General features: G+C 37.2%; 18 protein-coding genes, 2 long non-coding RNA genes and 5 pseudogenes across 64 annotated transcripts; 12 read left to right on the top strand and 13 right to left on the bottom strand.

The window, feature by feature from the left end:
• Positions 1–837: 837 nt before the first annotated feature.
• On the bottom strand, positions 838–2514 carry LOC147948817 (uncharacterized; annotated as a pseudogene).
• A 9860-nt stretch (positions 2515–12374) lies between these two features.
• Positions 12375–17328, top strand: LOC104725033 (uncharacterized). The gene is made up of 20 exons (XM_010443631.3): positions 12375–12601; positions 12808–12894; positions 13007–13075; positions 13192–13324; positions 13408–13454; positions 13545–13631; positions 14057–14118; positions 14320–14362; positions 14467–14547; positions 14633–14746; positions 14946–15051; positions 15133–15196; positions 15393–15435; positions 15599–15847; positions 15938–16099; positions 16197–16325; positions 16452–16601; positions 16701–16787; positions 16874–16942; positions 17059–17328. The coding sequence occupies exons 1-20, from the start codon at positions 12470–12472 to the stop codon at positions 17158–17160; spliced, it is 2016 nt and encodes a 671-aa protein (XP_010441933.1). The 5' UTR covers positions 12375–12469; the 3' UTR covers positions 17161–17328.
• A 3068-nt stretch (positions 17329–20396) lies between these two features.
• Positions 20397–23605, top strand: LOC104724970 (protein HEAT INTOLERANT 4). 25 transcript variants are annotated; one of them, XM_087485501.1, is made up of 13 exons: positions 20433–20596; positions 20753–20924; positions 21116–21200; positions 21354–21417; positions 21539–21597; positions 21664–21990; positions 22073–22132; positions 22401–22438; positions 22614–22690; positions 22772–22810; positions 22878–23046; positions 23118–23240; positions 23356–23605. In XM_087485501.1, exons 7-11 carry the CDS (start codon positions 22092–22094, stop codon positions 22962–22964), a joined length of 282 nt encoding a protein of 93 aa, XP_087341627.1. In that variant the 5' UTR covers positions 20433–20596; positions 20753–20924; positions 21116–21200; positions 21354–21417; positions 21539–21597; positions 21664–21990; positions 22073–22091; the 3' UTR covers positions 22965–23046; positions 23118–23240; positions 23356–23605. The 25 variants fall into 25 exon arrangements, with proteins under 25 accessions (XP_087341586.1, XP_087341660.1, XP_087341653.1 ...); XM_087485442.1 differs by having other exon boundaries at positions 21678–21917; XM_087485460.1 differs by having other exon boundaries at positions 20397–20596; positions 21116–21142; positions 21539–21917.
• On the top strand, positions 23151–26536 carry LOC104752116 (uncharacterized). The gene is made up of 5 exons (XM_087468697.1): positions 23151–23240; positions 24489–25654; positions 25840–25964; positions 26010–26170; positions 26246–26536. The coding sequence occupies exons 1-5, from the start codon at positions 23151–23153 to the stop codon at positions 26534–26536; spliced, it is 1833 nt and encodes a 610-aa protein (XP_087324823.1).
• Positions 26537–27205: 669 nt separating this feature from the next.
• On the top strand, positions 27206–30991 carry LOC104752126 (putative UPF0725 protein At1g28500). Of its 16 annotated transcripts, none has more exons than XM_087485366.1 (7): positions 27206–27858; positions 27972–29020; positions 29201–29256; positions 29331–29493; positions 29862–29945; positions 30192–30292; positions 30546–30991. In XM_087485366.1, the coding sequence occupies exons 1-2, from the start codon at positions 27308–27310 to the stop codon at positions 27973–27975; spliced, it is 555 nt and encodes a 184-aa protein (XP_087341492.1). In that variant the 5' UTR covers positions 27206–27307; the 3' UTR covers positions 27976–29020; positions 29201–29256; positions 29331–29493; positions 29862–29945; positions 30192–30292; positions 30546–30991. The 16 variants fall into 16 exon arrangements, with proteins under 16 accessions (XP_087341492.1, XP_087341487.1, XP_087341514.1 ...); XM_087485361.1 differs by having other exon boundaries at positions 27210–27858; positions 27965–29020; XM_087485388.1 differs by lacking the exon at positions 27972–29020 and having other exon boundaries at positions 27210–27452; positions 27572–27858; positions 29331–29504.
• LOC104752137 (uncharacterized) lies at positions 30118–35590 on the top strand. Its single transcript, XM_087468699.1, has 21 exons — positions 30118–30154; positions 30249–30292; positions 30514–30636; positions 30685–30753; positions 30859–30939; positions 31079–31313; positions 31410–31489; positions 32064–32150; positions 32586–32647; positions 32849–32891; positions 32986–33066; positions 33152–33250; positions 33447–33552; positions 33634–33697; positions 33894–33936; positions 34100–34384; positions 34475–34636; positions 34732–34880; positions 34921–35044; positions 35131–35199; positions 35316–35590. Exons 1-21 carry the CDS (start codon positions 30118–30120, stop codon positions 35415–35417), a joined length of 2145 nt encoding a protein of 714 aa, XP_087324825.1. The 3' UTR covers positions 35418–35590.
• Positions 35591–36037: 447 nt separating this feature from the next.
• Positions 36038–37541, bottom strand: LOC147948818 (uncharacterized). 2 transcript variants are annotated; one of them, XR_015580480.1, is made up of 3 exons: positions 37418–37521; positions 37032–37307; positions 36038–36639 (listed from the first exon to the last, which is right to left on the bottom strand). It is a non-coding gene; the product is annotated as an uncharacterized LOC147948818 (long non-coding RNA). The 2 variants fall into 2 exon arrangements; XR_015580477.1 differs by having other exon boundaries at positions 37032–37541.
• Positions 37542–39904: 2363 nt separating this feature from the next.
• Positions 39905–41282, top strand: LOC147948819 (uncharacterized). Of its 2 annotated transcripts, XR_015580483.1 has the most exons (4): positions 39905–40034; positions 40137–40252; positions 40555–40685; positions 41115–41282. It is a non-coding gene; the product is annotated as an uncharacterized LOC147948819 (long non-coding RNA). The 2 variants fall into 2 exon arrangements; XR_015580484.1 differs by lacking the exon at positions 41115–41282 and having other exon boundaries at positions 39947–40034; positions 40126–40252.
• A 1332-nt stretch (positions 41283–42614) lies between these two features.
• LOC104752147 (uncharacterized) lies at positions 42615–44198 on the top strand. Its single transcript, XM_087485567.1, has 3 exons — positions 42615–42797; positions 42994–43683; positions 43798–44198. The coding sequence occupies exons 2-3, from the start codon at positions 43268–43270 to the stop codon at positions 44072–44074; spliced, it is 693 nt and encodes a 230-aa protein (XP_087341693.1). The 5' UTR covers positions 42615–42797; positions 42994–43267; the 3' UTR covers positions 44075–44198.
• Positions 44199–44416: 218 nt separating this feature from the next.
• On the bottom strand, positions 44417–45669 carry LOC147948820 (elongator complex protein 3-like). The gene is made up of 5 exons (XM_087468701.1): positions 45643–45669; positions 45109–45275; positions 44971–45042; positions 44650–44803; positions 44417–44575 (listed from the first exon to the last, which is right to left on the bottom strand). The coding sequence occupies exons 1-5, from the start codon at positions 45667–45669 to the stop codon at positions 44417–44419; spliced, it is 579 nt and encodes a 192-aa protein (XP_087324827.1).
• Positions 45503–46342, bottom strand: LOC104752159 (agamous-like MADS-box protein AGL97). Its single transcript, XM_087477351.1, has one exon. It carries the CDS (start codon positions 46265–46267, stop codon positions 45686–45688), a length of 582 nt encoding a protein of 193 aa, XP_087333477.1. The 5' UTR covers positions 46268–46342; the 3' UTR covers positions 45503–45685.
• A 30-nt stretch (positions 46343–46372) lies between these two features.
• Positions 46373–54574, top strand: LOC104752169 (G-type lectin S-receptor-like serine/threonine-protein kinase SD3-1 pseudogene; annotated as a pseudogene).
• LOC104725050 (elongator complex protein 3-like) lies at positions 48148–52145 on the bottom strand. Its single transcript, XM_010443647.3, has 9 exons — positions 51518–52145; positions 50947–51016; positions 50690–50862; positions 50208–50382; positions 49877–50043; positions 49583–49802; positions 49376–49480; positions 48681–48833; positions 48148–48596 (listed from the first exon to the last, which is right to left on the bottom strand). Exons 1-9 carry the CDS (start codon positions 51973–51975, stop codon positions 48438–48440), a joined length of 1680 nt encoding a protein of 559 aa, XP_010441949.1. The 5' UTR covers positions 51976–52145; the 3' UTR covers positions 48148–48437.
• A 3321-nt stretch (positions 54575–57895) lies between the features above and the next one.
• On the bottom strand, positions 57896–61415 carry LOC104725059 (uncharacterized). Of its 4 annotated transcripts, none has more exons than XR_015580497.1 (12): positions 61110–61415; positions 60874–61002; positions 60592–60786; positions 60227–60274; positions 60027–60155; positions 59812–59936; positions 59561–59646; positions 59272–59380; positions 59032–59150; positions 58488–58641; positions 58230–58377; positions 57896–58131 (listed from the first exon to the last, which is right to left on the bottom strand). XR_015580497.1 is itself a non-coding variant. In XM_010443658.3 (12 exons), exons 1-12 carry the CDS (start codon positions 61221–61223, stop codon positions 58073–58075), a joined length of 1440 nt encoding a protein of 479 aa, XP_010441960.1. In that variant the 5' UTR covers positions 61224–61410; the 3' UTR covers positions 57896–58072. The 4 variants fall into 4 exon arrangements, 2 of the variants coding, with proteins under 2 accessions (XP_010441960.1, XP_087341706.1); XR_015580496.1 differs by having other exon boundaries at positions 59511–59646; positions 61110–61408; XM_010443658.3 differs by having other exon boundaries at positions 59536–59646; positions 61110–61410.
• A 5308-nt stretch (positions 61416–66723) lies between these two features.
• On the top strand, positions 66724–69616 carry LOC147948821 (uncharacterized). Its single transcript, XM_087485586.1, has one exon. The coding sequence runs from the start codon at positions 66763–66765 to the stop codon at positions 69478–69480; it is 2718 nt and encodes a 905-aa protein (XP_087341712.1). The 5' UTR covers positions 66724–66762; the 3' UTR covers positions 69481–69616.
• On the top strand, positions 69617–71666 carry LOC104725067 (putative LRR receptor-like serine/threonine-protein kinase At3g47570). The gene is made up of 2 exons (XM_087485590.1): positions 69617–71082; positions 71163–71666. Exons 1-2 carry the CDS (start codon positions 69843–69845, stop codon positions 71414–71416), a joined length of 1494 nt encoding a protein of 497 aa, XP_087341716.1. The 5' UTR covers positions 69617–69842; the 3' UTR covers positions 71417–71666.
• A 64-nt stretch (positions 71667–71730) lies between these two features.
• LOC147948822 (uncharacterized) lies at positions 71731–72621 on the top strand. Its single transcript, XM_087468712.1, has one exon. It carries the CDS (start codon positions 71731–71733, stop codon positions 72619–72621), a length of 891 nt encoding a protein of 296 aa, XP_087324838.1.
• A 6887-nt stretch (positions 72622–79508) lies between these two features.
• LOC147948823 (uncharacterized) lies at positions 79509–80105 on the bottom strand. Its single transcript, XM_087468721.1, has 2 exons — positions 79754–80105; positions 79509–79636 (listed from the first exon to the last, which is right to left on the bottom strand). The coding sequence occupies exons 1-2, from the start codon at positions 80103–80105 to the stop codon at positions 79509–79511; spliced, it is 480 nt and encodes a 159-aa protein (XP_087324847.1).
• Positions 80106–87462: 7357 nt separating this feature from the next.
• Positions 87463–88320, bottom strand: LOC147948824 (uncharacterized). Its single transcript, XM_087468725.1, has one exon. It carries the CDS (start codon positions 88318–88320, stop codon positions 87463–87465), a length of 858 nt encoding a protein of 285 aa, XP_087324851.1.
• Positions 88321–89759: 1439 nt separating this feature from the next.
• On the bottom strand, positions 89760–91733 carry LOC104752200 (uncharacterized). Its single transcript, XM_087477358.1, has one exon. It carries the CDS (start codon positions 91731–91733, stop codon positions 89778–89780), a length of 1956 nt encoding a protein of 651 aa, XP_087333484.1. The 3' UTR covers positions 89760–89777.
• Positions 91734–94511: 2778 nt separating this feature from the next.
• Positions 94512–95951, top strand: LOC104789442 (uncharacterized protein At3g43530-like; annotated as a pseudogene).
• A 1742-nt stretch (positions 95952–97693) lies between these two features.
• Positions 97694–99867, bottom strand: LOC147948825 (uncharacterized; annotated as a pseudogene).
• A 14638-nt stretch (positions 99868–114505) lies between these two features.
• On the bottom strand, positions 114506–114982 carry LOC147948826 (uncharacterized). The gene has a single exon (XM_087468736.1). It carries the CDS (start codon positions 114980–114982, stop codon positions 114506–114508), a length of 477 nt encoding a protein of 158 aa, XP_087324862.1.
• Positions 114983–115617: 635 nt separating this feature from the next.
• On the bottom strand, positions 115618–117719 carry LOC104725076 (uncharacterized; annotated as a pseudogene).
• A 4194-nt stretch (positions 117720–121913) lies between these two features.
• Positions 121914–122505, bottom strand: LOC104725086 (uncharacterized). The gene is made up of 2 exons (XM_019231977.2): positions 122159–122505; positions 121914–121996 (listed from the first exon to the last, which is right to left on the bottom strand). Exon 1 carries the CDS (start codon positions 122394–122396, stop codon positions 122166–122168), a length of 231 nt encoding a protein of 76 aa, XP_019087522.1. The 5' UTR covers positions 122397–122505; the 3' UTR covers positions 121914–121996; positions 122159–122165.
• Between the last annotated feature and the right edge of the window lie 2314 nt (positions 122506–124819).

Below are 124819 nucleotides of genomic sequence, written 5' to 3' on the forward strand. Positions count from 1 at the left end.
ACGAAGATACATTTTCTGCTGCGATCACTGAATTTGTCCTTATCACGCGGACGCCTGTGAGAGTAACACAAACAACCAAACGTACGAAGCAAGTCATAAGTAGGAGGAGTGTCGTAAAGCATTTCATATAGTGTCTTCCCGTGAAGCAGAGGAGTAGAAGTACGATTAATTAGATAAGCAACTGTCAACACACTTTCTCCCCAGAACAGAACCGGAAGCTGAGCCTGAAAGAGAAGCGCACCGGCAACATTGAGGATGTGGCGGTGTTTACGTTTGACCCGGCCATTCTGCTGTGGTGTATCAACGCATGATGTCTGATGTTCAATGCCATGTTGTCGAAAGAAAGATGAGAGAGCCATAAACTCTGTCCCATTGTCTGTACGAACAGCTTTGACGGGTCGACCAAACTGTTTTTCACTCATGGCACAAAAATTATGTATTGAACCTTTGACCTCAGACTTGGCTAACATAAGATAAATCCACACAGCTCGAGAATAGTCATCAACAATGGTTAAGAAATAAGCAGCTCCACAGGTAGAAAGAGTGCGATAGGGACCCCAAACATCACAGTGTATCAAGCCAAAAGGATTGGAAGCTTTATTAATACTCTCATTAAAAACAGTACGTGTTTGTTTAGCACGAAAACAGATATCACATGAATGTGTATCCTCAAAATCAACTTTCAAACTATCAAAAACCGGTAACGTAGAAAGAACTTTGTCGGAGGGATGACCAAGACGGCGATGCCATAAGACCGAAGGAGAGATGGTTCCCTTGCGAGCTTGATGAGCGTGTGCAACCTTGACACCTTTGAAGTAGTAGACCCCCTCTCGCTCTTCACCGGCACCAATCAGAGTCCTTGTAAAATGGTCCTGTAAAACACATAGAGTATCAGTAAAAATAGCAATGCAGCCGGTTTGTTTAAGAAGACGAGACACTGAAATCAAAGTGCAAGTGAAGTTGGGAACATAGAGAACATTAGCAGAGCCGGCGCTGAGTATTTATGGGCCGCAAGTCCAAATACAACAAATGTTGTTAAAAATTTTATAACTATTTTTTCCTTAAAAAAATGGCTGAATAACAAGGAAATAGAGAGGCTGAGAATCGAACTCTGGTGCAAGCCACTAAAAACCTACTGTTTTTACCACCAGACCAAGAGAAAGTTTTGAGAAAACAGGCCGATTAATTGCTATTTGTTCTGACGGCCGCAAGCACCTGCTTACCCTGCTTGTACTCCTGGCCAGCTCTGAACATTAGACAATGAATGATCCAAATTCAATTGTAATGTTCCTATTTTTGTAGCACGAGAAGCAGTTCCATCAGGAAAGGTAACCGCAGAAGGAGTGATATCAAGAGTATTGCGCAACAAAGACCAGTCGCCTGTCATGTGGTGGGAAACCCCAATGTCTATAATAACATCAGTAAGAGCGGTTTTACCAGATAATCTCTCCGTAGATAGTTGACTCTGTTGATTCTGAAGCAAGGTGATGAGGGCTGAGATCTGATCAGTAGGGACAGGAGAAAGTGTGTTGTGGACAGTGGAAGATGCTGTGCATTCACACGGCCACGACCGCGACCCCGAGTGCTCTGTCCCGCAGTGGAAGAAGAGCGTTTTTGTTCCAGGAACCAATCAGTATAGCCATGTAGAAGAAAACATTCCGAAGCTTCATGACCCTTACGTTTGCAGTGACTGCAGAGACGATTCGGATCACGACTTCGAGTAGTAATGACAGACACCGTAGGAGGAGTAGAGAGAGGAGCAAGTTCCGTTTTAACGGAAAAACCAACAGCATCGTGCTTGACTTCAGACGCACGCATGTTGTTGATATGTTTCTCAGCACGAATAACACGCGAGTAGACAATATTCAAGTCATGTAGGGGGTCTTCATCAATGATCTGAGACTGTATGTTGCTGAAGCGAGACTCATCAAGTCCAAAGAGAAACTTATGAACCCGTCGATCTTCATGTTCCTTCTCAAGTTCAGGAGCGGCAGTGCAAGTGCAGGGTGTAGTAGAGGTAAAGGTCTGTAATTCTTCCCAAAGTTTGGAGAGACGACCATATAACTCAAGAACGGATTGACCGTTCTGTTTGCAGTTGTTAATTTCATCTTCCAAGAGATGTTTACGAATGCCGTTCTTGACGGAGAACCGACGTTTGAGAGATTCCTAGAGTTTGAAAGCCTCGGGAACATGAGCAACGGTAGAACGAACTTGTGGGTTGATGGCAGTGCGTATCCAACCCACAATCATAGAATTGGTGGAGATCCATCGGGCAAGATCAGGGTTAGAGGTCGGTTTGGTGCTCGTACCATCAATGAACCCTATCTTCTGCTTAGCTTGTAGAGAATTCCAAAGCTCAGTTGTCCATTCAGAATAATTATCACCACGAAGTAAAACTGGTGTGATAAGAGAACCCGGATTATCGGATAGATGTAGAGCATAGGAAGTCTCCAAAGATGATTGTTCCATGATAGTAGACGTATAAGTAGACGTAGAGGTAGGAGTAGTAGACATGATAGAAAAAAATAGAGAAGAGAGAAAAAAATATGTAGAGAAGCGGAAGCAAGATCAAAGCGAAAAATTTTGTAGATCAAAGATCGTTTTTAAGCTCTGATACCATATTATGAATAAAAGTGTAATGTGTTTGTATTCATAGATTGACAAAAGTATTTATACAAGAAAGATCCTAAACATAACGAATATATGATAAACCTAAATATTATGTAGATTACAACAATATGTAGTGATCCTTATCTCTATAATAATCTTGAAATGGCTTTATCTTATTTTCACGTCGTCTATTTGTCACAGATATTATTGTTTATTCATGATTATTTTATAAATATATGACATTTATTATGACCCTTTTTAAAAAATGATTTATTCGAAAGATATCATGCAGTCATCTTCTAAGTCTATCCTTGTGACCGATTTTGTTTTTGTCTGTAGAATCCTCGGAAAACAAACAGGTGTCTTTGCCCCGCTCACACAGAATTTATCCTGGCGGTTATTGGTCCAACGACTTTACTTCATTCTTTTGAAATTTCGTATGAGAAGAAAGTTGACAAGAAGAATAATTTGAAAACTGGGATTGTAGTTCCATCGGTCAGAGCACCGCCCTGTCAAGGCGGAAGCTGCGGGTTCGAGCTCCGTCAGTCCCGACCTAGAGAATACGATTGCATTATAAGGTCGCAATTGAAAATCATATATAAAAGTAAAGTTTCACTCTCTCCTTATTGGTCTATTTGGTAATTCAATTTAAATAAAAAAAAATATTTCTATTAAAAATCACAAATTTAAAAACATTTAATCTTGACATTTAACTCACATTTTTATATAAAACTGAAAACAAATAAATTATACATTAACTAGGTTTCTCCACTCAATTGTATTCAAACAAATAATAAATTAGAATTGTAACTCTCATTTCTCTAAATATAATTTTCCATCACTCCTCTTCCTATAAATACCAATTCTCTTATTCTCTTAGTCTCTCATTCTTTCACTCTTTCATCTTCTTCCACTATATCTCAAATCTTTTCTTTTCTTTTTTTTTGTGTTTTTTTGTTAATGTTGTTGTATATTTTTAAAAAATCAATTCAAATATCATTGTAAAAGCTTAATTCTAAATTTTAGTTTTAGAGTTTGTATGATATGTATCTCTTACATTGTTTTTTATGTTTTAAAGGTTTTATCTCCATTGTCTATTTTAGATTAGCATCTTATAAGTCATTATTTTTCATACTCTTCTACAATATTCACCACACAATAAGGTCATGAAGTTGAAAAGATTCATCTCTAATTCTCATCTATTATGGTTATCTCACATATTCATGTATCATTTTTAATAATTTATAAAGATCAATATAATAATATTTAAAGATCAATATAATTATCCATTAAGAAAGTCTATTTTGTTTTGTAAAGTCTATAAACTCTATTTATAAAGTCTATTTTGTTTTTTGATCCAATCGATAAATATGTAAAGATCAATATAATATTTATTTTATTTAAGATTTGAGGTTTTTGAAAACAAAAAGAACTTAATTAAAAAAGTTTTGGTCTTTGTGATTTAAGCAAAATGAAAAATGATCCCAAAAAGAAATCATATTCAACTGAAAATGAAATATAGAAAATAATATAATTTAATACCATCTAACTAATTCCTCTAAAGATGAAACTATTAGTATGAAATTAGCACTATAAATTAAAATTAATGAGTGAAAAAAAAAAAAACCCAAAAAGATAGAAGTTATCTTTGAGGGTTTAAAAAATCAAATAACATAACCTAAAACATTTAGTTTTCATTGACTTTTAACATTAATATGCCTTGATATAATTTATTTGTTTGATGTATATTGTATGAAAATATATGTGTATGAACACAAATTAAAAGAATCATATATAATGTTGTGTGAAAATACCATAAGACATATGTATGGTGCCATATGATCGATTTGACTATTGTAACATTTTTGACTTTTGTGTTTTGTTTTCTATTTCTAATAAATAAACAACTAATTTTAACATCAAATTTAACTAGAATAACAACACATTATGGAGCTACTAATTTTCGACGAAGTCTTTCCCTTTTACACGCTGAAGTCGAAGCTTTCATTTGGGCTATGCGTTGCATGATCGGACATGATTACCGTAATGTGGCGTTTTATTCAGACTGCTCTGATTTGGTGAAGATGGTGTCTTCGCCACATGACTGGCCGGCGTTCTCAACATACCTCGATGATATCAAGATGGACAGGGAGGAATTCTCTTCTTTTTCCTTATTTTTAATTTCTAGAAATGCAAATGTAAAAGCGGACTCTTTGGCACGCCAAGCGCGTACTTCTCCGCATAATGTTCTGTATGTAAACAATTTCCCGTCGCATTGGCTCGTTTGAGCTAATCTTTTGTTGACAAAAAAAAAACAACACACTATCGAATAGATAATAAAATAATATAGTTTACATATGTGTAAGTATTTTAAATAATATGTTGCATTTAGTTAATAGTTTACGGTATATATGTGTGATAATAAAACTATTTTTTTATCATTTATATATGGCTTAGACTATCTACATTATTAATAAAAAATCTTCTAAATAAAACAACAAGTTAAGCTCAAAACAATACTAGTACATCACAAGTACATTAATCTTGATATATGACCATTGTTCTTCAACTAAGCTTTATTGATGTTGAATACTTATTTATATCATTAGGAATAATGAAAATTTCTAATTAAATACATAAAAATACTGGACTTTTTATCAAATTCATTACTTCAAAAGATTGAATATTGACTTTATATATTAACATAGCCAATTAAAAAGAAATGGAAAGAGATTATCACTCATAAATCTGAAAAATCCAACAGACAAAATAAATCATTAGAGAAAAATGCATCCTCAATGATTGTTCACTCATATTACTCTTACGAGGATATTTACGAGAATTGCAAGTATAAAATTAACAACATTTTTGACCATTATATAATTTATCATCCGGATCTAATAACTACGAGATTGCTAAAAAAATCATCACTTGAAATTATATATTAGCATGACATGTTCCATGCGATCCATTTCCACAGTTTTCATGAAGATTTTAATAATATGTATGGCCTAATTATTTTGATAAAATTTGATACTGGAACAAAATAATTTACCAACAAAACAACCTTCTTCGTATATATATATATATACATATATTTTGTAGTTTTGTAGTTTCTGATCGAATCATTGGTTCGTTGATTGAGTCAACCAAGTAGAAACCCTCAATAGTTTGATGTAATTCTCCAAGAAATTAGAGGACTTGACATTTTCACACTATCATTTGCAAGATAGTATAACAAATTACATGTTAGTTAGATGATTAGAAGAGATTGTAGCATACATAATTTATTGGACACATATTATCATCAAAATGTTTTATCTAGAAGTATTTTGGGTATTGATTGCCGATATTATTGTTATTCTATTTAAATTGTGAAAATTCACAATGATTTGAATATAGTTCTCTTAATAATTTTCTTATTTTTTTTATTTATTTTAAAACTTTTTTGATTTGAGAATGAAATCCTAAAATTATAATTAAAAAAATAATTCAAAGTTATCATGAGTTAGAAACACCTTTGGTCTAGTGTCAATATTTCTTAGAAAAATAATTGTCACATACACTAAATATAATCCAACACTTGGTCACACACATCTTTAATAAGTTAATTTATCCATACATACAACATACGTATCAAATCTGCATAATGACATAACTGAACTACATATAAATTATATAAACACCATAATCATTACTTATTATCTCTCGATTTGAGCCGATATTTTTGTCCTTTTCAACATTAATAACAAACTAGGTAACAACCTGCACTATGTGGGGGATAAATCTATGCAGATAAATTTAATGTTACAAGTAAAGTTATTTTCGAGGATCAATTTGTTTGTGTAAAAACAAAATATATAACCTGTGAGAATATGTTTAGATCAAACTACGATGTATCAACTATATATATAATCTGCTCTTTGTTCATTATATGCAAGATTTTTTATTTTGTTTAATTTTTTTTGGTGTAAGAATATGTTTCACCCATGAAATATTATATCAATGGCATTAAATAAGTCATATAATAATGATTATTGTGATAATTTTATTTTAGAAATTTTAAATATGTGAATAGTAATCAGTTTTTTTTAATAAGTGAATAAAGTCGAGTTTTGAAAATATTTTAGATCTAATAATGTTATAGTAATTAAATATGTTATAAAAATGATTAAAATATATTTTAAAATTAAAATGTATGATTTTTTTAATTAATTGAAAAGGAATATTCCTTAATCATTCAATAGTAATTATGTGTAAATATCCAAAAAAATGAGAGCAATAAATTTATTGGTGTCTCGAGCTCTCTAGCAACGACACATCAACATTTTCTTAAGAATGCTTCTCTATTAATATATAGGGGATAAGTTTGGAAGACAAAAAAGGGAGATTTGCTACGATAACCTACAATTTATTAGAAACAACTAAACTAACCTATCAAGATTTTAAAATATTAGTATAGCACATTTTTATTATATTACCCTTGCATATATTACTCATTTTTCTTCTTAACTAGATAAATATTGTAAAAATCACACATACAATACTAAATATTCAGAAAATTATTTTTTTTAAAAAAATTAAAAAGGAAATAATTGACAAAAGAAAATCAATAAAGGAAATCATTTAATAAGGGAATCAAATGAAAAAGGAAATATTTTTAAAAAGAAAAATCTTCAAAAATCTTTGGTAATTTGTTTGTAGACTTCAAAAATATAATTTAACAGACTTATAGGTCTGCATAGTTCTATAAACTAAACTTTAGTTAAGTCTTTGCATTTTTGGTAGACTTCAAAAATATATTAGTCAGACTTATAATTACTCTGCGAAGAATCATAGACTTTAGTAAAGTCTTTGGATTTTCGATAGACTTCAAAAATATATTAAGCAGACTTATAGTTAGTCTGCGGAGATTCATATACTTCGATAAAGTTTTCGCATTTTTTGTAGACTTTAAAAATATATTAAGCAGACTTATAGCTAGTCTGCGGAGTAATCTAGACTTTAGTTAAGTCTGGTGTATTGTAGCAGAACTCTAATATTAATTTTAGCAGACTTGTTTGGTAGTAGTTTCATAAAAATTTCTTAATAGCCATTGTATCCACCTCTCTTTTACATTTCAGTGGTATTTTTAAAAATTATTAATGAAACCCAATTAAAATATATTAATAGTAGTTTCAATCTACATAAGAACAGAGAATTCTAGAAACACAATCAAAAGATAGGGGTTGAGAATTTCGGGCAGCGGGGATTGATTTGTCAAAATTTCGAGTCAGATAGCGCTGAACTGGTGGCGATGGTGCAGGCTCTGGATGACTGGCCAGCATTTTCGCATTTATTGGAAGATTTCCACTCCCTCAGATCATCTTACTCCTCTTTCATCCTGACCCAGATCCCGCGAACGTCAAACGTCCGAGCAGATTGTCTTGCTCGATCTTCTAGACCTTTACCTTCTGAAGTCTCATTTGTAAACTCTTTTGCTCTAGTTTGGGCAACCAACCTTGGAGTCACTTTTTAATTTATTTTAATGTTAGGTTGAAAAAAAAAGATAGGGGTTGAGAATTAACAATAATTCAGCCCAGAAATTCAATAAACTTGAACAGCTAAAACTAATCAAAAAGAAAAAGATGTAAGAGATCTTATGTTGTGGAGAATGAAAAAAGTCGATTCAAGGTTAATTCTATTACTAGAATTTATCCCGTGGTACACCACGGGACAATGTTTTGTATTTTATTTACCTATATAAAATTTTTGATTTTGTATCATGAGTAGACTGGGTTTCTTTGAAGTGAAATGTATATGTTATATCATTATATAAATATATATGTTACGTTATACCGCTAATTTTTTTTTAATATCGTTTCAAATTCGTCCCTTTATCTTGTCTGGTGTTATTTAAAAACCTTTTTATAGGTTATATTTGTAATTTATTGTTGGAATATTATTTATATCCAAATTCTGATGAAAATGATTTAAATATGTTATGCATTTTTAGATATATTTATAATAAAAGATAAGAATATTCTTTTGGTACACGACAATATTTTAGTATACTTTTATATATGATTGTAAAATGTTTGATATATATATATCGTTTTATTTGCAAATATTTATTGTATATGTTATCAAATAAAGACTAAAAAATAGTTTGTAAAAACTCAAATCATATTAATATTATCACTTTTGCCATTATAAAATGGTATACTAAGCAACTTAGTTTTTTAGTCATTATATGGATTAAGATATAATAGATTCGACTTGAGCCATTTGATGTATCTGGAGAGATCATCCAATCTCAAACTGCTTCTGACGCTTCTCAAAGAGAGGATTTGTTACTTTGTACTGAAATCAAAAACATTTTCAGAAGTTAAGAACAAATCTAGAGATAAGAGGAATGATATTATATGTTAAGAGAGAGCAAAACAGAATCACTTACGGCAGTCATCTTCTTGGTAGTCACCTTAGAGTTAGACTACTCTTTGGGGCCTAAAAACCAAAATTGAATTGTAAATTCTTAAGAGTAAGAAATCAATCATCATAGTGCTACAATGACACACATAAGTCCAGATTCAATTACACATTTCTAACCAACAAAAGTTGCTAAAAATATAAGATCAAAATAACATAATCCACAGCTATCAGTTTGAATTGAATCTCAAAAACAACAACTGTTTCAGACGTGGGTAGAAAAATTACTCTAACCCATGTGAACAAAAGAGGGCCAATTATAGAGGTAATGAGAATGAAATATTATTTATAGTGTTTATGAAAATGGTAGGGTTTTGCTCGATGGTGGATTAGAAGGACTTCCCAATCTTGATGAGCAAGTTTATAAGATCTTGTAAATGAGAATATGCTTGCAATATACTCATGTTAAAAGGTTGTGGTTGTACATAATCGATTTTATTTATTGTGGTATCATTAATTAGTCATATTCGTTATGGTAATCTAGGAAAATATTACCTAATTTTGTTTAATTGTTTTGAAGGGGCTTAAGTTAGTAAAATCGAATATTACCATATCTGAGGGATATCTTCAATATTCTTTCTGCAAACGGTAGTTATTAGGATCCAAATCACTGATTTCGGGTTGTAAAAAAATAAATTGAACCGACCCGTTAATTATAATTACCGAACTAACCTTAATGACTTTGATTAATAGTGTTTTAGACAATGATATTTGTGGAAATCGGTTGTAAAAAAAAGTGGCACAAAAATGTTAAAATAGATATTAGGTTTTAAACAATTAATATATTTCTATAAATATTTAGATATTGGAATTTAATTCTCTAAAAAAACGAAAATGTAAAATTTGAGGAATCCAATTGATTTGTCAGAAACAATAAACAATAAAATGATCACGTATAAAAAATAAAATTTTAATAAATTGAGCCACAACGTTAACTAAAAAATGCCAAGTCAAATCGAGAGAGTAGGGACAATAAATATGGGTTATAATATTTATCATATAAATATAAGTATGTTAGCTTCTGCATATATCACTATGCAAATCCAATTTTAGGTAGATGTGTGATTATATGCTGAGTTATACATGGTGTAGTTGACAATAGTTGTTTCCATTTGTGAAAAAGAATTCTTACAAAAAAAGAAAAAAAAAAAGAATTCTTACAATGTTGCATATATCATTCGTTTGTAACATAATTCACTTATAAAATTTTTCACTCAGACTAGACTAAGAGGAAAAAAAAGGGAATGGGCCTTCGATGTTCCCTCGATAATATAAGGAAATGGGCCTGGTCCAGGATGTTACTCGTCTTCGTTTTCCTTTAGTAGAACTGTAGAAGAGAAGAAAGGGCTACTTCCATTGGTAAATTTGTAATCATCGCTCTTCTTCGTTTCTCCATTCCTAAAGCTCACAATATGGGGAAGAAGACGAAGAAACCTGGTAAAGGAAAGGAGAAAAACCGCCAAAGCAGAGGAGAAGAAAGCTCGTCAAGAGGGCAAAAAGCTCTCTCCTGAAGACGACATCGACGCCATTCTCGTAAATTTTTACTCTCTCTCCCTTCAGATTCTGATTGGGTTTTTTTTTTTTTGTGTATTGTTTTAAGCTTAGGAATCATGAGTGTGTTGGGTTTTCAAAAACCAAAACGGAACCGCTTTAAGCGAATAAACCGAAATCATAGATGCCTTGATTTTATTGAGTAACATATGCCAACAAACCGGTAAAATAGCCCATTGGATCGAAAGCATCACAAACCACTAAACCGACGTTTTAGGAGGGTCTCATATATAATTTATGATCATAAAACCAAACCTTCGACCCAACGCTAACGAATCGAGAGAAGAGAAAAGCATCGACGTAAACCTAAGTTGGAACTTGCCCTTTGTGCAAACGACAGGAGGATTGCAGAGAGCGAGCTGTCCCAGTTGCAGATTATCAAAGTTGTAATGGAAACACTTGATGATGAGCCACTCCAAGCCTCAGCTGCAAATGTTTATCTCTACATCACGTTTAAGGGCTTTGCGTTGGCTCGTGTTGGTGAGATTGGTGAACATGTTGTACGTAAGGTTATAGTTAGAAGAGCCTTCAATGACCGTACTGGATGCTTGACTGCCCATGGTGGGTATGGCTTTTACATTGGAGAAGTAGCTGAGGAGCATCATGTATGCCGCCCACGCCATTATACTAAAGCTCTCATCCCTGACCAAGATCCTAGTAGCTAGTCCACCACCACTGAGGAGTGTTTTCTCGAGGAAGGTTTCTTGTCTTGATTGACTATCGACAAGATCCATTGGGAAGAAATATATCTATCAATCAAATAAATATCCCAAGTTACTTTTGTCTTGTGTGGATTTGGTTTCGTTGTTTGTTTTTTTCTCTCTCTTTTCAAGTGTCTACTGTTTTTGAATACAATTAGGTTAATCCTTATTGATGTCTTGTGCCCATTAATATATGAGAATGATGGGATACACTCTTCTTGTCTTTACTAGAACGCTTTAGTTGTCCTTTTTTTTTCCAGGCAATATTTTATCTTGGTTTTGTTAAAATTCAGATCAATTTTGTTGATGTTGAAATGGGTTTTGTTGTTGTGATGAATTGCTAAGTGTTTGATGTTTTGCTAATCGCTTCTGTTTCATTCCTTACAAATTAGCTTTAAAAACTCAAAAAGTTTGGTTTAGTACCTTTGAGTTTGCTTCAAAGGTTTTGCTTCGGCCTTCAATTTTTGTTAGAAAGACGATTTTAGGAATCTGAGAAGGTTCTTTTTGGATTTTTGTTGTAATCATTAAATATTCCCGCCATATAAGCTAACATGGAGTGTTGTTCTTTGGACAAGAAGCAATTCTTTTTTTGATTTTTTTCTGTAGGATACAAATTTAAATTAGCTTATGTATTTTTTCATGGAAAATGGGTTTGCTTTTCTTGTTTTCTTGGTTGACTGAAGTTATTTAGTTTATCATTATGAAGGGAATCTTATAAAGGTTGAGCATTTGGCTCAATCCTCTAGTAAACGAATCTGCAAAGCACACAGTCATCAAGTCATTAGATGTAATGTAAGTGATCCTCATCCTCGTACTTGTCCGGAATCTTAGGGCATTGCAGTTTCGTAAGCTGTGTGAGTGTGTGTAGCCGGCAACCATTTGCCATATTTGAAAAAGAAAGATTTTAAGGTAACCCACACAATTCACTTTAAAATTTAGAAATGAAACAGAATGGGCCTTTAATTTTTCCTCGGTAATATAGGGAGATGGGCCTGGTCCAGGATGTTACTCGTCTTCGTCTTCCTTTTAGTTGAACTGTAGAAGAGAAGAAAGGGCTACTTCCATTGTAAATTTTGTAATCTATCGCTCTTCTTCTTCGTTTCTCTCAGCCTCCTCCTCCATTCCTAAAGCTCACAATTATGGGGAAGAAGACGAAGAAACCTGGTAAAGGAAAGGAGAAAACCGAGAGAAAAACCGCCAAAGCAGAGGAGAAGAAAGCTCGTCGAGAAGGCAAAAAGCTCTCTCCTGAAGACGACATCGACGCCATCCTCGTAATTTTTTACTCTCTCTCCCTTTAGATTCTTATTGGGTTTTGTGTATTGTTTTAAGCTCTGCTTAGGAATCATGAGTGTGTTGGGTTTTGCTCTGTTCTTAGTTTTATGGAGTACATATACTGATTTAAAGATACTTATTTAGCTGAAAAATTGCAACCAACAACAAAAATGTAACATTTTTGTATTATGTTGTTGTTTACCAGTTGAGCATACAAAAGGAGGAGGCTAAGAAGAAAGAGGTCCATGTTGAGGAAAATGTCCCAGCACCATCTCCTAGGTCAAACTGCTCGGTTAGGCTCTCTTACTCTGTTTTGTTTTTGTTTTTGAAAGATTGAAACTTTTTTTGATCTAACGCTTTTGAATTTTTCCAAAATCTGTGCTGATTGATGATTATTTATGCAGCTTACCATAAATCCTTTGAAAGAGACTGAGTTGATACTCTATGGTGGTGAATTTTATAATGGCCAGAAGGTTAGCTTTCAAATTTTGGTTGCACAATGTTTTGTTTATGTTAGTTTTTATAACCCTTGTTGAGGAGCGTGTGATTATCTAATCTTGTAATTAATATGTCTTCCATGTGAATGCAGACATATGTTTATGGTGATCTCTACCGATATGATGTCGATAAGCAGGAGTGGAAGTTAGTTTCAAGCCCCAATAGTCCACCTCCTCGTAGCTCTCATCAGGCAGTTGCTTGGAAGAATTATCTCTACATATTTGGTAGATAAATAACATTGAATGATTCTTTTTGTATTTTCATTCATTTCAGTCCATATATGTATGCTCCTTTTTTTATTGATTAGGTGGTGAGTTTACATCTCCAAATCAAGAGCGGTTCCACCACTACAAGGTGAGTAGTATATTGCTGTGTTTTGCCAGTCTCTTACCATCTCTTTTTTTTCTCATCGTTTAACACTTTAACCTTGGGTTTAATTTATAGGACTTTTGGATGCTGGACGTGAAAACTAACCAATGGGAGCAGTTAAATTTGAAGGGATGTCCTAGTCCACGTTCTGGTCATCGTATGGTAAGTCTTTGATGCATCCTGACCAATGTGTCTAAAAACTAAACAATGTTTGTTGCTAACATACTGCTGGAATAAGTAGATAGAGTCAGACTTTGTATACAATACTCTCCTTCTAGCTGAAACAGCAATATCCAGACTTTGGCAGTACGTCGAATTAGCAAGCACTGAGTTATTAGATATTTAAGACTGTAGGGACTGTTCACACTTTTTCTTGTAGTTTATACATTAATGGTGGGAATCTGGAAAGGTTGTCTCCTGTTTTCTGCTTAATTTTCAAACTTATCTTCTGTGATGAATGGATAGCATTTTTTGTTCTGCTTAGTGGAGTTGTAATTCCATAGTCAATCAATTATTGCCTTCCTTCTAGTAACTATCCCGTTAAGTTCGTATCTTGCTTTTCTTTACATATTACTTTATTTTTCCAGGTATTATACAAACACAAGATTATAATTTTTGGTGGCTTCTATGACACTTTACGTGAAGTAAGGTAGTAATTTATTCATTCCGTTAGAAGTATATTAGGATCTTAGTGTCATCTCTTAATAAATGAGAATAGACCATGTAAACCTCTTCTAGTAGCTCCAACTGAATTAGGACATTAATGTGATTGAACATATGTTTTCTCTAAGCTTTTATTTGATGTAACATTTTGATAAGTTGGTCTCTGCTATCCACTTCTCGTTGGCAGGTATTACAATGATCTCTATGTGTTTGACCTGGACCAATACAAGGTAAACCTACCTTCCGTTGCAGAAGTTTCCATCCCATTTCAATTCTTAGCTCTCTGGAACTCTCTACACCTTTTAGTGAATATGTTTGTTGTCTCTTTTGATAGTGGCAAGAAATCAAACCTAAGCCTGGTGCCATGTGGCCTACAGCTAGAAGCGGCTTCCAGTTTTTTGTTTATCAAGATGAGGTCAGTTTACAATTCACATGTCTATATCATATTCTTCAAGTCCAAGCATAACCATTTATTTATAGGAAATCCTTTCATGTTGCAGATATACTTATATGGTGGTTATTCAAAAGAAGTCTCATCCGAGAAGAGCTCTGAGAAAGGAATTGTTCATGCAGATTTGTGGTCTCTTGATCCCAGGACTTGGGAATGGAACAAAGTATGTAACTCTAGATGGCATCACTTTTCGAGTTACTTCTTATACTCTTTACATGATAAAACTAGTATCACCGGAAGATTAATACCAACACTTAGTAGTTCATTTATGTTTTGTAATTTCTATCAATTAGAAGTTTTAACAACCCAGTTGTTTTAACTATTATCTTTCGTTGTAATGTAATGATTCTTGCTGTACTTAGGTGAAGAAAATTGGGATGCCTCCTAGCTCCCGTGCTGGATTTTCGGTATGTGTCCACAAAAAGCGTGCTTTGCTGTTTGGGGGTGTCGTGGACATGGAAATGGAAGGTCAGGAAATGGTTTCCTAGTGTCATTTTTGTATATCAGAATCTAGAAGTTGAATTATTGACCTCTGTAATTGTTTGGCAGGTGATGTAATGATGAGTTTATTCTTAAATGAACTCTATGGCTTCCAGTTAGATAATCGTCGCTGGTAAGAATTCAATTGATGTCATTATGAGCATGGAAACTATGAAGTTTTTTCTCAAATGTACTTTTTGCTATTTAAATTTTGCTCCTGAAGGTTGTAAAAGTTTTAGCTATTTTGAGATGCTTAGTTCTTAAAAATATGTTGAGGTTCGTTAGTTTTTCATTTTGTATCACTGACTATCAGTTTCTGTGGAGTTCAGGTACCCAATAGAGTTACGAAAAGAAAAATCATCAAAAGATAAGGTATGACTGCATCTACTATAGTTTTTGCTGCGTGCTGTATTTACCTGTACAGACAAAAACCAGCTAGTGTTTCTTTTGCATCCATTGTTCAACTTTTATCCCGTGGGAGCCTTATGGTTAAGACGTTTCAAATAAGTAGAAAACTGATCTTCCTTTTTTACAGGCAAAGAAGAGTATAGAGGCAAAACCTGTGGCATCTAATAATGATGATGAGATGGATTCAGCAGAAGAAGATGAATCATCGGCCATGATTGAGCAAAGCGATGGAGTAGGCTCTTCGGATGGGATATCTGAACGTATGGCAGCAGGTCTAACTGTTGATAAAAATAGTTCTAATGCTGAGTCTGATAAAAGTAAGGGTCTACAGAAAGCAAAAGCTAGACTAGATCCACAAGTTTCAGTCTCAGAGGAGGTTTGTTTTCACAAAATTCATTAACATTGTGTACCTTCAGTTACCAGCATTGGTGTCATCTTGTAAATCGTTGCATTTATTTCCTTGCAGGTTGTAAAACCATGTGGACGTATCAATTCTTGTATGGTCGTTGGGAAGGATACCTTATACATATATGGTGGTATGATGGAGATAAAAGATAAAGAAGTTACTCTTGATGATTTGTATTCGCTCAATCTTAGCAAACTTGACGAGTGGAAGTGTATCATACCGGTTTGTTTGACACCAATCTTCATTTTTCTGTCTTTTGATATTCGATTGATAAAATACTTTCCAGACAATAAGTTTCTTGGTATGTCCTTTACAACAGGCGACTGAAACTGAGTGGGTGGAAGTCTCAGATGACGAAGAAGGGGACGAAGACGAGGATGAAGATGATAGTGAAGATGAAGGAACCAGTGAAGAGTCTGATGATGAAGATGACGATGAAGAAGTAGAGGTACTATATGGTTTTGCCTTTCCTTCTTCTCATAGCTTGTTTATCCCTCTCTCTCGTTGGCTTTGAATCTGGAGTGAGTCTACTCTGTGGCTATATTTGACTTCATTTGGTTATATTAAATCTTAGGCAATGGATGTTGATGGATCAGTGAAAGTAGGAGAAGTTGTTGCAATGATAAAAGGAGAAGGAAAGTCCCTTCGAAGAAAAGAGAAACGAGCTCGGATAGAACAGATTAGAGCTAATTTAGGACTCTCAGATTCACAGAGAACCCCAGTGGTAAAATTTGCTTTGGCTTTTTTTTTTTTTTTTCGTTTTCTGAGAGGAGATTATGTTTGAAGCTCAACTAATTTGGTCATGTTGTTTGTCTTTGAAAAGCCTGGAGAAACTTTGAAGGATTTCTATAAGCGCACAAATATGTACTGGCAAATGGCTGCCTATGAGCATACCCAACATACCGGCAAGGTATATTCTTCCATCTTGTAGCAACATTGTTCTGTCCTTGTCATAAGTCATGACATTATATGATTCACATGTAATTGGCATTGTAGGAGCTCCGGAAGGATGGTTTTGATCTAGCGGAATCTCGGTATCTAGAACTCAAACCAATTCTAGATGAGGTGAGAGTTTTATCACATGACATCAGTCTCTCACTGTTTCTTCTCTTTAAATCGTGTAAAGCCTGGCCAGAGTTATGGTGATGTGTGATAATAATGGTTGAATGTACAATTTGCAGTTGGCAATACTTGAGGCAGAGCAAAAAGCTGAAGAAGCAGAAGGACCTGAGGCTAGTAGTAGCTCTAGAAAGGGAGGCGGCATTGCAAAGAAGAAGAGATGAGGTTATTAACAGCCTCAGCAGTTATTGTTATTTTACAGTCAAACATCAGTTTTGAATAGACTCATCTTAATGAGGCCACAAGTCTGTAACAATTCCTACATGTACTATGGGGATTGGTTTTGATACAATTTGAATTACTACATAAACAACGACTATTTTAGCCAAAAATGAGCTTTTAGCTTTTACTAATTCAGACTGGCGTAACTGCGAAGATAAGTTATTACTAACTTAGACCAACTAAACGACCTCGTCTTAGTTAGGTAGAAACAAACTCAAAACAAAAACAAAACTCAGAACTTTCTGACGATTTTTTGCTTTGTCTCTATTATTTAGACGCTTACCAAGTGGAATTGGTTATATTAGTTCAAACCTTTTAAGTGGAATATGGTTTTGATTTTTCTGTTACGTGTATCCAACAATCTTGTAGTGCGTTACAAGGCTTACCAAGTGGAACTGGTGATTTTAGTTCAGTACATAAGTGCTTGAAAGAGTAAGCAACGTGTATGCATTACAGATTTATATAAGATCACCATAGTTCGTATAGGAATCACTTTGAAAATGCCTACCACCAATAAACACTTTCAAGTTAGGTTGGTATTATTTATAACCTGTAGAACAGAACACACAACTCTTTTTTTTACTTAGTCAACATCTATGGTACATAAGAAAATAGTACAGAACTACTGTTCGGAGTACAGAGAACAGTTCCTCTGGAAATGTCTACCACCAAAGAACACTTTCAAGTTAGTTTGGTATTTATTATTACCAGTGGAAATATAACACATACACAACTTGTTTTACGTAGTCAACATCTATGGTGCTTTACTTACCTCAACAGCGATCTTTTTAATTGAAGAGTCATCTGAGAAAGGTTGCAAAACTGTCTCACCAGCTGGCATCTTTGTATCAAAAAGTATTTGTGCTAACCGCACAAGCTCTTGCTGCTCATTCTCACACTTGGCCACTGTATGTTAACCCATTTCCCTGAACATCCACAACCGCAATATCTTTAGGAATTCAATGCTACACTAAGCCAAACCGTTGACAGCGCAAGAACAACATCAATCACTTTCTTATCACTTCCAATCATAATAATCCCCCACATCCTAGCTTCAAAACAGTTCCCACATACCAAACTAGCCAGTTTAAAATGTGAAAACCCCATTTTTTGAGGCAGGCATGAACCCACAATGTTTATCCAAAAAAAGAATAACTAGATTTTAGAATGAGACAAACATAGAAACAAAAAAAAATCAAATCAAAACATCAACACAAAATAACAGTTTATCATCAGTTTCAATATAATTTCTAATCTCCGTTTCTTAAAAATGAAATATATACCCTATTATTGAAATCAAATTTTGAATTAAGAAAATATAGATTAATTAAACTATTAGTACATAAGAAAATAGTATAAGAAATTTTTTATGATTTCTTTGTATATGTGATTGTTTGAAAGATAAGTATAATATATAGCAAATATTAGTGAATTAAAAAATAAAGTGAAATATTCAATTTGATTTTTTTTTTATTTAAAAAATCTGTTTTTCATAAAAACTCATTATTTTATAACTTATGAAAAATTAATGAAGTAATTATTGTCTTTATAAAAGACACAATTAAAAATTAAATTATCTGTGAGAAGTATTAGCAATTCAAAAAAGTATGTTGATTACTAACTCATTATTAAAATAAAAATAAACAGGAAATTTTTTTTTCTCCAGTAAGTAGCTTGGAAACAAAACCGCTGGCTAATCGGTGAATAATAACACAAATGCGGTCCGTGAGTTAAATTTCTCCTTTAAAAAATGCAAATTTTTCTCTTAAAAATGCAAATTACGTTAATTTTTTGTGAATGATGTGAAAATCAGTCTTTTGAATACCACACTTAGAAATCCGCACTTGTAATTTCACCATTTATGACCTTACCTGTTTTGGGACGAAATGGGTATATGTATTGCATAAACACTCCTAATCTATCTCTAACTCTTATAGTTAGTCAAATGCATTGGATTGTGACACATTTTGACCATAGAAACATTAACAAAGTTGTTTACTGCTTCTAAGCAATGTTTTGTCGGTTTTAGTCTGTTTTGGGACAAAATTTTATCCCAAAAATTTACTTTGATATTTTGATACGCTTTTGCGTACCTGTTTCTGATTCTAAGCAGCTTTAGTCTTATGAACGTCAAAGCAAAAAGATAAGTATAATAGTACATAAAAAATAGTATAGAAATTTTTTTTAATGATTTCTTTGTATATGTGATTTTTTGAAATATAAGTGTCATATATAGCAAATATTATTGAATTAAAAAATAAAATGAAATTTTCAATTTGACTAAAATTGTTCTGTTTTCTTTAAATCTGTTTTTTTCATAAAACTCATTATTTTATAACGTATGAAAAATTAATGAAGTAATTATTATCTTTAAAAAACACATCTAAAAATTAAACTATCTGTGAGAAGTATTAACAATTCAAAAAAAAAGTATATTGATTACTAACTCATTATTTAAAAAAAAATAAACAGAAAATTGGTTTTATCCAGTATATAATTGGAAACAAAACTGCTGGCTAACTGGTGAATAATAACATAACTGCAGTCCATGAGTTAAATTTTTTTTTTGAAAAAATGCAAACAGATTTTTTCTTTTATCTTTCTTAAAAAACAAAGTTTACGTTAATTTTTTGTGAATGGTGTAAAATTCAGTTTTTTGATCATTCATGGCCTTAATTATCCAAAAAATTTACATTGATATTTCCATAAGCTTTCGCTTACCCGTTTTTGATTCTAAGCATCTGTAGTCTTGCGAACGTCAAAGCAGAAAGTGACGTTCATTATCGTTTCATCATTTTTTCATTGGCACAAGCCGCCCCCAATTCATATGTTTTTCTTTTTAGAGCAGCCTAGAAGCAAAAATATTTAGGATCGAAACTAGTATACTGGATGAAGAACGTTTTAACTGTATTAACTGAATTTAAACCAAAATTTAACTAAAAAAAAGAATAGGTTTGTCTCGGTGAAGATACGAATATCGGAAGTAGCCGATATCCAAACCAAACAATAGTATTAGATAATTTCGATTTAGAATTTTTTAAAAACCAAAAACGGAACCGTTTTAACCGAATAAACCAAAATCATAAATGTCTTGATTTTATTTTGAGTAACATATATCAACAAACCGGTAAAATAGCCCATTGGGTCAAAAGCATCACAAACCACCGACGTTTTAAGAGGTCTCATAAATAAAACGGCAACGTCGTCTGAGCTTGAGTGTACAAAACAAAACTCAGAAGATTTATTTTTGCGTTTATTTCCCCAAAAATCGCCCTCCCCCCCCCACCCCACCCCATTAAACCCTAAATTGTTTTTTTTTGGGTTTGTTTGCTTTTTTTCGTGAAATCTGAAGATGAAATCTCAAGAAGAGGAGATGAGGTACAAATCTCTCCCGAATCCTAGCTATTAAAATCTCAAACTCTCTCGGTTTCTTTCATAGGAGTAGCAGCATGATTAGTCTCTTCTCCTAGTTGAACACTAGGAAGATGATTACTGGAGATGTAGAGATGATAATTTCATGTTTCGCTGCCTCAGGTGTCCAAACTTTAAAGTAAAAATGCAAATCCGTAAGAGTATTAAAGTCTGGACACCTGAGGCAGCAAAACATTAAATTAGCAAAAGTGCACATCTTGGTGCAACCCGTTCCTCTTCTCAAAAGCAACTTTAAGAAGCTAAACCTGAGTACTGCAAGGATAAGCGTAATCTGGTATGCTATCATCTTCTTGTTTGTAATCTCGAATTCGGCTTAAGATTTTGAGTTTGAATTCAGTTCATATTTGGGGCTAGTACGATCATTAAACACCGTAACAGAGATAGGTCTAGAGTTCTAGCTAGATTTCCAGACCTGTGATTTATCCAGTAGTAAGATAATTTTAATGTTTGGTGTGTGTATTTCAGGGGGATCTGTGGAAGGTGGTAACAGAGGTATTTGGTTTCGAGAAGTTTTGGCCTTGACACTGGCTTTCGAGCTTGTCTATACAAGGTTCAAATGAATATTGTGTTTGTTGTTTATGCTCTGTCGAATACGGTGGGATCAACAGGCTGCAGGCTTCAATCATACCGTTTCATATTGTTTTTCTTTTTCTTTTTAGCTTAACCAGTTTCTTAAGAAGTACTCTTTTGCTTTGAATTGCAGGACGCTCTGGAGGAAGGTGGAAAGCTCAACGGGAAGAAAGTCTATGTTTTTGGTTGCACTGAGTGTAAGTTTTTAAGCTGACATTTATCTATTTGTCTGATTTGCTTGAAAGTCCAACTGGTTCTGCAATGTGCATCTCTCTCTCTTTCTTCCCCTTCTGATTTACTCTTATCTTATCACTTCAGCTCTATTAGTCCCTCACAAAAATGAAAACAAGACTGTCATTGTTCCTACTGTCGTTTGTGTAAGCTTTTGGTTTTCTTCTCATGTTCTATCATGTTACTTGATTCTTCATAATATATTACTTCAGCATTGTGATTTTAGGTTCCTTGGGCAAACATGACCACACTGTTCCTTGGGCAAACATGGCGCACAAACATACATGATCAAATGGGCAAGCATTGTGATCTGTACCGAATTGTTTGTTATCTGTTTACAGATTGAATCAACCATTCCCCCGTCTGATAAGATAGTAGTTGCATCGGTTCAAGGAGAGGTTGAGGAAATAATTCCAATGAAAGATATGAAATTGGATTGGGTTCCTTACATCCCATTTGGAAAAGGGTACGTTTAGACACCCACTGCACATATTTTCCATTGGAGGGTCTTGGTCAATGAGAAGAGAGACAGATATATAGTATGTTTGTGTGCCACTATTCTTATTTTTGATGTTTATAAATTGGGTGTTGCTAATTTCATTTGCTTTCGTTCTTCTGCAGGGATAGACAAGTTGATAAAATGGACTCTCAAATTTTTATCTTGGGCTGTACGCAGAGAAGGTAAAGTATGTGTTATCATTTTTCTCTCAATAGCCAATTACCAATTTACCATGAAAGTCGGGGGACGTGTTATTTTGTTCATTTGCTTTGTAGAGTGATTTTGTTAGTTACATTACATATGTTTTTGAAAGCATGGCTACACACACAACTTTATGTGAAAGTGTGATGCACCACTTTACATTATTCGCCTGTTTACCATTTTGACATCCAGTAACATAGAGCGTAGAATTTGGTCTAATCAGTCTAGCCTTGTATATGGTCTTTGCAGGTCTGATCACGTTAAAAAGTTCAACTACTATTTTCCTTGTAAGCTTAAATTTTGATGCATAGCTGGTTATTGTTGATGATAGATCGATCCTCAGCACCATGTCTTTGTTTGCTTAAATATGTTTTCCTTAGACATTGTTGTTATCTCGTTTGTTTGTTTTTCCTGGAGTCCAACATCAAACTCTAAACATTACTGTTTTACTTTGATTTGCAGATATTGACAACCCATTTAAGGAAAATGAAACTGAGCAGAGCACTGTGGTTCAAATAACGTTCCCTTCTGAGCCACCAGTACGTTTTTTTTTTTTGGTCTTTTCCTAAAATTTGGCATTTTCATATTTGGATCAAAGCGTACTTTCTTCTTTTGTGCAGGTTGTATGTGAATATGACTGGGCTGTAAACAACCTTGAGGTGCTTATCTTCTTACTTTTCCAATTCGATAACATACTTGAATTACTTCTCATCTCGATAATTTCAGGAATTAACCGACGATCTGATTAAGAAGGAGACGTTACTCATGGACCAAAAGGATGAGTTCAATGTAAAAAGCAAGGAAGTTTTATGAAAAGCGTTTGAGGGGTTATCTCTAAATCACTCACCCATATGTGAAAGGGCAAAGTGACAAAGCTAAGACAGCTTATGAAGAGGTATTAAGTGTTAATACTCTCCAGCATAAAAAGGACGCTCATATAAAAAATGCTTATACGTACAATTGCAGGTGAAACAAGCCCGAGAGAAGGCAAAGGAAGGAATGAGCGAAGAAACAAAAGAGGCCTACAAAGAAATGAAGTTGTACAAGTTTTATCCATTGCCTTCACCAGACGTTGCAGGAATTAACAAGGTACTACTACTACAACACAATTACAGTCTCCCGTATTTCTCCCACACTTTCTCAATGGAACTTTGCATATTAGCCAAAATTTGATATGCTTGCTTTGATGGTCTTGTGTGCGCAGTCCTCGTTTATAAACAAGTACTTGGGGAAGGCTCACGAAGTCTTCTAATCATCGGCACACTTCAAAAAACTGAAACTCAAAGAGAGGAGGGTGGATATTTTAGGGCAAATATACAACAAACTTTATTATTAGCTGGTAAAAAATTGTCTTTTGGGCCCGGATATTTTTTGTTCTCTGTTTCCCACTTCTTTGATTGCAAAACCAGACTTTTTTTTCTTGAGACTTTTCGAAAAAGAAAAAAAAAAGCAAAGGAAAAGAGTAAGTAGCAACAATGCCATGCCATAATTTAGAGATATGATAAGCCGAAGAAGAAGAAATATCACATGACATCTTATCATATTGAAGAGTTTTTTTTCCCAACAACAGTAAACAAACATCATCATAAATCGTCAAGTATAACTCTGTTTGTAATAGCGTCAAGTATAACTTTGGAAAACAAAACAAAAGAAACTCTAACGAATCCAAACCGTAACAATAAAATCATGGTACAAAGAGGGATTGGCCTCAAAACATGAGCCTGAACCCCCAAAAATCCTCATACATAGCAAAACACCATTTAATATCTGGAAGAGACCAACAGAGTCACGATTGGTCCTGAGAAGCATCTCCTTTGGCCATAGATCTTAGATGTCGTAGGTCTCCATTTGATATTAGTTCTGCGTTGCTGTCACATGCTTCTGCCGTTGCAAAGGCAGCCATGGGATATTGTGTGCGTGTGTTCTGCATTTGGAATCACAAGATGGATTAAGAGTAAGGAACCGAAAGAAGGATGGAAAAACAAACAACAAAGGTCTATCTATCACTTTGGACTTCTTCATCAACATGAACAATTCGGGTGATTCAAGATGCAAAATGGTATATCCAGTACTGGGTATATCATCTTGTTACTAACTCTAGCATAACGCACTGGAAGGCTGATGACAAGAATTAACCAGAGGAAATACTCAAAGAAAAAAACGGTCTTCAAGAGAAGTGTTTAGTGAGCCATAACATCGAGAAGGACAAAACGAGAATAAAAAGGGTAAACATATGATTCATTAACAAAAGACACGTGCAACGTAACTCTTTGCATGTACTGAAGATGGTTGATTTACTCAAAATCTTTAGATAAAGCTTTTTGCTTTTGTTGCAAGTTATTTAAACAAGACAAAAAAGCTATCCAGTTAGGGACCACTGGATATAGCGACTGGAGAAATCTCTCAAGGAGACTTAAAGAACATGAAAGTAGTCATGATCACATTACTTACATGACTCGTTGGACAGAGTTAGAAGTAAGACTACAAAAAAATCAAACGATTGATAAGTATGCTCAGGCGGAGATAAATAGAGAGAAGAGTCATTGGAGAGAAGTTTTATTGAGAATTGTTGCACTGGTGAAAACACTTGCAAAAAATAATTTGGCATTTCGAGGAGATAGTGATAAGGTTGGAGAAGAAAATAATGGGAAATTTTTGAGTTTCATAGAAATGATTGCAGAGTTTGATCCAGTTATGAGAGAACATGTCAGACGAGTTGAAGAAAAAGAAATATATTCTCATTATCTTAGTCATAGGATACAGAATGAGTTGATAGAACTGTTGGCCAATGATATCAAACTTAAGATCATAAAGAAGATTCAAGCTTCAAAATATTTTTCAGTGATTCTTGATTGTACTCCAGATATTAGTCACAAAGAACAGATGACTCTGATTATTCGATGTGTGGATGTAACTTCAATGTCAACTAGGATTGAAGAATTCTTTTTGACATTCTTGAAAGTGGATGATAAAACTGGAGGAGGACTTTTCTCTACTCTTCAAGATGCATTAATTAGTCTAGGGTTGGACATTGATAATGTGAGAGGTCAAGGTTACGACAATGGGTCTAATATGAAAGGAAAAAATAAAGGAGTGCAGAAGAGGTTGCTTGAGATTAATCCAAGGGCATTTTTCACACCATGTGGTTGCCATAGCTTGAATCTTGTGCTTTGTGATATAGCTTCTTCTTCAGAAAAGGCTGTGTCATTTTTTGGAATTATCCAACGAGTATATTGTCTGTTTTCATCTTCAACAAACAGGTGGGAGGTATTTAAACAGATGGTAGAAGGTTTAACACTTAAATATTTATCTCAAACTCGTTGGGAGAGCCGTGTTGAAAGTGTCAAAGCAATACGATTTCAAGCTCCAGCAATAAGAGAGGCTTTACTTTTATTGGTAGAAGACTTTGATGATCCAAAAACACGAAGCGAAGCTGAATCTCTTGCACTGAGTGAGACACATGGTATTGGAAATTTTGAATTTTTGTTTGGCATGGTTATTTGGTACTCCCTCCGTTCTAGTTTAACTGTCGTTTAAGGTTTTTGCACACAAATTAAGGAAACTATTAAATTTTATGTTTTGCCCTTCATTAATATATTTTATAATTTTTTCATTGGTTGAAACTTTAAAACAGCAGGGATAAGATTGGAATATTAAATCCTAGAAGCACAACTAAATTAGAACAGAGGGAGTATGAACTTCTATCTGCTGTCAACGCCGTAAGCAAGCTCCTTCAGTCAGAAAACATTAATATCAACACCGCGATTGAACAGCTAAAAGGGTTGATTTCATTTTTTCAGAAGTATCGAGAAAGTGGTTTTGATTTAGCAAAATCTGAAGCTACCAAAATTGCTGAAGCTATGGAGATTGAAGCCAAGTTTCCTGAGAAAAGGAAGCGTTTCATAAGAAGAAAAAAGCAGTTTGGTGAAGATCCTAAAAAAGTTGACGAAAATATTGAACTACCACCGGAGGAAAGTTTCAGAGTTGATTATTTCATCGCCCTTATAGATCAAGCTTTGGTTTCTCTTGAGTCAAGATTTGAACAATTCCAAAGTTATGAAAAAACTTTTGGTTTTTTGTTTGATCTGAAAAAGCTAATATCAGCAGGTGATGAAGATTTGAGAGAATCATGTATGAACCTTGAGGATTGTCTAAAGAATGGTGAACATTCAGACATAGATGGGAGCGATCTGTTTGCTGAAAGAAGTTTCTCCAAACTCAAGCTTATAAAAAATTATATGCGATCCACTATGTCACAAGAAAGATTGAGCGGATTAGCCTTATTATCGATCGAGAGAGCTATGGTTGAAGAAATAGACTATGAAACTCTGATGAACGATTTTGCAGCAAAAAATTCAAGGAGACTTATATTTAAAAGAGATTAAGTGGTTACTTTAAAGGTTTTTTTGGTTTTGGATTTAGTTTTGTTTTTTGGATTCAGTTTTTCTTTTTTTGGCAACAATTTTTTTTTTATAAAGAGGCCACATTTTTTTCTTCGCTTTGGACCACATATTTTGTTGGGCCGGCCCTGCATATAAACAGTGTTAGACCCAGACTTGGAAGAGGCTTAGATGATAGCATGCATGTACTAGCAAAAATCATCCAAAAGCAATATTTGAGGTATAGCCATAAAACTAGCAAAAACGATCTCAATTTTAATTGCTAACTGGTGCTCGTGAAAGTGGGGGAATGGCAAATGGGATTGATGATATGATCAATTGCCTATAAGAAGTCCAATAGATATTAGGGTACACACTGGGAAATAAATAGAACTTTTGTGCACTTTTAACGTGAAAGGCAATTGATCCGATCCACACCACAAATGATGCATTTTCTAAGTCCAAGAAAGAAGCAAATGTTGGTCGTATTAACAAAAACAACAAAAAAAAAAAAAAAAAAAAAAAAAAAACAACGCAAACCTGCATAGAGAAGTTGAGCGTCATGAATTCTACAACAGGAATTAACATATATCAACAAACCGATAAAATAGCCCATTGGGCCAAAAGCATCACAAACCACCGACGTTTTAAGAGGGTCTCATATATAAAAAAACCAACCATCGACCTAAACTAATTTAGCCGTAAACCTAAATAAAGGAAAAAAAAAAAAGAAAAAGAAGAAAAGGAAAAGCATTCACAAATCGTCGATCGGAGAAGATGACGTCTCCGTTTCGTTTAGAATCTCCGACTGCCGAGTCTTTCCGTGGGCAGATGGACTCTTGGTGTCGTGGGCAGATGGACTATTGGGAACAAGTGAGAGAAGCTGGGTTTTTTGATTTGGAGGAAATCTCAGTACCACAAGGTACAACTGGATTGATGCCTTTCTACTGTGATATTAATTATCCTCATCCTGTCTTGGTTAAGCGTTATGCTAGATTGGGGCTTGATCGTTACAACATGTCCCATGGGACAAATTTGCAGCTCCACCACCTAAAGAAGTTCAACAAGACAATGAATTGTCAGGCCAGTTACTACATTACTTTGGCTGCTTGCGATCCAGCAAGCATTGATCCTGCTTCACTCGTTACACTTGAGGTTGGAGTTGCTGAAGGTAGCAGTGACCGTTGCAGTTTGAATTTGTCGTGCTTATTGCTAAGCCTCAAGGGACCCCGACAGACCTCCTTCGTTGTTCTGGAATGGTGGATGATGATAAAGTCCAATTGCCTTGTTGGCCGTCAGATTTCAATGATACTCAACGATTTTACGAGGTACGTACACCCTAGTATTTTTCACTTTTGCAATTACCTAGTTAGTAATCAGTTAAGTAGCGTCTGTCTGATCTATGGTGAGATTGGTGAACATGTTGTACGTAAGGTTATAGTTAGAAGAGCCTTCAATGACCGTACTGGATGCTTGACTGCCCATGGTGGGTATGGCTTTTACATTGGAGAAGTAGCTGAGGAGCATCATGTATGCCGCCCACGCCATTATACTAAAGCTCTCATCCCTGACTAAGATCCTAGTAGCTAGTCCACCACCACTGAGGAAGGTTTCTTGTCTTGATTGACTATCGACAAGATAAATATCCCAAGTTACTTTTGTCTTGTGTGGATTTGGTTTCGTTGTTTGTTTTTCTCTCTCTCTTTTCAAGTGTCTACGGTTTTTGAATACAATTAAGTTAATCATTATTGATGTCTTGTGCCCATTAATATAATGGAATGATGGAATACACTCTTCTTGTCTTTACTAGAACGCTTTAGTAGTCCTTTTTATTTTGCAGGAAGTTTGAAGACTTGATCTTGGTTTTGTTGAAATTCAGATCAATTTTGTTGATGTTGAGATGGGTTTTGTTGTTGTGATGAATTTAAGTGTTTGATGTTTTGCTAACTGCTTCTGTTTCCTTCCTTACAAATTAGCTTTAAAAACTCAAAAAGCTTCTGTTTTTTTCTTTTCTTGGTTTAGTACCTTTTGAGTTTGCTTCAAAGGATTTTGCTAAAGACGATTTTTAGAAATCTGAGAATTCCTTTGGATCTCTGTTATCCCCCGTTACCTCCGTTTTCGACCTTCCCTCCTCTAATCAGGACGCGAGTTCGAGCACCACAATTGGATTCTCCGATGAGAAATCGAGAAAAGCCGGTTCAACTACTCGGGGATGGGATCCAGGGGAAGTTGTTATGAACAAATCGAAGAAAGGCAAATCGAAAACTGTTTGGGTTTGTGAGAGCTGTGGTCATTCTGGAGGGCAATGGAGGGGGAGTTGTCGTGCTTGTCACAAGGTTGGGACTATGAAACGTTTCTCTGATGGTTCTCATTTAAGTAGTGCTAGTAGTAGCAAAGCTACTGGCTCTGGTCTTCAGGAGGGTACTGGTTTGTCTTGGTTACCTGACCAAGCAGGGGTGCAGCCGAATCGATTGACTGATGTTATTCGTGGTATTACTCAGCAGCAATGGCGATTTTCTCTGTATGTATATGCTATTAAAAAGTGCTAATTTTTGTTGCTTTTAAGTTCACTCGTTAGAATGGTTTAGCTTACATAAGTTTGTTTTTGTTACAATCTGAGTAGATATTCTTGTTGTTGGAGATATCATTTCTTGCGATGTTTATGTTTAGGCCTGGACTTTTTGGGAATGAAGTTTCCAGGGTGCTTGGTGGTGGCCTTGCCCCAGGTTTTATGCTGTCTTCATGATTTTTATAATTCGTTCTGTCTTTACTGTTGACTCACTATGGTGCTGTTTTGTAGGTTCTCTGATTTTGATTGGTGGTGACCCTGGTATTGGCAAGAGTACCTTGTTATTGCAGGTTAGGAGATGTGCTTTAATTAGTTGTCTTCCCCTTTGCAAATGTTTGCTGGAGGGAGTGAAGTGGCCGAACCAGCACCAGTCTTGTATATCTCTGGTGAAGAGGTTTGTCCTAGGCATGTTCTATTTTTCTCAAAGTTTCAGTTTCTCCTGCTTGTCTTTCCTTGTCTTCCTCACACCGGGTTTCTGATCAAACTTGTGGATTGTGTAATTCTCTGTGGCTGTTCCTTTTTCAAACCATGCTGCTTAAGATGGTCTGAATGATCTTCATGCAAATGTTTAAGATGCAGCGAAGTAATTGTAGTAGCTTTATTTTGTGCAGTTGGACTTTCACTGCAAAAAAATGTTGGCTGTTTTTTTTCTCGCGTTTTCTCTTTATTGTTAGAGATATGGTACTTTTAGTTTGTTCTGATCCCACGCATTATGTTGACTGATTAGACATTCTTCATAAGATCTTCTCTTTTTCGCCGCAGAGTGTGGAGCAAATAGGAAGTCGGGCTGACAGGATGAAAATTCAAACTGAAGAGCTCTACCTGTTTTCGAGCTCTGATCTTTAGGTATACTATTTTATGTGAATTAACATTCTTATTATCTTAATCGAACAGAAGTCATATTTCAATACTTCTTTAAACACCTAAGCAATGGACAGCTGCATATTCATTCCTATTTTGTGCCTAACTGTATCCCCTAATTAATTCTCCTCATGTTTACACGTCAAACACCAAATCCATGCTTTGTGAAATTCTCAAGTCTATTTTTCGATCAGGTACCTGAAGCACATCGTTTGTTGTGATTTATTTCAGGACATTCTAAACAAAGCTCATCGGCTATCTCCCCGAGCATTGACTCAATTCAAACAGTTTACCTAAAAGAAGTGACTGGCAGTGCTGGTGGTCTCACACAGGTATAAAAGTTTTCCTCCTCTATTCGCTTAGTCTCTTACTATGAGCAAGAAGTTATGCCATAGCTGCTTTTTGTTGCTTCCCATGTTCCATGGAATCCCACATCCTTTAATTTATGTTTTAAGAGGAATTTTTTATGTGTTAAGAGGAAGACGGGGCTCGAGCATTCTCTTTTTCTTCGCAGATGCTTTTCCCGTATCTCATCTTTTAATCTGCTGAAAAGGATACTTTCTTGGAAATCTCTGATGGTGGCAGGTTCAAGAGTGCACATCCACCCTGTGGCGTTTTGCTAAGAAATCTAATGTCCCAGAAGCACCATCCTTCCAATTCCTTCCTTCAATATCTGGTGTTTGATCTGGATCAGATCTTTTATGCACGTCACTTTCTGTTTTAGGTTGGACAGGTTACGAAAGCGGGAGATATTGTTTTGGAGCACATAGTAGATGTGGTCTTGTACTTGGAGGTGCTTTTGTATTTTCTGTTGTCTTTAGATATGCAATCAGGATATCCTCTTCAATAAGTGGCGCTCTGTAGTTCTAACTGAATACTTTGGGTTTGTTTCTATTAGCTGGATAACTTTTTTTCTAGACTAGAGCAATTTTATGAGCTTAATTTGTTAGAAAATATAACAGAAGATGATTTGTTACATGTATTTTACGTAAAAAATTCAGGGTGAAGAAATCCCTGATAGTATGCCTTTATTCTTTACGTGGTTCGAGTTTGCTTGTTATCTGTACACATAATTTTATTTCGAGTATTATTGAATAAATCATGGCTATCTCCGTCAGCTTGGAGTTTTTGAAATGTCACTTTCAAGACTTGAAGTGGTCTCCAACCCTAGTGGAATATATCTTAGTCAACAGAACCCAGATTCAGATGTTTTAGCTGGATTAGCTGTTGCAGTTGTTATGGATCAAGGGAGTTTCCTAATCGAAATTCAAGTAGATAACCAGAGAATTCTTCTTCATTCTCTTATTCTGCTTCAGAATTCCAAAAAATTTCCAAAGGGCTCTGGCTTGATAAGTTAGCATGCGTTTTGAAAGTCTTAATTCATTTTGCTATTGTCAATATGATGAGAATCACGACTTACATTGGCTGTAGTATGTATGTTCTGTATAGGCGACAATGCTGACCTCTTATTATTAGCTGCTTCATATGTGCTTGATAAGTTAGAGCATTTGGCTCAATCTGCAAAGCAAGTCATTAGATGTAAGTGATTCTAGACTTTCTACCCAGTGCCGGCTTAAACATATTACATACCCCTGGGCAAACTAAAAAAAAATACCCTTTAATCTATAGAAAAATTTACTGTTTTCTTTTAGGTCTCTTTGGTTCATATGATTTTTTTTGTGCCACTTTCTAGCTTATAAATTTCTTTTCTTGTGCCTCTTTCTAGCTTAAAAAGTTTTTTTTTGTGTGCCTCTTTAATTTACAAATTTTTTTTTTGCGCCCCTTTTTAGCTTACAAAGTTTTTTTGTTGTGTATCTTTTAGCTTACAGATTTTTTTTTGTGCCCCTTTCTAGTTTTTTTTGTGCCTTTTTAACTTACAAATTTTTTTTGTGCCCCTTTTCTTATACGTATATGTCCATTTAATTTATGTACCCGGGGCGGTCGCACTGCCCGCCCACCTAGTTAAGCCGGCACTGTTTCTACCCGAACGTACATTGCTTTGCATCTAGTGACTTGGGTTTAGTTTAGTAGTATATTGCTGTGTTTTGCCAGTCTATTACTATCTCTTTTTACTCATCGTTTAACCTTGAGTTTACTTTATAGGACTTTTGGATGCTGGACGTGAAAACTAACCAATGGGAGCAGTTAAATTTGAAGGGATGTTCTAGTCCACGTTCTGGTCATCGTATGGTAAGTCTTTGATGTATCCTGACCAATGTGCCTTAAAACTAAACAATGCTTGTTGCTAACATACTGCTGGAATAAATATATAGAGTCGGACTTTGAATAAACTACTCTCCTTCTAGCTGAAACAGCAATATCCAGACTTTGGCAGTACGTCGAATTAACAAGCACTGAGACTAGTATTAGATAATAAAAGACTGTAGATATTGTTCACATTTTGTATACATCAAGGGTGGGAATCTGGAAAAGTTGTCACCTGTGTGCTGCTTAATTTCCAAACTTAGCTTCTGTGAGGAATAGATAGCAGTTTGTGTTCTGCTGTGTTGAGTTGTCTGCTTAGTAAAATTGTAATTTCATAGTCAATCAATTCTTGCCTCCCTTCTAGTAACCAGCCCATTAAGTTCTTATCTTGCTTTTCTTACATCTTACTTTATTTTCCAGGTATTATACAAACACAAGATTATAATTTTTGGTGGCTTCTATGACACTCTACGTGAAGTAAGGTAGTAATTTACTCATTCGGTTAGAAATATATCAGGATCTTAATGCCATCTCTTAATAATAGAGAATAGACCATGTAAACCTCTTCTAGTAGCTTCAACTGAATTAGGACATTAATGTGATTGAACATATGTTTTCTCTAAGCTTTAATTTGATATAACATTTTGATAAGTTGATCTCTGCTATCCACTTCTCGTTGGCAGGTATTACAATGATCTCTATGTGTTTGACCTGGACCAATACAAGGTAAACCTACCTTCCGTTTCCATCCCATTTCAATTCTTAGCTCTCTGGAACTTTCTACACCTTTTAGTGAATATTTTTGGTGTCTCTTTGATAGTGGCAAGAAATAAAACCTAAGCCTGGTGCCACGTGGCCTACAGCTAGAAGCGGCTTCCAGTTTTTTGTTTATCAAGATGAGGTCAGTTTACAGTTCACATGTCTATATCATATTCTTCAAGTCCAAGCATAAACAGTTATTTATAGGAAATCCTTTCATGCTGCAGATATACTTATATGGTGGTTATTCAAAAGAAGTCTCATCCGAGAAGAGCTCTGAGAAAGGAATTGTTCATGCAGATTTGTGGTCTTGGGAATGGAACAAAGTATGTAATTCTAGATGGCATCAATTTTGGAGTTACTTCTTATACTCTTTACATGATAAAACTGGTTCCACCGGGAGAGTAATACCCACACTTAGTTCATTTATGTTTTGCAATTTCTATCAGTTAGAAGTTTTAACAACCCAATAGTTTTAACTATTATCTTTCGTTGTAATGTAATGATTCTTGCTGTACTTAGGTGAAGAAAATTGGGATGCCTCCTAGCTCCCGTGCTGGATTTTCGGTATGTGTCCACAAAAAGCGTGCTTTGCTGTTTGGGGGTGTCGTGGACATGGAAATGGAAGGTCAGGAAATGGTTTCCTAGTGTCATTTTTGTATATCAGAATCTAGAAGTTGAATTATTGACCTCTGTAATTGTTTGGCAGGTGATGTAATGATGAGTTTATTCTTAAATGAACTCTATGGCTTCCAGTTAGATAATCGTCGCTGGTAAGAATTCAATTGATGTCATTATGAGCATGGAAACTATGAAGTTTTTTCTCAAATGTACTTTTTGCTATTTAAATTTTGCTCCTGAAGGTTGTAAAAGTTTTAGCTATTTTGAGATGCTTAGTTCTTAAAAATATGTTGAGGTTCGTTAGTTTTTCATTTTGTATCACTGACTATCAGTTTCTGTGGAGTTCAGGTACCCAATAGAGTTACGAAAAGAAAAATCATCAAAAGATAAGGTATGACTGCATCTACTATAGTTTTTGCTGCGTGCTGTATTTACCTGTACAGACAAAAACCAGCTAGTGTTTCTTTTGCATCCATTGTTCAACTTTTATCCCGTGGGAGCCTTATGGTTAAGACGTTTCAAATAAGTAGAAAACTGATCTTCGTTTTTTACAGGCAAAGAAGAGTATAGAGGCAAAACCTGTGGCATCTAATAATGATGATGAGATGGATTCAGCAGAAGAAGATGAATCATCGGCCATGATTGAGCAAAGCGATGGAGTAGGCTCATCGGCCATGATTGAGCAAAGCGATGGAGTAGGCTCCTCGGATGTGATATCTGAACGTATGGCAGCAGGTCTAACTGTTGATGGAAATAGATCTAATGCTGAGTCTGATAAAAGTAAGGGTCTACAGAAAGCAAAAGCTAGACTAGATCCTCAAGTTTCAGTCTCAGAGGAGGTTTGTTTTGGCAAAATTTATTAACATTGTGTACCTTCAGTTACGAGGATTGGTGTCATTTTGTAAATCGTTGCATTTATTTCCTTGCAGGTTGTAAAACCATGTGGACGTATCAATTCTTGTATGGTCGTTGGGAAGGATACCTTATACATATATGGTGGTATGATGGAGATAAAAGATAAAGAAGTTACTCTTGATGATTTGTATTCACTCAATCTTAGCAAACTTGACGAGTGGAAGTGTATCATACCGGTTTGTTTGACACCAATCTTCATTTTTCTGTCTTTTGATATTAATTGGTAAAATATTGTGCAGACAATAAGTTTCTTGGTATGTCTTTACAACAGGCGACTGAAACTGAGTGGGTGGAAGTCTCAGATGACGAAGAAGGGGACGAAGACGAGGATGAAGATGATAGTGAAGATGAAGGAAACAGTGAAGAGTCTGATGATGAAGAGGTATTATATGGTTTTGCCTTTCCTTCTTCTCATAGCTTGTTTATCCCTCTCTCTCGTTGGTTGGCTTTGAATCTGTAGTGAGTCTACCCTGTGGCTATATTTGACTTCATTTGGTTCTGGAGAAACTTTGAAGGATTTCTATAAGCGCACAAATATGTACTGGCAAATGGCTACCTATGAGCATACCCAACATACCGGCAAGGTATATTCTTCCATCTTGTAGCAACATTGTTCTGTCCTTGTCATAAGTCATGACATTATATGATTCACATGTAATTGGCATTGTAGGAGCTCCGGAAGGATGGTTTTGATCTAGCGGAATCTCGGTATCTGGAACTCAAACCAATTCTAGATGAGGTGAGAGTTTTATCACATGACATCAGTCTCTCACCCTTTCTTCTCTTTAAATCGTGTAAAGCCTGGCCAGAGTTATGGTGATGTGTGATAATAATGGTTGAATGTACAATTTGCAGTTGGCAATACTTGAGGCAGAGCAAAAAGCTGAAGAAGCAGAAGGACCTGAGGCTAGTAGTAGCTCTAGAAAGGGAGGCGGCATTGCAAAGAAGAAGAGATGAGGTTATTAACAGCCTCAGCAGTTATCGCTTTTTTACAGTCAAACATCAGTTTTGAATAGACTCATCTTAATGAGGCCACAAGTCTGTAACATTTGTCAAAACTGCAAATTCCTAAATGTATTACTACATAAACAACGACTATTTTAGCCAAAAATGAGATTTTAGCTTTGACTAACTCAGACCGGCGTAACGGCAAAGATAAGTTATTATTATTAACTTAGACCAACTAAACGGCCTCATCTTAGTTAGGTAGAAACCCTGGGGGTAGAAGTTCTACCGGTTGAAGCGATTGGGAGCGATTTGGAACGATTGGAAGTGGTTTGTGTGATATGTACCAATCGCTAGCAACTGCTACCACCCGCAGACAGCGTTTGCGGGAGCTGGCGGGAGAACCAATCAACATGTTAATTATCCAAAAAATTTGCATTGATATTTCCATAAGCTTTCACTTACCCGTTTCTGATTCTAAGCATATATAGTCTTGCGAACGTCAAAGCAGAAACTGACATTCATTATCGTTTCATCATTTTGTCACTAGGATTGGCCCAAGCCCCAATTCTTATGTTTATTTGTTTAGAGCAGCCTAGAAACAAAAAAATTTAGGATCGAAACTAGTATACTGGATTAAAAACGTTTTAACTGTATTAATTGAATTTAAACCGAAATCATATACATAAAGTAAGGTTTTTTTTTGGTGAAACAGAGGGATACTTTATTTAAAAATAAAAGAAACTAAATACAAACATGTCGTGGAACAGCATGACCAACAGAGTCTTGCAACACAATCGCAGCAACACTCGCCGGACTAGACTGAAACAAATAAAAACCTAAAGGTAAGGAAAATGCATGGTTCGCTATTCCGTCAGCTAGACGATTAGCTTCCCTATGCACATTCATAATACGGACCACCCAGTCCCTTAAGATGAAGCCATGGTACAAACGTACCAGGAATGACAACGGATGAGCCTTGCTGATCCCTGTCTGAAGAAAAACCACCACTACCTCTAAATCGACCTCCAGTTCGAGCTGAGTTACCCGTTTCTCTCAAGCCATACAGAGGCCATAATACACGCCCCATAATTCTGCCATCGGTGCTGAACAGATACCAATATGCAATGAAAAGCCAGCCTGCCACTCTCCCATTGCATCACGCAATACTCCTCCTGCTGCCGCCAAACCCGGATTACCTCTCGATGCACCATCAGTGTTCATCTTCACAAGTCTGTAACATTTGTGAAAATTTTGAGGAAAACTGCAAATTCCTAAATGTACTATGGGGATTGGTTTTGATACAATTTGAATTACTACATAAACAACGACTATTTTAGCCAAAAATGAGATTTTAGCTTTAACTAACTCAGACCGGCGTAACGGCGAAGATAAGTTATTATTATTAACTTAGACCAACTAAACGACCTCGTCTTAGTTAGGTAGAAACAAACTCAAAACACAAACAAAACTCAGAACTTTCTGACCATTTTTTGCTTTGTCTCTATTATTTAGACGCTTACCAAGTGGAATTGGTTATATTAGTTCAAACCTTTTAAGTGGAATATGGTTTTGATTTTTCTGTTACGTGTATCCAACAATCTTGTAGTGCGTTACAAGGCTTACCAAGTGTAACTGGTGATTTTAGTTCAGTACATAAGTGCTTGAAAGAGTAAGCAACGTGTATGCATTACAGATTCATATAAGATCACCACAGTTTGTATAGGAATCACTTTGAAAATGCCTACCACCAATAAACACTTTCAAGTTAGGTTGGTATTATTTATAACCTGTAGAACAGAACACACAACTCTTTTTTTTACTTAGTCAACATCTATGGTACATAAGAAAATAGTACAGAACTACTGTTCGGAGTACAGAGAACAGTTCCTCTGGAAATGTCTACCACCAAAGAACACTTTCAAGTTAGTTTGGTATTTATTATTACCTGTGGAAATATAACACATACACAACTTGTTTTACGTAGTCAACATCTATGGTGCTTTACTTACCTCAACAGCGATCTTTTTAATTGAAGAGTCATCTGAGAAAGGTTGCAAAACTGTCTCACCAGCTGGCATCTTTGTATCAAAAAGTATTTGTGCTAACCGCACAAGCTCTTTTTTATGATTTCTTTGTATATGTGATTGTTTAAAGATAAGTATAATATATCGCAAATATTAGTGAATTAAAAAATAAAGTGAAATATTCAATTTAACAATTTTTTTTAAATCTGTTTTTCATAAAAACTCATTATTTTATAACTTATGAAAAATTAATGAAGTAATTATTGTCTTTTAAAAAGACACAATTAAAAATTAAATTATCTGTGAGAAGTATTAGCAATTCAAAAAAAGTATGTTGATCACTAACTCACTATTAAAATAAAAATAAATCAGAAAAATTGTTTTTCTCCAGTAAGTAGCTTGGAAACAAAACCGCTGGCTAATCGGTGAATAATAACACAAATGCGGTCCATGAGTTCAATTTCTCCTTTAAATAACGTAAACAGATTTTTTTTTCTCTTAAAAACGCAAATTACGTTAATTTTTTGTGAATGGTGTGAAATCAGTCTTTTGAATACCACACTTAGAAATCCGCACTTGTAATGTCACCATTCATGACCTTACCTGTTTTGAGACGAAATGGGTATATGTGTGGTATAAACACTCCTAATCTATCTCTAACTCTTATAGTTAGTCAAATGCATTGGATTGTCACACATTTTGACTCTAGAAACACTAACAAAGTTGTTTACTGCTTCTAAGTAATGTTTTGTCGGTTTTAGCCTGTTTTGGGACAAAATTTTTATCCAAAAAATTTACTTTGATATTTTGATACCCTTTTGCGTACATGTTTCTGATTCTAAGCAGCTTTAGTCTTGCGAACGTCAAAGCAAAAAATTAAATATAATAGTACATAAAAAAATAGTATAGAATTTTTTTATGATTTTTTTGTATATGTGACTTTTTGAAATATAAGTATAATATTTCTCTTAAAAATGCAAATTACGTTAATTTTTTGTGAATGATGTGAAAATCAGTCTTTTGAATACCACACTTAGAAATCCGCACTTGTAATTTCACCATTTATGATCTTAACTGTTTTGGGACGAAATGGGTATATGTATTGCATAAACACTCCTAATCTATCTCTAACTCTTATAGTTAGTCAAATGCATTGGATTGTGACACATTTTGACCATAGAAACACTAACAAAGTTGTTTACTGCTTCTAAGCAATGTTTTGTCGGTTTTAGTCTGTTTTGGGACAAAATTTTATCCCAAAAATTTACTTTGATATTTTGATACGCTTTTGCGTACCTGTTTCTGATTCTAAGCAGCTTTAGTCTTGTGAACGTCAAAGCAAAAAGATAAGTATAATAGTACACAAAAAATAGTATAGAAATTTTTTTTAATGATTTCTTTGTATATGTGATTTTTTGAAATATAAGTGTCATATATAGCAAATATTATTGAATTAAAAAATAAAATGAAATTTTCAATTTGACTAAAATTGTTCTGTTTTCTTTAAATCTGTTTTTTTCATAAAAACTCATTATTTTATAACGTATGAAAAATTAATGAAGTAATTATTATCTTTAAAAAACACATTTGAAAATTAAACTATTTGTGAGAAATATGAACAATTAAAAAAAAAGTATGTTGATTACTAACTCATTATTTAAAAATAAAATAAACAGAAAAATGGTTTTACCTAGTAAATAATTGGAAACAAAACTGCTGGCTAACTGGTGAATAACATAACTGCAGTCCATGAGTTAAATTTCTTTTATTGAAAAAACGCAAACAGATTTTTTTTTTTATCTTTTTGAAAAAACAAAGTTTACATGATTTTTTTTGTAAATGGTGTAAAAATCAGTTTTTTAACCATTTATGGCCTTAATTATCCAAAAAAATTTGAATTGATATTTTCATAAGCTTTCGCTTACCCGTTTCTGATTCTAAGCATCTGTAGTCTTGCGAACGTCAAAGCAGAAAGTGACGTTCATTATCGTTTCATCATTTTGTCACTAGGATTGGCCCAAGCCTTATGTTTTTCTTTTTATAGCAGCCTAGAAACAAAAATATTTAGGATCGAAACTAGTATACCGGGTTAAGAACGTATTAGCTGTATTATTTAAATTTAAACCGAAATTTAACTTTAAAAAAAGAATAGGTTAGTCTCGATGAAGATATGAATATCGGAAGTAGCCGATACCCGAACCAAATAATAGTATTGGATAATTTCGGTTTAGAATCTTTCAAAAATCAAAAATGGAACCATTTTAACCGAATAAACCGAAATCATAAATGCCTTGATTTTATTTTGAGTAACATATATCAACAATCGGTAAAATAGCCCATTGGACCAAAAGCATCACAAACCACCAACGTTTTAAGAGGGTCTCATATATAAAAACGGCTTTGTTTTGAGTTTACAAAACAACGTCGTCTGAGCTAGGTAGAAACAAAACTCAAAAACACAAAGCAAAACTCAGAAGATTTATTTTTGCGAACATTTCCCCAAAAATCGCCCCCCCCCCCCACCCCACCCCATTAAACCCTATATTGTTTTTTCTCGTGAAATCTAAAGATGAAATCTCAAGAAGATGTGAAAGAAGATGAGGTACAAATCTCTCTCGAATCCTAGCTATTAAAATCTCAAATTCTCTCGGTTTCTTTCATAGGATAGCAGCATGATTAGTCTCTTCTTTAAGTTGAACACTAGGAGGATGATTATCCTGAATTCACCGAAGCTGGCGGGAGGGAATGGTTCTTGACGGCAACAAAACTCAGCTTGACCTTCTTCTTCTGGTGGCGGGATACCAAAATATTTTGAAGGAGGTATTCAATTTGATATTTTGAAAGATTCTAAAGTATTCTTAAAATCACTTGTTATTCAATTCATGATTTTAAAAAATCTTTTAAAATCCTATGTTATTCAACTTAAAATTTATGTAAAATCATTTAAAATAATCTAAAATCTCTTGTTATTCAATCATGGATTTATAAAACTTACTTAAAATCTAGTGTTATTCAAAACATTACAAATTTTTTAAAAATGGTATTTTGAATGATTCTGCAAAACTTTTTTTGGTTTTTTAGTTGACAAATATGAGTAACAAAATCTTACCTTTTTGAGGTAGGATTTTAAAGGATTAAAAAAAAAAACAGTCGATGAAAGATCAATTCCGACGACAGCTCTAATCTCCGCCGATCAGCAGTCACCTCCTGAAGCTTCGTCTCTTCCTGTGAATTAAACCACCATCTCTGTTCAGTAAGCTCTCTCTCTTCTCCCTCTTAATTTGAATCTCAAGGTTCAGTTTAACTAGAATACCTCAGCTCGTTTTGTTATTTGGACTGCAATTTGCCTCTGTGTCTACGCAAAGTATACCTCATCGTCGTAAAAGTATATCGGATCATGGTAAATTAATGGGCTGTTCTTTTTAGAATCCATATATGTTACAACAGGAACATAATTAGCTTTTGATCATTAGATATCAAACAAAACGAATCATGATAATGAAAAGCACAAATAAAGAAGTGGAATGCAATATGTTCGTGGCTCACAAATTTCTACAGAAAGTCACACCACAATTGAAAACTCAGATCACGAAACTTCTTCTTCCTTTTGCTCATCTTTTTTGGTTTAGGTTTTTCTTCCTCTCTTTTCATCTCACTTAAAGCTTTTTTTTCTTTGTTGCAGGTTTTAATTAGAAACTCAAATCTCAACAATCAAATATGTTATTGTGGGATCATCTCAGATTTAGACTCTCTGAGCATAATTTTATATTTTTGGCATATAATTTTCTTTCTTTGTATTGTAAAATATTTAAAAATCACCCAAAGTTACTAATAAAATCTCATACAATCATATTTCATTTCTTTTTTAGAAAAATAAAAAAAAACTTTAAAACACAATCAAATCTCCTAAAAGTCTTTCTAAATCTTTCAAAATTCTAAAATATTAAAATCCTACAAAATCCTTAAAATATTAAGTTGAATACCTCCTTCGAAATATATTGTAACGCAAAATACGATTTACATCCATAGCAGACATGATCCTTAGGTGCTCTTTTGTCTCTGCCCATCAGATCAGTTTGGCATACAGTATACAAGTGCCAGGCACTCAACGGTTTATATTCAGTTTCCCATCCAGATTGTATCGACTCTGCGCTCACCAAATCTGTTGATGAGTAGTTCCAGCAGAATAGGTGGTCCTTTGGTCTCTGATGGGATCAAATTTCATAAACATCAATTTCAATCATCACACAACAAGAGAATGAAGTTGAAAAAATCCATCTCTATATATGTATGTACTTTCGATGTTTTATTGTTTTCTAACATATTCACGTATATTTTTTAATATGTAATATTTCAATAAGCTTTACTTTTATTGTTTGGAAAATTATAAATATAAAAGTTTGGAAAAGTATATATAAAATCATATTGCATTACACATTTAATGCCCACTATTTAAAAATACCGATAAGTTAAAAATTAATAATAGAAATATATTTGTTTGTAACATCCCATATTATTACCATAGTAATGTTCCTCACGATTTTATTTCTAAAAAATGTGAGAATATATTAATAAGCATATTTTCCACTTTTCTAATTCTCATATGTTATTATTATTGGTACATTATTTGTTCATCATCTATATATTTAAATCAAATGAATTGTTTTTTTTAATCTTGAATACTCAAAAGTTCTAAAGAACATTATTATCAAAGTTGAACAATAAAATATAAATAAATTTGAGAATATGTATGTATAATTATATTTAAGTAAATTATATATTTTGACATTTTATGATCTGAATAAATAAAAGTGAACAAAAATTAGTGACATTTACAAAAATATTTGTTATATATAATTTTATTATTAATTAACATAACTATATAGATATGAGTTCCAACTAGAATGCAAATTCAAAAATATATAAACAATAATAGAGTCATATTTCACTACATCTTTATACATATATATATATATATATATATAGTTTATATCATTATTATTTTATGATATTGTTGGAACCATATTTTTACATAGGATTTTCAAAAAAAAATATTATTCTATTACTTTATGAAATTGTGTTATTTTTTATACTGATTAAACTCAGGATCAAATTTTTTTATTAATTTATAGTGAATATTAGTTATGGTTTTAATGTATTATCAACTCAGACCAACTAAACGCTTCATTTGGTTTTCAAAACAACGTCGTTTTAGTTATGTAGAAACAAAAAAACTCAATCAAAAGACAAACAAAACTCAGAACTTTGTGACGATTTGAGAAATTAGGAAGAAGAGAAGCGAGATTTCGAATCAGACAAAGTGAATCTCGAAGTCTCAATTCCATAAGAGTAGAGAAAAATTGAGGTAAAATGCGTTGATTTTGGGTCGATCTTGAATACAGGGAATTGAGTTATGCAAGTATGTGGCGTAGTGTTTAGTTTTAGGGATGCAGAGATTGTATGAAACAAATTGTTTTTTAGGGTACAGTTCTTATATGCATGCTATGTGTTCGATTAAATGCCTAAACGAGTTTTTGTTTTTGTTTTGTTTGACTATGTAGTTCTGATACTGATGATGGTGTGAATGTTAAATCAAGTGAAGAAGACGTTTCACATAAGACATTTATTCATGATGATGGAACTGTTGAGTTTGATGAAGAGAATCTGATTGAGTGTAAAGTCACTGGCTTTGGTGATGAAGAGGAGGAGGAGAATGATGATGATTACCGAGATACACCTGTTAGTTCGGATATTGAAACAGAGCAATACGAAAGGTGTAGTGGCGAGCTAAAACTAAAACAAGTGTTTAACACTTTGGAAGAGTTTAAAGAAGCTATGGTGGATTATGTGTTGAATGAAGGATGGAATGTCAAGTATTCAAGATGGGGAAACGAAAAGTCTGAGCTCAAGTGTGCGATGAAAGGAGACTGCCCATGGAGAATTTATTGTTCTTTCGAGGAACCAGTTGGGAAGTGGATGATAAAAGCGTATCACGACGAGCATCGTTGTGAAAGGAACGGATATAGCAACCTGTTGAATCAAGCTGTAATTGCTAGGCTGTTTCTAAACGAGATAAGGAGTAATCCTAAGTTTAAACCAAAAGTTATTCAAGAACAAATAAAGCAACGTTGGAATTTAACTGCTTCGCGTGACCAGTGTCGGAAGGCAAAAGGAGTAGCGTTGGAGATTATCAAAAAGGAAAATGATGAACAGTGTTCATGGCTGCAAGACTATCAGTTGGAGAATATGGAGTAAGTATTTCTTTCAGTTACTTTTAGCACTAAATTTATCTAACAATATGGCTGCCTTTGTGTCATTTCTCTTGCAATAATCTATCGATACTCTTTTGCATTTTCTTTGTTAAGTTTGAACCCTGATTCTTCTGTGGAGTTTCAAGAGGAGAGAAGTAAGAAGAATCCTAAAAGAAAGCTGGTTGTGGATGAGTCTCCAAAGAAGAAACACAAAGTTGGCAGAGAGGGAAGGATTGTTCGCTGTGGCAGATGTGGTATAGTTGGACACAACTCGAGGAAGTGTGGTAATGTAGGGGTGGAGTATATAAGACCAAAGAATAGGAACACATTAGATGAAGGATATGAGTCCATGGCTCTAGACAGCAACGAAGGATCAAGTCAGTCTACTTAGAATTTAGTTAATAATTAATATGCAGCTTTTGGATGTTTTAGATGATGTGAACATCTTTTGCTTTGTCTCTATTACTAGACGCTTACCTAGTGGAATTGGTTATATTAGTCCAAGCCTTTTAAAAGTTGTGATTTTAGTTCAGTACATAAGTGCTTGAAAGAGTAGCAATGTATGTGCATCACAGATTCATATAAGATCATCGTAGTTCGTATAGGAATCAGCCGTTTTTTCAACTTGACTATAAAATTTTTAGAAAGCAAAACTGATACCACTGCACTGACAAGGATAAGTGATTAGTTCAACATACAGGTTCGAAAATTTGATTTTGAAAGTAACAGAATTTTAAAGAAGATGCTTAACCATGTAAGGACCTTCCAATTCATAACCTAACTTTCTGTAGTAATGCCGAGTTTCTACACCAGAAATTACACCGATTTTGTTAGATCTGTGTTCTCTTCTAGCAATCCTCTCTGCTTCTTCCATTAGAAGGGTACCGTAACCCTGCAAATTCGAGACATAAGAAAAAAATCGATAATTAGAATATAAATTCAAGTTAAATCTCGGGTACGGGGTACCTGATGTTGCAACTTATCAGCCTCACGGCCATGAACTGGTACAGCCGTTCCATATACATGAAGCTCACGGACAACAGAACACTTTCCCATGAGTTCTGGACAAGTTACGTTCTTCCCGCATTTTCGCAGACGTAACAAACCCAACAAGAATGTCCTGCATCAACAATGATAGGTCTTTTCGTTATAAATTTCAGAGCCTTGACCGATTCTAAAACTGACAACCAGGTTTAAGGCTTGAAAGGACAGGCTTTTCAAGGTTCTCATCAGACTCTTGGCTCGGTGCATGCCAATGAAATTATGACTTTCTCAGTCATATATTACACAAGATCTCTTAGTACGTATTTGATAAAAGAATGGACAATCTCCCAGTATACACCGCTATTGTTACGGTACCTGCAGAAAAATTCGATTAGATTTTATGCTTGCATGCACTCTCCTTTAACCACAAGAAAATTGTACCTCCCAGTCTTCCATAGTTCATAAAGGCGAGTTCCACGAATCACAAGGGTGGGATATATTTTTAACCCATCTGCTCTAAAAGATGGGCTCTCGAAAAACTCCTTAAAACTTTCCATGTTTCTCTCAACCCAAACATTAGGAAGATCAGGCATCATATGGGCAACAACCTATAAGCAAAAAGAAAATCAGAGTACGGAAAAAAATATAACAGTGTTACTAAATAAAGAAAGGCTCATTGGTTGATGGTTACTGGTTTTTTTTTTGTCTATGCTCTGCTATTGCCCTTTTAATGCTTTTGTATCAACCTATTAAATACTTTTAGGTAATTGGATCCAGAATTAGATGAGTGATCCGAGTCAAAATATGGTAGAATATGTAAAATAACTAAAAGATATAAAGGGTTAAAGGGTTTTATTAAATTTTGGATTTAAAATATTTTTACAAAAAATTCAATATTACAACAGGGGATACGAGAAAAGAATTGGGAATTTAAGAGAGAAGTTGACAGAGAATAAGATCCTATGTAGAAGCAACTTGTGATGAGTCGAGAAGTATCGCCATGGAAAAAAGCTAGGGTTTATTCGCTGCAAAACTCGAGGTCAGAGGCGCTAGAGTTTAGATCGAAACCAGAAGCAACATGCGAAGTAGATCGATCACAATCCTCGTCGAGAGAACAAGTGCTGCTAGGGTTTTGTTCCGAGTAATTAGAAACAGATTGCGATTTTTCTTTCTTCTCAAGGCACGCCATCATATGCTTCTTCACTCTCTCTAAACGATCCTCGAGGATGTTTAACTCAGAGAGATCATCACAAGAATGGTATAGATCAGGGTCTTCCCACCAAAACCCTAGCTTCGATTGGGGTTTAACTTCAATCTTAGGAGGTGGCTTGCGATTTAGGTAACAATCAGCGATCTCTTGGGCAGAAGAGTAGCCGGAGAAGGAGTAAACAACGTCGGACATCTCTGAGGGAGAGGTTACGAAGACGGCGATGTTGGATCCGGAGAGATGACAGAGATCGGCGGCTTTGGAAAAGACAGTTTGACGGCGTTTAGAGCAAGCCACGGCTCGTTGCTGTTTGGTTTCTCGTTTCTTGATTTCGATTTTTCGTTTTGTTCCTTTCTTCATTGTGAACTCAGACGCGCTTGACGACGACGGCATAATGTTTCTTACACGAGAGACAAAGAGATTGAAAGCAGCGAGAGAAATAGAGAAATAGAGAAACGAGAGAGAGAGTAGAAAGCACCTTATATAGATATTGTAACGATGGGGTCAAACTTAGGTCTTGTTTTCCTTTTTTTAATCGCATATTTATTTTCTATTTTACGTTTTGTGTTTTCTTTTCTACTAGTAGAAGTTTCTAAATATCACAGCAATAACTGCAAAAAAAAAAAAGGAAAAGCAAAAGGAATGTTACCAATTAATTTACAATATTAATTATATACCTAAACTGATTACAACACAAATTAATTCTCAACAAGCGATTGGTGTTCCGGTTTCTCAGGCTTGACCGGGATGGTAATCTGAGAATGTACTCGTGGAACGAGGAGAATTCAAAGATTTGGAAACCGGTTTGGCAAACTGTTGAGAATCTGTGTCGTGTTTTCGCAACTTGTGGATCACAAGTTTGTTCCTTTAAGAGTTCTGGATCCTCCGAGTGCACTTGCCCTTTTAATGCTTTTGTATCGCTCTCGGATCCTAAATGCTTGGTGCCTTATCAGAAGCCAAGCTGCAAATCTGGTTTCTCCATGGTTAAATTCAAGAACTTGGAGTTGTATGGAAATCTACCCTGCTAATGATTCTCTTGTTTCTGGAGTTAGTTCCCAGAGATGCAAGAAGGTGTGTTCAGAGGATTCTGCTTGTACTGCAGTCACTTACACGAACGATAGGGATCCTTAATGTCGCATGAAGCTGACCCGATATATCAGCGGTTACTCTGATCCATCTCTGAGTTCGATATCATATGTTAAAACATGTTTGGACCCCATTGCTGTTAATCCAAATGTTTCTAAAGAGTCATCACCAGTGACTGTAACGAACTCTCACAGTATCTGTCTTATCGGTGCAACTTCTACTACACTTGTTCTGTTTCTCGGGTTTCAGCTTGGTGTTATTGTGTACATCTACCAGAGGAAGAAGCAGCTAGCTAAGAAGAAAGCTGATCCATTCTCCAAAGCTGCAAACCCAAAAGGTGTGATGATCTTCTCTGTCGATGAGATAAAGGCCATGACTGATAACTTTGATCATAACTTTGATCATATTCAAAGGGTACGATATGCCGGAGAATGAACTTGTTGCGCGCGGTTAAAGAAATGGAAGCGACATTAACAGAAGAAAGGAAGTTTAGGAGTTCTGCATCAAAGATAGGTACAATGCATCACAAGAACCTAGCGAAGCTTGAAGGTTATTGCTGCGAGCTAGGCAGGAGATTTCTAGTGTACGAATACGCTAAGAACGGGTCAATACTGGACGAAGCAAGAAACTAACTTGGAGAATAAGAACTGAAACCTACTTAAGCGTGGCTAAAGCTCTCTGTTACCTCCACACAGAATGCAGGGAATTCGTCAGTCATGGGAACTTGAACTGTGGAAACATTCTGCGCGGGGAGGATTCGGAAATAAAGATGTTGACATATGCGCTGCAAATAAAGATGTTGAAGATTTTCCCATTGGGAAGACGGTTTTATCTCTAGTAACGGGTAGATATGAACCAGAAGGAGTAGTGAGTGAATGGGTCTACAATATGGCTACCTTTCTAGCATTTCTGATCTTGACATACTCTTTTACACTCTCCTTGTTAGTACGAACCCTGATTCTTCTTCTGTGGAGTTCCATGAGGAGAGAAGTAAGAAGAATCCTAAAAGAAAGATGGTTGTGGATGAGTCTGAGTCCATTGCTCTAGACAGCAACGAAGGATCAAGTCAGTCTACATAGAATTTGGTTAATATGCAGCTTTTGGATGTTTTAGATGATGTGAACATTTTTTGCTGTCTCTATAATTAGACGTTTTACCAAGTGGAATTGGTTATATTAGTCCAAGCCTTTTAAGTGAAAAATGGTTTTGATTATTACGTGTATCCAACAATCTGTAGTCCATTACAAGGCTTACCAAGTGAAAGTGGTGATTTTTAGTTCAGTAACACAAGTGCTTGAAAGAGTTGCAATGTGTATGCATCACAGATTCATATAAGATCACCGTAGTTCGTATAGGAATCAGCCGTTTTTTCAACTTGACTATAAAATTTTTAGAAAGCAAAAATGATACCACTGACAAGGATAAGTGATTAGTTCAACATACAGGTTCGCAAGTTTGGTTTTGAAGTAACATAATTTCAAAGAAGATGCTTAACCATGTAAGGACCTTCCAATTCATAACCTAACTTTCTGTAGTAATGCCGAGTTCCTACACCAGAAATTACACCGATTTTGTTAGATCTGTGTTCTCTTCTAGCAATCCTCTCTGCTTCTTCCATTAGAAGGGTACCATAACCCTGCATATTCGACACACAAGAAAAACCGGTAATTAGAATATAACTCCATAATTGAGTGTCAAATTCAAGTTAGATATCAGGTACCTGATGTTGCAACTTATCAGCCTCTCGACCATGAACTGGTACAGCCGTTCCATATACATGAAGCTCCCGGACAACAGAACACTTTCCCATGAGTTCTGGACAAGTTACATTCTTCCCGCATTTACGCAAACGTAACAACCCAACAAGAATGTCCTGCATCCATAAAGATTAAAATGATGGGTAAATCCAAGAAAATGTCAAAGTCTTGACATATTCTAAAACTGCTAATCAGGTTTAAGGCTTGGAAGGAAAAAGCTTTTCAAGTTTCTCATGAAAGTCTTGGCTTAGTGCATGCCAATGAAATTATGGATACCAAATTAATCACCTTCTCAATCTATATATCTGACACAAGATCTTCTTGCATATTTGATACAAACTACATACTCACTGTATACACCACTACATAAGGCACATGCTTAGTCCTATAAGTTTATGAATTCGGAGAAGGCCATGAGAACTAATGCACTCTGCGTTCTACCTAAACTTGACAATTCTCCATTGAGAAAACATCTATTTTTTTTAAACATGACTTATTGTGTCCAATGAGAGACAAGCAGTATGAGATCTTGATAAACAAGATAAGAAGGCATATTCATCCGTAACAAAAGTAAGACAGATAGGGTAATAATTCCTTCACTAAAATCCTAGGCACTATGCTGTGAGAGGTGAGGATGAGAGATTATGAAAGTTTGTACCTGGCGTGTATCTTCATAAGAAAGGAATGTCTCCCAACCTTCATTGGCAGTGTAATCACGACGCACAAGCTCTACTTGTTCTGGCTTAATTTTGTGATGAATGTCCTGCACACAGACCATATACGCACATATTAGTTATTGAAATTCAGTAGTTTAAAAATAATAATAATAATAATAAAAGAAAGAAACAACATTTGGCATCCTGACCTGAATTCCAGCTTCACGAGTACGAACATCACGGCATTTAAGGCCCAAGTCATCCATTCTGGCTAAAGCTAGTTCACGAAGATTTCCCTTTTCAACCCCTGATGTAACCAGAGGCATAGGAATATCACGCTGAACTCTATAAACACGTGTCCACGGAGGTACCATGGAGAGAATCCTTGCAACTATATCCACAAGCTGCTCAGGTGGATAGTTACGGTACCTGCAGATCAATAAGATTTAAGCTTTTCTGTTGTGACATGCATGCACTCTTCGTTAAATACAAGAACATCGTACCTCCCAGTTTTCCATAATTCATAAAGGCCAGTTCCACGAATCACAAGGGTGGGATATATTTTCAACCCATCGGCTCTAAAAGACGGGCTCTCGAAAAACTCCTTGAAACTTTCCATGTCTCTCTCAACCCCAACATTAGGAAGATCAGGCATCATATGTGCAACCACCTACATGCAAACATAAAAACGGAGTGAGAACACAAATATATCAATTTCACCAAATAAAGAAAGGCTCATTAGTTTCAAGGAAATTGATGAAGAACATAGGAGGTGAAAGCTGCCAAGAGATAGCACAACAACATATTATTCAAAGACTAATCTATAAGAGATACCTTGAAGCCAGCATCTTTAGCCAAGCAGAAGCAGTCAGCCACCGCAGCAACAGTATGGCCTCTATTTGTGTCACGAGCAACATCTTCATATGTGCTCTGGACACCTATCTCTAGCCTGGTGCAACCATATGTCAGCATCTGTCGTAGATGAGGCCCAAGGCAGTAATCTGGTCTCCTGATGAATTTGTAAAACAGATTAGGGAATGTATTCCGAGATTCGAATCTTCAGAAATTAGAGATTAGACTCACTTTCCCACACGATCCGTTACAAATAATCAATGAAAATACCATGAACCGATTCACAAAAATATGGTATCAGATGTTTGATATAGTTCCACTCAACTTAAGAATTTCCATTAAGTGCCACAAAAGAACAATGAAATAATTATATAGACACTATGGAAGCTTTAAGAGAAAAGAAAAAAGATATAATACATGATCAAATGCATTCACAGAGAAAGACACTTCAACCCAAAACTCACGTTTCAATCGTCATGCCAATGCATTTAGTTGCACTATGTTCTGAATAAGCAACTGCTTCTTCAACGTTGGCAGAAGTATGTCCTGATAACGCATCATGAAGATTCCGTATGAAGAAATCCCGGTATTCAGCAGGCAGCGACATAAAGGTACCTCCCATCAAAATGAACTCAACCTATCATTCGAATCAGGAGTAATGATCTGCGCTGAAGACTGGTAAAAAGGAAATAATTACTAGGAAAACAAGAAAAACTCTTACCTTATCTACACTGTGACCCAACCGCTTCAGCTGATCTATCCTGCTCCTTGCCTGAACATATGGATTGTACCTAAAACAATCAACAGGGTTCTATAAATATCCCTTTAAACATGAAACTCAAATCCTCATCACATAATCAGCAGACAGAACGATATATAAATTAATCATGGTCGTTTGGGACACTGGAAACTTCCACATAAGAATTCTGTATCCTTTTTTTGCTATCAAGCAAGTCTACATTTTCATCTATAATCTAGAACATTCTCTGAATTCATAAATATTGCTTTTCATCTACAATCTTAGAACTGCAGTCCAAAATATCAAGCAAGACTAAAACAACAACGATCCTAAGAATAGCTCCCAATCCAAGCTCTCATGAGGCTATCCACACAACATAGTTCCACAAACTACCTACACGTTATCAGCAACTAACATCTAAGTTTAAACTCCGATCCAAAACTACTTAATCCCTAAACCCATAAACCCTTTCCTCGATCAATCGAACAGGCTCTGATCCGATTTCAATTCACTATACGATTATCAATTTGATAACTTAGAGGAGACTCTTTACCTAGCTCGAATAGCTCGCATGCTGGTAGGCTCGTATCCAGTGTAAGACTGAGTACTATACTCGAAGTCAGAGTCAGGTCCACCGGGACAATACACGCAAATATTACCCGTCGTAGCTATATGCGGACACCTATGAGGCTTCGACATGACCGCCACGACGGCGATTCCTGAAGCCGTTCGAACCGGTTTGGCACGGAGCTTGGGGAGAAGAGTCTCTCTCTCTGAATCCGGAAGCGCAGCGATCATCTCAACAAGCTTCGGCGCACGCGCCAAGCCGTATTTTCGGCAAGCGGCGGTTTTAATGGCGTTTAGGTCAACATTCTCGTTGCGGTGTGAGCGCTCAATCATGGTGCTGACAATCTCCGATATGGCGCGAACTCGAGCTTCTTCCTCCGTCAATCCACGGCCCTGAAAGCCGCCGCGACCTGGCCGTGGTTGTTTTTTTAACTCGCCGTTCATCACTACCGCCGTCGCCAACGTCACGAAAAACCTCAGACAAACTACGCAGATTTTGTGTTGTTTTTAGTGACTTCCTTTAAACGTCCTCGTTTTGCGCTGTTCAACTGGGCAGTTAATCGGGTCACCCACCCACTCATTAATCGGGTCATCCACCCAACCCCTTTAAACGGCTGCGTTTTGAGTTTACTTTGTCTCACTTCTCGTATTCATCATTTTTTAGCTTGCTGATTTTGAGGCAGTCATCTTAGAGAGTGACTCTATGAATCTGGTGAAGATAGTTAAAACTTACAAATTCTCGAGAGTGGTCGTCCCACATGGAGTTTTAAGTTCTTAAATCCCTCTCAAGATGACTTTATACAATAGCTTAGATAGCTTCCGGATGTAAGGAAAGGCTTGAGTGTATTGATTCAGAGATTACAATATATATACTCATGTGCATAAGGGTTTTATACAACACTAATTACATATTTAGCCTTAGCTATACTTCTCTACTCTATACGCCCCCTCAAGATGGAGGCAGTTTCTTGACTCCAATCTTGAAATTTAACTCGGTGAAGCGCGGTGGTGGTAGTGGTTTAGTAAGAGCATCAGCGAGCTGATCATCACCCGAAATGTGAGCCACACGAAGTGTACCAGACTGAACGTTTTCGCGAACGAAATGATAGTCAAGCGCGACGTGTTTCATCTTAGAATGGAAAACAGGGTTAGCACAAAGATAGGTTGCCCCAATATTGTCACAGTATATTACCGGAGCCGACGGAAGTTCAATACCCAACTCAGTCAACAAGGAGCATATCCATTTAAGTTCTGATGCGGTGTTAGCAACCGCTCAGTATTCAGCCTCAGTGGACGAACGAGAGACACTTCGTTGCTTCTTTGAAGACCAAGACACAGGACTGCCACCAAAATATATGATATAGGCATTTGTGGACACATAGTTCGCTTTATCTCGACCCCAATCAGCATCAGGAAACGCATGTATTGTAAGAGGAGCATCACGACGCAGAAAAATACCATGGGTTCGCGTGCCAGCAAGATACCGTAACACTCTCTTCACAGCTTGGCAATGGAGGTTAGTAGGCCGATGCATAAACTGTGAAAGTCGATTAACCGGGAAGGCAATATCAGGTCTTGTGAACGCAAGATACTGCAAACTACCAACCAGAAAGAACCGTGAGCTGAGAGGACCGTGAGCTGAGAGGAAGAAGACATTGGGGTTGGTACTGGCTTCGCATCCTGCATTTTTGTTTTGGCGAGAAGATCAGTAATGTACTTCCGTTGCATCAAATGAAGGCCAGACGAGGCGCGTATTGCTTCTATACCCAGAAAGTAACTTAAAGGACCAAGGTCCTTCAGCGAGAAACGACGAGCAAGGGATGAGTGAAAAGCACGTACTAGAGACGGTGGACCAGTGATGATGATATCATCCACGTAAACCAGGACATACACATGAGCATTACCTTGTTTGAAGACAAACAAGCTGTTGTCCCCAACCGATGTTTTATATCCAGAGTCAAGAAGAAACCGTCGAAGTTCTTGGTACCAAGCACGGGGTGCTTGTTTCAGCCCATAGAGTGCTTTCCGCAAACGACATACGTGATGTGGGCGATCACGATCGACAAACCCTGGTGGTTGAGAGACGAACACCTCTTCCTCTAAGGTTCCTTGTAAAAATGCGTTATTGATATCAACCTGTTGAATCAGCCAATCTTTCTTAACAGCAATTTCCAAAACAAGGCGAATCGTAGTGGATTTAATTACCGGGCTGAATGTCTCGGAGTAATCAACCCCATATTCCTGATTGAACCCACGAGCTACCAACCTAGCCTTGTACCGAGCTATCGATCCATTGGGATTGTATTTGAGTGTAAAGATCCACTTACAGGAAATAACATTCTGAACCGATGTGGGAGGTGTGAGATCCCAAGAGTGTTCTCGGAGCTGAGCATTGATTTCTTCGACCATAGCAGCTCGCCAGTTGGGATCTCGTAATGCAGCCGCTACGGTTGTCGGAATGGATGGTGTTGTGACAACAGCAAGACCGTACTTAGGATTCGGTTTGTGAATATTGTTTTTGGATCGTGTGCGCATAGAGTGAGGTATCGGAGGCGGAGGTTGCGGTGGCGAGGAAGCAACTGTCGATGTGGAAGTTGCAGAGGAATCCGATCGAGTAGGAGATGGATCTATTGGACTTGGAGCGATATGTGATGGGCTTGACGAAGATGGGCCTTCGGAAGAAGAGGGTTGAGTTGGACCTGGAGAGGCCCGTATCGAAGAGTCATCGTGAACTCTCTTTGTTCGTGTCTCGTGAGTCAAATCAGCAGAAGTCGACGACGAAGCCGGAGACGAAGCCGGAGACGAAGTCGGAGATGAAGTCGGAGAAACCACGGATGGCGAAGACGTGGAATCGGGAACCGCAGAGGAGTCAGGATGAGAATCATTGCACGGGGGTGAGTCCGACGGAGGCAGAGAAGAAACCGGTGGCTGCGAGACCGGAATCGAAACCGAAGGAGAAGAAGACGACAATATCGGTGAGGAGACCGTCGTGGACAAGGGAGTCGCAGAGAGTGGGAACCGATTCTCAACAAACCTCACATGACGCGATGTATAAAGCCTCTTAGTAACAGTGTCAAAACAGAGGTACGCACTCTGTGTGAGTGAGTAACCGAGAAACAGACACGGTGTCGAGCGAGGCTCAAGTTTGTTGTTCCGATATGGGCGTAACCAGGGATAGCACTCACAGCCAAAAACCCGCAGTTTGAGATAATTCGGATAGGTGCGGAACAACTTATGATACGGAGAATCACCTCCAAGAACATCGGTAGGCATCCGGTTGATGAGATAAACCGCCGTAGCAAAGGCATACGGCCAGTAGCTCTGTGGGACACAGGCATGACTGAGCATAGCGAGACCTGTTTCTACAACATGTCGATGCTTTCTCTCCGATAAACCATTGTGCTCAGGCGTGTGAGGCGGCGTGGTGAGGTGAGAGATACCGTGTAATGATAGGAATGGGCGCAAGGCAATGAACTCACCACCATTATCAGAGTACAATGTTCTAATCCGCGTTTGAAACCGATTCTCAACCAATTCTTTAAAAGCAATGAAAACATCTTTGACTTGGGACTTGAGTTTCAATGGGTAAAGCCATGTATATCTGGTAAAATGATCAACCAAAATAAGATAATACTTGAAGTTTTCAGAGGAGGTTATTGGAGAGGACCAAACATCTGTATAAATGTATTCAAGTGGTTGAGTAGAAGAAATTGTATTTGTGGAAAAAGGGAGTTTATGACTCTTACTGATAAGACAATCGGAACAAGATAATTGTTTTTGTGTTTGTGTAGAAGAAGATAGAGGTAATGAAAACTTAGAAACAAGAGTGTTTAAAATAGATAACGAAGGATGCCCAAGTCGAAGATGCCAAGATGAGATGTCGGTTTTGGATGTCACAGACGCGGAGAAGACATTGATGGTATCACGATCAACCGGCCACTCATATAGTCCGTTCTTAGTTCTGCCTTGGAGTAACCGGACCCCCGTGTTTAGATCCCTCACCTGAAAGTAAGCATGATAGAATTCCACAAAAACCTTATGAGCATTACATAAGCGATATACAGAGATAAGGTTCTTGCAAAGATCAGGAACATATAGAACATCTTTTAAAGCAAGAGAACTAGAAGGTGTAGGGAGTAAGGCGGAACCCGTATGTGTGATTTTTAAACCAGAACCATCGGCAATCTGAACCTCTTCACCGCCGGAGTATGGTTGATGTAGGGCAAGGTTTGATAGATCAGATGTAAGATGGTGAGTGGCACCGCTATCCATCACCCAATTTGCCGAGTTGTACGGAGGAATAGTAGCAACGTTAGCATGCAGAGTCCCATGCGAGCCAGAAGACGGAGAGTATCCGCCACCAGTAGGTTGAAAGCCGCGAGCAGAGGCAGACAACTGAGAGCACCGCCGGGCACTATGACCAAAGACACCGCACAGCTGACAACGACCCTGGTAACCTCGACCTTGGCCATTGCGTGGGTTGGTAGAGGAACTACCACGAGAGGAAGAGCGTTGAGAGCGGGAGTTGTTGTTGTTGGCATGACCATATGGCTTGTTGAAGACCACATTTGCCGTGACAGGCACGACAGAGGAGATGGAGGCATTGGATTGAAGCTTCAACTCGAAGTTAATAAGCTTTTCATGAATCGCAGCCATGGTGGGAGGGGTATCACGACCCTCGATTTGATCAATGATCGATTTGTAATCGTCGGGTAGACTACTAAGAAGATACTCGATTTGTTCCTCATGTTCATATGGTTTACCAAGTGCAGCAAGTTGATCAAAACGAGAGACTAACCCTTGAACATATTCATCAATTGTGCGAGTACCTTTTCGCCAAAGTTTGATCTGTTCCCGTAGTTGCTTGATATGACCCCAAGTTGGCTTGGCATAAGTGGCAGAGAGAAGACTCCAAATTTGGGCTGTAGTGGAGGCCTTAGAGAGGATTGGCTGAAGCTCAACAGAGATCGCACCGAGGAGACTAGCCACCAGAAGCTGATCTTGATGTACCCAGAGATCATACGGATTGGGAGCCGATGCACCGGCAACAAGAACGGTGGAGTCCGGAGCGGCAGTGGTACCGTCGAGAAAACCCGCAAGACCGTAACCAGCAAGCAATGCACGGACCTGGCGGTTCCACATCAAAAAGTTAGAAGCAGTAAGCTTCGTAACATTTGCCATGTTGATATTGTGGAGAGTATTAGGAGAAGAGGTGTTGATAACATCAGAGGAAGCCATTACAAGAGATCGAAGAAAGAGAGAAGAAAGAAGAAAAGAGAAGAAGAAGAGAAGAAAGCGCAGAGCGGCGGAAAAAAAAAAAAATTTTAGGTCTAGGATTCACTGCTCTGATACCATGTAAGGAAAGGCTTGAGTGTATTGATTCAGAGATTACAATATATATACTCATGTGGGGAAAAGGGCCATTTCCGACCTGTACAATGTCAAAAGTGTCAATTTATACCTGTACAAACTCTCGGTGCTAATTTATACCTATACTCAAATAAAATTCAAATTTCATACCCAATTATTAAAATAATGCCGATTTCAAAGTCAAAATCAACAAATATTAGTCAACAGGTGACTCAGATGACACGTATTCAGTGAAGTGGCATCGTATATATCAAAACTACGTAGTTTTGATGCTGTAATTTCGTTTTAAAAAAAAAGGTAATACCCTAGAATCGAACCTGGGTCCATCAAAGATTTAATCAACGCTTTAACCATATGATCTAGCAGCCTTATTCAGAATATTGGGAAACTTTAGTGTTTATTACCATCTCCGCCTGCGAGAATCTCCCTCCTCTTCCTTGGCATCGTTAATGGCTGCTCTGCCGTGGTTCCTTCTCCATCTAGATCCGCTTCCGTTGGTCCAATCACTAATTGTTTATATTCATCGTGGTTTCCCAAGATTTGATTTTTTAACTTTTTGTTTCTTTTAAAATTTTAAATTTTGGAAATTCGTTGTTCCTCTTTGATCACAATCATCATCACTAGGGTTTCTGTTTTTCAGTAAAAATTAAGGAATGAGGAAGCAAAAATTATCAATGCAATTAACGATGCCAAGGAAGAGAAGAAGAGGAAAAGGAGGGAGATTCTCGTGGGTTGATATGGTTATTAATATTAAAATTCCTCAATATTCCGAAGAAAGCTACTAGATCATATGGTTAAAGTGTTGATTTAAATTTCGATGGACCCGAGAGTTTGTACAGGTATAAATTGACACTTTTGACATTGTACAGGTCGGAAATGGCCTTTTTCCCTACTCATGTGCATAAGGGTTTTATACAACACTAATTACATATTTAGCCTTAGCTATACTTCTCTACTCTATACCGGATTGGTTAAAATGGATTGCCAAAAGATATAATCCATTCAACTTATGTGGATTTTATAAAGCTTCATCATAATTGCATTTCAGCCAATTACATTCAAGTCTTAAACAGTTCTCCTATCATTCAAATTCTCACCCAAAACAAAAAACAAAAACTCAGTTCCTGTTCAAGGGAGAGACTAATTTCTGAGAAATACTCCTATACTTTTCCTAACTTCCTGCGCGTAGCCTTCTTAGAGAAGCCCGTCTACGAGATATTTCTTTGCTATCTGTAAAACTCAGGTGTTATATATGTAACCAACCCCATCAGCACATGTTTTTTCATATGCAAAAGAAGTTTAGTGGCAAGAACGACATAACCAATTACCTCTTGTCAGTCTTCCAGATGCAAGTAAAGCCTCTTCGGCCATTGATCTCCACTGCTGTGCACACGAGTAATTAACTCCCATTCCAACACTAAGTCCTCTTAACAAAACTACTGTACGGAGTACAGAGAACAGTTCCTCTGGAAATGCCTACCACCAAAGAACACTTTCAAGTTAGTTTGGTACTTATTGTTACCTGTGGAAATATAACACATACACAACTTTTTTTACTTAGTCAACATCTATGGTGCTTTACTTACCTCAACAGCGATCTTTTTAATTGAAGAGTCATCTGCGAAAGGTTGCAAAACTGTCTCACCAGCTGGCATCTTTGTATCAAAAAGTGTCTGTGCTAACCGCAGAAGTTCTTGCTGCTCATTCTCACACTTGGCCACTGTATGTAAACCCATTTCCCTGAACATTCACAACCGCAATAATTTTAGGAACTCAATGCTACACTAATCCAAACCGTTGACAGTAACTATTCCAATCTTAGACATAAAACGTTTGCTGTCATATCCTAGCTTCAAAACAGTTCCCACATACCAAAGTAGCCAATTTAAAATGTGAAAAAAAAAAACCCATTTTTTGAGGCATGCATGGACCCACAATGTTCATAGCTTAAACAAAAAGACATCCTCACTCACAGAATAACTTTTGTGGTAACAAATGGTTTCACATTGAATGCACTTGTTCTTATTGAAATGTCTTTCTAAAAAAGATTATGTTTGAACTGAAACCAACAACCAAAGTCAAAAACTTCTTTCAGTAGTGCATGATAAGTTTAAATGCGATTTGAGTTACCAAAAGCTCTGCGATACTCGTGAAGCATTGTTATCAGCCATGGCAATGACCAAATTCGCATAGCCAAGTCTTAATTTGTTAGGGAGTTCCTTCACTTGACCATAGTCCAGCAATGCAACCTGATGACGGGAAACAAGATTATAAATCAAGACTATATAGACAGGTAAGTTCAGCCAAAAGACAACACTAAGCAAACTAAGAAACTACCAAATAATAACTACAAGCAAAAATATGACTTGCCTCTTGACCTTTACAAATCAAGATATTTCCAGGATGTGGATCCGCATGAAAGAAACCACTTTTCAGTATCATTTGGCCATATGCACGGGATAAACTGTTAAGTATATTGCTGAGGCAAGAGGAGATATAAATTCCAGTGTGGTATCAGTAACAACAAAAGAAAGAAGGACTAGGGAAACGTGAACTTCTAGAACATAATAGCTACTAAGACTTTGGGCCATAGAACATAGGCACCATACTCTCTGAGATGATGTAGGAGCTTACTGCTTTGCTGCCTCTGCAATCTTACCATGAGGATTTATCCCTCTTTTAGCCATCTCATCACCAATGCTCAGGATCGGAATTCCATTAATGTATTCCATTACCAGAACCTTCCTGAACGAATTATGATTGTTCATATGGTAAGTACTTGCTAATCATCCGAAGGAAAAATGAAAAAGAAAATCTTAGATTGAGATGCGAGTAGACAAGAATCCATTTAGAGAAGGGGCCTTAAACATTATCAAGATAACCAATCAGGTATAAAATATGCGAACTTACTTAGTCACCATATCTCGCAGAACTCTTGGTACCAAAACAGGAGACTTTTTGTTATTCGCATAAAGAAAACATCGAATTCTTTCCATTGCATTGGCCTCCCTTTTGAAGTCAAATTCATAACCAATCTAGAAAAAAGAAAACACATAGTTTTCAATGACTTGGAGAAAAAGAAGTCGTACAAGCTATATTTAATAAAGAACTGGATCAATAGATACCTGTTTCTCCATTTCCTTTGTTATGGAATGCAAATCAAATTTGATATCTGTTTTCTGCATGTATAAGGCAAATAGTTGCAAGTTTCTAATGTCTGTCATCATCAACCTTTCGATGCCAGGATGTTGAACCTACACAAGGAATCAAGTTAGAATCTTATTAAAAGATGGGAAGCTTTTAGTAGTCCTCTGATAATGCTCACCTTTACAACAACATTCATCTTGTTACCTTTGACTCTTGCTCTGTGAACCTAACAAAGAAAATAAATGTATATGTATCAAAGAATTAATAGATCTATGGCAAGATAGGACAAGCTTCTAGCATAAATCAAGAATCCATAGCGAGGTGTTGAGACATAAACTAACACTCCAATTCAGACCTTTTCAAGAGTCAATGGTAATATCCCAAAGGTTCTCAGCTATGATAATAATTATCTTCAACTTCCCTTGTTGGTGTTTACTCTTTTACAGTTTTCATAATTGGTCCATCAATATTGACAAACTCCCAAATACTCTCACTCAACAATGTTCATTTTAATTGTACTGTACCCACCAAAAGCTGTAATACCTGAGCAATAGAAGCAGAACCAAGAGGCTTTTCATCAAACGTTTCAAAGATTTCACCAATGCTTTTACCTAACTCCTTCTCCAGAACAAGTCGAACCGCATCAAACGGTGTGGCAGGAGCTTGATCACACAAAGTAACAAGCTTTTTCACCCACGCAGCTGGTGCCATGTCAGGTTTTGCTAGAAGTTGAGCAATCTACAAAAGCATCAAAACAAAAAGTCAACATTATAAATGAGATTGAGGAGAGGACAACAACAACAACAATTAAATGCAACAACGTACCTTAAGGAAGAAACCTCCAAGATCAGAGCACATGAAGTAAATTTTGTCAGCAGCTTGCTCATGTTGTCTTTCCCACATTTCCTCTTGCTTCTTTGCATCTTTCACTAAACTCACTCGAAGCTGAAACACCTAAAATACAAGCAAAACAGAGAAGCCCAAAAATTCAAACTTTATAGAAAAAACTGTAGACTAATGAATAAAAAAGGATTAAAGAAACACAGTAGAAAGAGAGAGACCTTGTAGCCAGTGTAGATATTGGTAGCTCGAACCCAGAATTGAAAAGAGCGTTGCCATGGACGAAGGCTCTCGGTGATCTTCTCCTGCATCTCTTTGAAATCGAACCCATGCATTATTTTTCTTTTGGCGAGTGGATTGCTTCCAATTTCCAACTTGTGTATCTCAATTTGGGTAAAGGGAATAGTTTCGAATGCGAAAGCTTTCGTAGGAAATGATGAAGTAGAGATCGTGGCTGCGAAAACTATAAAGCAAAAAAGCTTTGAAGTAGAGATTTTCAGACAAGCTCAGCAATCCGGTCATGGTCTAAAGTCTTCTAAACCCAATATGGTGTTAACGAACCAGGAAAACCCGGATAAACCAGAGAGAAACCGGCGATCCAGTTTTATTAATTGAACGGGACTTAAAACCGTCCCATTTTTAAAAGTTTACTGAAATCTATTATCATTGAACAAATAATTAAAAAATTTATATTAAAAATCCACTATTATTCAAAACAGTTTATAAATTTAAATTTTAATGATTTTTAAAGATTATGGATGATTTGAAAAGATTTATTTAGTTAAAAATACAAAATTTAAATATCATGGTTTTATGTAGGATTTGATAGAATTTTGTAATATCAACTTTTCTAAAATCATCAAAATATTTAAAATCTCATGAAAACTCAAATCACTTGGAATATTAGATTGAATACACCTCTTAAAGTTGAAAGTTTTTAATTTACGAATCTCCATTGGAGTGTAAATATGCGCACAAACGGTATATAAAGGATGTATTGATCTTGATATTTTAGAAGATTTAAGAGTTATTTTAAAATCACATATTATTCAACTAATAATCTTAAAAAATCTTCCAAAATCTTTTGTTATTGAACTTAACATTTATGTAAAATCATTCAAAAATATTGAAAATTTCTTGTTATTCAATTAACAATTTGTAAATCTCATTTCAAATATACTATTATCACAATACTTTAGAAAAAAACTTTTTTTTTTGTCAACCATCGGGTCACAACATGCTGGCCCATTAGTCAAATCTCTACATTCGTAGAGAACAGGACTTGATCCCTGGTGTGATGGTGTCTTGTGCATTAAGGACTTACCATTAACGAAATCCTAAAGCTTATGAAGATGATTCTAGGATACTTTTATAGCTTTTTAAGTTGTAAAAAATAAGTTACAAAATCACACCTCTAGAGAAAGTTTTAAAAACCAAAAAAAATTGTGTTTGGCAATATTATTTTAACTGTAAGCTTTTTTTTTTTTTTTTTTTTTGAACAAACAAATGATTCCATTCAATCAAATAGAGCTATTACAAGGAGAGGGATAAAGAATCCCCAAGTTTAAGACATTACAAGCATAGACTTTCCCCAAAGTCATAAACATAACTAAAGAAATATAGAACATCAGGCAAGGGTCCATGAGAACTATGAAACAAATGCAATTAAGCAATTGGAGACATGTGGGATCATGGTTGCAAGATTGGACATCATCGATGAAATCGAGAGATGACAGGTAGGTCACGGTCAAAAGACACTGTGCCGTTTGAAGGAGAAACAGAGCCAAGGAACTCACCGGGGTGAGGAACAATATCAGGGTCGAAATAGTGGCAATGATTCGGGGGCTAAGGGCCCGGGTGATGGTTGATAAGCTGATGGTGGTTTGAACTGCAGCTAGCATCAGGATTCGACAAGAATAAGTGCAAAGCCATACCATACCAGGTGGTCCCTCTCTGCCATGGAAATGGTGATCAAGAATACCACACAAGGTTAGTAAAAGGTGAGACACTGACGAGTAATACATAGACCTGAGCTTCGGACAAGAGGATGGTTGCAGGGTATTGGGTTTAGAGACATTCACCGAAGAAGCTAAGAACAGGTGCAGAGGATAAGTGGGAAGCCAAGACAAAACCGGTGGATCCTCTCTGCCATGATAATGGTGATCAAGAATTCCACACAAGGTTTGTAGTTGGCAAAACACTGACAAGAGAATAACAGACCTGAGCTTCAGAACCGGGAGAGGTTTCTGGGGTTGAAAGACACCTTGGTAGGTCTGAGATCCAATCAATAAAAACACAAGTGGAGCAATAACCATGGTTCCAACATAACCTTTGTACAACCAAGACAACCTAGCTACATGGGTTCTCTGATGCAGTCTTCGGACACCGAGAATAGCCAAGTAAACTAAGATCAGTCGAAAGTATAACAGGAGGTTAGACAGAGGGAACCTGGGCTTTTGGAGGTTGGGCAAGATCGTTTGTAAGGCTGAGAAGTCGACATAGTTCATCCACCAAAAAGATGTTGTGGATGAGTGAATACATTCATGTGCGCAGCGACTGACCAAGGAGAGTGGGAGAGGCTTCCTCGTCTCCGGTAAAAGCCGATACAGATCTACCAAGCTCATGGGTTGACTTGTGATTAAGGCGGTGGTCCTGTAACGGAGAAAAATCATGTCTCTGGAGATTTCTTCGCCATATGTCGTCTCCGTCTCTGCCTGCCAAGGCTCGGGTGACATTGGGGTAGATAGTGCTACAGAGGTGATTGCCATTCCGGATCTAGAAATAAGAGGATAAAGGAACTTGGTTACCGCCGGCAGTGAGGCTGAGTCGTGGTTGCAGCAAGGAGAGTTTAACAGTCTCCTCCGCCTTCTGAAGTTGTTGTTGTGTAAGCCTTTGCCTGGATCTGAGTGATTATTAGGGGATTGAGTAGATTGCAAAAGGAGACTCAAAAGGGGAAAAAAGAATTGGAGAGAAGAACTACAAGGAGAACTACAGAAACAAAGGGAACAAGAGACGGGATCTAGGGTCGAGGTGCCCCGACGCCGGCGAGTAGGAACCCCACCAGCGTCAGAGGAAATTGGAGATAGCGGCGCCGCGATACTCAAGTTTTGGGAGAGAAACTAGGGTTTTGTCAATTGTCGCTTCTCTTATTGTTTTCAATAGAACTGTAAGCATAATCCGTCCTTTCTTCATTCAACTGATGATCCATGTTTGTCCATTGTGACTCACACTCTTAATGGCTCGAATTATATATAACAGATGCTCTATTGCTACGCAGATGAGTCTAGGATCAATACCTAGGGCAGGCAAGGATGATAGCTCATTTAAGATTTGTAATAGTATGTTGAAGGCATGAATTTTGAATGTGGTGAATCACTTGAACTCGCAACATATTACACCAATAAGAAGATTCTTTGGGAACGATCGTAAGAAAAAAAAGAAGATTCTTTGGGAATAATTGGCTAATACCATGAGTCTCACTATGAAACAGTGTGATTGTGAGCATGGGAAGGAATTGATGAAAGAAGCTGAAACTAGTCGGATAATACATTATTTCATGGGATTGAATGACAGCTTTGCAAACATAAGAGGTAAAATTTTGAATATGAAACCAAGGCCATGGTTGATTGTCATATACAATATACTTGATCAAGATGAGAATTAGAGGTTAGTAAAGAGGGGGCTATTCACTATGTACCTTTGTCACCCTACCAAATGGTTACACTGGATAATGGGCATATGATTAATTCAATTAATTGATATGGCCCTGATTGCTACAAGATTTTTAAGATTTAAAAAAATATTAAAGCCTTGACAGCCATTTATTTGTCAATCATACTTTTTTTACTTTATTTTTTTTAAAGCTTTGTAAGTCACTTATTTTTTTCCTTCCTTGTTTTCTCAAAAATTTTAAAGCGTCAAAACTATTTTAATAATAATTATTTTTATTTTCATTATCATCATTTTAATAATAAAAGTAACAGCTTCAATTTTAAAAGTATTTGTTACCAATCAAATTTAACAGTTAAAGTTTCTACATTCAAAGCATCTACAACCAAATTCTCTACAGCTAAAAATTTAAAGTTAAAGTCTTTACAGCCATAAGTAACAGCTGTTACCAATCGGGGCTATTATTGTCTCTCTTTACAATGTTCTTTTTACACCTGATTTCAAATTTAATTTGATAAATGTTAGTGTATTAATAAAAGCTTTAGAAACTAAAGTTAGTTTTAGATATCATCTCCACGGTTCACCACCAGAACACACTTTTTCATTATTAATATCATCTTAATTTTAAATTCTTTAAAAAAAACTGGAAAAACCAAATGAAACTTTTTAATTTGAAAGCATAATCAAGATTCTTATTTATTCTTATTTGGAATCATTTTGGTTAGTATGATTTTAATTTACTATAATCAATCAATGTGAGACATTGTATACACATAATTTTACTCTAAACTAAAAGCATATATTACTCTAAATCATTTTTTAGTTTTTTCAACCAATGTGAGACATTGTATACACATAATTTTAATTTATCGATTGAGTAATATATGTATGTGTTTAGAATTTTTGAATTACATCATATGTAGAAAAAATCATAAATTTTATTATACAATATTTTAAATAAAAAATAAATTTAAGTGAAATACTACAAACAAATCATAATATAAAGTCATTTAATTATCGCTTTAGAAACTGACATTAGTATAGAAAAAAGAAGAAATTTATTGACGGTCATTTATTAAACCAACGTAAGTTAAAATTGAATTTAATTAATTATTAGTGTCACTTTAATACTTGACGTTATGTTATTAGTGTCACCTTAATACTGACGTTGTGATATTTTAAAACTGACTTGAAAATTCTTATTTTTTCTTGCAGAAAAAGGAGAATCACATTTTATGTTTTAATTAAGTTGAGAGATTTTTTTTATCTTTTAAATATTATTTATAATTAAATTCGAAGTTTTAATAACTAATATTAAAGATAATTGTATGCACTGTAAATAAATTTGAAGGGTGTTTTTTCCAAATGTAATTAAAAATGTATTATCTACTCTTGCATCATCGATTGTATGCAATTGATGATGACACTTGTCAGAAATTAACCTAATCATTATAATCATTAGGTTATCATTGGCTTTGATATATAAAGACAGTGTGATGTAATTGATAAAGATAAGAATGAAGATATACTTTTGAGTCTCTCTTCAAACGTCATTTATTTGGAATAATATGTCATACAAAGTTATGAAACAAGCAATACGAGATTATGTCTGAATGTGATTATTGAAGACAACTTTACATTCTATTCTACTATATTTCAATTATTAAATATGGTGCGGATAAAATAACTATCAAAAAAACTTTTTTACAGTATTACTGGTAACAAAATATTATTTTGAAGTAGGATTGTGTTCTTCGACAAATTTAAAAGATTAGCAGTAATTTGTTTTAACATTTTCTGAGTCATTAATTATATATTGTATGTGAAGAAATTTTTTTTTGGACCGCCCTTCACCGACGCTGCCCATTCACAATCACAACTCTTTTGTAATTGCTCATTAATTTAAGGATTAATTTAACAAAAGAAGACTCCCTCCCTAATCACACATGACTTTGAACGTTGACTTGAGACTTCAAATAGCTTTTCGTCTCTTTGAAAACCTGTTTAGTGTTTAGTGATATGAATAAAAGTTAAAAGAACTGTTGGGACGTCACATTAAATAAGAAAATTCAAATTCTTTAATGCTGAAAAGAAAGCGGTCTGGGGCCATCAGGCTTGGCAAATAATTTTCCTATGCTCATCTCTTTAAAAAGCCTCCTTCTGAAAATGAGATGGCATTACTAATCTAAAGAACCTTGTATAATCATGAGGTTGTTTCTTTTACTTGTTTTCTATACTCTCATCTTACTTAAAAATGTGGATGTGGGTTTTGCTGATGAAGCGTCCAGGGTAGATGGTGATAGGCAAGCATTACTTGCGTTGAAGTCTCAAGTTTCTAAAAACAGACGAGTAGTATTGGCCTCGTGGAACCACTCTATTCAGCTCTGCGAGTGGTCTCATGTTACATGTGGCCGCAAACACAAAAGAGTTACTGGTTTAGACCTTGGAGGGTTGCAACTTGGTGGGATCATCTTGCCTTCTATCGGTAATCTTTCTTTTCTCAGAGTACTTAATCTTGGAGATAACTCTTTTAGTGGTACCATCCCAAAAGAGTTGGGAATGTTGTTCAGGCTTGAAAAGTTGAACATGAGCTACAATACTCTTGAAGGAGTAATTCCAAGCCTGTCTAACTGCTCTAGATTGGTGACCCTTGATTTAACCTCAAACCGTCTTATACATGGTTTACCTTCCGAGCTAGGATCGTTATCTAGCCTTAAAATCTTGCTTCTATCTAAAAACAACCTTTCAGGGACGTTTCCCACATCTTTTGGAAACCTAACATCTCTCCGTCAACTTTCCATTGCATATAATCATATGGAGGGGGAAGTTCCAGATTACATAGGTAGATTAACCAATATGATTTATCTCCAAATTTCGAAAAACAATCTCTCAGGTGTTTTCCCTCCAGAAATATACAACCTGTCCTCACTTAGGTTTTTATCCATTGTTGGCAATCACTTGTCGGGTAGTCTTAGGCCCGAATTTGGAAATATGCTTCCAAAGCTTGAGGAGTTGTATTTGGGGATGAATTCTTTTTCAGGAGATCTTCCCAAAACAATGTCCAATATCTCAACCCTTACACGTCTAGAGATGGGACAAAACTTTTTCACTGGATCTATCCCCGTTAGTTTTGGAACATTACACAATATTCAAATGTTGGGGCTTAATGAGAATTCTTTTGGAAACAACTCAGTTGGTGATCTGGATCTGGACTCCATATCTGCGCCTCTGTTTACCTTGGTCATGGATATCTTATCGAAACAATTGGACATGGCTGTAGCTCAGGGAAGGATTAATCCTCATCCCCAGTGCACAGATCCTCTGATCACTCATTTGAGCTTTGCTGATGATCTCTTAGTCTTCTTTGATGGGTCTGAATCATCATTGGTTGGAATCTTGGGAATTTTGGAGCAGTTCAAGCTAGCATCGGGACTGGGTATCAATCTGGCTAAATCTTGTCTTTTTCTTGATGGTGATAACAGGAATGTCATCCGGTCTCTAGCCTCAAGACTAAACCTAACGCATGGCTCTCTGCCTGTTCGATATCTTGGGGTTCCTCTCATTACAAAAAAGCTCTCTGACTCGGATTATCAGCCTTTAATTGAAAGAGTAAAATTGAGAATATCTGGCTGGACTCATCGACATCTATCCTTTGCTGGTCGGCTTCAACTTCTGCAATCGGTGATCAATAGCACTATTAATTTTTGGTCTTCAGTGTTCTTACTTCCATCAAAGTGCCTGGAGCAGTTGGAGAGACTTTGCTCTGCCTTCTTATGGAAGGGTGTAGCGGACAGTGCTAGAGGAGCTAAGGTTTCCTGGGAGGTTGTCTGTTCCCCTAAATCGACGGGGGGTCTTGGTCTGAAGAGATTGGCAGACTGGAATAAAGTCTTCGGGTTGAAGCTCATCTGGCTACTCTTTTCTCAAGCTGGTTCGCTGTGGGTTTCTTGGGTTAAGAAGCATCTTATAAGAGGTAGATGCTTCTGGACTGCTGACTTTAGAACAGTTGGAAGCTGGATATGGAGGAGATTGGTGAAGCTAAGGGCTCTTGCAAGACCCTTTATTCACTCGCACATTGAATCGGGTAACAATACTCTCTTCTGGCATGATAACTGGACAGGGTTAGGACCGTTGATCGAAATTATTGGAGAGAATGGTCCTCGCGTTTCTGGTATTGGAATTCTTTCAACAGTTGCTGGAGCTTCAAGGAATGGTGAATGGACCATTTCTCGTGGAAGGAATGCTCAACTACAATTGCTCAGATCCTGTTTACAGGACAAAACAACTCCTAACTCAACTCTTGGAGATGATGTTTTTGCTTGGAAACTAACATCGGATCAAACTCATGGTAATTTTTCATCAAGGAGAACATGGAATCATCTCCACCCTGTTGGTTCTCAAGTTCAGTGGCACACTCAGGTTTGGTTCAAGGAGCGCATACCAAAAATGGCTTTCATGGTCTGGTTAACAACTCTAAACAGACTTACAACAAGAGACAGAATGAGAAGCTGGAATCTGCAAGTTCCTGATTCTTGTCTCCTCTGTCTTGCTGGGACAGAGTCAAGGGATCACCTATACTTCCAATGCTCTTACTCCAAGGTCTTATGGTTTGATTTCTTTGCGCATCTTCTCCCTCAACTGCCAAGCTCTTACAATGGATTCCTCTCCTGGATAAAGAGACCTACAACAAATGGGAGACTCAATGTGATTTGCAAGCTTCTGTTCCATGCCCTAGTTTATTTCATCTGGTCAGAGAGGAACGCAAGAATTCATTCTACTGACTTTCGCTCCACGGATAGGATGAAAAAAGAAATCCAGCTACTTCTTAGGAGAAAATTGATTGCCCTCGACAAATCTGCAAGATCAAACACTCCCTCTGAAGAACACTTTCTCTACCTCTGGATCGCAAATTTCCAGTCTTTTTAACCCTCCTTTGTTTCTGGTCAACTGTTTAGATCGTGCTTGAGCTGTCATTGAGCCTACTATTGTACTCTCTTACAATTTTCAATATACCGATATCCCCTTTAAAAAAAAAAAAAAAAAAAAAAAAAAAAAAAATACCTACCTCTCTTGGAAAGCTTTTGGGGTTGCATGAAATTTTATTGAATTCAAATAGACTGTCAGGAGAGATACCAGCAAATCTCGGAAACATCACTCGGTTAGAAAACCTGAATTTGTTTGACAATAGTTTCCAAGGGAGCATTCCTCCAAGTCTTGGAAAATGTCAGTTTCTTTTACACCTTCACGTCGGATCAAATAGATTAAGCGGGACTATACCTCAAGAAATCATGCTAATAGAGTCTCTTATTTTGTTGTATATATCAAAAAACTTGTTGACTGGACCGTTTCCAAAAGATGTTGGAAGATTAAAATTCCTTGTTTTGCTATCGGCTGGAAACAATAGATTTCATGGAAACATCCCAGAGACCTTAGGGAGTTGTCTCTCGATGGAAAGAATTTCCCTGCAAGGAAACAGATTCGATGGAGCCATTCCAGATATCAGAAACTTGAGAGCTCTCAAACTCTTTAATTTATCGAACAACGATTTGTCCGGCAGTATACCTGAGTACCTAGCGAATTTTCCCTCGTTAGAGTATTTAGATCTCTCTGTTAACAACTTTGAAGGAATAGTTCCAACAAAAGGATTGTTTCAAACTCCTGAAAAATTTTCAGTATCTGGTAATGGAAAGCTTTGTGGAGGCATCCCTGAACTAAAGTTAAGGCCATGCCCTCTAAACTACGTTTCAAGGGCAAGAAGACATCCGTCAAACAGAAAGAAAATTTTCATCGGTGTCAGTGTTGGTGTAGCTTCTCTTTTGTTGTCACTGTTTGCTCTGAGTCTACTATACATGGTTATGAAACGTAAGAAGAAAGACGGTGCAAACAACGCCGACAACTTGCTGTCAGTGTCTCCGTTCTATGAAAGGATAAGTTATGAGGAGCTTCGAAGAGCGACTTGCGAGTTCTCATCAAGCAATTTGATTGGTTCAGGAAACTTTAGCTCTGTTTTTAAAGGGTTGCTTGGTCCCGAGTCCAAAGCTGTTGCAGTTAAAGTTCTGAATCTCCAAAAGCATGGGGCAGCCAAGAGCTTTATGGCGGAATGTGAAGCCTTGAAAAGTATAAGGCATCGAAACCTTGTGAAACTAGTGACAGCTTGTGCAAGCATTGATTTCAATGGAAATGAATTCAAAGCTCTTGTGTACGACTTTATGCCTAATGGAAACCTAGACACGTGGCTGAACCCAGAGGTTGAAGTTGGAAGCTCTGAAAGTCATGATCCAAGACCATTGAAGCTAAGTGAAAGACTTAACGTAGCCATAGATGTGGCTTCAGTTTTGGATTATATCCATTCCCAGTGTCACGACCCCGTAGCTCATTGTGATCTAAAGCCAAGCAATGTTCTTCTGGACAATGATCTAACAGCCCATGTCAGCGACTTTGGTCTTGCTCGAATCCTCGACCAGGAATCCTTCATCAACCAGTTGAGCTCCACGGGTGTCAGAGGAACCATCGGCTATGCAGCACCAGGTAAAAAGTACCTGTAAATATATATATGAAATTATTATATCTACATTTTTAATTTATTATTACTTTTGATCATCGTACAGAATATGGAATGGGAGGAAAACCATCGAGACAGGGAGATTTGTACAGTTTCGGAGTTCTTGTGTTGGAGATATTCACTGGGAAGCGTCCAACTGATCAACTCTTTGTCGGAGGTTTAACTCTCCGTAGCTATGCCGAGTCGGGGCTGCCAGAACATGTACTTGATATCGCTGACACATCGATTCTCCACGGTGAAGTTAACAACAAGAACATCAACATTGCTGAGTGTTTGAAGATGGTGTTTCTGTTGGAATAAGCTTGAAGTGAAGCTTGAGTGAAGTTAGTCCTAATTCTATATTAGTTATGTTTGTTAAGAGATAAGGATCAAAGTATTTAGGAGTTATCTAAATATCAAGGATTCCCAATAGGATTAGGATTAGCAAAGTAGTATATAAGGATGTGTTGAGATGTGACACAACTTATAAGGTTTTGTGAGAAAGAGAGATTGGAGAGCTTAAGTTTTGAGAGATTTTCTTAAGCTAATAAAAGTGAGATATACTTTTACTCTTGTGTTCTTAACAAACCTTTGAAGACTATATTTGGTATCAGAGCTGCACCACCACCGAAACCATGTCTGAGATAGTCGCAACTACACAGAAACCTAAAGAAGGAGGAGGAGGAGGAGGAACTCCTCCTATTGTTTGTCCTATGCTCACGTCGACCAACTACACTGTTTGGGCAATGAAGATGAGACTCGCTCTTAGAGTGCATAAAGTTTGGGATGCCATAGAACCTGAAACAGAGCAAGTTAACTCGGAACATAATGATATAGCGATGGCTCTATTGTTCCAATCTATCCCTGAAAATTTAACCCTGCAAGTCGGAGAGCTAGACACAGCTAAAAAGGTATGGGATGCAATTAGTTCTAGAAACGTTGGAGCTGAGAGAGTTCGAGAAGCGAGACTTCAAACACTAATGGCAGAATTTGAGAGACTAAAGATGAAAGATACTGAGACTATTGATGAGTTCTCGGGAAAATTAGCCACAATATCTTCAAAGTCAGCTGCTCTAGGGGCAAACATTGAAGAGCCTAAACTTGTCAAGAAGTTTCTTAATAGTCTACCTCGAAAGAAATTTATACAAATAGTAGCTTCCCTAGAACAAGTCCTTGATCTGAATAAAACCAGCTTTGAAGATATAATTGGTAGATTGAAAGCATATGAGGAACGGATTCGTGAAGAAGAAGATATTCAAGAGGATCAAGGAAAGTTGATGTACACAGAGGCACAAACAAATCAACATTACCGAGATTACAACAATGAAGCCGGAAGTTTCAGGGGAAGAGGTCGAGGTGGAAGATCGTTTTTTAGAGGACGAGGGAGAGGACGTAATGGTGGACGAATCAACATGTCTCAGATTGCATGTTTTCGGTGCGATCAGGTTGGCCACTTCGCATCGCATTGCCCAGATCGATTGCTTAAGTTACAGGAAACAGAAGAAAACAACAACAAGGATACATAAGATGCAAACGAGCTGTTAATGCACGAAGTGGTCTATTTGAATGAGAAAGATTGTATACCAAGCAAGTATGAGAAGGATATGATATCATGTGAGATTGAGAAGAATTCAGAAAGAGATAACATATGGTATCTTGACAATGGGGCAAGTAATCATATGACTGGTGATAGAAGGTATTTTAATAAGTTAGACAGCTCAGTGACTGGAAAAGTTCGCTTTGGTGATGATTCTAGGATTGACATCAAAGGGAAAGGGACAATTGCTTTCATTGATCAGAATGGAAAATCACGTATTATGACTGATGTTTATTTCATTCCTGATCTCAAAAGCAATATTATAAGCCTTGGTCAGGCAACTGAAGCTGGTTGTGACATACGGCTAAGAGGAAATTACTTGACTATGAATGATGAAGAGGGAAATTTGCTGGTAAAGACAGAGAAGTCTAAAAATCGATTGTACAAAGTTCGTATGGGAATACAGAACAACATTCTATTATATTTTGCAGAGTCGAGTGAGTCAAGCAAGTGGCATGCTAGATTGGGGCACATCAACTATGCAACGTTGACATCAATGTTAGAGAAGGAACTAGTCTTAGGAGCTCCAAAGATATCAGCTGGAAAAGAGATTTGTACTTCATGTTTGTTAGGGAAACAAACAAGGCGTGTGTTTCCTCAAGCCACAACTTTTCGAGCCAAACAAAGACTAGAGCTCATCCATGGAGATCTTTGTGGCCCAATCACACCAAAAACCCCTGCTGGAAATAGATATGTGTTTGTAATCATTGATGATTACTCTCGTTACATGTGGACCATGTTGTTAAAGGAGAAAGGAGAAGCGTTCTACAAATTTCAAAAATTCAAAGCTATGATTGAAAAAGAAGTTGTTGAACGAATACAGACTTTCAGATCAGACAGAGGAGGAGAGTTCTTGTCAACTGAGTTTAACACGTTTTGTGAAAGGGCAGGCATCAAGAGACAATTAACGGCACCGTACACCCCACAACAGAACGGAGTTGTTGAGAGACGTAATCGGACTTTGATGGAGATGACTAGAAGCATATTAAAACATATGTGAATGCCAAATCACCTTTGGGGAGAAGCTCTTAGACACTCAACCTATCTACTGAACAGAGTCGCAACACGAGCCTTGAAAGATATGACTCCCTACGAGTTCTTCCGCGAAAGGAAGCCAACAGTTGAACACATTAAGATTTTCGGGTGTATTGCTTATGCAAAAGTCGAAAAAACAAACCTTAAGAAGCTGGATGATCGAACAAGAGTGCTTGTTCACTTAGGAACTGAACCTGGTTCCAAAGCATATCGATTGTTGGATCCTCAGACAAAGCGGATAGTAGTTAGTAGAGACGTTGTGTTCGACAAATCTAAAGGCTGGGATTGGGACAAAACTCTATCTACGGAAGATAGTAGTGAGAGTTTTACGATCAGCCTGGGAGAATTTGGAAATCACGGGCTCCGTGAGTTTGATGAAAAACAAACCCAAAATAAAGACACAGACGAGAAATCACAGAACGAGAAGGAAGAAGCAACACGCGAGGGAGAAACTGAACAGGAGAGAAAAACAGAGCATGAGGGGTTTAAAGCGAAAACAGAGCATCAGTCCCAACAGTCACGAGAAACAGAGCAGTTGCAAGAAAGCGAAGCCATACCTGCGAAGGATTTTGAGCCTGAGCTCCGACGATCAACACGACCAAGAACAAAGCCTAAACACCTAGACGACTATGTGTTACTTGCAGAGACAGAAGGAGAATTTCTGTTACTTAGTCTTAATAATGAACCTCGTGATTTTGGTGAAGCGATGGTGTCTAAGGAGTGGACAAGGGCTTGTGAGGAGGAGATAGGTTCGATTGAGAGGCTTGGAACATGGGAGCTTGTTGATCTACCATTTGGAGCAAAACCAATTGGCTTAAAGTGGGTATTCAAGCTGAAAAGGAACTCTGATGGCAGCATTAACAAGTATAAGGCTCGACTTGTTGCTAAAGGATATGTACAGAAATATGGTGTGGACTTTGAAGAGGTTTTTGCTCCTGTTGCTAGGATTGAAACCATAAGGCTACTTATTGATCTTGCGGCTGCACATAGTTGGGAGATACATCATTTAGATGTCAAGACTGCTTTTCTTCATGGAGAGATTAAGGAGACTGTTTTTGTTAATCAACCAGAGGGTTTTGAGGTAAAAGGCAGTGAGGGGAAGGTTTACAGACTCAACAAAGCCTTGTATGGATTAAGGCAGGCACCTAGAGCCTGGAATAATAAGTTAAACCATATCTTGATGGAGTTGAAGTTTGTGAAGTGTTCAAAAGAACCTTCTGTCTATCGGAAGAATATTGGAACTGATATGCTTATCATAGGTGTCTATGTGGATGACTTATTTGTTACAGGAACAAGTCTGGTAGTAGTTAACAAATTTAAGGAGGAGATGGCTTCTAAATTTGAAATGAGTGATCTAGGGAGATTTAACTTATTATCTTGGAATGCAAGTTGATCAACATTCGGATGGAATCACTCTAAATCAAGCGAGATATGCTTGTAAGATTTTGGAAGAGACTGGTATGTCTCGTTGCAACTCGGTTTTGATTCCCATGGAGCCGGAGCTAAAGTTGTCTAAGGCCGAGAAAGAAAAGGAGATAGATGCAACAGATTACAGGAAGAAGGTCGGATGCTTGAGGTACTTGTTGCATACTAGACCAGATCTTTCATATTGTGTAGGAAAACTTAGTAGGTATATGCAAAGCCCAAGAGAGTCACATGGAGTGGCAATGAAGCAGTGTTTAAGATATCTCAAGGGAACCACTACTCTTGGTCTGTCTTACGGTAGAAAGAAGGTGCCGCGGCTCATTGGTTACAGTGACAGTAGCCATAACATTGATGAAGATGATGGTAGGAGCACTTCCGGGCATATTTTCTATCTTGGGGATAGTCCTATCACTTGGTGCTCACAGAAACAAGATGTTGTGACTTTATCTTCATGTGAGGCAGAGTTCATGGCTGGAACAGAGGCGGCAAAGCAAGCTGTTTGGTTACAAGATTTATTGGTTGAAATTACAGGAGCTGCGGAAGAAAAGGTTATCATTCGAATTGATAATCAATCAGCAATTGCTCTTACAAAAAACCCTGTTTTTCATGGAAAGAGTAAACATATACATAGGCGCTATCACTTCATAAGAGAAAGGGTTGAGAATGAGCAAATTGAGGTGGAGCATGTACCAGGCAAGGAACAAAGAGCTGATATTCTTACTAAGGCATTAGACAAAAACAAGTTCAAAGAAATGAGGAGTCTCATGGGAGTTCAAGACATAAGGTTCAAGCTTAAGGAGGAGAATGTTGGAATAAGGTTGAAGTGAAGCTTGAGTGAAGTTAGTCCTAATTCTATATTAGTTATGTTTGTTAAGAGATAAGGATCAAAGTATTTAGGAGTTATCTAAATATCAAGGATTCCCAATAGGATTAGGATTAGCAAAGTAGTATATAAGGATGTGTTGAGATGTGACACAACTTATAAGGTTTTGTGAGAAAGAGAGATTGGAGAGCTTAAGTTTTGAGAGATTTTCTTAAGCTAATAAAAGTGAGATATACTTTTACTCTTGTGTTCTTAACAAACCTTTGAAGACTATAGTTTCATGTGGGATTAAGGTGTTGTGAAGAATCTCCCACAAATCGAATGACGATGGCTGAAGCTTTAGCTGTATTAGTCTCACTCAGAAACAGGTTCTTTATAACCAAGAGGACAACATTCAGGGCAGGTCATTAGCTTTGGGTGGTCTAAGACACTTATATTTATGTGGCCTCATAATCAACAAGACAACAATTAATGTATTCTATGCCGACGACGGTGACAGTTATGGAGATTTGAGACGGGAGTGGCAGTGTTTACGAAGTTAAGACACGGTGGCGGTGGTTTTGTGGAGATTAGAGACGGGCGACGGTGTTCGTCAACGGTTTCTCTAATTTTACTTTGTCAAGGTTGTCTAATTTCTTCTTCTTCTTTTTTTTTCTTTGTTGAGGATTGTTACACGTTTACTTTTCTATATGTATAAGGATCGTTTCTGTTATTGCCTTGCAAAAATAAGTCAGTACGGAAGAGAAATTAATAATGCATATAATTGCCAAAACAAGAGAAGAACGTGTACGTAGCGAACACTATTAGGAGATTTCTGAGATTACGAGATTGAGTTAAATGGAAAGTTAATATTTGTGTAATATTCTCCTATTGCTAAATAAGTAGACTTACCATTATTGAATATGTAAATAACTTGTTAGACAAGTTATATCTCTTGTATAAATATAAGCCTAGAGGCTAATGAATAAAATGAAAGAAACTATTCTACTACTAAGGTTTCCTCCAAATTTATCAAACACATCAAACAAGAGACCACTAACACATATACTAACGTTTCATAAGTGTGACCTATTTTTTTTTTTTTTGTCTTAAAGCAAGCGTTTTACTTGATTCATAGAACGGCCAGGCTTAGTGATGTTGTAGTCGCTGCAGTTGTTTGTCATTTTTGACAAACTTTGCACAGGGTGATTAATTGAACATGTTTTCGACGCTGTAAGTATGATTACAATACCCAAACACATAACCAGATGTATACTTATGTGCGTAGCGCTTTTGTATTTTAAAATTCAATTTTTTGGTTCCGCCACTGATCTCGACACCTCAACGATTTCCCAACAACTTTAATTTTTCGGTCACATTTTCATAAAAAATTCCCAACTTTCTTAAACTTTACCTCGAAATAGCTCACTATAATTGGGCATCTTTTCCTTTCGGTCGTTATATGACCACAAACTGTTCTAACTTGTTACAAGACATTTACCTATTTACACATATACATCCAGAATTACCTACGGCGAAGCACCTACGACCAAGACGAAGCCAAGGAGTGTGATCGACCACTTAGTCGACTAGGACCCTTAACAATAGACGAAAAGGGTGGAATCGATTGACACCGGAGGTTCAGGACAATGTGATCAATCACATGGTCGATCAACCGGTTGATTAGAGTGACAACATGATATCAACGCGACCTTAAGCGACCTAGTGATCGATCGATCGGAGCCAAGGACATGATCTACCATATGGTCGATTGCAAGGTTGACCGCAATGCGTTTTCTCAAGCAAAATACCAGGTTAGATCCGGTTTGTCTCGGGTTGACCTGGTTTGCACCATCTATCTATAAATACAATGTTGACATATTTTTTAAAGGATATTATGCTTGTTTTGAAAAGCTCTTTCTTTTCAGATTTTGTATGAATCTTAAGTACTTTTATACAATCTAATCTTATTTTCTTTGAGATTTCTTGTTGATTTCCTTTTGTTATTATGGTCGTCCAAAGAAACAACATGGATATTTGTGTCTTTTGAGCCTTTGGGTTTCATAGATTAGGGTGGGTTGTTGATTAATTCAAGATGTTTATGACTTAATTTCAATACATCCTTACTCTCTAGGTTTCTTAGTGCTAGATTACTCTTTCATTTAACTAGTCTAGATAATAGGAAATTTCAGGCATGAAAAGTGTTCGATGAATTTTGGAAAAAAACTTAGTCAGTGTTAGCTAAGACTTGGAATAATCCCCATTGATCATTTGATTGCAAACAAAGTTGTTGATGATTACCATAGAAATGGATTAGTGTAGATTAGTGATCTAAGACCTTAAGTGAGCACTGTTAGATTGACCGTGCATCTTGAATAGTTGAATTGATCACCCGAGTCAATAATCTACCGAAGACTCGTCTTTTATTTATTGCTTAAAATCGCTTTGCTTATTTCTCGCGTTATTTGAATTCTAATGTACAGTATTTAGTCTTTTTAAAATTTGACTTGGTTAGGGCATCTTTATAGGGAGATCAGTTTAGAGTGTTTTTAGAATATAAATATTGTGAAGATAATGTAAGATTAGTAGTTAAGAACTTTTGTTAAAAAATTAGTTATTGGAAGAACATGTTTAAGATCTTAAGATTTAATAATATATTATTCTTAAACATATTACAACTATAAAAATTTATAAAATAACATTTTAATTGCAAACTTATAAAACTTTTACTAAAATTCAAAATACAATACCAAATTTTTATGAAACAAAAAAAGACATTGTAAATAAAATTTTTTTAAAAAACAAACAAACATATTAATTAATTAATTAAACAAGACAAACATTTTATTTAATTAATACATAAATTAATGTCCAAATTTATTCCATATATTCTCAATCAAATCTTCTTTTAATTTGTGATGTGTTTGTTTATCATGAATTATTGTATAGTTATCACCTAAACCCTCAAGATTTGAAGGCATATTTACTGAAAACGTAAGATCCGGAGTAGTTCCAGTTCCATCTTCTTGTTGGAATTCTTGTTCGTCATAGAGTGTGTATGAATCTCGTTCATCTTCGACAATCATATTATGGAGTATGAGACATGCTCTCATAATATATGCAATTTTACCCTTTGACCATAAAAGAGATGAATTTTTAATCATGGCGAATCTAGATTGCAGGACTCCAAATGCACGCTCAACATCTTTTCGTGCACCTTCTTGACGTTCTGCAAACAATCGATGTTTCAGGTGTTGTGGTTGTGGGATGGATTTAACAAATGTTGCCCATTCGGGGTAAATACCATCCGTCAGATAGTAAGCCAAATTATACTCATTTCCGTTGACATAGTACGTAACTTCGGGAGCTCGACCGTAAATAATGTCATTAAATACTGGTGATTAATCAAGAACATTTAAATCGTTACAAGTACCTGGAGCTCCAAAAAATGCGTGCCATATCCAGAGATCTTGTGAAGCTACCGCCTCCAAAACAATTGTTGGCTTACCGGTGCCTCTTGAATACATTCCTTTCCAAGCGGTTGGGCAATTTTTCTACTTCCAGTGCATACAGTCGATGCTTCCAACCATCCCGGGAAAACCCCTCTGTTCTCCATAAAAGAGTAGCCTTTGAAGATCCTCTGGTGTTGGTCGGCGTAGGTATTCAGTGCCAAACAAGTCAACTATTATGACGACAAAATGTTCCAAACATTTACGAGCAGTACATTCAGCAAGACGTATATATTCGTCAACCAAGTCTGACCCAGTCTCATATGCTAATAGTCAAATTGCTGCAGTACATTGTTGTAGCGGTGATAGACCATTCCGGAAGGTTGCATCCCTTTTCGGCTTAAAATATGGAACTTCTTCACTGAGACGATTCACAATACGCAAGAACAATGGCTTGTTCATTTGAAACCGTCGGCGGAATTGGTGAGCATTGTAAGTCGTATTATCAGAAAAATAATCGTTCCACAAACGTTCATGCTCTTCTTCGCGTTTTCTATCGATATATGTACGTGGTTTCCTTTCGACCGGAATTTCCTCTTCAACAGCTTCAAATTGGTTACTAAATTGCTCTTGAAAGAATTGGTTTAAACTATCATTATTGGGATCATAATGGTAGTGAAAATTGTTGGAAGAAGATGCCATAAAAGCTATGTATTAATAAGATGAACAAAGAGAGAAGAGAATTGTATGTTTTTGGTGAGAGAAAGAAATTGGTTTGATTTTGAATAAGATGAACAAAAGAGAGAAGATGAACAAAAGAGAGAAGAGAAAATTGGTTTGATTTTGATGATTTACACTCTTGTGCTTTTCTCATATATATAGAGGGCAAATACATGGGCATGTCATACTTCATATTTGGACAAACTAAGTCATTTTCGGACAAACTTGGTAATTTTCGAACAAACTTGGTCATTCTCGGGCAAACTCATGTGAACTTTCGAAGAGCTTGTGACAAACTCATGTGAACTCTTGTGACTCTGTCTATAAAACTAAAATCCAAAGAAAGAAAACAAATTCATGTGACTCTGTCTTTCAAACTAAAATCCAAACAAAGAAAACAAATTCATGTGACTCAGTCTTTATAACTACAATCCAAATACCAAAGCTTCACTGCTAGCCGATTCAAAGCCTACAACATACATACATTAGTCGATCCACATCTTCACTACTAGCCGATTCAAAGCCTAATCTAGTTTACTTAAACAAGAGAAATACCACTAGCATAACAATCATACCGAAGCAAATAACAACTACAAATTTAGGGGCCATTTGACACAATGGTTTCTTCTCTCGTGCCTCAGTAACAACCCTCTCCAGGTTCACCAACCTCTGATCTGAATGGTTTTGTTGGTCCTTGAGCTGGATCAGTTGGTCCTTGAGCTGGATCAGTTGTGTCTCATAATCAGGAATTGGTTCAGCTTCACAGCTCCACAGACTAGTGAATCCAATCTCAGTTGATGGTTGCGGAGGATAGTAACAGGTCTCAGCCTCCTCTTCTGAATCGCTACAATAGTCTAATGGGCTGTTTATACCGTAGTCGTATTCAGAGTTCATGTCTTCTTCAAATTGAAACCAAAAACACATAGATAAGTATAACATTTTAGAGTCCCAATAGATAAATATGAAACACATGTGAAACCGAAAACACATGGATTTATTAAACATAAGCCGATTCATTAAAAACACATGTGAAACATAAACATAAGCCAATTCATTAAAAACATAAACTAGAGTTAAAACAAAAGACAAACATACTTAAAACAAACATAAGACAAACATACTTAAAACAAACATAAACTAGGGTTAAAACAAACATAAACTAGAGTTAAAACAAACATCTAAGCTAAAACAGTTCAGCCATTAGCTTCTTCTTTAGAGTTTTTTCATCTTCATCTAGCGTTTCTTTCTTGGCAATGAGAGTGTCAAGAATGGACATCTTTTGAAGTTCTTTCATGCCCTCTAAATCCTTCTTTTTGATCTCCCACATGTGACTAAACTGTGCTGATGGTGCAGGCTTCTCTTTACCTTTGTTCTTTGATTTTTTTCATTGCCTTTATGCCAGCATGCCTGCTCTCGTGCTCACCCACAACAGGCCCTGAAGATGATGCAGCATCATTGGCTTTTCTTTTGTTAGAGCTGGTTGTCTTTGGAGTGGGGTTCATAGCCTCCAGATTAATCCATTTCTGTTCATAGCGAAGCACATTCCAAGCATACTCCAAACCAAACTTCCTCTTGTACAGCTTAGTGTAGATTTGGTGAGCATTCTGCAGAATATCCAAATCATTCATGCCACTAGCTTTCTCACCCTTTGCCTCTGCATAAGCTCCACAGAACCTACTCACTTCCTTGCTGATTTTTTGCCATCTTTGTCTACAATGGTCAGGGAGCCTTGGTTCACCACCACCAAGTACATGATCACTTGTTGCATAATAGTCACCAATACGCTTCCAAAAGGACCCAAACGGTTGGTCATTCCCAACTATTGCATCCTTCGATGTGTTTAACGAGCCACTTATTAGGACTAAGTCATCTTGTGTGGACCATATCCTTCTCTCCCTACACTGTTCTGCTGTCTCTTCTGGTTGACTAGGAAGTTGACTCGGCTGTGAACTAGTTTGTGAACTAAAAGAAGGGATTTGAGAGGAACCAATGTTTACATTGGGAGCAAAGCTGTCGTATGGGAAGTTAAGAAGACTAAAGTAGGATTGAGACTGACTATTAGGAGTATTATTTGATTCCATAGCAATCAGATTTAAAACGGAAGAAGGTGAGGAAGAGAGATTATTGGAAAGTTCTTAGAGATTGGTAAGAAAGAAGGAAATAAGATTGGTTAATATAGAGAAGTTAAGAAGATCATTAAATTCAAAGTTTGGTGTTGTTAGAGACTTTTAATTCTAAATAACCATTACCTACTTCAGTCAAATCAGAAGTAAATAAATGTCATTGAGTGTTTTTAATATTTAAACCAAAAAGTTTGGTTTCGTTAAAGCATTGAACTCAGTTTACAACTATAGTCTACACCATCACAACTAAACAACCAACCTAGACAATCGCAATCACCATCACAATAACCAAGCAAACAACACTTTACAAGCAACTACAATCACCTAAAATCTATGAATAACCAGTTACTACACAACTACACAAACCACTCAAACATATTATACAATAGACAAACCAATCAACCATCCGATACCATCACAACTAAAGTTCAGTTTCGTTAATGTGATAAACCAATCAACCAACCTAGACCATCACAATAACCAAGCAAACAACACTTTACAAGCAACTACTCAAACATATTATACAATAGACAAACCAATCTTTAAACCAATCACTCAAACACCACTCAAACACAAACCATTTGACTATAGTAGCGATTCAAACCAATCTTTAAGTGATTCAAACCATTAGACTATATAGTAGTGATTCAAACCAATCTTTAAACCAACCACTCAAACACAAACCATTAGACTATAGTAGCGATTCAAACCATTAAACTCAAACACCACTCTTTAAACACAAACCACTCAAACATATTATACAATAGACAAACCAATCTTTAAACCAATCACTCAAACACCACTCAAATCTTTAAACCAAAATGTTCGAACATTGCATTACATATAGTGAGTTTGACTTACCTTTTACTTTCGAGTAAGGAAGGTTGTTGATGGTGGTCCGATTTAATTTGTCCTGGTTAACCTCACCTACAAGCCTCATAAACAAATCAAAATCGATTAATGTTTATCGGTGTAAAGTTCATTTCAAATAGAGGGCAAAATCGATTAGAAATCACTCATACACATCGATTAAGGTTGATTTTCAATACAACACACGACCCTAAATCGATGAGACGAAACCCTATAACATGATACTAAATCGAAACCTAATTCAGAGATGAGATTAGGTTTATATCACCGGAGATTTTGTCTATATCGCCGGAGATGAGATTTGCGTGCCAGAGGAGACAGAGAAGACGAGGAGATCTTGAGCTTGGCGAGACAGAGGAGACAGAGGAGATCTATTGACTTGGCGAGACAGAGGAGACAGAGGAGACGAGGAGATCGCTGGACTTGCGAGACAGAGGAGAGAGAGGCAAAATTACCTCTCGATTTTGGTGTTTTAACGGCCGGAAAACACACCGGAATCAGAGACGATGGTGCGAAAACAAATCTCTCGCCGTTTCGCCGTTTGGGAGAGAAGAAGAAAACCCTAGCCACGACCCTGAACAAAATGAAAAATGAAACAAAGTCTCGGTTGAAAAAAAATTCTTTCCAATCCGCAAGAGACACGTCACACAAGATCAAGCCCAACAACAGTTCTAGATTAAGATCCATGAGCATGATCTTAAGTCCACTATTCCATTATTTTCATTTTTAAAAAGCCTAAGAACACACTACTTGATATAGCGATAAAGATGGCCTTACAGTTCTCATTTCAACTTGTTTGCCTAGATTAAACAATTGCATGTATGCTTTAGTAAGCTAAATAATTAATATTTCAACACTGCCAGACACCTGTAGTATCACTATCAAGTAGTGGAGGTTTAAACTTTTGAGCTATGATAGATGATTACAAACTTTATTTATCTATATAAATAAATTAGTTGAATGATAATATATTTAAACCCAAAAAAGATTGAGAAATACTCTAGAATAGCACTAATCTTGAATAGCAAGCTTGAATATTCCAAAATTAGCATTATTCTTTTTTTTTTTAATCTTAAATAATAAAATTAATTATAATACTTTCGATTTTAATAGTTTCACTGCAGCTTCTGGCAATGCTTGCGGCAAAGCTTTGGTCACGCTTCTTCTTTTTTGTGTATCAGTTCCGATCTCAAATGTAAGAAGAATATGAAAATGCAGTTACCGCAACAGGCTGTTGTTTGGAACAAGGAGCTGCAAGGACACAAGACTTTGCATCTGAGGATAGTGAAGGATGACAAGGAAGCACAGCTGACGTGTCAAGTCCGGTGTTGGTCTAATATGAAGATAAAACAGAATCGGGAGAAAAGATATTTGGAGAATATCGTTCTCGATAATTAGGGAAAGTGAGACCTTGGCGAACAAGTAATTGCCTTAGACGAAGATTTGAAGATCTTTTAGTTAAGATTTTGTGAGGTCTAGTATAAAAGACAGAGGGAGTTTAGTCATAGGTTTTTAACACTTGAAAACCTTTTGTGAGTGATTGTAACTTCGAGGCTGATCAAAGAAAGCTAAGAAGGTGAGTGTTGAGACATCCTCTTAGATCTATAATTGGGTTAGTTTAGATAGAGAAGAGGAGAGTGCTTAGATTTATTCTTGTATTCATTTACTTGTTTTATAAGAATAAAATATATAAGTGTTGGCTTGGTGTTTTCCAAGCAGAAGATTGTGGTGCTTAAACCTCTATACCTTAAGAAGCAGAAGAAGAAGAAGAAGTGAACAGAGAAAATGGTTGCATACCACAGATGGAAGAGTTTTGAGGATAACGAAGATCGGCAGGAGAAGCCACGCTGTTATAGCCCTCGTTACTCCGTTCTCAGTCAAAACCTTATTCAGGTACTCTTACCGTTAAATTATTCTAATCATGATTTTACAATTGGCTTGAGATTGAATTGAACATTTATGGTTGGTGAATCGTGTAGGTTTAGGAATTTTTTGAATTGATGGCACAATTTGTTGATGGATTAAAGTTCTCGGGAGGATCCAACAATTTAATTCCATATACACACACATTTACACCCTCACAAAGATAGAGAGAGAGAGAGAGAGAGAGAGAGAGAGAGAGAGAGAGAGAGAGATAAAAAAGCATACGACTTTTGCCTCTTCTCATCATCCTCACTCATATCACTTTGTTTTATGATTTAGTTTTTTTTTCATAAACACAAGTAAATAAAGGGTTTTTTCTTGATTGTACACTATTTCAATTTGAGAAGAGAGAGGAAGAGATGCCATGAACATCTTCAAGAAGAAGACCACTCCCAAAGGTAAACAAAAAGTTGATAATTTTGTTATTATTGTTAGTGTTCTGTTTGTTTTATCTTCTTCATCTATGAAATTGCGATTAATGGTATCAATCTTGTTGGTGAAACAAACTCAATCTGGACAAAAATGGGAGCTTTAAGTGTTTGTTGGGTTCAAAATTGGATCTTGCTGTGTGGATTTTTGTTATCCATAAAAGGGTAGATAGATTTCTTTATTAAATGTAGAAAATTAGTAAGTTGTCTTGATTTATGTTAGCTTGTGAAGTTTATAATCCTGCTTTTTAATTGTTTTGGATTTTTTATTTTCTGATTCTGTAGATGCTCTTCGTACCAGTAAGAGAGAGATGGTTGTTGCTACAAGAGGTATGTTGAATAGGTTCCAATCTCTATCTAACAAAGTTTGGTTTTTGATTTAAGTATAGATTGTGTTTTGATCGGTGTCACTCTATTGCTACTTTGCTACTTAGTAAATGGATTTGGTTGAGTGAAAAATGTTTTACCTTACCAGTTGTGGTTGAGATTCACCAAGGACGCATAGATATTCACATTACATTACATTGTACTAGGAAAATTGATTGAATTAAGTATAGTCTAAAATTCAGGAAGCATTGTTGAAAATTTAGGAAGGGATCCGTAAATATTAGGACGACCTTCCTAAACGGTACAAGATAAACTTTGGCGATGGTTCTTGACGAAACCAATGGTGGTGCGGTTTGGTTAGGCGGTGGTGGTGGAGGAGAAAAGGAAGAGAACGAGGAAAGTGGTTCGTGGGGAAGGAATCAAGAAGATGTTCTCAATTTAAACCTATGACTAAAGGTGTTTTGGCTAGATTTGGGAGGTGGATTGTGTCTAAGGAGAAGAATGCAAACTAGGCATACCTTTTTCTGAATATTTAGGATTACCTTCCTACAACTGAAGAATGTCTTCCTAAATATGATGAAACACTTCCTAAACTCTATGAAATTCTTCATAATTTTACATAAATGAGTTTTTGAATCTTGAATTTATGTTTTGCCTTATGTATCAGCTTGATTTTCTTGTTGTAGATAATGATTGGAATAAGAAGTTTCATATAATCTTTAAACCATTATGTTTATGAAAACCATCCTGAATTTCAAGGAGTTGTTCCTCAATATTATTGAACCCCCTAAATTCGTATAGATGTGTTTCTAACTCTATATTTTTGTGTCTTTTGCTTCAATGTGTCAAATATTAATAGATTACTCCATAAGTGAGGGTTAATGTTTTCATTTTTTTGATATTGGGAAATCTAATTTTTTTTTATGAAAGTCATCCTGAAGTTCAAAAAAATCATTCCTCAATTTTGCAAAATCCTTCCCAAATTTCATACAATCCTTCCTAAATTTCATATCTTCCTTTCCCAAGTCCAGTCACTGTCAAAACAAAGTGCAAACAGAAACATATGACAATGTTATTTGGGCAAAGTTCAAATTCTAGGCACCAAAGATAAACAATAGTATTTCATACAATTCCACGTAATTTCAGTTAAATGAAATTAATCTTCATTATGCTCAAATTACAGAAAAAGCTAATTTGTTTTTCCTTAGAGGCCAACCATCGAACACCTTATGGACACTAATAAACACTACCAAGTAGCACCAAAACAATGAAGCATGACCATACAAGAGGCACGAAATTGGAGACTTCACATTAGTTGCATACTTAATCCCAAATCTGCTTTTCTTCACCAAAGACTCTTTGATACTCTCTTTCGTCACTTTCCTCCTAATCTCAAGTGCTTTAACTATCATCTTACTCTCATCTCTCCATCGTCATCACCATCAGAACCGAGAAAGTTACGAAGCGAAGGAAGAAAGGACGCAACATCAGCATTAGAAGCAAGTTGAGTGTAGACTGAAGCAGGAAACTATGGAGTTCTTCAGGTTACAAGAGAGAGCTCAGGTAGCTTCGATCGGTCATCACCATCAACATCACGCCGTGAAGGAGGGACAAAGTTTTATTGGGATCCGTTTTTTTGTGCAAACCGTTGATTAAAATTAGATCCGGTTAGGCCGGTACCGGTACAATAGTTTTGAGTGCTTGCTTAGCTAACGCATCAGCTTCCCTATTACAACCACGTGATACAAACGAAAAGCTTATGCGATTAAAAGAAGAAGATAGATCCAGGATATCAAAGACTATCCCATGGAGCTCCGTACGTGGAAGCTCCGATTTGATGGATTCAACTAATTGTTTACAATCGGAAGCGACTGAGAGGTTTGGTAGACCCAGGGTGTGGGCATCTTGAAAGGCATGGAGCATAGCGGCTGCCTCTGCAAGAAGTGGAGATCGGATATGGGAGACAGTCATTGATCCTTTGCAGTGTTGTCCAATGGATTCGTTACTGAAGATCCGCCCACATCCTGCTGCTTTTGTTTCCCTGTGCCAGGCTTCATCTACATGACAGTTCACCGTGTCAGATCTCGATTGGAGTAAGTGATCTCGCCTTGGTCTTGTTGGCGGAGGTGTTGGGGAAGATGTCTCCTGAGCATCACACCATTCACGTCCCATCTTAATGGCAAGGTTGAGGGTTTGAGTCGGGGAAGATCTCTTCTCATCAAAGATCAATTGGTTTTGAGAAATCCATATCGCCCATAGTATCCAGGGAACTAGGGGACCAATTCCAACACCGCAAGGGGGTAAGCAGATTAGGTCCTTCGCTTTTTCAAAGAGATCACCAATCGACTGAAAAGATGTCGGGTCTATTAGGGATTTGAAGGGTGCCAATCTCCATATCTTGGATGCAAAAGTACATGTTATGAAAAGATGAAAGGTAGTTTCATCCTGACCACAGAAAGGACAATTGGCTGTAGGTTTGATTGTTCTAGCTCGCAGATTCTCGTCTGTAAGTATAGCACCCTTCATCGCCTTCCAGAGTAGGAGTTTGTTTTTTGGTGACGTTTTCTGGTTCTAAATGTTCTTTGACCAATTAAACTCTCTCACTGCAGGGAGGGGTGGCCTGGTGGTCGAGGTAGAGCTTTTGATGCTCTCATAGTATCTTGACTTAGTCGTATAGACGCCATCTTTTGTGGATAGCCATACGTAAGCATCTTTTGCTCCTCTTCTGCTTAGTTTAATATCCAGGATATCACTTTCCAGTTCCGGTAGCAGGTTTCTAATTTTTTCTCTATCCCAGTCTGCAGTGATCGGGAGTATGAGATGGGACACTGGGAGGTTGTGAGCCGCCTCCGTTGGAGGACCGATTGGGGCTATTGGAGTTTCTAGAGAAATACATGGATCTCTCCAGATCGCTGAGTCTTGGCCATTTCCAATCACTTTCTCAAGGCGTTGTTTTAGGAGGTCCTTCCCAATACAAATTCCATGCCGGTCATGGGATGTGTTTGCGGGTGTTACACTGTCGAGGAAGGGCGTGGAGTGGCAATATTTCCCTAAGAGAATTTTTGCTAATAAGAAGTTCGGTGAAGTGAGGATTCTCCAGCTTACTTTGGCCAGTAGGGCATCGTTGAAGTTTTGTATGTCTCTAAACCCGAGTCCACCTACTCATTGGGATTCGTTAAGGTTGTTTTTGTTAAGCTTTAGGTCTTGATTATGGCAGATATAAAGAGAAAGGGATCTAAACTGTGCCAGCGATGAATTAATGTATTTTGTTATTTGTCGGGTTGGTCTTGATGGAAGAGAGAGGAGGAGCTGAAGGAAAACGTACGATGAGGTAAGCTAACCATTATAAACAGGTAAATTAATTAAAAGATATAGATAATCTTATTATATAAAGTTGTGTTAATTTTAGAACACTTGCTAAGTTTGAAAAAATCTTAAATTAGTGATATTTTTGAGAATTCCTAAAATAAATTCCTATGATTATAATTGTTACATTCAGATTCGAATATTAAGATTCGCAAACCAAAAATACAGTTAAACAATTTTATATTTGCCCCTACTAATTAATCTATTCATAATACATGTGTTAATCTTAACAAATTAATTAATTTAATTAATTTCGAATATACAATTTAACTTGTGCATGTCACGTCGTTACCTAGTTTTTGATGGGATTCTCACTTCATCAACAAAGTTTTTAAAATGAAACTTTAATTAAATAAAACTATTATCGTTTAGAGTCAACAAAGATTTGTGTAACATTTAAGATAATTAAGGATGGTTTTATACTTTTATTAATCTGTATCTTAATTAGTTTTTTTGGAATTGAACAATAATAATACTGTATTAGATTATAGTAGTTTTACAATCTATCCTTCAATTTTTTTTTTTTTTTTTTTTGCAAATATTCCTTGGATTATGTAGTACAACGCTGAAATGTTACATTCACCAATGTCAAGCATACATTCAAAGTTTAATTCTTCTTACACAAAAAGATTTAAGAAACATAAGCGGGAACAAATGTATTCATTATCTTCAAGATCTTTTAAGATTACGGAGACCTTGCAACGACATAAACACATGCTGCATAACGGTCGAGTGTTTTGATTGTTAAGAACCACCTCAAATTCACATTCATTGAAGTTAATAATGCATCCGGGCATCAGCCGTGAGAAATCTCCAAGTACACACTCGATATGCAATGTAACTCCACAATCAGAGCATGTATAGAACCATTTTTCTTGATCTAGTTCCTTCTCACAAATATCACACCAGTACTTCCCGCTTGCCGTTTCACCACAACACAAAGTGAGAGGGTGCTCATCGTTTCTATGCATTATCTTCTTCGGCAAATTAGCGCAACTCAAACACAAACCAAAGTTACAAGAGTCACAAGAGAGCAGATAACCATCTACCTTGATATGGCATCCATAGCATTTTTGACCCTCCTTATTATAGAAATATAGAGGATGTGAATGGCCTTCATGGACGAATGGCTCAGAAATAGAACCACAATGTACATCTATCTTCCTCCCTCGACCCATGTACTTGAAACCATTAAAATATTTCCCACAAAATTTGCAATCTGAAAGCTTGCTCACATCTTTACTTTCTCCTAGTAACGTGTATTGTCTAGTGTCAAAGACAAGTCTCGTTTTCATTGGAAGATTAGCACAACTCTGATGGAGAACGAAACGACAATCTTGACAACTGTAGATCGGTTCAAATCCAACCGGATGAACACATGCTTCACATCGCCTGTCTGCCTCATGATTAGTATCATTTTGTTGGAGCTGTAAAGCATGATTTTCATGGCAAAAATGACTTATCAAACCATCACCCACCACCTTGAATGGTGCAATATCTTCGACATCATCAGCTACCCCTTCTAATTCCACACCATCCCATATGTGTTTTCTCACTGCGCATCCTGAATGAACTGCATAGTTAGGACAAGCAGAGCAAGAATATGCCCCATTGTACCGATTTACACTTTTGCGACAAACTCCACATTTCCAATCCCCAGGGCCAAGACACCGAATGAAAGAAATGCGATGATTATGACGGTTGATGTTAATGACACGAGGAAGGTCGATACACTTTCGGTGGACACTAAAATTACATTGAAGACATATGTAAGGCATCGACCTGCCTGTTTTCCCACAAATATTACATGGATAAAATATTCTTCTCGAAAAAAGAGTAAGGGGATGCTCGTGGGTTTTGGTATGCTCCACAACATTAGGTGTTGGGTTTTTAATACAAATAAGACAGATGCTGAAGTTGCAAACGGAACAATAGTAAAGTACATTTTCTGGTTTCTTTTCACATAAAAGACAAATCTTCTCAGCATCTTTCATAAGTGATTCAACTGCCATTAACTTCAGAGGATGCTCAGAGTGACAAAAATGATTTACCTCTTTCGAGAGATGGACGCAGTCCACATGGAAGAACACTTGGCATTCAAGACATGAATAGGAAGCTCCCTCAATAGATTCCTTGCATACTTCACAAGGGCGCACCTTCTTTCGTTTCTTCAAAAATACAAGTGGATGTTCATGACACACAGGATGCTCGATAGTTTGATTTGGTGGTTTTATCCCACAAGTCAAATCCACCTTGAATTTACATTTGATACAGTTATAGCCAGGGTAAACTCGCTCTTCTCCACACACATCACACTTATATGTACGATCTTCCAGTTTATCAATGAGCAATAGAGGATGTTGTTTCTTGTGGGAAGGATGAACGATCACCCCTGGGGCCTCGGCGCACTCCTTATGGTAAAAAGCGTTACCATTAAATTCATTGCTGTAATAGCCGCCATAAAGGATACCTTCCACACGGCAACCTTTGCATCTGGTTCTAACGTTCCGAGCCGAAGGGAAAAGAGGAATCTCGTAGATGGGTAGTTTTATTGGTGTTAAACTTGAATCCATTTTGTGGATTGATTTGTACGTATGTTAAGGGTGTTTGTTTTTGGATATCTCAAAAGTGGAACTCAAACCCATCATTATATATGCGTTGGTCAACCAAACATATACATGTTGTTTACAATATACAGTTCAGTAAACTGTTTGCTTGAAACTTTGGCTTTACTATTACTAGGAGAGAGTACCAGCCTGGGGTTTTTTTTACAATAAGTGATTTCAATATTTCTTTTGTAAAATATTTTGATTATTCGAATTCAAAGAATTTTTTATATATAATACTAGGTTTTGAACCCACGTGTGGGTATATCATATATATTTTTTGATAAAAATCAGATAGTACTAATAATAGTTATTAAAATTATATATTTTATAAATATATTTCGATGACAAAATACATCTCTGCCTTATCTCCTTGTCATATTGTCCTTTCAAATATTCACCTCTAAAACAGCCTTTTTTTTATAGTACTTGATATGAAACTGATCTGTCATTCTACATTATCCAGGAATCAAAATAGAGCTATAACGCTAATCTACCCAAGATTCGTTGAAATATGATGAGGTGTTATGGTTTTCTTGCTATTGAGATTGCAAGAAATACATTTTCACTACAAAAAATTGTATATATTCATAATGGGGGTCTTCTCGAAACTAAAATTTAGTTACTTTATGATGGACCACAACCACATGATAGCTGTTTTGACCTTATATTTTTACAGATCTTGATTCTTATCGTTGTATCGTTGGAAGGTTACAGACATTAATTGGCTATGAATCGAACGTGAATTTCATACTATGTAAACATTTTAGCTCAAATGATATAAATACTATCTCGTCGATCGGGTGACCTAAAACCATTTTCTTTTAACTAAGTAAATGATTATTATTTATGAAAAATGATAATTAATTATGTGTTGATGAAAGTTTTTTCTTTCATTACTCAATTGTTAGTTGAGTTTTAAATAAGTTTCCACGGGCTATAATTCTCATAAACCATTTATATGATGTAACATTAAGGTCGTGTTCCTCCCGTTATCATCAACGTTTGGATAACTGGATCGACGTTCAATAAAAATTTAAACTAAACAAGGTCTACATGTGAACAGCTAAGAGAATTAGTCTTCCAGTCATTTCTAATACATTTGACGTACATCTCCAGTGATTAATGTCGATAGTCTTATACATATAGTTCTTTCCTAAAAACCAGCTAATGCGAGGCACGAATGATCAATTAACGATCAGAGTTGGAAAAAAAAAAACAGAAGACAAACGCGTAAACCATTATCATTATTTTTATATCATTTAGCCAAAATACTTTATTATAAATAAATTGTCACGAATGAACTTATAAACACTTACATATTCCAAAATTACTTGGTGACTCTGACCCATGCACGCTGTGTATGGGGTAACTATTTAATTGTCCATCTACTTCGGAGTTTTCGTCTCAGAACTCCCTAAAACATTTCTGACAATCTCAAAAGTCCTTCTCTTTTTTAGCATTTATTTTTGATTTTTTTTTAAATCGAGAATGTGTTGTTTTACACTCTTGTCCATAGAAAAATTAGATATTTACAAAAAATACCTGGGTAGTATCCACCAAAAAACTGAATCGGATCTAAAACCCAAAAAAAAACTGAATTGGTTTTTTTTTTAAAAACAAAACTGGTCTCTCTCTCGTCACTCTTCTCTTTCTTCGGGAAATTTGAATCGATTTGGGTAAAACTGTAGAACTAGGGTTTTCTCGTTTTCATTCAATCAACCAAAAATAGAGTAAGAAGATGGTGAAAACAAGGGGGGGTCTTGTGAGGAGGAGGAGTGAGCGTTTGAAAGAGAAGAAGATCTCAGAAGGAGATGGTGGTTCGAAAGCAAAATCCGATTCGCCGGAAGTAGGTGTGTTGGGTTTGAGTCCGGCGACAGTAGGAGGAGAGAGAGCTTTGAGTACGGTGGCGGAAGAAAGTGAAAGTCGAGTTTTGGAGGAACCCAATCCGGTGGTCGGAAGAGAAAATGCGAACGAAGTAGAGAAAGCAAAATCCGCTACTCTGGAATCAAGTAATGGAGAAGAAGATGATGAAGAAGGAGGAGATAACGAGAGATCTACTTCTGTGGAATCAAGCGATGGAGAAGAAGAAGGAAACGATGAAGGGGAAGAAGGAAACGATGAAGGGGAAGAAGAAAACGATGAAGGAGAAGAAGGTGAAGAAGGGGTAGAAAAAGACGATGAAGCGGAAGAAGAAAACGATGAAGGAGAAGAAGGTGAAGAAGGGGAAGAAAAAGACGATGAAGGGGAAGAAGAAAACGATGAAGGAGAAGAATCGGAAGAAAAAGACGATGAAGGAGAAGATTGTGAAGAAGGGGAAGAAAAAGACGATGAAGGGGAAGAAGAAAACAATGAAGGAGAAGAATCGGAAGAAAAAGACGATGAAGGAGAAGAAGAAGAAGAAGAAGATAAGGAGGGAAGTTCGAACTCGGCAGGTAACTCGAGAAGGAGTACAAGCGAAAGTGAGATGGAGCACGAGGAGGACAACGATGCAAGTGTAAGTACAACAAGTCTGTGTCATTCGTTCGGAATTTGAAAACTCATTGGAATTTGAAATTGATCAAGTAGAACTGGTGCAACTATTGGTGTAGAACTAGTAGAACTTGTGCAACTATTGGGTGTAGAACTAGTAGAACTGGTACAACTAGGTGGTGTAGAACTAGTAGAACTGGTAGAACTAGTTGTTTTATAATTGGTATAACTCATATAAAACTGATATTGTTGCAGGAATCGGAGGAAACAGAAGCAATGAAACCTTTAGGAATGCACTTCGAGCCTAGCCAGTACAACAAGAAAATCAAGCTATCGACTAGGTGTCATATTTTTGAAACTTTGAAAACGCTGGATAAATTAGAGCATCTACTGACTAGTTCTGAGAGGGATTGGTTTGAGAATCATCCACAATTCAAGCACATTTTTCACATGCCAAGGGAACCAAACCACAAGCTTATGGGAATGTGGATGCTCTTACTTCGAACGGCTTAAATTGAAAAAAAGAAGGAAGCATGGTTTGTTGTGAATGGTGTTCCAATCCGGTATGGTCTGAGAGAACATGCTTTGATGTCTGGATTAGATTGTCAGTGCTATCCACTTGATTACAAGGAAGCCGGCGGTACCGTGTTTCAAAGGAAATATTTTTTACGAAAAAAAAAGATTACACTTGAAGATGTGAGGAGACACCTATTGGTAATGCAACCAGATCGTACTCGTGATAGGTTGAAGATGGCGGTTCTCTACTTTTTAGGAAGCATCATTGCAGGCTATACAAAAGACTCGGGGAGAGATGCAATGGGTATCGATGATTTTGTTGTAAGCGCAGTGAATGATCTAGGTTTTTGTGTGTCTTTTCCTTGGGGGAGATTATCATTCGAGAACATGCTAGAAGAGATTTCCCATACAATGAGTCATTTTAATGGGGTCGTGGTTAAAGAGAATGCGTTATGGCCTGTTCCAGGTTTCTGTATTCCATTGGAGGTTAGTTAGTTTAAAATTTGAAGTTTTCTCATTGTTGATATTTCTTATAAGTGAAGCTGATTTTAGTTTTTTCCTTGTGTTGTGTAGTTTTTACTATTTGAGGCAGTTCCAATTTTGGCGAACACTTACGTTGACCAAATTCCTGAGGCGGATGCAAGTTGTCCTAGGATGTGCAGGAGGAAATTTAAGAGGACCGGTCAGAAAGGTTTTCCTCTAAAGAATATTGGTGATACACTTGGTACAACAACGGTTAGTTATCCTAGCAATTGCCATTATTAATCATTTGAATAAATTGGTTTGTAATGTATCTAAAGTAGGTCGTTTACACAGGCAATTGCTAGTGTGATCCCTCATAATGATGAAGAAATTCCTCTTCTCGATTTAATCATGGAAGAAGCTGAGGAAGAGGATACCCATGATGTCGTTGTTGCCAATTGGATGTGGCGCCTTCGTAGAGGACTACCTGTACTTTTGGAGGAGATGTACACAGCCGATGTGGCTACTCGTTCAGGACAAAACGATGCGAATGAGGAAATAGTCGCCAATGAACAACCGATAGAAGATACTATTGAGTTGGTGGATCTTCTAAGGACCATGAAGCAGGATATGAAAACCCAGTTCGATAACATTTCGGCGAAGATTGATGGGCTTGAAAAAACCGTTGGAAGTATATGTGAAAGAGCAAGAGAAACCAAAGGTAATACTTCGTAATACTATAGTAATACTTGATAATACTAGAAGGTGTTAACAAAATTTGGTTTCATGTCAGGCGCCTGTAGCTGATGAGCAACCGAGTACTTCGCAAGAAGGAGGGAGAGGGACGAAGAGGAAAAGGTCTAAGAAGTAGTAAAACTATGTTATTTTCTTTGATTTGTCATCGTAGTACTAGTAAAACTATGTAAAACTTTGTTATTTTGTTGGATTTGCGATTGGTACTGGTATTACTAGTTAAACTATGTAAAACTACGTTATTTTCTTGGATTTTCCGTTCGTATTTTTGGTAAAACTACGTAAAACTAAACAAAAACTAGAGAATTCATATAAGAAAAATATAGAACATGATTCAATTCAAGAAGGAGGCATAATCCTAGAAGTCACATAGAACATCATGATTAAACAAGAGAAGTCACATGAAAGATAAGAAACTGATTCAACAAGAGAATTCAAGGAAAAGATAAGAAACAGAATCTGATTCAACAAGTTTTAAACCAACGTAGAATGAGATCGACTCAGATAATATCAATCGAAACACAACCTATCCAGGAGATCGACTCGAGTGGTAAGCAACGCCAACTCCTCCTTTAGTTTGGCAATCTCGTCACTCTTCTCCTTAAGCTCCATCTGCAAATTATAGATCTTAGTATGATGGGGTTCAAATTCCTTCAATCTCTCCCAATGGTTATCAACATCTTTCCTTAAGGTTTGGGTTTCTTCTTCAATTGCATCAGCCCAATTTTTCCGCCTGTGCAATCCATCATCCTGCAAATTATATCAACGAACAGTTAACAAAATCAGGTATCTCAATTGTATTTGATTAAATTTAATTTATCTTATACTTAACGCAAGTAAACCATCTCTTTTTCTCTGTTTCTGTTGGAGAGATCTCATTGACGATTCGTTTGCCACATGGGCAAATTCGAGGCATGCCAAAATCACCATCGGCTATGGCTTCTCGCCATGCTTGTAACTTCCTCGCCTTCTTCTGATCAGCATAGTATGGGTCGGCCTCAAATTGTTCCATAGTTTGAGAAGGAGAGAAATAGATCTAGGATCTTCGACTTTGAAGATGAGAGAAGGAGGACTCGGTGTACTTTAGGTTTCGAAGAAGAAAGTGAATGAATGGCTGAGAATGGAGAATGAGCTGGAGTGAAGATAAAATAAGAAAGAAAGAAAGAAAAACGCAATGCTATCGTCAAAAAAGAAAGAAAAAACGCAATTCTGGCCACGTGTAAAAGATGTGTGCGTTCACACTGTGTGTTCACACACAGTTTTACCGAGTAATGCGGTTGCACTAAACTTGCAAATAGTTGTACTTTAGAGGTTTCTCACTTTAATTAGTTTTACTAAACCTTAGCATTACTTTTTTTAGTTTTACAGTTGATTAAACTTAACTAACATACAATTACAAGCTTTTTGCAACTTCATAAGTTAAAACTTATAATTCTATAACTTTTTTCATGCTTACTTGGTAATTATTTACAAAGTGACATTAAAAGTGTAAGGAAACACTTGTTGAGATTTTTCAATAAATAAATTAAAATTGGTATATTTTCGAAAATTATTCATTTATAGTAGAAACCTATGTAGAACATTTATACTATACAATATGTATTATACAATATGTATTGATTTTAGGTAGTACCAATTTTATTATTTTTACCAGTTTTATCTTAGTTCTGCCAGTTCTGCCAGTTCTACTCTCTCATATACACATATTTTGAAAGAAGAAAATATTAATAGACTTCAAATTAAGTTTCAAACCAAGTTTTACATTAAGTATCAAACCAAACACAATTGATACATGAAGAGGTGAATCAAACATGAACATTATCTCCAAATAACAACCATTGGAGTCCTTGTCTCCGGCGCCTTTTATTCTGCGTCCTAGGTCGAGTTTTTGGTCGTTTTTCCCCAGCAGATGCATACCTTTTTGTTTTCTTTCTTCCCCCTCTTATTTTCCGATTCGGAGGTATGATCTCCATATCTTGGACGTCATCTAGGACATCCCATCGAGACTTATCAGGTACTAAATAAATTGTCCTGCAATATGCAATTGCCCACAGCTCCATCCAATAATACTTAGAACACAACTCATGTAACTCAAAATCCTTACCTCCATATTTTTGGTATGTAATGAAAGACGCCAATGCATGCACACAAGGATACTTTTGTATATCGAAAAACCTACAACTGCAACTTCTCAATCGCAACTTCACCAAATAAGGCTTTCTGTCACTGTCAATGACATTGTATTCAAGCTCGAAACCATTTAGCTCTATCACCTTTAGTTTCTCAGCAGTTGCCCATAAATCATGTAAGTAGTTCTCCACTAAAGGCACCAATTTATTTGCGACTGATCCAGACACAGCATCTTTTCGATGTTCATTAAACCATTCAGAGAATTTTTGAAGTATTGCATCAAGCATGGGTATCAAGGAGTACCTCCTTGCATCTTTGAATACACTGTTCAACGATTCAACACAGTTGCTTGTGTCTAGGTTGTATCTATCTCCTGGAATTAACACATCGTGCCCATCTTTCTTTCTGGGTAGATTCTTCAAGATACTTGGCAGCAGAAGGATATCTTGTCGTAAAAGATGCGTAAGCAATGTTGAACTCAGCCACTGTGTAAAACCTACTACACTCCATGAATCTCCATGCAACAACGTCTTTGTTCACGTTACGAGCATAACCTTTCACATTTTGGGAGAAATGCCATATACAAAAACCATGATGAGCCAGAGGATACACATTAGCTATAGCTTTTATGAGACTTGTATTTCTGTCAGTCATAAATACTATTTCAGAAGAATCCCCAACAACGGTTTTCAACATCTCCAAAAACCAATTCCAACTTGCATCATTCTCACCATCAAGAACACCAAACGCCAAGGGATAATGGTGACGGTTATGATCTTGAGCCGACGCAAAAACAAGAACACCCTTATATCCGTTCTTTAGAAAAGTTGCATCCATAGTTATAACTTTCCTCATGACTTTAAATCCTTCAATGCTAGCTCCCAAAGCTATGAACAAGTACATGAATTTATTATTCTCATCGCAATGCACATATGATCTTGTACCATGATTAACCTTCTCTAACATGTGCAGATAACATCGCAGCATCTTGTAGCTTTCTTCTGGGCTACCTTTCAAATCAGTAACAGCTTGATTTTTTCCCTCTCAACGCCGTGGAATATGATATATCAACACCTAATTTTGTCTTGACAAGATCCATGATAATTTTCGGAGGTGGAGTTTCCATTTGCCCTGGATAATCACCATGTAAAAGAGAAGCAACTAATTGTGGAGTGCCTTGCCTCTTACTATTGCTTGAACTTTGACTAGCCCGAGAGCATGTATGCATCTTGTTGTGCCTTCTAATCGAGAAAATATCTGTACGTCGAATCCTACCACCTCGTAAACCCCAGTTACATCCTTCTTTAGGACATTTGACCACATAACGCACCTTGTCCGACTTTACTATTTCAAAACTAAAACAGTTAGCGAATGAAGCTCTATCCACCACATCTTGCAATGCCTTCTTGTTTGGAAATTCTTGAAGTTTAGTCAGATCCAAACCGTCATCCCATGGTTCAATATACTTACACGGTTCTACAACAGGGCGTGGCTCAGTATATTCATCACCTTCATCACGTGATTCAGCTTCACCCTCTTTATTAGAATCACCCTCTACAGCCTTTTCTTTGCCTACGTAGAGAACAATGGCGTTAGGTCCGATTTCACCATCCTTCGCATGTTGGTTTTCATAGTTCATACCAACAGAACTTTGGTCCCCTATGGGCACTGTGGGCACTGTGGGTACTATGGGCACTGTGGGCACTATGGGCACTATGGGAACTTGCTCAGGCTGAGGCTCAGAAGGGATGACATTCACAAACAACATACATCTTCGCTTCTCATAATTAACGGAGTCTAGATAAACATTAACATCCTCATCATCATTAAGCTCACAATGCTCCAATGTTTCTACCAGTAGTGGCTTGTAGCTCAGCTGCAACTGAACGTTACTTTCAACAAACCCAAGCTTCCTCTGTATCCTTGCTTTTAACATCAACAATGTTATATTCCTCTTAAACATTATACTATACATGCGTCCTTCATATTTAAAATGTAGGCTGACGTTCTCGCATATTGTATCCTGCCAAACCAACCAATATAAAAAAATCATAATTAGTACTACTACTAGTTTTACTAGTTTTACTAAAAATATCAGTATTATCAGTTTCACCACCTTCTCTCTCCTATCAAAATCGAATCGAATGGTACACGAGTTCTAATCGAGTTAATTCACTGAAATCGAAAGCCAAATCCCTTTCTTATCTAATAGATAGCTCAATCGACCCATAAACCTTTGTAAAACACCCAATGTGCTAAGCTTTCTTCGATCTAAATCCAATTGAATTTCTATATTTACAAATCAAAAACAAATTCAACCAAAAGCAACTCTAAAGTGAAGTAACGCACCTGCATTTTGAAGAACAACTTGATGCAACTTGATTTGGTGAAGAACGACAGCAGTAGGAGCTCCGACGACGGAAGAATCGCCGGCGGCTGGGTTGAGAGAGGTCGGGTGAGTTTCTCGGGTCGAAAGAAGCTGGGTTTGAGAGTTTTTGTTTTTTTTTATTTAAAAAAATTAATCTAATTCAGTAAAACAAAAAGGGTAAAATCGTCTCATCGAGTATTATTGAATAAGGTGGGGGTATGAAGAATAGAGAGGGAGATAGGAGATTTGTCAAAAAAATTTAAGGACTTCTGAGACGTTTACTCATCTACTTCGTGTGCTACAAAGGTATATAACATTAAGTAACAAAATGTTATATTATATATTAATGATATTGTAACATGACAAAAGAATCTCGTACAACATAGAACGGTTGTGTGGTTTAAGGGTTTAACGTAAGGACATAAAAATAATGTTATAACAATTAACAATAGTAATTAATGATGAATTATTTAAAGTCTTTTAGTATTTCACTACTCAAATGTTAGTTGAACTTAAATAAATGGTCCACAGGCTAATTCTTATATATACATTGTAAAATAAAAGTCGTGCTCTCGTCTTAGTCGTCTACATATAATCGTTCAATTAAAATTAAAACAAGGTCTGCATGTGAACAGCTAAGTGGAGAATAAGTCTTCGAATCATGCATGTTCGAATAGACTGATTAAAATCTCCAGCGATTGACGTCGATCGTCTATAGTACCTACCTTTACTAAACATGCACGTTGATGCAAAAATGTTAATCTCGAATAATTAATACTCAGAGTTGCAGAAGAAAAGAAGAGGCAAAAGCGTAATATTAACACTTTAAGATTGTAAAAGTGATTTCTCATTAACCGTAGAAAGATACACTTACAAGTGTATATATACAAGTATCAGTACTAAGTAAAAGGAAGCTTAGTACTTTTTTTATTCTATATAATACATATATGTTAATATACCCCCCTCAAGCCGAAGCTTCCCATGGAAGGAAGAGGCTTGAAACTGACAGTCTGTTGAGGATTGAGTAGAACGGAGCAGGCTGCAACGGTTTGGTGAGGATATCAGCCAGTTGGTTTTCAGTAGAAACATGTAAAACTTTCAGAAAACCACTCTTAACCCGATCACGAGTGATGTGACAATCAATCTCAACATGTTTAGTTCGCTCGTGAAAGACTGGGTTGTTTGCAATGTGCATGGCCGATTTGTTGTCGCAGAACAACTTCGCAGGACAAACAACCTTTATGTGTAAGTCCTTCAACATCTGATCAAGCCAAAGAAGCTCTTTCGTGGTGACTGCCATGCTTCTGTACTCCGCTTCTGTGCTACTACCACTGCAAACATCTTGCTTCTTCGATTTCCAAGAAATAAGCGAAGTTCCCAGAAACACACACATACTAGAGATAGAACGCCTACTCTCCAAACAGGTTCCTCAATCAGCATCAGAAAAACCATTGAGACATATATCCGTATGAACAGAGAAGAATAAACCTTGTCCAGGATTATTCTTGAGATACTTCAGAATACGTAAGGCAGCCTTATAGTGTTCATCAGTTGGACAAGACAGATATTGGCTCAAGCGGTTCACAGCCAATGTTATATCGGGACGAGTTATGCACAAATAAAGCAAACAACCAACAAGTTCCCGATAAGGTCTTCCATCAGAAAGAAGCATACATGAACCTTTAGTTAAGACTTTCTTGTAGTCCATTGGGGTAGACTTTAGCTTGCAACCAAGAAGACCATAATCAGCCAGTAAGTCCAAACAATACTTCCTCTGACAAACAGAGATCCCTTCTGAGTTACGAGCAATCTCTAGGCCTAGAAAGAAACGAGCTGGACCCAAATCCTTAGTCTTGAATTGTCGAGCAAGAGCCGCCTTTATGCTCATAACAGCCTCATCATTATTGCTGACAATCAATATATCATCAACGTAAACTAACACTACAGTATAGAAGACGTTAGTTTCCTTGACGAACAAAGTATTATCAGCAGGAGATTGTTCAAAACCCTCATCAAGAAGCGCCTTAGATAAACATTTGTACCATTGGCGAGAGGCTTGCTTCAAACCATAAAGAGACTTGTGAAGTCTACAAACCGGATTTGTGGCAGAACACCAGATGTTGGCGTATATCCTTCAGGTAAGCTCATGTAAATCTCCTCCTCCAAGTCACTATGCAGAAAAGCATTAGTGACATCCATCTGAGTTAAACTCCAACCCTTCTTGGAAGCTAACCCTAAGACAAGCTTGACACTAGCAAGTTTAGCAATAGGCGAAAATGTATCAATATAGTCCACACCCTCTTGCTGTGTATATCCTTTGGCTACAAGACGGGCCTTGTACCATTCAATAGAGCGATCCGAGTTATACTTAATAGTATAAACCCATTTGCAACCAACAACGTTCTTACCTGGTGGCAATGAAACAACAGAAAGAGTCCCGGTCTGCTCCATAGCATCCATTTCCACATCCATAGCTTTGGTCCATTTCAGAGATCGTATAGCTTGTTTAAAAGATTTAGGTTCTGTTTCAAGAGTTATAGAAAGAACATAGGACTGGTAGGAAGGATTTATAGCATAATAGGATAAAACAGAACAGAGTGGGTAAGGAGTAGTAGAGAGTTTCAAAGGAGAAGAAGTAGAAATTTGGTTAAGAGAGTGATGGTAGTCAGATAAGTAACCTGGAGCCTTAGTAGTCCGTCGTGGTCTGGCACTTGGTAATGAGACAACACCAGTATCCGCAGTAACAGTCTCTGTCACCGGAATAGTGACACTAGAGTGGTTATCGGGTGGTGAGGCATGCGATGAAGCGGATGTGGATGCATGAGATGGTGCAGATAATGCAGGAACAAAAACATCAATTGGAACAGATAATGGCAAAATAGCATCACCAAACAAATCCATATCATGATTAGCATGCTTGACATTTTGAAAAGGGAAGATGGTTTCATGAAAAATGACATTGGGAGACACAGAAACAATATTAGTATCAAGATGCAGGACTTTATAGCCTTTATAACCAAAAGAGTATCCTAGAAAAACACATTCAGTAGCACGAGGACTAAATTTATGTTGATCTTTTTGTTAAGTTGAAACAAAACAAAGACAACCAAAGTTTTTAAAAAAAGAGTAATCCGGTTTCTTTTTAGTAAGAAGTTCATAAGGGGTAATATTTTTCAAAACAGTAGAAGGAGTTCTATTAATCAAGAAAACTGCAGTCAGTAAACAATCACTCCAATATGCTAAAGGAAGATTCGATTGAAACAAGAGAGATCTAGCCACATTGAGTAAATGTTGATGTTTACGTTCAACAAGAGAATTCTGTTCTGGTGTATAAGCACAAGAATATTGATGAATGATGCCATGTTTACTAACTAAATCAGCAAAAACAAGTTCTGGAGCATTATCAGATCGCATTTTCTTAACAGTAGTCTTATATTGAGTCTCAACAAGTTTAAGAAACAGAGGCAATTTGATAGAAACTTCACTTTTATTATGCAATAGGTAAACCCACGTTACACGACTGTAATCATCAACAATGGTGAGAAAGTATTTATAACCATCTATAGACTCTATAGCAAAGGGACCCCCAATATCTAAGTGAATGAGATCAAAAGGAGTAGAAGACCTATGACCACTAGACTCAAAAGGAAGATGCTTTTGCTTAGCTAAATGACATATAGAACAAGAAGACTCAAAGGACGAAGTAGACAATGATGATATATCCGGAACATGCTTTAACTTGTCAGAAGATGGATGTCCTACGAGTTTGTGCCACAGAGCCCCATCAACCGTCAAGGATCCAGAAAAATGCGATGCAGACAACTGATGATCTCTCCCGTATATGTAAAGATTGCGAAATAGATATCTTCTACCAATCATCAAGTCCTGAATAGACTCCTGGATATAGCAAAACAATGGATAAAAATGAGCAGAGTACTGGTTATGTCGTAATAAAGCACTTACAGAAATCAAGTTAAATTTGAAAGATAGAACATGAAGAACTTCATGCAATGTTAAAGATGATGACAAATGCACAGTGCCACAATGAGTAATATCCACTCTAGCATCATTAGGCAATGTTACTGTAACTCCAGAGACTGATGTAGTCTCATTAAAAAGTGTCAGATCAGAACAGACATGACTTGTGGCTCCTGTATCAATTATCCAGCTACCAGGAGGTAAATTCGAAGAAAGAGAAGAGAGACATTGGTGTTGAAAAGTAAGCTGATAGTTCTCATAACGAAGAGATGTAGAAGGAAAAGTAGTAGGATATTTAGTCATACCAGAAGATGATTAAGGATCCATTACACCATGGTCTGTAATGGAACAAAGCTTTGGGGAAGGAGCAGGTTGTTCTGAAGACATGACATGGGCCTGATACTGTTGAATCAAGGACTGGATTTGATCGTTGTTGATCTTAGTGAGATCCAGATTGATAGCATTAGCCGCAGGAGAAGCTCCTTGATAAGTTGGAACAGCATTAGCCTTCGCTTGAATCTGAGACTTTGTCTGAACAGACTGTGATGGAGGAAACGGTTGTACTAGTTGAGAATAAAGGCCAGCAGATCCTCTAGGCTGAGAGAACGATTGAAATGGTCTCGGAGGTTGGGAACCAGATGAGAGACTCTTATATCCTAGGATATAACTTGGAGGATAGCCGTGAAGCTTGAAACACTTCTGAACAACATGGCCAAGCTGACCACAATGAGTACACAATGGACGATTGGAAGAACGAGGTCGAAAGTGATTCTGCATCGCAGCAAAAGCTGCATTATCATAAGAACCATCAAATGAGCAAGACTGATTCGGAAGAGGATAGACGACTGATGAATCAGCCTTTGAGTCCGAAGTATGAAAGATAGCATTATCAGCTTTCGGTGTGACATTCTTCTGTCGCTCATCCTGTGTGACCATATTGTAAACTTCATCAATTGAGGGAATCGGTTTAAGCAGCAAGATGTGGCGCCTGGTTGATTCATATTGTAACACCCGCAAACCAATTTTTGGTAAATTGGTGAGGGTGTCGATCGACACCACAGGAAGTGTCGATCGACACTGATTGTTTTCCGGTTCGACCGGTTCGATTTAATTACCGATTTTTGGTCGGTTTGGTTTGAGGAGAACCATTAAACCGTGATATTTAAGTGGGGGAACGACCTAGGTCATGTTTTGTGGTTGTCCAGCCGCTGAAAACAAAGAGAAAGAGGAGAAAACATCAATCTTGAGTTTTTGGGAGTTTTTGTGAGATTTCAAGGCTTTGTGGGTGAGATCTTGCTGTGGGAGTGAGGATTCAAGGCTAAGAACGTGTGGGAAGCTTGCTGGGAGTGTGGATTCGTCCATTGTTGGTCAGAAACTTCTTGCAAAGAGGTGAGTGTATGACCATGGCTAATCTAAGCCTTTGATTCCCTTGTTCTTGCTTGTTTGTTGCTTGTTTGTGTGTTTTTCTTGCTGGGATTGGTTGATACAGGTTCCTACGGATGTATAAGGCTTGGGTTTCGAGTATTGGACGTTTTGGAGGAGATTTGGGAGCGAGATTTGACTCTCGACTTCGCGCGGATCGCAGTTGCAAAGGGAGTGTCGATCAACACCACTTGGTGTCGGTCGACACCACTTGGTGTCGGTCGACACCAGCAAGTTGGGCATCGATCGACACTGTGGGGTAGTGTTGGTCGACACCAAGGCCAGTGTCGGTCGACACTAGGCTGGTGTCGGTCGACACCTCCCTTCCAGCGAGACGATGTTTGATTTCCTGGTTTGTGTGTTTTGTTTGATGCTTGTTTGGAAATTTGGAATCATTGTTGCTTGTGTGTATTATTTAATATTTATTATAAAAAAAAGGTCGGTCGTTTCATTTTGGTAACAGAGCCCTTACGGTTCTAGGTTTGGGTTCACTAGGTTTCTAATGTGATGTTGAGATTGCATGTCTTGATTGATGATGTGAGTTAGTCAATTGTGTGTAGCATGGAGTCTTAGAACATCCTCTCCGAGCCGACAGTGTGATTCCACGGTGAATTTGTGTTTTTGTGTTATGTTAAGATTGCTTGTTAGCATCTGTTCTTGGAAGTGCAGTGGTTAAAGGTGTTTGAGTTGTTGGTCGTGGAAGGGGACGTGGTCATGGTCATGTTTGGGTGGGTCCCGAGGCTAGCGAGTGTGGGGTCCAGAGTTCCACGAGGAGGTACGTTAGAGGGTCGCAAGCGTATCAGGAGGAACCAGAGGAGGTTAGCCGGTGAGCGTGCCGGGGGTGCTGGGAACCCAGAGCTGGGGTTGCAGCAGGTGTAGCCCAGGGTCGAGATGATCACTTGGCGGATCTGTTGGCATGCTGGTGGAGCGGTTACCGAGAGGGGTACCAGTGCAGGCTCCAGTTGTACTGCATGTGGCGGGGTGCAGCCGAGGGCTGCGGATGTTGAGGAGTTTTCATCCTATTTTAAGAGGATGGAGCAGTTGTAGATGACCGGTATGAGATTATTCTCAAGAGGTATCGGGCCTAGAGAGGCGGATAGGTGGACGTATGCAACTGGAACAAATATTTTCTCTGTTTGGTGGGTAATCCAGTGTGATATTATAAGTTGAGTGGGCAAGTGTAACATTGAAATGTTATACTCTGGCACAGGAAGTACTTTTCGTCGGGAGATGTTTATAGTGGTTAAGGATTGTTGCTCCTGAGGGGATGGTGATTCTCCTGAATACCGATAGCTCGAGGGGCTGGGGGTTCTGAGAGTGGCAGAGGGGATTATGTTCTCCTGAGGGGATGAGTAGTTCCCCTGATACCGAGATCTTGAGGATTGTGTTTTAAGAGTGAGACAGTATAACTCGAAGACGCTAGACTGAGAGTGAGATCGGTAGGGCTCGAAGGTTGCGACCTAAGGGTGGTGGTTTTGGTAGCAAGCAATACCTAGGACGTGAGTATAAACAACCCGATTGAATGTAGACCTCGAGAGATTGACGGTGGTTTAATCTACGGTTTTAGATGTGTTGACCAATGGGTCAGGGTTTTATGAACCAGAGCGATTATGAATGTGTGGCTGTTTCGCTAGGATTGTGAGGCCGGTAGTGCTGGAGTCTCAGGAAGGGGAGTTACAACAGGTCTGAGCCGGGAAAGGCATGTTTGCCAGATTCATAAGTTCACGAGAAGCCTTCATGGCAGGATAATCTAATCGTTGCGACGATGTTGGATTACGTTCATTGGAGATGGACAGGTTTGCAAGATTTAAGGTTTTGGTAAGCTTGCTGAGGGAGACAAGGGCAAGAGGTTTGAGTTGGCGGCTTGCAAAGCATTTGACGCGGTGAATCGGAATGTGCGAACGTATGGTACTTGTTTGTTTTATTACGTTCGTTTTGATGATTTGCTATGGAGAATTGCTAAGCGAAAAGCTAACTTTGTAATAAGCTATCTTGTGGAAGTTTCCCTAAGAAACAAGTTACTAGAGGTTCTTCGTTGGACAAGAGATGTTGATATCCGAGTGGTGATGAGTTGATGTCGGCTTACTTGATTTTTGTTTAGTAGAGCTGAAGACGCAGCTAGAGGATTTGTTGAGCAGGGGACTCTTTTGTCTTATCACTTCACTGTAGGGAGCGTCGGTGTTCGTCAAGAAGAAGGACGAGGTTTGGGTTTATGAGTTTGTGGCGATGTCGTTCGGGTTGACTAACGCGCCAGCAGCGTTTATGAGGTTGATGAACAGCGTGTTTCAGGAGTTTCTGGACGTGTCTGTCATCATTTTCATCGACGCTATCCTGGTATTTTCTAAGAGTCCTGAAGAGCATGCAGTGCATTTGAGAGAAGTACTGAAGAAGCTGTGGGAGCAGAAGTTGTTTGCTAAGTTGAGCAAGTGCAGTTTTTGGCAGCATAAGATGGGTTTCAGGGTCACATTGTTTCTGCAGAGGGAATTTCTGTAGATCCGGAGAAGATTCAGGCTATCAGAGATTGGCCTAGACCGCAGAATGCCACAGAGATCAGGAGTTTCCTTGGGTTGGCAGGTTACTACAGGAGAGTTGTGCAGGTTTTTGTGAGCAAGGCACGTCCGATGACTAAGTTGATAGGGAAGGATGTTCCTTTTGTTTGATCACAGGAGTGAGTGGAGGGTTTTGCAAGCCTGAAGGAGATGTTGACTACTACGCCAGTGTTGGCTTTGCCTGAGCAGGAGATGGAGTTTCTGACAGGAGAGATCAGTGCGTTGAGGTTGTGTGCTGTTTCACAGGAACCGTTGGGTTTGGAAGCAGTGGATAGAGCAGATCTTCTGAGCAGGGTGCGGTTGGCTCAGGAGAAGGATTTGGGGCTGGTGAATGCCTCTAAGGATGTGGATTCAGAGTATCAGGTCTCAGATAATGGTACTATCTTGGTGCACGGTCGGGTTTGTGTGCCCAAGGATGAGGAGTTGAAGCAGGAGATTCTGAGAGAGGCTCATGCGAGCAAGTTGTCTATTCATCCCGGAGCGACTAAGATGTACCGTGATCTCAAGAGGTACTATCATTGGGTCGGGATGAAGAAGGATGTGGCTAGTTGGGTTTCGAGGTGCGATGTGTGTCAGTTAGTGAAGGCTGAGCATCAGGTTCCTGGCGGGTTACTGAAGAGTTTACCCATTCCTGAGTGGAAGTGGGATATGATCACCATGGATTTTGTGGTAGGATTGCCAGTGTCACGGACCTTTGATGCTATTTGGGTCATTGTGGACCAGTTGACTAAGTCAGCACATTTTCTGGCCATTAAGAAGACTGATGGAGCAGCGGTCTTGGCTAAGAAGTATGTGAGAGAGATAGTTAGATTGCATGGGGTGCCAGCAAGCATTGTGTCTGACAGGGATTCTAAGTTCACTTCGGTGTTCTGGAAGGCATTTCAGGCAGAGATGGGCACGAAGGTGCATACGAGTACAGCTTATCATTCCCAGACAGATGGACAGTCTGAGAGGACGATCCAGACGCTGGAGGATTTGTTGAGGATGTGTGTGTTGGATTGGGGTGGCCTTTGGGCAGATCACCTGAACCTGGTAGAGTTTGCTTACAACAACAATTATCAGGCGAGTATTAAGATGGCTCCTTATGAGGCTTTGTATGGGAGACCATGTCGTATACCATTATGCTGGACTTAGGTGGGGGAGAGGAGCATGTTTGGTTCTACTTTTGTTCAGGAGACCTCAGAGAAGATTCGGGTTCTCAAGTTGAACATGAAGGAGGCTCAGGATAGGAAGCGGAGTTATGCCGATAGGAGGAGGAGAGATTTTGAGTTTCAGGTAGGAGACAGAGTGTACCTCAAGATGGCCATGTTGCGGGATCTGAACAGGTCATTGTCAGAGACTAAGTTGAGTCTGAGGTATATGGGTCCATTCAGGGTGATTGAGCGGGTTGGACCAGTGGCATATAGACTAGAGTTACCCGAGGTTATGCGTGCATTCCATAAGGTTTTCCATGTGTCTATGTTGCGGAAGTGTCTCCGTGAGGGTGATACTAAGATTTTTGTTTCTCCTAGTAGGTTCAATTAACCTTATGCGTTGTAATACTTAAGGTGTCAATCCAAATGGGATGATGCTAGTCACTCAAGATGCAATCAAGCAATCACAAGTTAAGCCAATTCAAGAGAGAGTTTTTCTAACAATCTAGAATGGTCAAAATACAAAATGAAATGAATTACAGAAACAGAAACGAAAATGTATGACAAGAAGCAAGCAAGAATGAGAGAAACTGAGAACGATTCTAAGCATGAACAAACGAAACAGTTCCGGGAATGTAATAAAAATCAGAAAGAAAGAAGTCCTAAGGATGGGAGTAATTGATGTCGGTGGAGTATCCTAGTCTATAGCGTGTTTAACATGTCACAAGCAAACTATCCCTAAATAATGAGCATCACTTCTTAGCTAATCCAATCTCTTGACAAAAGCTACTCAAACTCAACCACTTCCAAACCTAGCTCTCGCTAGAGAAACATGATCAAGCATGGCATGAAAAACAAGTTCATTCACGTCAACAAACATCCTAGACAACTAATCTCTTAGGCTAGGAACGTAAGTCTCTGGCACTAGTTGGTCAGACATTTCATCGAACACCTTTTGGGTGCGGAGATGTCTAAAACCTAGTTCCAATTGATCAGAGAGAAACTAGTATTTCTAATTCTAGTCCAGAACGGAGTCATACAATCAAAGCTTAAACACTCTACATCCTAAGATCCTCCACCTAATCTATCCCATCCTCAAGAACTACTACACTACTCAGATCCGAAATTCATCATCAAGCATGCAAACACATAAATCATTGAATCAAGCATCATTAGGTGGATAAAAATAAGGTGAACAACTTTGTAAAAGGAATCAAATGCAAAATCTCAATAATCTCAAAGATATCGGAAATACAAGTCTCAGAACGTTTTTTGGAGGCTAGGTAAACCTTAAGAACAAAACGAGATAAAAACTAAGATATCCAAAACAAGATTTAACAAAATGTATTTATAGTAAAAAAACATGTAAATCCCTAAAACTTAAAACGACAAGGTGAAGCGTCGGTTTGGGAATCTCCTGAAGCGCATAAGACGGAACGTCTTCCTGACATGTGCGGTCGAGTCGTGTGTCGTCTCTCCCTAGAGTGAGGTCGAGTGGAATGAGTAGGAGTGGCTCCAGTGGTGTGAGTGAAAATGGCTCGAGCATGGTATGTGAAAGTGGCTCGAGCTGGGTGTATACGTATCCACTAAAACGATGATAACTCTTGAACCACACCTCCGATTGGCTTGAAATAGACGGCATTGGAAAGATGACTCAATTCTCTACAACTTTCATGAAGACGTCAAAAGCTGAATCCCTAGACCGGTGGCTCGAGTGATGGCTCGATTGTGGAAGCGAGGAGTAGCCCGATTGTAGAACTGAGGAGGGCTCGACTGTAGAAGTGAGGAGCATGGCTCGGTTGTAGAAGTGAGGAGCGCTCGAATGTGGAAGTGAGGAGCATGGCTCGGTTGTTGAAGTGAGGAGCGCTCGAATGTGGAAGTGAGAAGCATGGCTCGGTTGTAGAAGTGAGGAGCAGCCCGATTGTAGAACTGAGGAGGGCTCGGTTTAGGAAGTGCGGAGCATGGCTCGGTTGAGGGAGTGAGGAGCATGGCTCGGTTTAGGAAGTGAGGAGCATGGCTCGGTTGAGGGAGTGAGGAGGGCTCGGTTTAGGAAGTGAGGAGCATGGCTCGGTTTAGGAAGTGAGGAGCGCTCGATTGTGTAAGTGAGGAGCAGCTCGATTGTGTGCGCTTCCAACGTCTCCTAAACACCTGAAAAACTCCGAAATGCGCAATGTATGCAAGAATGATGCAGAAACTTCCTAAACATGCAAAATGTACGAAAGAGGTTCTAAAATGATGCAAAACAACTAGTTGTCCTAGCTAAAGGCATGACAAATACAGGCTAAGGAGATGCAAAATACAGACATATCAGAGGGTGAGCGAGTGTTGGCTAAGATTCCTGAAGATCTTCAGCCTAACATGACTATGGAGGCGAGACCAGTGAGGGTTCTCGAGAGGAGGATCAAGGAACTTCGGAAGAAGAAGATTCCTTTGATGAGAGTCCTGTGGGACTGTGATGGTGTTGAGGAGCAGACTTGGGAGCCTGAGGCAAAGATGAAAGCAAGGTTCAAGAAGTGGTATGAGAAGCAAGCCGCGACTTGAGCTTGTTTAGCCTGGTTCTATCTGTAATCCGTGGCTGGAGCGGGAATGGAGTATTCCAGCCCATCTCTCTTGTTACTCGGTCGCTTGGGATGGTTGGTTGTGCGACTCAGTAACAAGATGAGGTGGTGTTCGGGGTACAAAGTTTCCGTGAGGCGGGGTTTTTGGAGGAAAGTTTTCCTGAAATAGAAGTTTCCAAAAGTGGAAAGTTTCCAAAAATGAAAAGTGCTAAATATGAAAAGTTTTACGGGAGTTAGAATTTGTCTATTTTAGCGGTGGAGAGCCTTGGAGGGACTTGTGTGTGGCCTTAGTGGCGGACTTTCGAGTAAGTGTGCCCGTGTGTGGCGGTCTTTTTAGACATTGTGTGGCCTTTGTGGCGGGCTGTTTAGCCGTGTGTGGCCTTTGTGGCAGGTTGTTTAGCCGTGTGTGGCCTTTGTGGCGGGCTGTTTAGCCGTGTGTGGCCTTTGTGGCGGGCTGTTTAGCCAATTGTGTGGCCTTTGTGGCGGGCTGTTTAGCCAGAGTGTCTTTGTGACGGTCCTTCGGGACAGATGGTCTTTGTGACGGTCCTTCGGGAGGAGTGGCCTTAGTGGCGGTCTTCTTTAGGACATTTGTTTGGCCTTGGTGGCGGTCCTCTTTAGGACATTTGTTTGGCCTTGGTGGTGGTCCTCTTTAGGGCATTTGTTTGGCCTTGGTGACGGTCCTCTTTACGACATTTTGTTTGGCCTTGGTGGCGGTCCTCTTTAGGACATTTTGTTTGGCCTTGGTGGCGGCCCTTGTGGCATGTATATGATCCTTGTGTGGTCATGAGGTATTCCAGTGAGGGGATATGTGGTTGGTAGGACATTAAGATGTTTTAGGCCTGCGAGTAAAGGAAAGTCCAAAAGTCGAGAGCAAATGACGCCTAGAGCGCGAGTCTATCGCCTAGAGGTAACCTTCTGTAAATCAGTCGGAGGAGTGCGGGCCGTGGAGACGGTTGCACGGGAGTCCTTGGCTGATGGTCGTTCGAGATTCGAGGACGAATCTAGATTGGTGGGGGAGAATTGTAACACCCGCAAACCAATTTTTGGTAAATTGGTGAGGGTGTCGATCGACACCACAGGAGGTGTCGATCGACACTGATTATTTTCCGGTTTGACCGGTTCTATTTAATTACTGATTTTTGGTCAGTTTGGTTTGAGGAGAACCATTAAACCATGATATTTAAGTGGGGGAACGACCTAGGTCGTGTTTTGTGGTTGTCCAGCCGCTGAAAACAAAGAGAAAGAGGAGAAAACATCGTTCTTGAGTTTTTGGGAGTTTTTGTGAGATTTCAAGGCTTTGTGGGTGAGATCTTGCTGTGGGAGTGAGGATTCAAGGCTAAGAACGTGTGGGAATCTTGCTGGGAGTGTGGATTCATCCATTGTTGGTCAGAATCTTCTTGCAAAGAGGTGAGTGCATGACAATGGCTAATCTAAGCCTTTGATTCCCTTGTTCTTGCTTGTTTGTTACTTGTTTGTGTGTTTTTCTTGCTGGGATTGGTTGATACAGGTTCCTACGGATGTATAAGGCTTGCGTTTTGAGTATTGGACGTTTTGGAGGAGATTTAGGAGCGAGATTCGACTCTCGACTTCGCGCGGATCGCATTTGCAGAGGGAGTGTCGATCGACACCACTTGGTGTCGGTCGACACCAGCAAGTTGGGCATCGATCGACACTGTGGGGTAGTGTCGGTCGACACCAAGGCCAGTGTCGGTCGACACTAGGCTGGTGTCGGTCGACACCTCCCTTCCAGCGAGACGATGTTTGATTTCCTGGTTTGTGTGTTTTGTTTGATGCTTGTTTGGAACTTTGGAATCATTGTTGCTTGTGTGTATAGCCCAATAGATGGGAGGATTGCCTCACTGAGTGTTTATCAAATACTCATGCATCTCAATCTATGTTTGTGGTGCAGGTAAAGGCAAAGTGTGATCGTGGAATCAAGGCAATGAAGAGGAGGATGTTCTAGGGACTCGATTGGATGTTGTCTGGTATTGCTAGGTTGCTAGAGTTGAGTCATTAGAAACATTGCTAGGTTGCTGGTTTCATGTTTCTTGTTGTTTGGTATTTGGATATTGCTTATGCTATGATATTGGATTGTTATTGGATTATTATTGGATTATTATTGGATATTGGTTTTGTTATTCCGCTGTTGATTGTGACTGTGGTTAGGTGGCTAGTGGGTATGGGACCAATAGTTATAGTTTATATATATATATTTATATATATTATTTATTATTTATTAAAAAAAAAAGGTCGGTCGTTTCACATATGAAGCATTAAGCCCCATAAGAAACTTAGTGACCTGACTCCGCTATTGTAACGTTTCCCATATACCAGCTGCATTACACTCACACCTCCCACAAGTGCACAAAGGCAATTCCACATAATTCTTGTACTCTTCTCAAAGAGTAACCAAGGCAGTGTAATAAGAAGTGACATCCATGGAACCTTGCTGAAGTAAACTCAATTGCTGCTCAATCTCATATACACGAGGAGCATTATCTTGTTTAAATCTCGTCATCAGACTTTTCCAAATCCCTTCTGCAGTAGGGATATACAACAAACTAGCACCTATCTTCTTGCTAACAGAATTGATAAGCCAAGTCGTAACCATATCATTGCAACGACTCCAAGATCCATAATCGCGATGATTCTCAAGAGGTTTAGGAACCGTACCATCAATGAAGTCAAGTTTATTGCGGACGTTGAGTCCCATGCATACAGAACGACGCCATGAGTGGAAGTCTGCTCCGGTGGTTAAGCGATCGGAAGCTAAAGCCATTCCCGCATGATCGGACCTATGCAAGAAATAGGGATTGTTGTATAGATCTGTAGATGAATCAGTAGAATTAGCACGAGTCGGCGATGATGGAGCCATGAATCGAGCTTGGGAAACTCAGAAATCAAGAGATAAGATCAATAACAGAAAGAAAGATGAAGGCGCGGAAGAACAAAGTTGAATATAGAAAAAGAGAAGATTCGTGAAGAAAATGAGAATGATTTGTCGATTTGAAGCACTCATCGGTCCATTCGAAGATGAAATCGAAGATGTCGAAGCTCAAAAAGAAGAAATCAAGAGGATATCACCATTGAAGAAGATGGATTAAGAATGAGAAAAAAGTTTGTTACGCTCTGATACCATATTAACACTTTAAAATTGTAAAAGTGATTTTTCATTAACCGTAGAAAGATACACTTACAAGAGTATATATACAAGTATTAGTACTAAATAAAAGAAAGCTTAGTACTCTCTTTATTCTATATACTACATATATGTTAATACGTAAACCTTTATATTATTTCACCAAATTTGACATTATGCTTTTGTTATTTCACCAATCGTCCCAACATTTTAAGTGATTTTGATATAAATATCTGATAAAACATAAATTTAAATATCAATAAACAAGTTATTTCACTAGTAACCAAAGATAATGCATTGCCTCGTTATAGAATTACATTATTATTTGGGCCTTGGACATAGACTTAAAAAAAAGATTAGAAAGCTGGAGCTTATGAAATAATACAAACATGATAGAGATTCACTCATTTTGACAACAACAACAAAAAAAAAAAAAAAAAAGAGAGATCCACTCATTTCTTTGAAACATAACTAATTCCACAAGGGGACTTAAGAAAACATAAACGGGAGCAGATGTATTCATTATCTTCAAGATCCTTTAAGATGACAGAGACTTTGCATCGAGAGAAACACTCACGGCATAATGGTCGAGTGTTGTGATTGTTAAGAACCACCTCAAATCCATATCCACCAATATCAATGATGCTTCCTGGCATGAGACGTGAGAAATCTCCTATTACACACTCAACATGCATCGTGACTCCACAATCAGAACATGTGTAGAACCACTTTTTTGGATCTAGTTCTCTCTCACAAATATCACACCAGTACTTGTTGCCCGTCTTTTCGCCACAAAATAGAGTGAGAGGATGCTCATCGCTGCTATGCCTTATCTTTTTTGGCAAACTAGCGCAACTCAAACACAAATCAAAGATACAAGGTTCACAACGTAGGAGATGACCATCTATCCTATTACGACACCCATTGCAATTGTGACGTTGCTTGGGATCCAAAGTATCAAAATACAAGGGATGTAAATGGCCATCATCATGGATGAACGGCTCAGAGAGTGAACCACAATGTACATCTACATTCTTTGCTATTAAGGACGTGTATTTAAAACCAGTAGAAAATATTCTACAATATGCACAGTCTAAGACCTTACGAACACCGGTACCTGCTTCTTGTAATTTGAATGGTCTGGTGCTAAAGACAAGTCTTTTCTTGAGAGGATGATTAGCACACTTTTCATGGAGAATAAAACAGCAATCCTCACAACTGTAGATCGGGTCAAACTCGACTGGATGGCTACATGCTTCACACCGTGTATGCTCATCATGGATGAAATTATCCTTGTAGAACCTTAGAGTATGTTTTTCATGACTGAAATGACATATCAAGTTATCACCCACCACCTTGAATGGCGCAATATCTTCTTCATCCTCGGGTACCCCTTCCAGTTCTACACCATCCCATACATTAGTTTTCACTGCACATTGCGAATGAACCGTATAGTTAGTGCAAGATGAGCAAGAATATCGCCCATAGAACTGACTTACACTTTTACGACAAACTCCACATGTCAAGTTTTCATGGCCAAGATGATGAGTGCAAGAGATGCGATGATCATGGCGATTGATGTTTATGGCGATTGATGTTTATGACTTGGGGTAAGCCGATACATATTCCATGAACAACAAAATCACATTGAAGACATATGTAAGGTTTCATGTCGTTGTCTTCAATCCCACAAGCATTACAAGTAAATGAGATTTCCCTCGAAAAGAGAGTAAGTGGATGCTTGTGTGTCTTTGTATGCTCCATAACAATGGGTGGTGGGTTTTTGCTACAAGCAAGGCAAGTGCTGAAGTTGCAGAAGGAACAATGATAAAGCACATTTTCTGGTTGTGCTTCACAAAAAATACAAGTCTTCTTGGCGTCATCTGGAAGTGATTCGGGTGCCATTAACATGAGAGGATGAACAGGATGACAAGGATGGTTTACTTCCTTTGAGAGATTGACGCAATCCACGTGAAAATACACATCGCATTCGAGACATGAATAGGAAGGTCCAGTAATAGAAACCTTGCATAATTTACAAGGGGTTCCCTCCTCTTTTTTCTTCAAGAAGACAAGTGAATGGTCATGACACATAGAATTTTCAATAGCAGACGGTGATGGCTTTATCCCACAAGTCAGATCCAAAGTGAATTGACATGTGGAACAACTATAACAGGGCGACAAAGACTTTTGTCCACACAAATCGCATGGATGATCTCCATGGTCATTGGTGAGCGAGAGTTGTTGTTGGGGGTGAGAAGGGTGGCTGATCTCCGATGGGGCCTCGGCGCACTCCTTATGGAACCAAGCGTTACAATAGTATTCATTGCATTTGTAGCCGCCGTAGCCGATTCCTTCCACATGGCATCCTTTACATGTAAAGGCAACATTCCGAGCTGAAGGGAACAAAGGGTGCTCGTGAGTGGGTAGATTGACAGGTATTGCACCCATTGTATGGATTGATGTATGAGGATAAATCAAGGTAGTTTTTTAGTGATGTCTCCAAGTGGAACTCGTAAACATCATTTATATATGCCTAATGCATTAGTAAACCAAAGAAAAATTAAAATAAATAAGGCTAATTTGAGTTATTTGCAAAACTGACAATAATCTGTTTAAAAAACTTTAAACCTAACTTTCAAATGTTCGTGACGACGACGTTTTCATGAGACGTTGTGTTCAAAAGTCTTTGTTTCCGGAGTTCCAAACCCAAAGTCTTAACGGATGTTCCTACTCCCGGTCTTAACGCCGATTTAGCGTGTGGAAAAGGCTTAAAATAAAGTAATTTAATAATGCATTTCTCAAGATTAATTAGTTATTCATTGTCGAAAGTCTTCTTTCATTACTTAAAATGTTATTTAATTAATGTATTGTCGAAAGAAACATAGGCTACTTCTAGCTATAATTTATTTGCTGTATAGGTGGTTGATGAATGTAATAAGTCGTCGTCCTCTCTTCTACGTTTGGATTGTTCATTAAACTTTTAAAATTAAAAACAAGGCTTAATTACATGTGAACAGCTAAGGGAATTAGTCGTGTCAACTCATGTATTTGTTTTATTCATCATAAACATGGATATTTATTATTTACACGTACCTACTTTAGCTTTATATACAAATCTCAAGAGTTTAAAAAGTTTGGGACAAATAAAGAATCGAATTGTATATTTTGGATAATAATATGTACACATCTACTGTTGAGTTTGAGCCATAAGCCCATACCATACCCAATGCAAACTACTCCTCATAAGTGCGTATGACCGATCCTTTGAAAACCACTCGGTAAACAAAACAAGCGGGTTGTATTCACTTTAGTTTTCATTGGTCACTAGTACCGAAGCCGAGAGAGGATTCCAAAACTTCTGATTTCTTCACAACTCTCATAAGCCCACTTTTCACATTGGCTGAGAAACGATTTTATTTTAGAAGCTTATTAGAAGATGTCTCAAATACATTACATTTTGTTAACGGATGAGTGGAATATAATTAAACCCGCACTCTGAGAGTTACCAGACCACGTCGAATATGCTTATAAATTTTTGTATAAAGATTTTATATATCTATTTGAAACATCTATATATACATTTTTCAAGTACATTTAGCAAATAAATCCTATAGTTGCTACCTATTTACAAGACTGCCATTGGTATTAATTATTAATTTGTTTTTCATTTAATTAATTAATATTAAGTTTCTATTTTTGAAAACAAGATTTCCCATCCTAAATAAATTTCCAAAAAATTTGGAACCACTCCCTTTAACATTAAGTATTAATTTTATAATTGATTTAATTAATATTAAGTTTCCAATTTTACAAAACAATATTTTCTCACACAAATTTCATAAACAATCGGTCTAACCAAGAACCGAATTGATTTTGGAGGAGGATCCGTGGCCGAGATTTTTGATCTCAACGCATTGATTTCCCCCTAAAATAAATGTTCAAAATCAAATATAAAATATATCATTCAAAAAACAAACGGTATGATTTTAAAAGGTAACAAACATATTTACCATTCAATTTGATATCTTATTCAAATAATAATAATAAAATATAAAAGATATTGCTTGCTCACAGATTTATTTTTATTTTGTATTACGTATTAAAATAATTTTTACTTCACGGGTTTCATATGATGAGTTTCTATGGATTAAAAATCTTTAAATATGTTGCCTGACCCGCCTAGCATGGCGGGTTTGGAATATAGAACCAACACTAAAGCTATTAGTTTATCTCATATACATTATAGATTTGTATTCATAGTTTTGAAAATTAACTTATAAATTATTTAGTATATGAACTACAAAATATTACACATACTATAACACATTCTTAATATTCCAAAAACAAAATACACATAAAAATATACACTAGCATACTATATAGGCATATACCTCTGTTTAATTCTAGAGAACAAAACAAATCTAGAATTTTATATTCTATCTAATAACAAATTTAATGTAATTAGGTTATAAACTTTATAAAACGTAAGAAGAAGAAAAAAAATTCTAAACAAAATTCTAAATTAGATAAAAAGTTAATTAATTGAAAATTTGAAAACTAAATAAATTAAAAATTATTATTTAAAATACAATAATTTATTACTTAGTCCCGCGGTGTACCGCGGGTGAAATCCTAGTATGAGATTAAAATTAAACGTCAGTCACGAGTTCGAATCCACCAACAATTTAAAGATAAAGTATTTTTGATAATTATATATATATATATATATATTAAATTATATAAATAATGATAATTATATATATAGGAATATTTTCAGAAAAAGAGGATAATTCATCTTTCTTTTAATGCAAGTTGATCAGGACGATATGATCACAATATCTTTTGGGCAGATGATCAATTTATAAGTGAGTACAATCTTTTTGGAGATGTCATTTGCTTTGATACAACTTATAAAACTAATGAATATGATAGACCATTTTCTCCATTCATCGGGTTCAATCATCCTCAACAAACTGTTGTGTTTGGTGATACTCTCTTATATGATGAAAGTATTGAATAATCTAAGTGCTTTTTTTAACCACCAGAGTTTCCATGAAGGGGGCTTCCACAGCCGGCTTGATAACCACCAGAGTTTGCATGATTGAGGCTTCCATAACCGGCTTGATTTCTTTGATAACCACTGGATCTTCCATAACCTACTTGACTTCCTTGTTGATAACCACCGGAGTTTCCGTAACCGGCTTGATAACCACTAGAGTTTCTATGATTAGGGCTTCTATAACCGGCTTGACTTCCTTGATAACCAACAGAATTTCCGTAACCAGCTTGATAATCACCGGTGTTTCCATGATTTGGGCTTTCATAACCGGCTTGATTTCCTTGATAACTACCGGTGTTTCCATGGTTTGGGCTTCCATAACCAGTTTGGTTTCCCTGATATGGACTAACTTGCACAAAACCACCGTAGAATCCATAGTTCGGACTTCCTTGATAGGGGTTGAGTTGCCTGTCGAGGACTTGGGTAGCTTTGACCATAACTCCCCTTGATATGGGTTTGAGGTTGTTTTATACAAATTAAGAAAAGTATTAAATTTTTTGTTTAATCTTTTTAATATATTTCTAATACAAAACGGAGGGAGTAGTACATAACAAAATACAATACATTTCTCGTGTACGTATTTTGTTGCAACACAGTCATCTTAGAACAAGCCACGTCACTACGAAATATTAGAGAAAAACCAATAAAACAAGTAAAAAAGAATCAAACCAAGAAAAAATATACTCACTTTCGAAAAAGTTTTTCTGGACTTCTAGGTCCACTTAAAGTTTAATGGACATTTTTTATATGAACATGAGGACGACTTCTTCATCTTTCCTTTTATTCACACATTTAGGCCATGAATGAATGATAGTTTTTAGATTTTGGTTTTTAGCTTTTCGATTTTGGTTTTTGATTTTTTTAGTTTTTGATTTTTGGTTTAGATTTTAGTTTTTGCAAAATATCGAATGGTAACTTGATTAGTTTTTGGTTTTTATATATAATAATATTATTTTTAAAATAGTAAAATAATGATTATAAAATTTTATTAAAATATATAAAAAATACCATGGTTCAGAACAAAAAACATATGTTTATTGCATATAGAAAACACATTATTGCAAAATTACTATCATTATCACCGTTCAAAATATTAGTTTTTTTTAGAATTTATGTAAATTAGAATAAATATATATTAGGAAAAAGAGAGAAAAAAAAACTCACCCACAAAATGTGGTTTTTAGATTTTGTGAAAGAATTGCTAAAATCCTACAAAATCTGGTTTTCCTAAATTTTAGAAAATCTATTTTATCATGAATGGCTTAGAAAATAGATTTTGCAGAATCTAAAGCTAAGACGTAAAGATAACAATATGATATAGTCTAATAAAAACAAAATAATGATGAAGATGAAGAACAATTAACACATTTTTCATTCTCCCAATTTTTATATGAGATCAACATATATTTGATTCTAAAATCTTTTATTTTTCCACATTCTGCAAATTCTATACGAAATGTAAAAAACCAAAAATATCCAATTAACATATTTTTGATTTTGCAGCTTATGTCATTAAGCGGTTATGCAATGTTACAAATCCGAACATAAATACAAACATAGAATATGTAATTAATATTCTTTTTCTAATGTTTGAAAACAATGTAATTAGAAAAAAACGTATTATATATATTTTTTTATACGCACCCGGCACCCTCAATATGTTTTCCACAGCTACTTATACAACAGAACTATTACACACACACACACAAAACAAACAAAAAACAGATTAAAACATTAGAAAACTGTATCGAACAAAAGTATAAATAGAATTAACAAATATAAGACTAAATATTATAAACGTAGTTTAAAGAGTAATTAACTGTGGATGTTGTTACAACTAAGATAATTACTTAATAATTAGAGATGGTAGGAGAAGGAGGAGCAGGCGATGCAGGCGAGGAGGAAGATAGCTGAGGAAGCTCCGTCGTTTTCGAGATTACTAGTGCTTCTCTTGAATTTGGAACTCTTTTCTTTGTTGCAATTTGTGATTGATTGCGTCGTCTTCTTCTTCTTCTTCTGTTGATCATCTTCTTTGCATCGCTTGATCATCTCTCTTTGCTTCATTGCTTCTTCTGCTCTGCACACCATTCTCTATTTTGGTGAAAGAGCTCAGAGAATTTAGTGTAGGAGACAAGAGTCACACACTTCCTGTCTCCATTTATATAGACCCCAAGTTTCTTTATTACTTTGAATTATTATTATGTGGACTAGTTTCAAATGGCGTCTTTAAAATAATTTTAGCTTCGAACAATGTTTCTATAACAACCAAGCCCCTTTTAGCACGTGTAAATTATGAGTTTTAAAATGTAATGTAAAAATTGCATTAAACTTTCAAATTATTGTAAATCTATATATGGTGATCTAATATGGTTAAGGGAGCGTATGGGTTTTAAAGATCCCACGGTTAAAAGTTTAGGATATAGAGAGCACGAGACTTTTGTTTTAAAGCTTCCAAATAGTTTGAAATTTGAAGAGCTACTCTAGAGTCCAGACAGATAGACACCAACCTATCTATTCAATGCATCTTTTGGAGTTGGTTTTGAACCCAAATTAACCCCAAAAGAAAATATCAAAATCTCTTGTTTATGCCTAAATACTCTAGGGCTCGTGTAAATCCATCTATTTTCTACTTTTAATCTACCTATCAGTTTTTAATTTGAGTAGTAGCTAAGTGATAATCTTAAATGTAACTGCAGATGACAAGTGAAAAAAAATTGGTATTATAATTATACTTTATTCATATACTTGATTTATATAATAAAGTATGAACTCGAAAGAGGAAGTTAGTTAGCAATGATATCATGGACAATGTTATGGAGTTGCGACCGTTGTTCTAACAACAGCACATTTGGTTCTCTAAATAGGAATCCAAATTGGATTATCTAATCATTGGCGGAAGCGAATATAGTAATGTATGTTAACAGTTAGAGAGAGAGAGAAGAAAAGAATCTGATTTCTCATTAATTGGAATAAGAGTCTTACACCTTAGTTATATACTAAGTGTATTAAGCTAAAGGAAACTTAATACACCAACACTATACTATTAATATAGAGACTATATAATATAAGAGTATAGTGTTAACACCCCCTCCTCAAGTCTTTGAACTGGAATCGGATGGTGGAAGGAAAAGACTTGAAACAGACATTCTATCAAGAAGAGAGTGGAAAGGACCAGCCTGCAGAGGTTTAGTGAGGATATCCGCAAGTTGGTTCCCAGTCGAAATGTGTTGCACTTGTTGAACACCTGCGAGTACCCGATCCCTCGTACGATACAAATCAATCTCCATATGTTTAATGCGTTCGTGGAAGACCGGATTGTTCGCAATGTGAGTAGCAGACTTATTGTCACAATAGAGCCTAGCTGGTCCACGTATCGGGATATGAAAAGCCCGCAAAAGTTGTGTTAACCAGACTAACTCATCCGAAGCTATAGCCATTGCCCTGTACTCGGACTCTGTACTGCTGCTACTAACAATCTTCTGCTTCTTAGACTTCCAAGTAATAAGAGAAGAGCCTAAGAAAGTGCACATACCAGTGACAGAGCGTCGAGAATCGAGACAAGTACCCCAGTCTGCATCAGAGAATGCAGTCAAGCCAACATCATCATGAGCAGAGTAAAACAAACCTTGTCCTGGGTTCCCTTTGAGATATTTGAGAACATGTTGAGCCGCATGCTGATGTGCATCCGTAGGACAAGAGAGATACTGGCTTAGCTTGTTGACTGCAAACGTGATATCAGGGCGAGTGATGGTTAAGTACAAGAGCCGTCCAATCAATGCTCTGTACGAACTAATCTCAGCTTCAGGAAGAAGAACACCAGTGTCTTTGAATAACGCCTTAGTAGGATCCATGGGAACATTCTTAGGCTTGCAACCCAAATAACCAGTGTCACTGAGAAGATTCAGACAATACTTGCGCTGGCTGACAGATATTCCAGCAGAATTTCGAGCTATCTCGAGTCCCAAAAAGAATCGTGCCGGACCTAAATCCTTGATTTTGAAAGCCTTCGCGAGTATCGTCTTAACAGATAGAACCTCTGCATCACTATTACTTGCAATCATGATGTCATCTACATAGACTAAGAGCGCTATGAAAGAAGAATCAGTCATCTTGACAAATAAAGTATTCTCAGAGGGAGCCTGAGTAAAACCATTGTTCAAAAGAACAGAAGAGAAACACTTATACCATTGTCGAGAAGCTTGTTTCAATCCGTAGATAGATTTCTTCAGTCGACAAACAGGGTTAGGTGGTAAAACACCCGAAGCTGGAGTATAACCGAGAGGAAGGCTCATATAAATCTCCTCGTCGAGCTCACTGTGCAAGAAAGCACTAGTGACATCCATTTGACAAAGACTCCAGCCCTTTTTAGCTGCTAATCCAAGAAGAAACTTCACACTACCCATTTTAGCCACAGGAGAGAAAGTTTCAAAGAAATCAACACCTTCCTGTTGGGTAAAACCCTTGGCAACTAATCTAGCTTTATACCTTTCGATACTACCATCCGCATCATA

This window comes from Camelina sativa, chromosome 2, assembly GCF_030686135.1.
Source record: "Camelina sativa cultivar CO46 ecotype springtype chromosome 2, ASM3068613v1".
NCBI classification, from domain to species: Eukaryota; Viridiplantae; Streptophyta; class Magnoliopsida; order Brassicales; family Brassicaceae; genus Camelina; species Camelina sativa.

What these genes read in the sequence shown, in the direction of transcription:
- LOC104725033 (XM_010443631.3), top strand. Translation starts at nt 12,470, where the DNA reads ATGGGGAAGAAGACGAAGAAACCTGGTAAAGGAAAGGAGAAAACCGAG. An exon ending in TTTTTGTTTATCAAGATGAG is followed by an intron (nt 14,548 to 14,632) that starts GTCAGTTTACAA and finishes TTCATGTTGCAG; the next exon opens with ATATACTTATATGGTGGTTA. An exon ending in CAGTTAGATAATCGTCGCTG is followed by an intron (nt 15,197 to 15,392) that starts GTAAGAATTCAA and finishes TGTGGAGTTCAG; the next exon opens with GTACCCAATAGAGTTACGAA.
- LOC104724970 (XM_087485460.1), top strand. Translation starts at nt 21,736, where the DNA reads ATGATCAAATGGGCAAGCATTGTGATCTGTACCGAATTGTTTGTTATC. An exon ending in TACATCCCATTTGGAAAAGG is followed by an intron (nt 21,918 to 22,072) that starts GTACGTTTAGAC and finishes GTTCTTCTGCAG; the next exon opens with GGATAGACAAGTTGATAAAA. An exon ending in CGTTCCCTTCTGAGCCACCA is followed by an intron (nt 22,691 to 22,771) that starts GTACGTTTTTTT and finishes TCTTTTGTGCAG; the next exon opens with GTTGTATGTGAATATGACTG.
- LOC104752116 (XM_087468697.1), top strand. Translation starts at nt 23,151, where the DNA reads ATGAGCGAAGAAACAAAAGAGGCCTACAAAGAAATGAAGTTGTACAAG. An exon ending in ACGTTGCAGGAATTAACAAG is followed by an intron (nt 23,241 to 24,488) that starts GTACTACTACTA and finishes TTTTGTTGCAAG; the next exon opens with TTATTTAAACAAGACAAAAA. An exon ending in CCCTTATAGATCAAGCTTTG is followed by an intron (nt 26,171 to 26,245) that starts GTTTCTCTTGAG and finishes GATCTGAAAAAG; the next exon opens with CTAATATCAGCAGGTGATGA.
- LOC104752126 (XM_087485351.1), top strand. Translation starts at nt 27,308, where the DNA reads ATGACGTCTCCGTTTCGTTTAGAATCTCCGACTGCCGAGTCTTTCCGT. An exon ending in ATACTCAACGATTTTACGAG is followed by an intron (nt 27,859 to 29,200) that starts GTACGTACACCC and finishes GTTTATGTTTAG; the next exon opens with GCCTGGACTTTTTGGGAATG. An exon ending in TGGTGGTGGCCTTGCCCCAG is followed by an intron (nt 29,257 to 29,330) that starts GTTTTATGCTGT and finishes GCTGTTTTGTAG; the next exon opens with GTTCTCTGATTTTGATTGGT.
- LOC104752137 (XM_087468699.1), top strand. Translation starts at nt 30,118, where the DNA reads ATGCTTTGTGAAATTCTCAAGTCTATTTTTCGATCAG. An exon ending in ATGTGGTCTTGTACTTGGAG is followed by an intron (nt 30,754 to 30,858) that starts GTGCTTTTGTAT and finishes TGTTTCTATTAG; the next exon opens with CTGGATAACTTTTTTTCTAG. An exon ending in TGGCTCAATCTGCAAAGCAA is followed by an intron (nt 31,490 to 32,063) that starts GTCATTAGATGT and finishes TTTACTTTATAG; the next exon opens with GACTTTTGGATGCTGGACGT.
- LOC104752147 (XM_087485567.1), top strand. Translation starts at nt 43,268, where the DNA reads ATGGTGGATTATGTGTTGAATGAAGGATGGAATGTCAAGTATTCAAGA. An exon ending in TATCAGTTGGAGAATATGGA is followed by an intron (nt 43,684 to 43,797) that starts GTAAGTATTTCT and finishes TTCTTTGTTAAG; the next exon opens with TTTGAACCCTGATTCTTCTG.
- LOC147948820 (XM_087468701.1), bottom strand. Translation starts at nt 45,669, where the DNA reads ATGGCGATACTTCTCGACTCATCACAA. An exon ending in GAACTATGGAAGACTGGGAG is followed by an intron (nt 45,043 to 45,108) that starts GTACAATTTTCT and finishes ATTTTTCTGCAG; the next exon opens with GTACCGTAACAATAGCGGTG. An exon ending in CTGATAAGTTGCAACATCAG is followed by an intron (nt 44,576 to 44,649) that starts GTACCCCGTACC and finishes TCGAATTTGCAG; the next exon opens with GGTTACGGTACCCTTCTAAT.
- LOC104752159 (XM_087477351.1), bottom strand. Translation starts at nt 46,267, where the DNA reads ATGCCGTCGTCGTCAAGCGCGTCTGAGTTCACAATGAAGAAAGGAACA.
- LOC104725050 (XM_010443647.3), bottom strand. Translation starts at nt 51,975, where the DNA reads ATGAACGGCGAGTTAAAAAAACAACCACGGCCAGGTCGCGGCGGCTTT. An exon ending in ATGCGAGCTATTCGAGCTAG is followed by an intron (nt 51,017 to 51,517) that starts GTAAAGAGTCTC and finishes TGATTGTTTTAG; the next exon opens with GTACAATCCATATGTTCAGG. An exon ending in CTTATGAAGATACACGCCAG is followed by an intron (nt 48,834 to 49,375) that starts GTACAAACTTTC and finishes TTATGGATGCAG; the next exon opens with GACATTCTTGTTGGGTTGTT.
- LOC104725059 (XM_010443658.3), bottom strand. Translation starts at nt 61,223, where the DNA reads ATGCATGGGTTCGATTTCAAAGAGATGCAGGAGAAGATCACCGAGAGC. An exon ending in CAAAGGAAATGGAGAAACAG is followed by an intron (nt 59,937 to 60,026) that starts GTATCTATTGAT and finishes TCTTTTTTCTAG; the next exon opens with ATTGGTTATGAATTTGACTT. An exon ending in ATTGCAGAGGCAGCAAAGCA is followed by an intron (nt 59,381 to 59,535) that starts GTAAGCTCCTAC and finishes CTCTTGCCTCAG; the next exon opens with CAATATACTTAACAGTTTAT.
- LOC147948821 (XM_087485586.1), top strand. Translation starts at nt 66,763, where the DNA reads ATGAGGTTGTTTCTTTTACTTGTTTTCTATACTCTCATCTTACTTAAA.
- LOC104725067 (XM_087485590.1), top strand. Translation starts at nt 69,843, where the DNA reads ATGCTAATAGAGTCTCTTATTTTGTTGTATATATCAAAAAACTTGTTG. An exon ending in CATCGGCTATGCAGCACCAG is followed by an intron (nt 71,083 to 71,162) that starts GTAAAAAGTACC and finishes ATCATCGTACAG; the next exon opens with AATATGGAATGGGAGGAAAA.
- LOC147948822 (XM_087468712.1), top strand. Translation starts at nt 71,731, where the DNA reads ATGTCTGAGATAGTCGCAACTACACAGAAACCTAAAGAAGGAGGAGGA.
- LOC147948823 (XM_087468721.1), bottom strand. Translation starts at nt 80,105, where the DNA reads ATGGCATCTTCTTCCAACAATTTTCACTACCATTATGATCCCAATAAT. An exon ending in TCTATCACCGCTACAACAAT is followed by an intron (nt 79,637 to 79,753) that starts GTACTGCAGCAA and finishes TCGTCATAATAG; the next exon opens with TTGACTTGTTTGGCACTGAA.
- LOC147948824 (XM_087468725.1), bottom strand. Translation starts at nt 88,320, where the DNA reads ATGAAGGGTGCTATACTTACAGACGAGAATCTGCGAGCTAGAACAATC.
- LOC104752200 (XM_087477358.1), bottom strand. Translation starts at nt 91,733, where the DNA reads ATGGATTCAAGTTTAACACCAATAAAACTACCCATCTACGAGATTCCT.
- LOC147948826 (XM_087468736.1), bottom strand. Translation starts at nt 114,982, where the DNA reads ATGGCTCCATCATCGCCGACTCGTGCTAATTCTACTGATTCATCTACA.
- LOC104725086 (XM_019231977.2), bottom strand. Translation starts at nt 122,396, where the DNA reads ATGGTGTGCAGAGCAGAAGAAGCAATGAAGCAAAGAGAGATGATCAAG.